General features: G+C 42.7%; 1 protein-coding gene and 1 long non-coding RNA gene across 2 annotated transcripts; one reads left to right on the forward strand and one right to left on the reverse strand.

The window, feature by feature from the left end:
• The first annotated feature begins 3,305 nt into the window (after positions 1–3,305).
• Positions 3,306–102,135, forward strand: LOC133050558 (uncharacterized). Its single transcript, XR_009691639.1, has 4 exons — positions 3,306–3,456; positions 8,547–8,725; positions 85,996–86,148; positions 101,111–102,135. It is a non-coding gene; the product is annotated as an uncharacterized LOC133050558 (long non-coding RNA).
• On the reverse strand, positions 77,407–88,031 carry PPP1R3B (protein phosphatase 1 regulatory subunit 3B). Its single transcript, XM_061134800.1, has 2 exons — positions 87,896–88,031; positions 77,407–82,309 (listed from the first exon to the last, which is right to left on the reverse strand). The coding sequence occupies exon 2, from the start codon at positions 82,279–82,281 to the stop codon at positions 81,427–81,429; it is 855 nt and encodes a 284-aa protein (XP_060990783.1). The 5' UTR covers positions 82,282–82,309; positions 87,896–88,031; the 3' UTR covers positions 77,407–81,426.
• Positions 102,136–144,179: the final 42,044 nt, after the last annotated feature.

The following is a 144,179-nucleotide window of genomic DNA, read 5'->3' on the forward strand; positions in this document are numbered from 1 at the left end:
TCGGTTGAGAAGACGGTCACTGGGCTGTCTGTCCACTGACCACTGCTGATGGAATCTCACCAGTCAGGTTCTATTTCCTTAGAGGAGATACCAAAAGACACTAGTCACACTCTGGACTGGAAGTGGAGGTACAGCCCTCTGACTGGCAGCAGTGTTTCTCCTTGTAGGCAGAGGCAAGAAAAGCCAGTGAGCAGACACACAGAAGCAGCTCACATGCAGAGCTCTGCAGACATTGCAGGCGTGTCCTGGCAGCCTTCCAGTCCCCCCTCCCCTCCTGAAGCATGGCCATACTCCTTCCTTGCCTTCCCAGAGATGTTGCTTTATCCTTATAATAAATTCTTCTCTGTGGCTAAAGCCCACATGAGTCATTTTTGTTATTTACAATTAAAGAGCCCAATGACTAGGGGTCTGACTAAAATCGTTTCTCTAAAGAACAGTTGAGGGATATATTTTTATTGGAATTTAGTGGATTTACAATGTTGTGTTAGTTTCAGGTATATAGCAGAATGATACAGTTACATGTGTCTGTGTGTTAGTTGCTCAGTTGTGTCTGACTCTTTGCGACCCCATGGATTGTAATCTGCCAGGCTCCTCTGTCTGTCGAATTCTCCAGGCAAGGAGACTGGAGGGATTATCTCTTCCAGGGGATCTTATCAACCCAGGGATCGAACATGGGTCTCCTGCATTGCAGAAAGATTCTTTACTGTCTGAGCCATCAGGAAAGTCATATATATATATATATATTTCAGTTGTATATATTATATTTAATTATATATAATCTTTTTCAGATTCTTTTCAATTATAGGTTATTACAAGGCATTGAATATAGTTCCCTATGCTCTATGGCAGGTAGGTCCTTGTTATTTGTCTGCTTTATGTATAGTAGTGAATATCTGTTAATCTCAAACTCCTACTTTATCCCTCCCCCAGGCATACACTGTAAACATGCTCTGGTACAAAATAACTTTCTTTCCAAACAAGTCTGGAAATGGGCTCAGGGGAGGAAAAAACCAAATTATTCTATTAAGTCATTTATTTAGTACCCCTTTATGAAAAAAGGAAAAAGAAAAAATAAGATGCTGTATCTAGCTATATCTATAGGAAAGATGACAGGAAGAGATGGAAGCCACGCATGAGCTGGCGGGGCCCAGATGGGCCTCCAGAAGAGAATAGGGACTATAGCTAGTTTTGTGGTCAGATGATGTCTGAGGCTGAGCCAACCTCCGTTATACTGATCCCAATCTGTTCCTTCTGCCTCGCCCTCTCTGAGTCAGCCTGAGGCTGGCAGAGGTCTCTGAACCAGGCCGGCATGTTTGCCCTGGTGGGTTGAAAATAATCAACACCGTCCAAGAAACAAATAGAGCACAGCTGTTCTCAGATGGGAAAACAGGCAAGCCACTCTTTTCAAAGGGAGCATCCTTGCCAAGCCAGGATGTCCTCAGGGTCTTCCTGCACAGGGCATTCAGTACTCTTCTACTCTTGAACAGGAAATGGTTCAAGCCTCCTAGCCACCACCACACACCTGAAAACCAGAGGCATCAGGCCAGTCAGGGGATGGGGGTTTTAAAGCAGTGTCTCTTGGGTGGGTCAGTAGTCTAACTTAGTGGCTGCTTCCTCCCCTAATGAGTTTGAGGCTACAGAGGCCACTCTGGCCCATCAGTTCTATCCTGCTGGCTCCTGTGGCCACAGAACCATCCTGAATCAAGCCAGCCAGATCCTGCCTCAAGAAGAGAGACTGGACATGGACCACGCCAGTTCTAAGACCAGCAAGGCCACCCCAAACAGGGTAAACTGAGTCTGGAATGTCATTATGTCCCTTCTGGTGGTTTTCAAATTATTTCCCAGAACCCCAGAAGGTTTGCAGACACCTGGAAGAGGAGAGTGGGATCTGAATCTCTCCTAACCCCTGGTTTCCAAAAGCAGTCCGGCCTTCATCTATTTACTCATTGGGCTTCCTATCATTGGGTTGGATGAACGGACTCCTAACTGATAAAGACTAATAGCTCATGCTGGGTGTGTGGATATGTGAAGGCATGCAGGCACATGCACGCCAGACACTGCTCCGTGTTTTAGATGCCTTAGCTTGTGCCTTCAAACAATTCTCTGATTGTCTCCATAGCACAACTGAGAAAACAGAAGTCACCTATCTTATCCAAGGTCACAAAGCTAGTGTATGGGAAAGCCAGGAATTGGCTGCTGCTCCTTCTGACTCTGGAAGCTGACTGTTAATGGCCTCTAGAAAGGACCCCAAGAGAAAAAACAGAAAGGAGGAGGAAAATAGAAAGTCAGCCTTTCACTGACTAAATTCTCAGCCTTGCTTGCCCGTCAGAATCATCTGGGAAGCTTTAAAGATTACAGACTCCACGCTCACACCTCTGGAGATACAGATTTCCTGGATCTAGGGAGCAGCCCAGGCTTAGGGATTTGTTTTTTCAAGGTTGAGAGCCACTACATTAGAGAAACTGTGATAGGAATTCAATAATTAAAATTACACGTCAACACTGATTTGAGGGTGTCAAAGATAGGAATTTCCCTCATGGCAAATTACTCAACTGATGGTGTAAAAAACTGTCCTTTAAGAAAGAGAAAGAGACACAGCAGACCTCCCCTGTAGCTCTGCTGCAAGACTTTTGCTGCTCTTTCTCCCCCATAGCTCAGCCATGAACTAACTTGAGAGCATGGGACAGTCACTAATTTGGTGAGGCTGCATGGAGAATAGCTGACATCTAGAGGAGACAGCAAGGACATGGGAAAATTATAAACTGGGGATCAGGATCTACCGTATGTGATTCCATCTTCTATGTTCCCACTGCAACTGGCAAGAGAGGTGCTCACCCCAGGTATGAATTTAAGGGGACTCAAAAAAACCCCTAAAACTCAATCATCAAGATGAATACTAGCTTAGTACTATATTTTTAAAAAGCAAATTTAATGTAAAAAAGACTTGCAGTGAACAAAATGTCATTAACTATAGACTGACTCTGATAGGGTTGGGGCTGGGATGAAGGCAGTGGGGTGAGTGGTACAAGTGTAGGCTTGGATCTCCCATATTTATTTAAAATAGATTTTTTGATGTTAATTTTGGTTTTTAAAAGTATTGCATGAAAGTATTATTTTTATTAAATTTTGTGCCCCGTCGTTTACTCAAGGGGAGTAGATAACTTCTTTATGGCTTGTTCAGATCCTTCTGAATTAAATGATGGGAATATCACAAAAGCCTTCGGACATTAGCCTCCCAGGGGCCTGATACAATTTCCTGTCTCACAGTGAACACTTCAACAGAAAAATTACCAGCAGGAGAGAAAGAGAGAGGGTGAGGAGAGGGTGAACTGCGTGCCGGACCAGTCCATGTCACTGGGGGCCGCCTCAGAGTCCTGTCTGCTGATACTTGAGGAAGGGATGCTATTTAGGACCTGAACACAATGGCCGTCATACAGGCTCCTGACTGTTCCCTTGGTAAGTTAACCTTCAGTTCTCCTTATCTGTAGAATAGAGCTAATAATATACATTCCTCATGGGGATGTTTTAAGGAGAGGTGACATCATATATGTAAATTGCTTCACACACTGCCTGGTATATTCTAAGCTCTAAAAACATGGCATTTATTATCATGTGATGATTCCATTTCTAAGTCTGTTCTAGAAGCTCTATCTTCCTAATCTCAGTCTACTTGGTGAACATGTCACTGCTTACTGATCTCTCACCAGAGGGTGGGCTGAACCAGTCAATTTTGTTGCTTATAAATAAGTCTGGGAATTTATCACTAAAATGAACCAGGATTAGAGAAGGGATGGAGAAGCCTGTATTCTAAGCTTAGCTATATCCCTTCACATCTCTGGGCCTCTTTATTTCTGCTTTATGAAATGAAGATATAAATATTAGTATCTTTCCTGTTGTTCTCCTCTTGGGGGGTCAAAGAAAAAAGGGTGGAGAAGTAACTCACAGTTGCCCACTCAGATGGAAATACACTTTATTAAGGTGTAGTTCTTGAAGTGGGCTCATTTCTCTGGAGTGATTCACCCAGTTCTGACACTGAACTTCAATAATCCTTAGAAGTAGATTCTTTATTCAGGACTTTAAAATGATAACAGAAAAGCTTAATTGAAAGTAACAAAATTTGAACTCTGGAATGAGCTACATATTACTTACCCAACTCTTACTCTGAGAGAATAGACTTTAGTTCAGCCTTAACCATGTTACTTTCCGTAGGGAACTGGGGAAATGCCTTCCTCCTAGTCCTGAGAAGTACAGCCACTTGTGTTGTCCTGACTGTATATTTTGATCTCCTTAAAATGCCGCATGTAGTTAACATATTCTTCACATAAATGTATTTGAAGGATCACTTCTTTTTCCCAAAGCTCACGCACTAATTCATGAGAATTTTCAGTGCTTTGGACGCTAAGTGCTTGTAATTCGGACTCGAACTTGAATGGCAGAGTCACCTTCCAACCATCATTAGAGAATGAGTACAGGGTGTTGATTGAGAGCTGGGCTCTGATGCCATGCGGTGCCACCAAGCAAGGGGCCTTTCTCTGTTAAATGGGGCATGGTAGCCTTGGTCTCATAGGGTTATAGTGAGAAATGTCAGAGTGGATGTTTATAAAGCACCTAGCGAATAGCAGCCATTCAATAAATGTTAACCATTATTGTATTGACCCTAGTTGTGTTCGCTGTTACACTGGTCTGCACAATTCTGAAGCTTGAATCTTGTTCTATGAGGCAATTGCTACGAATTACAACTACTGCTCCCTATCACACTTCCTGGCAATGTTTTGTCTCTATTTCTTTGCTTTCTTCTTCTCTTCACAATAGCAATGGGAAGGATTATATAGAAAGACTGATTCCGGGAGGTCTTTCTCCCTCCTGTTGCTGCTGTAACAAATTACTACAACTTAGCGGCTAAAAACAACATAAATTCTCAGTGCTGGAGCTTAGAACTTCAAAATGGGCCTCACGGGGCTAAATTCAAGCAAAGCAGTCAGAATGATAAGGGAAGGGTACTGGGGAGAGAAGATGCTGCTGAAACCAGCCTCTGTGCACCAGTGCCTAATTGAATCTCGGAGACAGAGTTTTGGGTGAAGTAGAAAAGAATAGCTTTATTGCTTTGCCAGGCAAAGGGGGCCCCAGTGGGCTGATGCCCTCAGAACTGTGCGTCCTGACCTGGAGGGGAGTGGTGAAGAGTTTGACTAATGGTTCAAAGAGGAGGGCATGATCAGCTTGAGGACCTTCTTCTAATCGGTTGGTGGTGAGATAAGTGGGAGTCAGCATCATCAACCTTCTGGTTCCAACTGGTCTACGTGCTTGTGGGTAAACATACAGTTAACATACAGTTAACTTCTTCCACCTGGTGAGGGTTTCAGTATCTGCCCAAAACAGCTCAAAGATATTATTGTGTATATCCTTTGAAGGGGAACCAGAACCCTTCCCAAGGCTGCAATATTGTTTCTTGACTGCTCTTCCCTTGTTTCTGCATCCCCTCTCTTCCCTGATTATTAACTATTTAAACCTGCTTGTTGGAACTCAGGGAAGGTCATGGAGGCTGGATGAAACTCATCTCCTACAAACGAAAACCAGAGGACACAGAAAGGCTTTTGTGCTACAGGGTCCTGCTCTGTGTCAGGAATGGGTGGTGTTTGAGGGGAGAAAGAAAGGGCTTTTGGGGTGCTGGCAATTCCCGAGTATTGACCTGGCTGGTGGTTGTATGGGTGTTTATCTTGAGATAACCATTGTACAGAATGCTTTTGTTTTGTACATTCCTTTGGATATCTGTTCTGTTGCAGAAAGGGAGACCCCTTCTAGGGCCCGAGAGTGGGTTCTTGTCTAACATTTGGAAATGAGTTGTCTGAGGAGACACATGTGTTGACAAAGTAAGAGACTTTATAGAGAAGGGCACTCAGGTGGAGAGCACGAGGGTAAGGGAACCTGAGAGGACTTCTCTGCCTAGTGGTTTGCACTCTCAAGTTTTATGGTGATGGGATTAGTTTCTGGGTTGTCTCTGGCTGATCATTCTGACTCAGGGTTCTTCCTGGTGGTGCACGCATCACTCAGCCAAAATGGATTCCAGCGAAGAGGATTCTGGGAGGTTGGTAGGGCATATGGACTTCTCTATCCCTTTGACCTTTCCTAAATTCTTCTGGTTGGTGGTAGCTTGTCAGTTCCATGTTCCTTACCAGGACCTCCTGTTCCAAGATTATTCATGCAGTGGCTACTATCTCTTCTGGCCAGGGCAGGCAGTTTCAGTGTTTCCCCTTACAACTACACTTTACAATTAAAAAGTTAAACAAAAATGAAACCAGAAAACACCAAGATGGTTCAAGACAAAAAGGAAAATCAAAATTTATTAGGAGACATCCAAGAACCTAGGATGATATGCGAACAATTCAACATTAAATTTAACTTATGGTTCACAGGGGCCAATGCAGAGAGGAAAACATGTCCCATGTCATTCATATTGTCTGATAAAAATAAGCACATGTTTGCCTGGAGAGATTAATATTTCTCTGCTCTAAACTGAGGGCAGGATATTAGGTTCATGGTACAAGAAGTAAAATGAATGAATTCAGTGGCATATTTTCTGAAGAACACAAGATGTTCCTTAAATGGTCATTTCTTATGTGAATTATTGATAGAAACTGAGAGCATGACATTCAGCAATAACTCAGGGAAGGCATTTCTCAGGAACTCTGAGTTGACCCAGTTCTGTGGTTTTCCGGGGCAAGGAAAGACCAGTGCACTAGGAGCTCAGAAAGAGTACTAGTTATTTTTGACTGCAACTTTTGGGACTCTTGCATGTACGCTCACAGAGAGTTGGCTGTATGCATCAGCATTCCAGGTCGATCCCTCTTTGTGGAGGGTTTCCTTGACCCTTATCCTAGCTCTGGTTTTCTCCCAAGGCTCTCTTGGCTCTCTCTTACTTGACCTTGACTTGGTTTTGACTACAGGAGGAGTGGAGGCACTGCTGAGCATGTCTGAGTCCCCAACTTAGGGTTGGGGCTGCTAAGAATTCCTAAGAGTGACTGGCTCTGCACTCTCCATATATGCAAAAGATGCAGTGCCTGCTTATGACGCCCCATACTCCAAGACACTGTGCCCCCCAGCCCCCAACTCTGCAGCGCAGCAGAATCAGTGAAAGCATAGGCTTTGGATTCAGATTCTGTGCATTTAAATCCTGACCCTACCACTTTATGGATAAAGTTTGTCTCTCATTTCTTCCTCTGTAAAATGGAGACAATTAGGCTATCTACCTCACATGTAGTTTAAAACAGGAAGGGTGGGGAGATGGTGTAGCACTGTGGTTGAAAGCATAAACTTAGGAACCAGACTGCCAGGTTCACATCCCAGCTCTATCCTTTACTAGCCATGTGGACTTGGGCAAGTTTTTTAGTTCTTCATGCCTCAGTTGGCTCACCTATAAAGTAGGAATAATATAGCACCTGCCTAAAGGTTGTTGTGAGGATTAGTTTATTTACTGAATGCTTTATAAGTGTCTGCTAACTAAAGATTGGGGTTTCCCTGGTGGCTCAGTGGTAAAGAATCTGCCTGCCAATGTAGGAGATTTGGATTCAACCCCTGGGTTGGGAGGATCCTCTGGAGAAGGAAATGGCAAGCCACTCCAGTAGTCTTGCCTGGGAAATACCAATGGACAGAGGAGCCTGATAGGCTAGAATCCATGGGGTCACAAGAGCTGGACATGACTTAGCGACTAAACAACAACAATAACTAAAGATTAGAATGACACCTACCATACAGTAAATTTCAATGTGTCAGATACTTTAATTATTTACCCCTTATGCAACCCCCCTCCCCCCAGCCCCCAACTACAGTGATTGATCAAGGAGTAAAATCCGGGAGCCCAAGACTTGGCTATTTCTAACTAAATTCTTAAGATGGGATGGCAGGAAGACTCTTTTGCCCTCTAGTCCAAAAGCCATGGCTGCTGCCGTGTCAGGGAAGAAGCTAATCAGCCGAAGGAGAAAAGATAACAAAAATTAAAATAAAAAAACAGTAAAAAAAAAAAAAATAAATAAACAATATTTGAAAGGAGGAGACCAGAGACAGGGGGAAAAGACAGAAACAGAAGCAGACCTTGAGAGTTGGAGAATGAATGCTGTTGGAGACATGGTTCCTATGTCTGGAGTCCCGGAAGTTCCTTGGTTTTCTGTCCGTGGTTGAATACAGAGGGTTGGAAAAGGTCAACATTATCACCCCTTAGGTTCTGACCAGTCTGGGCTCTCAACAGGCAGGTACCACCCTCCACCCAGGTGGGGGCCTTAGTTCCTGCAGAATTCAAAGATATGTATCAGATCGTAATGTATATCCCTTGAGGAGGAACTGGGAGTCTGTTTCACTAGCCGAACCATTGTTTTTTGACCGATTCTCCTCTGCTCCTGCATTCTTTTGTTCCCTTAAGGGGGGGCCTTAAGATCATTAATTATGGAGAACTGTTCAAGGGTAAGCACTGTGGCCAGGTTTAGATCACAAAATGGCTTAGGCCCAAAATGGCCTCTCTTATGTCAAGAAAATTATGCCTGGTTCTCTTTCTCTAGGGACCCTCCACCTTATCTGCTTAACAAGCCCACTTGTGCTGGCATCTGAAGAGCAGGCAATCTCCTGAGACTGAATTCTTCACTTGTGGGGTCTAATGCCTACTCCAGGTGGTGAGTGTCAGAACAGGATTGAATTGTAGGACCCCCTGTTGGTGTCAGTGACTCACTGTTGGAACCAGGTAAGAACTTTGGAGGAACTGGCCTATAGGAACTCTCTTCTGAAAAGCGGCCAAGCACTCCTTCCTTTGTTGCCTCCAGGAGAGCACATTTAAACACTTAAAAGATAGAGTAAAATATTCAGCAGATCCATCTGAAGCTAAAGAAATGTATCCGAAATAAGTAAATAAACATACTACCAAGTTCTAAGACCCTGTATGCTAACTGGTGTGATAATGAACTTCCGCCTAGGCCCACGTTTGTATATGAAATTTATCCAATTTGTGATTTTTTTTCTGCTGAAGCTCTTCAGAGTGATTCCAATTATCTTACTGTGTAAAAACAATGTCATGTAATTAGATGTATCAAAGGTAATATAAATTGTAGAGATAATGGCATTTTAGAAGTATCTGTGACAGAACTTATCTGCCTGGCAGACTCCCATGAGAAAACACTTCTGAGGACAAAATATACTGTTGTGTGCCCAGTTAGTCCTGATTTTCTGGTTCACTCTTTTATAAGATTCAGTGTTATGTTTCTACAGATATATTTGTTGTGTATTGAACACCTCTGTTCTTACATTTTTGTTCGTACTTATTTTCACGTATTTGGAGTGAGGTCACTGTAATTTGGCAACCATGTGAGGGGACAGTGCAACAATCTCAGAGCAGATCACTGGGTGCCCATGTTCTTAGGGTTCCTGAAGCCCTAAGGAGGGATAGTGTCTAAGAGTTTGGAAACAGTAAGGTTTCTTGGCATCTTCAGGTGCAAAAGAGCAAAAGATGCTGATTGGGGATTTGGGATAAGTTGGTTGGGGTCAAATAACCTGGACCCCGGAAGCCCTGCTCTATCCTGGGTCCACCTCTGTTTACACCCAGCCAACCTCCTTCCCACCTTTTCCCCCTAATCTTTTGGGACGGAAGTTATACAGCATCAAATTAGGACTTTCCCACACTGTTAAACTATTAATGAGTCATTAAAAATGGAATGGAGTTGATGAGCCATGTAGAGTAGCCATGTAGAGTTTGCTTAATCATTTTCTTATAGTGGGCCATTTAGGTGGCTCCCAAATTTGACTTTCATAAATACAGCTGTGATAAAAATCTTTGCCCGATAAAGCTTTTTCCACATTTAGGATAAAATTGTACAAATTAATTCCTGAATATTTTAAGACTTTAGACACATTAGTCAAATAATTTTCCCAAACGTCTCTATTTTCTAAAAGGTGGTGTCTAAAGTGTATTTTTTTCTGTTCCTTTGTCAGTATTATTATAATATTTCAAAACCTTTGTTAACATAATAATTGAAAATTGGACTTACTGCTTTGATATAGATTTCTTTGATTAGTCTTGAAGTTAAACATTCTTTCTTCATGTGCATTTAGCCACTTATTTCTTCCATATACTTGGCCCAGCTCTAGACCATTCTTCCCTCCATAACTTCTAATTACAGAATGAGGCCAGCGAGTGTTGAATCAGGGATTGGCAAGCACTGAGTTACGAGAAGAGGCAGAACAGAAAAGAGACAGTGGGAGGCAAGGGAAGTACCAGGCTTCAGCATCCTAATTGCCTGGCAGGCACAGATTAGTGCTGTGAATTGGGAGAAAGCCTGAGTTTGACCCCTTGCAGTGTAAACTCAGGCAAATCATTTAACAGGTGCACATCTTAGTCTATTTGTAAAAAGAAACAATTTGGATTGCCTTCCTATTTCTTAAATTAGTTCTGAAGTTCAGAAGTGGACATGATATTACATGAAATTGCTTTGTAAACACTAATTGTACAGATAAATATAAGCTTCTACTATTGACCAAACACCAAGGTGCATTATTCGTACGTAGGAGACGTGTTCAACCTAATGGTCATGGATACATTTTTAAAATTAATTTATTATTATAATTGGAGGCTAACTACTTTACAGTATTGTGGTGGTTTTTGCCATACATTGACATGAATCAGCCACAGGTGTACATGTGTCCCCCTGTCCCGAACAACCCTCCCACCTCCCTCCCCACCCCATCCCTCTGGGTTGTCCCAGTGCACTGGCTTTGAGTGCCCTGTTTCATGCATCAAACTTGGACAGGTGATCTGTTTCACATATGGTAATATACATGTTTCAATGCTATTCTCTCAAATCATCCCATACTTGCCTTCTCCCACAGAGTCCAAAAGTCTGTTCTTTATATCTGTGTCTCTTTTGCTGTCTTGCATATAAGGTTATTGTTATCATCTTTCTAAATTCCATATACATGCATTAATATACTGTATTGGCATTTTTCTTTCTGACTTACTTCACTCTGTATAATAGGCTCCAGTTTCATCCACCTCATTAGAACTGACTCAAAAGCGTTTTTTAAATAGCTGAGTAACATTCCATTGTGTATGTGTACCACAGCTTTCTTATCCATTCGTCTGCCGATGGACATCTAGGTTGCTTCCATGTCCTAGCTATTGTAAACAGTGCTGCTATAAACATTAGGGTACATGTGTCTCTTTCAATTCTGGTTTCCTTGGTGTGTATGCCCAGCAGTGGGATTGCTGGGTCGTATGGCAGTTCTATTTCCAGTTTTTTAAGGAATCTCCACACTCTTTTCCATACTGGCTGTACTAGTTTGCATTCCAATCAATAGTGTAAGAGTGTTCCCTTTTGTCCACACCCTCTCCAGCATTTATTGTTTGTAGACTTTTTGATAGCAGCCATTCTGACCTGCGTGAGATGGTACCTCATTGTGGTTTTGATTTGCATTTCTCTGATAATGAGTGACTTTGGCTACCTCATGTGAAGAGTTGACTCATTGGAAAAGACCCTGATGCTGGGGGATTGGGGGCAGGAGGAGAAGGGGACGACAGAGGATGAGATGGCTGGATGGCCTCACCGACTCGATGGACATGAGTTTGAGTAAATTCCGGGAGTTGGTGATGGACAGGGAGGCCTGGCATGCTGTGATTCATGGGGTCGCAAAGAATCGGCCACGACTGAGCAACTGAACTGAACTGAACTGATAATGAGTGATGTTGCACATCTTTTCATGTGCTTGTTAGCCATCTGTATGTCTTTGGAGAAATGTCTCTAGTTCTTTGGCCCATTTTTTGATTGGGTTGTTTATATTTCTGATATTGAGCTGCATGATCTGCTTGTATATTTTTGAGATTAATTCTTTGTCAGTGCTTCATTTGCTATTATTTTGTCCCATTCTGAAAGCTGTCCTTTTACCTTGCTTATAGTTTACTTCATTGTGCAAAAGCTTTTAAGTTTAATTAGGTTTAATTTGTTTATTTTTGCTTTTATTTCCATTACTCTGGGAGGTGGGTCATAGAGGATCTTGCTGTGATTTATATCAGAGAGCACTGACACATTTTTTCATCATCCTAAGATCTAAATTAAGTTTTCTGGACATAAGTAACCATCATTTCATTTTTTTTCTGCCGCATCTCGTGGCTTGTGATATATTAGTTCCCTGGCCAAGGATTGAGCCTGGGGCCTCAGCAGTGAAAGGGCAGAATCCTGTCACTGAACCACCAGAGAATTCCCTTGTGATTGTAATTTTTCCTCTCTGTGACTCGTTCATGATAAAAATCATAGTAAGATTTAATCTTTAACCTACATGTTTATGTATGTGTGGGTGGGCGGGTGGGTGGGTGTGACGTTAATAGCAGAAGGGAGGAAAAAAGATATGTGGACAAGGCCTTACACAGGGCTTACAGATGAGTGAGTCCAGTTTCCTCATTTTCAGTTGAGGAAGCTGGCTGTGGTTGATCGCCAAGATTACACAGCTTATTAGAGCAGAACCAGTGCTGGAAGCCATGTCGATGGACTCCTGGTGCAGTGTTTGTTCTACCTTAGTCTGCTTCTCTCCTGTAACGTGCAATGTTTCTATGTGTGTTACCACACAGCGTTGCACCACCTGTATGTGATATAACATCCCTCCCCCAAGCAAGAACTTTCTACCAAACTTTGAACTATTTCACTTAAAGCTTTACAGCTAAATAAGGAGGAAAAGCAGAGGGCATGTATTTTCAGAGCTGGAGTGAAATCAAAATTGCTTTTCTCTTTCCATCCATGTATTTCTTTCCAAATCCAGCCCCCCTCTCCCCCACCGCTGATATCTCTGAAGTCTTTTTTTTTACATGATTTACCTGACACTGTCTTACTTATGATGGATTTCTAGAAGTTCCAGCAAACAACTTCCATTACATCTCACATGGCAACCTGCTCTTCAGGATGGCCAGGAAATGTGGGTCTAGTTTTGCATTTTCTATTTGAGTTAGGGCTCTCTTCTTTTTTCTTTTCCTTCCTTCCTTCCTTTCTTTTCCTTCTTTCCTTCCTTTCTGTGATCTGTGATAATGATTTATTTATTTATGTATTGCCATGCAGCATGTAGGATCTCAGTTCTCTGAACCCCTTGCACTGGAAACACAGAGTGTTAACGCCTGGACCACCAGGGAAGGGCCAAGGCGCTCTTCTTAAAGGTGAGAGGGTGGCTGGGTATTGCCAGGACACCAGTCCTTCTGCCACAGGGTCTTTCTTGACACCAACAGAAGCAAGTTCCTCCCTTGTTTGTACTTCTCCTGCCAGGAATGACCAGAGTCTGAATTTATTTTCTCTGTCTGTCTGTGTGCTTATTCATCGTCTCGCTCTCTCTTTGTGAGCATGCAAGCTTCCTGAGAGCAGGAAGCTCATCTGTGTTGGTTATCAGTATACCTCAATTGTGTAGTATTTGATAGGCACTCAAATATTATTAAAAGAATAAAGGGATTGTGGGGTCAGTGAGTTGAACATTCATAAGATTTGGATCCATATTGTCATATCACCTCCCCTAAAATGTCACAGTTCACAACTCATCAGCAATGTCCAGGAGGATCCTTTTCCTTGTAACCTGTCAGAACTTGGGTTTTGTAACTCAGTGGGAACCTCTTGATGATATCCTAGACAAAACACTAAAGAAGAATTCTTCTTATTCTCATTTTATATTTGTTTGTTTCAATGTATTTTAGAGAGATTTTTGTTCAAACTGGTTACGCTTTTTTTTCTTGGTTATGGTAATATAAAGGGATAAACTTTAGTGGTCAAGAAAATTCATTTAATCTTCCCTGGGAATGCTGAGTAAATTAAAGATTACTATACAACTTCTCTCAGTTATGAAGATCAAACATGTTTGACAGCATTTTAAGGAGTATAACCAAATTATGCAATCATAATGATTTGTTATACTCAAGATGGGAGTGCAAAGGACACTAATAATGGCTTTACTCAGCATCTAAAATACTGTGAAGATACCTAGTTGGGTAGTTGGGCTCTCTGTATCCACTGGTTCCACATTCTCGGATTCAACCAACCTCCAATTGAAAATGTATGTTAAAAAAAATCTAGAAACTTCCCAAAATCAAAACTTGAATTTGCATGCCAGCAACTATTTAGATAGGATTTACTTTGCATTTACAACTTTTTCCATAGCACTTACATTATGTTAAGTATTATCAGTAATCTAGCGTTTATTTAAAGTGCACAGGAGGATGTGCATAGGTTGTATGCAAATACTGTCATTTTATATAATGGACTTGAGCATCCTTGGATTTTGGTTTCCTTAATGGGAAAGCAGGGGTAGGTCTTGGAACCAATCCGCCACAGATGCTGACAGATGACTTTAGCTGGTGAGACATTTGTGTTGTTCAGAGCAACCAGTATGGACAGAGAGGAAGAAATTGATTGGCTCTCTTCTCAACCATTTATTCACCCACAGAGCATTCATAATGAATATGCTCAAGAATTCCTTGCCATAAAGGACCAATTAACCCACTTAACTAATGCATTTCGCTCCTGTAAATGCACACAGAAAGAGAACACCTGTTATCTAAAAGGATCTGGCGCTAGTCTCAAGGGTATGGTTCAAAGTTAATTTCTTTCTTTTTAAACTGTGGTTCTGGGAACTGTTGGGACTGACGTTAGCTTAAATCCCCCTTCTCCTCAGCATGTTGGCAGACTATACACAGGTGGAGGGCCAGGTGGGAATGATCTGGTGGTGGTCTGGAAGTGAGGGGAGGAGTTTTCAAGGCCATCACAGTCTGTTGTCATCCTCAGCTCCCCAGAGACTGCAGGATGACCTGAGTCAGGCTTCTCTCTACTTGGTTCTTCTGGGTGTTTTGGTCTGTTGATTTTCCAGTGTCCGTAACCAAAAGCAACATATCTTTCTTGGCATGTTTGGAAAGGGAGCTGTTGCTAAGATTATTGGACTCACAAGGGAAAGTTCTAATAGTTACACAGTATGTAATACATTATTCAGAGCTGAAGATTTCATAGTTATAGGTATCTGCTAGGTCAGTTTTTCTTAACCATTTTAATAAAACAAATGCTAACCAGTAAACTTGATGCAATCATTTCTCAAAGGAGATTTGGTGTTTTAATGAATACTTTCCTTTTTCTAGGGTTTATATTCTAGCTATTACATTTGGAAGTAGAATGTTCACCCATTATAAAATGCCTAACCTTTAAAGCTCCTTCTTTGGAATTCAATCTAATTAAAAGCAGAAAATATTTATTAAGTTTCTAGGAATGCCAGCCATATGTGAGGAACTTTGAGGGATACCCAAGAAGTCCAAGACCTGTAAATGATGTCCTAATTACGTAAAGGAGTAAAGAATCTTTACTGGGTTTCAGTTCCAATTCATTCATCTGGGAAACACTTTCTCCAGATAAGACAGGTAATGACTCTTTTAATTGGATGCCCATTCTGCAGGGAGATGTGGAAACTGCTCCCATTGGGCCATTCCCTGGCTGGTGCCTTCTTTTCAAATGTTTAAACCGTGACACGTTCATCACACCCATAGTCTGCGGGCTCCAACGGAGCAAGGTAATTCATCTTTGGAAATAGCAGTATCTAGACAATGACAGAGGGCTTCCCAGGTAGCTTGGTGGTAAAGATCCCACCTGCCAATGCAAAAGTTGTGGCTTTGAGTCCTGGGTCAGGAAGATGCCTTGGAGAAGGAAATGGTAATCCACTCCAGTATTCTTGCCTGGAAAGTTCCATGAACAGAGGAGCCTGGTGTGCTACAATCCACGAGGTTGCAGAGTCAGGTACAACTGAGCACAAATGCAAGACAATGACAGAGAGAGAAAATTCCCCTAAGAGGTGTGAAATATGGAATATAATGATTCGGAGTTTCCCTGTGGTTCTTTAAGCATTTGATAATACTTTTCATTTTCAGGATCAGTTTTGCCCACGTTTTTACGTTCTAGCCCTGGGAGGATGCTGTGTCAAGGCTGATTCACATACCATATTGACCCATCTCTCTACTTTCTTATAGGCTGTAAAAGCGGCTTTATAGATATGTAATTCATATAATTCACTCATTTAAAGTGTACATTCAGATATGTGTAACCATCACTACAGTCAATTCTAGGACATTTTCATCACCTGAAAAAGAAATGTGACATCCCTTAACTGTCCCTTCCCTAGTTTCCACCTGCTGCAGACCTAAACAAGCACTGATTTCCTTTCCTTTCTTTCTTTTTTTTTTAAATCTCTGAAGCCCTCATGAATCGGCACTTTGCTCTAAATCTCCACCACTCTTTGATCAGTTCTTCACCAAACTTTGACCTACGCTCTCCCCTTCAGTTGGAGCCAGGCCACCGGGGAACACAGTGATCTAAAAGTAGTGCCACAGAGCAGTTAAGGGTTAGGGTTAAGACACAAAGCGTTGTCAGGTGAACTGAAAATGTTGACCCAGCATTTGGAGAACCTCCCCAGTCTGAAGTCTTTCCATGGAGATCACAGTGCAGGATTCCTCTTTTAGCCTCTTGAGAAGTACAGAAACATGTCTTCGACTAGCTTTGCCCTGTACCTTCCCTCTCTCGTTTTCTCTAATTTACATCAACCTTCTACTCTGCTTGCCTTTACAATGTCTCATCTGTATCCACCACATTCATCAGGGAACAAACGCATCATCCTTCTTCTGTCTTCTGCTGTCAGTCGGTTTGAATATTGGTTGTCTTCTCAGCCATGAAGTTTATCACAGCTTTGTCCTTAGTTTTGGAAGAAGAAGAGTGAATCAACATTATTTATCTTCCCTGAAGGCTGTTAACCACCTTCTAGCAACATCAATCTGCCATATCACCCCAAAGGTGTAAGTCAGGTATGCTGTCTAAACTGAGACTTGTCTATTGAAGGAGATTATCCACTCTCTTACTAAAATAGCTACGTTTATGATCCTGAATCCTCCCAAGAAGAGTGAGCATGAAAGCAGGTATCTGTGGGGACATTTAGGTGGGGAGGAAGGCATGTTAGAAAACAACATGGAGGAGATAAGTGTGATCAGTCGTTTACCATTTCCACATAGAAGATTTCTGATGATTTTCTTTTGGCTTTCCAGTTCAACTTTTATTTTTACAATTACAAGTTTCTAAACCATTCTGTATTCAATTTTGTCTTGAAGACACATGATGTTAGGCTTCTAAAAATGTCACTGAATAATTATATTCTTCTGGTGTGAAAAGTTTGTGGTTTTAGAATAAGCCTCCTGTTTCTTAAACAGGCTTAACCATACTTCAACTGTTCTCTCTCTGATGTAATCAGGGCTGTAGAGCCTGGAACAAAACTTTATCTAGCCAGTAAAACTTTTGATTTAGGGTCTTTCACTTATTAATAATTCATTTCATGAAATATTCAAACCATATAGTGCCTCATATAATTCCAGCACAATTAATATTGTGCTTTATTTTTATTTATCTGTAATCAACAAGTTCACTATTTCGTTTTTTAGATTTATTTATTTTTGGCTCCACTGGATCTTTGTTACTGTGCAAGAGCTTTCTCTACTTGTCGTGCACGGGCTTCTCATTGCAATGGCTTCTCTTGTTGTGGAGCATGGACTCTAGGGCACGTGAGCTTCAATAGTTACTGCACACGAGCGGAGTTGCCTCCTGGCATGTGGGATCTTCCTGGGCCAGGATTGAACCCATGTCCCACGCATTGGCAGGCAGATTCTTAACCACTGACCACCAGGGAAGCCCGACCTGTGATTTATTTTTTATTTATTTATTTATTTATTTTTTTATTAGTTGGAGGCTAATTACTTCACAACATTTCAGTGGGTTTTGTCATACATTGATATGAATCAGCCATGGATTTACACGTATTCCCCATCCCGATCCCCGCTCCCACCTCCCTCTCCACCCGATTCCTCTGGGTCTTCCCAGTGCACCAGGCCGGAGCACTTGTCTCATGCATCCCACCTGGGCTGGTGATCTATTTCACCATAGATAGTATACATGCTGTTCTTTTGAAATATCCCACCCTCACATTCTCCCACAGAGTTCAAAAGTCTGTTCTGTATTTCTGTGTCTCTTTTTCTGTTTTGCATATAGGGTTATCGTTACCATCTTTCTAAATTCCATATATATGTGTTAGTATGCTGTAATGTTCTTTATCTTTCTGGCTTACTTCACTCTGTATAATGGGCTCCAGCTTCATCCATCTCATTAGGACTGGTTCAAATGAATTCTTTTTAATGGCTGAGTAATATTCCATGGTGTATATGTACCACAGCTTCCTTATCCATTCATCTGCTGATGGGCATCTAGGTTGCTTCCATGTCCTGGCTATTATAAACAGTGCTGCGATGAACATTGGGGTGCACGTGTCTCTTTGAACAGAATAGAAAGCCCAGAGATAAATCCACGAACCTATGGACACCTTATCTTTGACAAAGGAGGCAAGGATATACAATGGAAAAAAGACAACCTCTTTAACAAGTGGTGCTGGGAAAACTGGTCAACCACTTGTAAAAGAATGAAACTAGAACACTTTCTAACACCATACACAAAAATAAACTCAAAATGGATTAAAGATCTAAATGTAAGACCAGAAACTATAAAACTCCTAGAGGAGAACATAGGCAAAACACTCTCCGACATAAATCACAGCAAGATCCTCTATGACCCACCTCCCAGAATATTGGAAAGAAAAGCAAAACTAAACAAATGGGACCTAATGAAACTTAAAAGCTTTTGCACTACAAAGGAAACTAAAAGTAAGGTGAAAAGACAGCCCTCAGATTGGGAGAAAATAATAGCAAATGAAGAAACAGACAAAGGATTAATCTCAAAAATATACAAGCAACTCCTGCAGCTCAATTCCAGAAAAATAAATGACCCAATCAAAAAATGGGCCAAAGAACTAAACAGACATTTCTCCAAAGAAGACATACAGATGGCTAACAAACACATGAAAAGATGCTCAGCATCACTCATTATCAGAGAACTGCAAATCAAAACCACAATGAGGTACCATTACACGCCAGTCAGGATGGCTGCTATCCAGAAGTCTACAAGCAATAAATGCTGGAGAGGGTGTGGAGAAAAGGGAACCCTCTTACAGTGTTGGTGGGAATGCAAACTAGTACAGCCGCTATGGAAAACAGTGTGGAGATTTCTTAAAAAACTGGAAATAGAACTGCCATATGACCCAGCAATCCCACTTCTGGGCATACACACTGAGGAAACCAGATCTGAAAGAGACATGTGATTTATTTTTAAAGTGGCCACACATATATATTACAGGATACATCCTGTAATACCTACCTCCCTTAAAAAAAAATTCCTGAAACTTTAATGAATAGACAGCATAGTCCTTTGGGGTTATTTCAGCCCTTCTAAGGGAAAATCAGCATTTGCTTGTGTTCTTAATTTCAGAGGCATAAGAACAATATCTTCTCCTCCAGCACCTCAGGAGGGAGCATAAAAGAGTGGTGGGGAGTGCCATACTGTCACTTGCATTCATCTGGTCCCAGCTGAGTTAGTAGGTTTCCCACGAAAGCCCATTTTTCCATTCCTGAATCATATCTGAGCCAAAGGCCCTATAAGGCAAAGATTCCCTGCTTCATGATGAAATGCCAACACATGACATTCTTTCTAATGAGTCACAGTCAATAAAAATTGTTCTCCAAATGAATCTGAGTATGCCTCCTCACCAAGCAACATGAACGAAACATCTTTATCAAATCAAAACATCTCGTTTCCTCCGCTAAGCTCAGACAGACCTTTCACTTCTGTAAGCAAAGGAAATGAGTTTCCACACAAAGTAAAAATCCAATCTGTGCTTATTTTTTCCTCAGCTACACTTGCTATGTAGTTTGAGGAAATGAGGATGACGTGTTGGAAAATGTTTTGGGGGTTTGGGAAGTGAGGAGGAGATACCGAGGAATTCGTGGTACAATAATAATGAAATGATTATTCATTAGTCTAGAGGTATTTTGAACTCCTGAGAGCCTCCATATAAATATTAGGTGATAGGATTCATTTATATGCTTGATTGAATGTGATCTTGACCTGAAATTGCACCGGCCTTGCTATTAGGATAAGTGGGAATTTATTAACTGTGCATTTCTGTTCTGTTGCTGCTAAGGAGATTTCTAGTGGGCCTAGTGAGGCCACAAGAGATCCCCAAGATGTCCACACATCAGCCATGGACAGGGTGACCCTTCAGGCTTGGGAAAATGGAAGTAAAGAAAACACTGTAATGATTGTCTAGAACTTAACTATCATTACATGAAAAGCATAAAGAAAAATTTAAGGAGGAAATGCAAGCAAGTCAGGTTCATTTAGGGGACAACAGAGAGGGTGTGAATTTTAAGGCTGGCTTCTGCAAAAGGAAAGTATCTGCCCCACGGAGGGTTCAGCAAACCCAGATCAGAGTGAGATGCATTTAATTAACTACCATCAAGACTCAGGGGATCAGTGACACCACAGATCAGTAAGAACTCACCTGGACCTTGAACTTGAACTTTTCTCAAATATTCCCAGTAAAGTTACTCAGTAAAGAAAAGAGGTGCGACAGGGAATTAGGTTCTTATCTAAACATCAAGAGGTTGTTTGCTTAAATTACCTAAGTGTCTTTGGTAATACTGTGTGCTTATCTTTCTGAGCGAGAAACAAAATGATACCCAGAGGAGGGTAACCAGAATGGCAGAGAAAGCCTCCCAAATGAGAAATGGCTGAAAAATCTGAGAGGGCTTGGCAATAAGAAGAGAAGCACAGATAAGGACAAGAGGGTGGCCAGGAAAGTGAGGAGGAAGAGGGAGCGTGTGTTCTCTGTAACGCTCCAGAAGACAGAGCTGCCTGGTGTTTCCAAGGGGCTCTCTGGGGGAGATGGTGATCATTCGAAGGGTTGGGATTTACTGTAAGGCATTGGTGGTGGAGTATGGGGAGGTGGATAAGGATCTAGGGGTTGGGGAGGGAGAAGACCTATTAAGGAAAATTGACTCTTTTAAAAAAAGAATATTTTTAGTTGGAGGAAATTGCTTTAAAATGTTGTGTTGGTTTCTGCCATACAACAACGTACATTGGCCATAAGTGTACATGTATCTCCTGCCTCTTGAGCCCCCCTCCGCTTCATCCCACCCCTCTAGTCATCACAGAGCACTGAGCTAAGCTCCCTGTGCTATTCAGCTGCTTCTCACTAGCTGTTTTGCACATGATAGTGCATGTATGTCAATGCTACTGTCTCAGTGTGTCCCTTTCTCTCCTTCTCTCCGCCTCCATGGCCTTCCCCTTCCAATCTCTTAGTCCACAGATCAATGTTTGTTACCTTCTGAGCATGTTGAGCTGCGATCAGAACCTTTCACTGACTGCCCATTACCTACCAAATCATGTTCAAGCTTTTTTGCTTGGTACTCAAAGCTTACAGTAATGTGACTTTAAACTCCTCCACCTGTATCATTAGATTCATCATCTCCCCATACCTTTATCTTTTTGTATGTCATGCATTTTCCAGCTTTCATCTCCCTTCCCCACTGAACTTGCGCCTGTTTTTCACAAAGCTCCCCTCATTCAACACTTTCTCATGCCAGCTGAATGCATCTTCCTCCTCTCTGTCCTCATAGTACTCTGGCTGTCTTTCTCACACTGACCCTAGGCTGTCTTCTTTTCTACTATCATATATTTGAACAGCACTTTGCAGCCACAAAGTAGTTTCACAAACATGGGTATTATCTACCCGGGAGGATTTTATTCATATTTTGCAGATGACTCAGGCTTTGAGAGTTCAAGTAACTTGTCCAAAGTCACAGAGCTAATATTTGGTAGAGCTGAAATTCAAATGCAGGTTTTGTGACTTTCAATCTGGAATCTACTTCCCTCCTAGGATTGTAGTGAGGGCTAGTTAGGAAAAAAAAAATCTCTTAAGGTTGAGAGCAATTTTCAATCTAAAGTACTGCTCAGATGAAAGGAGGGATTTATCCATCAGACAGCAATCTTCTCAAAGCCAGAGAAGTTGTGTTCATCTTTTGTCTTTGCATATAAATGCAGATTCTCAGGTCCACCCCAGACATGCTGAATCAGCTGCTGACAAGCCCTCCATGAGAGCGGATTATCCTTTCTTTGTGGGGCCCTTGTCCTCCGGAGATGGGGCATTATGGCATCATTAGCAGGTACACAAACCTTAATTCACAGAGGAGAGGATGGGTGAGCAAAGTATATATATATTGTGCTGAGTGAGCAAAGATCTTATCAGGGATTTAAAAAAATTAGACTAAACTGGCAAGATTTTGAACTGTAAAGGGTGTTGTCTTCCCTGGAAGGCAGGTGTCAAGTGGAGTTTTAAGTGATGGAGGTAAGAAGACAGGGCTTTGAAGGGGAAATTCTTCATGGGTGTCAGAAAAACTCATAGGGAGGGGAGAAAAAGAGTTATGATGGAATTTTAATTCAGGAAAGAAATGACATATTTTTTTTCTTTGAAAATCGCTGACAACAGACCTTTGATGAAAGGGTGGAACGATCCAGGTGTAGAGAACAGGTGATAAAGTACTAAAGGGCGAGGTTAACCCTTTTGTCCAGAGAATGGAACCAGGCACTAGAGTTCCCATGACCGTTTTCTTTCTGGAAACATCAGTGTGAATTCAGCTATAGACAGTTTTTATTTTCCCTAAACAATTCATTGTTCTAAAGAGAGAGAGAGAGAAACAGCTTTAAAGTTTCTTGGTTTCTTTAAGCTATTTTGAATAATGCAAAATGTTGCTTGGGACTCTCATTTGAAATGTACACAGAATTAGCTAGTGAAAAAGAGGAACTTGCTAAAGTTAAACGAACGTATAACCTGGATAGTCTGTCGCCAGAGTGCATATGCTGTGTAAGTGTCCAGGAATCCTCTGGTATGAACTTTCATAGAATGTCCTGAGACATCACTTAGTACGAATATTGTGGGAAGTCCCACACCCTGCCCTGACCTTTCTGTAGGTTTCTGTGGGTTCCTGTTCCCCTCATCACCCTTGCTGTCACCTTATTTCAGAGTCTGAGAGCGTAACCCCAGTGGAACGTGGCCTCTTTTTCATTTTTCCCCTTCCCCAAAGCATCCCTATCTAGGCTCCTGTGGGTAACAGGTAATATTGTGATTTATAATAAGAAATACAGGGATTTCCCTGGCAGTCCATTGGTTAAGATTTCACTTTCCAGTGAAGGGTTTGATCCCTGGTTGGGGAGCTAGGATCCCACATGCCTCAGGTCAAAAAAAATGAAAATTTAAAACAGAAACAATATTGTAACACTTTCAATAAAGACTTTGAAAATGGTCCACATTAAAAAAAAATCTTGCAATGATTGAAAACACAGGAGTTAATTTTTTTCAAAAATGACATACATATTTTCATCCCAGTTTCTTGCTCAGCACTCCTAAAATGTTTGTAATTTTCTATGTGGTAAGAGTGATAAAGTTGTCTTTCATTAGTCATAACAAGCCCCTTTCAACCCTATGGACAAAAAAAAAAAAAAGTAACCAGTCAATCTAAGAAAGAAATAGAAAATTTTATTCACACCAAATAGAGGATTATAAACTAGGAAGGAGTCTTTCAGAAAACTCTGAGGTCTATTCCACCCATCAGAGGTTAAAATGTAGTTATGTAAGTTTTTGAGACAGAGGACTCTACGTTAAATGACATATTATAGACAGTTTACACAATCCATCTCTGAGCATACGACGTGAGTAGTGGGCCATGGGTCATTATGGCCCCTTACAAGATTAAGAAGGAATGTTATCTCTTAAGGAGTTGTCTTGATGCTGGGAAAATATTGCTCTTTATGGTTGAGCAGGTATTTCTGCTGATGGGGAGGTTTGGTCCATGCATAATGCAGACACACTGTGCATGGTAGAGGGGAGAGAGGAGGCCAAAGGGCAGAGAAAAATCATGTTTAAATTTTCCTCGACTTGCCTTTGAATATGAATTCTTATTTTATCAGCCCCATCTGAGTTTATGGCAAAGAAGTTACTTTTGGGAAGACCCTAGAGCTGGGGGCTACTGGCCAGGCGAGCCCAGCATGTGATTAGAGGGTTGGAACTTAGTCCATCCCCCGACCTCCGGTTCAGTCACCAATGGCCAATGATTTAACGGTGCCTACATAATGAAGCCTCTGTAAACCCCCAAAGGATAAGGTTCCAACAGCTTCTGGGTAGATGAACCCATGGCGGTGCTAGGAAGGCAACATGCCTGCTGGGGACACAGAAGCTCCGTGCCCTTTCCCACACATCTGACCCCATGCATCCCTTCCATCTGGCTGATCCTGAATCACATCCTTTTGTAAACAATCCAGCAATCTAGTAAGTAAACTGTTTTCTTGAGTTACATGAGCCACTCTAGCAAATTAATTGAACCCAAGGAGAACGGGTTGTGGGAACCTCTGGTTTACAGACAGTAGGTCAGAGCCACAGGTGACAACCTGGACTGGGTTTGGCATCCCATCTGAGTGGGACAGCCTCGTGGGTCTGAGTCCCTAACCTGCATGAAGTCTGATGTTCTCCCCGGGTAGGTGGTGTCAGACTGGAATTATATTGGAGGACCCCTAGCTGGTGTCACAGAGTTGCTTCATGTGGGTGAATAACCACCCATCTACTCTCAGAAGTAGAGTTTTGAGAGTAAAGGATGCAGGTAGGGATGTGTCTTTCTTTCATATAGGCTTTTAAGGAAAATGGTGGCTAGTTTAGGGAGACAGCATCTCAGCTCAGAAAAGGCTGCTACTTAAAATCGAATGTTATACTAAAAGGTTTACCCAGGAAATATGATGTCTGGAGCTTCCTTCAAAATAATTGATAGAGGAGGGTGTGGGTGTGGCACTTTATGTGAGTGGGTGGGGCACTTTAGATGAAACAAGATTGACTGTGAGCTAATTGTTATAATTGGGTATGGTCCATGGAGGCTCATTATATTAGCCTGCCTACTTTTGTATATGGTTGACATTTTTCATAACAAAGAATTTCTTTATGCTAGGTAGCCCTGAGCTGTCCTGGAATCTCTCAGCCACCCCTGGCATGGGCACTTTCTCCCTGGCCATCATTTTCTCTATGTCCATGCCTGCTGATGCATTTGCTTGGATAACCATTCCCCTCTGTCTCTCACTTCTTCACCTCTCTCTTCCCTTCCATGACCAACTGAAACCCTGTCTTCCCTACCTAAGGGGAACTCTAAAATATGAATAATAACAATTATCCTATTCTGTACAAAGTAAGCAGTTTCATTCTTCTGTGCTGGGACCTCCCATCCACTGAAAGTACCTACTCTTTTGTAACAAAACGTACCCTTTCATATTGTTTTTCTGAACAGAGGCTGTTCTAATCTCTTGAAGAATTCTGCCTTCCTCCTAGTCCATCTGGATCCTATCACTAGCTTAAAAAAAATAGTATTTTTATTATTATTATTTTGTCCATGCCATGCTATAGGGGAGATCTTAGTTCCCCAAACAGGGATAGAACCTGCACCCTAAGAGTGGAAATAGGGAGTCTTAACTACTAGACCAGCAGGGAAGTCCTTTGCTGCTGGCTTTTAAAATCACTGTATTTCTCCCATCAGAGCGCTCAAATTTGTTTAACCTCAAAGTACAAGTCATGAATGGTAGACATTTCCCATGATTCCAGCAAAGGGAATTCAGTCTCTGTCTAGAACTTCCATCAGGAGAGGTTCAGCTATGAGACTTGACTCTTGGTTTGTCTCTGGTTGAACGGGGCAGGAGAAGGGGAACTCCAGTAATCTAAAACTCTTATTTTCTCCGTAGTCATCTTCCTTTGAAATTCTTTAACTCCTTTTACCAGAACTACTGGCAAGTAACATGTTGACTCATGCTATTTTGTCACTTCCTTCCTCTGGCTCACTGCCAGTGGAGATGCTAATGGGTTGTCAAATGACCAATAGGTGAGACAGGACAAAAGGAATGTCCGTCTATAAAAACTCGCTTACCTGAACATTAACAGTCAGAGACTTGATTACCTGAGCATTAACAATCAGACTGGCTGAGACAAACTGAGACAGAGTTAAGTTGGATGAAGAGATGGCTCCTTCCTTCCAGTATGTAATCATTCTTTCCCTATTTGCTTTGGAGCCTGGGTTCTGCAGAGTCCATCTGTATGGATGAAAGATGCAGGGTCAGGAATGACCTATACATCTCAGGGGTCTTTTCAACCATGGTGGGAGAATATTGAGGGGAACTTGGTGGGGGGGCAGCTGAATATGGCTTTTAGGGAAATAGCTACTCTCTTTCTCTACTTCTCTTCAGGGCCAGAGGTCAGGCTGACAGTCTGAACCTGTCAAGGAGTAGGAAGAATGCTGTTCTAGGAACATAAGGAAAGTTGATGGTGAACTACCCAGAGAGCTGTAATTATGGGAGTCCTGTCTGATAAGTCTGTGGGGGAAGTGAGGTGTGCCATGAGTTGGAGAAGGGTGGGGAGGATGGACTGTCCTAAATTTTACAGGCCATAGAAATAGAGTTGCTGGATAAATTATGGGATACCCAATTAAATTTGAATTTCAGATGAACAACAAATGCATTTTTAGTATAAGCATGGCCCGTATATTGCATGGGACACCCATAAACTAAAATAAAAATGATATTCACTATTTGTCAGAAACCCAAAAATATAACTGGTTCATGCATTTTTATTTGCTTGAGATCTTGTGTAGTAGCCCAGTCATTTTGATCTTTTTTTGTTCCATTGATGTAGCAAGTTGTCATGGTGTATTTGTCCAGTGAAGCAAGCATGATGATTATACCTTAATAGTGCCTCATCTTGGCCTACTTTCACTGAAAAAGTCACCTATTTTTTCCCTTTGAAAATGTTGTGAAAACAATGCTTGTGCTATGGCAATAACTTCCATCTGAAGGTCCTTCATTACAGTGTACAGGCTTCTTGGAAAGATCCTGCCTTTGAAGGTTCAGAAATCATTACTTAACTCCTTCTTTTGATGCCTTTTTAAATGTTATTTTTTATTATGAAAAATTCTAAACAGATGGTAAAGAAGAAAGAACAATAAACCTCCATGTTCACCGAGCCTCAATAGTCATCAACCTATAATCTAAACTGCCTTATCTATAGCCCACCTATTCTGTCCATCCCAGCCCTACTAATTTGAAATAAATTCTAGAGAGCTGAAGCTTTATTGCTTTATTTATACCTTTCTGTTCCTCACTGTGCCTTTTCTTTCCCAGTTAATGGAATTGTATGGATAGTGCTTCCTCCAGATCTTCTAAACATTGCTCCATGTTTTCGTAGTTCTCTAGCTGTTAGCCTTCCCAATATCAAATCACTAAATCTATTCTTTCTAGCCTCCCTTGCCCTGTGGCCCATACTTGGGACTTGAAGACCCCACCTGGCATAAGACTTTGGCTGGGACTTGGGTTATGGGAGGATTCAGGAGGGGTGGTGGGTATGCATCATTGGGCTCACTCTGCAATGTCCCTCTGGGAGCTGTTCTGGAAGCCGAGCTGAGAACGATTCCTCCAGCTTTTGCAAAGAGTCTGAATACTCTAATATACCTAAGTACATCCTTCTCTCATAAACTGGCTAGAGAGGATCCCATTGACCTTAACTTGCTACCTTGACTGATGCAACAGCTAGTAGCACTTACCTTCCATGAGGCAAGAGAGGTGAGGCCCACAGAGCATTTAAGTCTCTTAGAAGAAAAATGTGATGCTTCCTAAAAGTTTAACAATGTACTGATCTCTGCCCTAGAGCAGAGGTGCTTGGAACTTGGCCCCCAAACAGCAGCAACAACATTACTTAAAGACTTGGGAATTCAAATGCTTGGGTCTACTCTCAAGACCTAGTGATTCCCTAGGAGAAGGAGGAGTGGGTGTTGGTGGAGTCCAGAAATCTGTGTTTTCACAGGCTCTAGATGATTTAAATCTGGGGTTAGCCAGGGCAATGTGTGGACCAAATCCCACCCACCACCTGTTTTCATAAATAAAAGTCTTATCGAAACATAGTCACAATCACCTATATATTGTCTCCACTTTTGTGCTACAATGCCAGGCTTAAGGGGTGGTGACAGAGGCCATATAGCCCATGAAGCTTAAAATACTTGCAACCTGACCCTTTACAGAGAAAATTTGCTGACCTATGATTTTGATTGATGCTAAATGTTGAGTCAATAAAAGTTAGAGGGAGTCCTCCCTGTCCTGGAAAGACAGGGCCTTGAGTTCACTTCCCTGATACCCTCAAACTTCTTATAAGACACACATTTTCAAGTACTAGGTTTTTCAAGTAAGAGGGAAAGAGCCATATTTATACACTGCTAGTGTGGTAACTTTCCTGGAAGATGTGTTTATAATATTCATCAGAAGAGTTAAAACTAAAGCAATCTTTTGACCCACCAGCTCCACTTTCAATAATTTATTCTAGGAAAATAAAAAAGGATGTGTTCAATGACATAGCAACAAGTACTGTATATAACAAAGAAAAATTGAAAGCAGCCTTTATGTCCTATGTAATCAATGTAATTGAGTAATCTGTGGTGTATACACATTGCGGAATCCTAGGTGGTCATGTAAAATGAGGCTGTAAAACTATCCTTGTTGATGTGGTTACATGCTCATAGTGTTGAGGGAACAACTTCAAAGCATCATTTTTTTATTACCATATTTTTTTCTGGAACATATTGTTTTTAATACCTATCTATATACCTACATTATAATCTATAAGGGCACATACAAAAAATTCTCAAAATGGTGACTGCTGGATGGTAGGATTTTGCATACTTTTTATCCCTTTTCTTGTTTCATCTTTATTTAAAATTTTTCTACACACGTACTTTTGTGTGCATGTTAATGCACACAGAGGCACAAGGCATACACACACACACACACCTCAGTTCAGAGAAGTAACACAGCATTTAAATGGCTACATTTGGACACTCTGCCCTCTGTCCCCGTTGACATAAATGCCCTCATCATGCAGCCTGATGGGAGCGGCAGGCCCCCTAAGTGTACACCTTGCTCTCCTGTTGCAGAGCAGTAAAGGGGCAGATGCCGGAGGACTCGTTGCGCCTCCCTCATTTCCTGGCCCAGATGACCAACCATCTCAGTTTGCCTGGGGCTGAGAGGTCCTCCAGGGTGTGAGACTTTCAGCAGTAAACTGCCGACGTCCCAGGCAACCTGGGGCAAGTTGGCCATCTTGCTCCTGGCTGACTGGAGAAGAGTGCCTGGTGCTCACGCAGGTAGGCAGAGCAGCGTCTTCCGACTCACTCCACGGTATGTGGTCTCTTGATAGTTTATTTAAGAAACTGTTGCTGGACCTCTGGCTTTCCTGGCTGGGAGAGACTGTGAGCTCAGCAGGATGGGGTCAGGACTCAGAAGAGGCTTTCTTCCTTTCTTTCTTAGCTGCACTATGCAGCGTGCAGGATCTTACTCCCCTGACCAGGGATCGAACCCTTGCCGCTTGCAGTGGCAGCACGGATTCTTAAACCACTATAAAGTCAGGGAAGGCCCAGAAGAGGCTTTCTGACACCACAAGAAAGCAGAACCCATTTCAGGAGACTCCTCTTTTCTGACTGTATTAATCCACACATTTGTTCTGTGCCTTGGGCCTCTGTGAGTAAAATGAAACCAAGCATTATCTGAATAATTCAGGCCAGATTTCTTGTTCAGTGACTTGGATGACTTTGAATTTCCCACTTCAGTCATTATTAAAGATTGAACTAATGAACGTCGCTGAAGTTGCACTCATTGGATCCCATTAGCTCAACTGTGCCCATTCCATGAAAGCTTTCAACATCCTTTTTATGAAAGCGAAAGAGGAAAGGGATCAGGAATGGGAACCGGCAAACCCCCGCTGGTGTGGAAAGGAAACCTGACATGTGATGAAAGTGGAAATCAGAGTAACCTACTGGATGACCAGCCTTGAGTATCTCTCTCTGTGTGTTTCCCACGCACAAACGAAGGTGGTGGGCGAGACATTGCGGAGCGGGCCCCGTGTCAGTTCTGCAGATGGACGCTGTGGGCTCATCTTGCTGCCTGTCATCTGTTATTGGCAAGGAGCACACTTTTTGCACCAGCTGAATCAGGGGACATCCTCCTGGGTAATTTCATGGACTCTCATCACTCACATTCACATCATTCCTTGTGGATCTTAGGGTACTGGGGTGCTCTGTCGGTGATGTGGGTGGCTGATCACCTCCGCAAAACAGACTGAGCCCATTCCCTGACCAGGTTCTTGGGGGAATTCACAGCATTCCTTCCGTCTTCTCCTCTGAAGTGCAAACCTACATTGTTTCCTGGCCCACGGTCAGCACGTGGAGTGGAACCCTTTCCTAACCGTATGCCGTTTGGCAAGTTCCTTAATATCACTATATCTCAGTTTCCTCAAATGTCTGATGGGAATTTCACCATTCCCAACCCATTCTCACTTTTTGCCTTGTCCTCTAAGTTTCTCTGACCAGTTAGTTGTTCCTTTGTTGCCTGAAAACCATAAGGAAGGAGAGTGAGATGAATCCAGGAGACTCAGGAGTGATTCTCATCTTCCGGCACACAGTGGCCTCCAGCATGGAGCCTGGATCTTATTCCACAGAACTTTAGAGTCATCGGACAAAGGCTGAGGCAGGGGGTTGTAAAGTCTCTTCCGTGGATTGCTGGTGCTTTGCTGGTCCCCCAGGTATTGTGACATTTGTGGTGAGAATGTGTTTTTCTGTGAGAAGGAAACTCAGGGGTCCCACTAGCTCTGGGTGGGGACTTTTGATTCTACTTTCAGAGCCTATGAAAGTTCTGACTTTTTTTCTTCTTCTCTGAATACTTATCTCAGTCTTCCCAAGAGCCCATATCATTCATTGTTCTCCCCACTTCATCTTCAATGGCAGCACAAAATGACAAGGTTCAGTGACTAAAGTAATCCCTAGGGTTTGTGTTGTTTATTTTACACCCCTAGGAAGAAGAGGGGGATTAGGTAGGAGAGGCCACTTAGCTTTGGGGTGAAGAAAGAAGAGGCGTGGTGAGATGGGCTCAGGTGGATTTTGCTGGTGGGAATGCAAATAAGTTCCAAAGGAGGAGGATGTGAATATGAGCAACAAGACAGAGTCCCTGCAGTTACCCCGGAGAACGTCTCCTGACGTGACTGATAGATGCAAAAGAGGGTGTGCTGCTTTCACATGAAGGGTGACTGGCAGCAAGGTGAGATCACAGCTTGCATTTTTTGTTTTCTTTGAATTGGCGTATGTCTCACTCTGCATCACCTTTCCCATCTGCTCCATGTGTCCGTGTGCAACACATAGACGCCCATGTCCACTGAAGAGCGGGTAATAAAAATCACAACTGCAAGCAAACCTAGTCCAAGGACCCAAGACACTTGCTTACTCAATTACTCAGAAACTCAACTGCTTCATCTTCCTTATATTTAGACAGAGAGAAAAGGTGGACGGTGGAGCAATGAGAGGACAGGTGAGGTGATCTCAGGTGTACTTTGCTGATGGGAGGGGCATACCTATACTATATATTAGGAAGAAATTTGCACAAATATAAACATCTTTAAAAGTTCTCATTCATTGGTCCAATAATGCTAGTTCTAGGAATCCAGCCAGAGGAACTATCCCATTGGTGATATAGAGTAGTACGTTAAGGATACTCACTGTAGTTTTATATATTGTAGTAAAATGTTGAGAAAATACAGACATGATCAAGGATGGGAAATATCAAAACACGTTCAAGTACTTCTATATGATGGAATCAAACTGCCAGTGAAGGTGATGCTTTAGATGTATTTGTTTTCTAAGTTGAAAAGTAATTGCTCTGTGACAACCTAGAGGGGTGGCATGGGATGGGAGGTGGGAGAGAGGTTCAAGAGGGAGGGACATATGTGTTCTTATGTCTGATTCATATTGATATATGGCAGAAACCAACATAATATTGTAAAGCAATTATCCTCCAGTTAAAAATAAATTAAAAAAGAAACAAAAGCAATACATGCATATTGTTTAAAGGTTTAAATAGTGCAAAAGAGCTGAAATAAGGAGGAGGTCTCTCAACTCAGTGGAGAAGGAAATGGCAACCCACTCCAGTATTCTTGCCTGGGAAATCATGGGGCACAAAGAGTGGGACACGACTGAGTGACTGAGTTTCATGCTCTCATCTCAGACTCATCCTCTACAGATCAGTTATAGATTGTGCTTTAGAAAAGAAAGGAGTGAAATAAGAAAATGATTCCGGAGAGAACAAGATGGTGGAGGAGTAGGTTGTTGTGGAGTACATCTCTCTCCACAGATACATCAGGAATACACCTCCAGATACAGAAGTGCATGCAGAACACCAGCTGAGAGTGAACATGAGTACATGACTTGTGGAAAAGAATATATAGACCCACGCAAAACTCGGTAGGATGAATGAACTAGGGGGATAAACAGGAGTGTTAGTAGGACTGGACCTGCCCTCGGTGGGTGGGGGAACTGAAGCAGGGTCTGATCCCCACATCGGGGCAATTGTCTGAGTCAGAGGAGAAACACTTAAGGCTGAGAGAATCTGACAGCCCTTGCCACAGCCATACATACCCCAGACGATGCAGTGGCTGGGAGCTGGAGTTTAGGGATTGTAAAGCAATCCCTGGGTGAGGGCTGCTGCTGACTGCGAGAGAAGGATTGAGGGGATGTGAGAGAAAAGATTGTGGTGGGAAATGCCCGTGAAAGAAAGCCAGGCAGCCATGGAAGCAAGGCAATACTGCTGAGTCATGCATAGAGGGTGGATCCATCACCATAGCCTATCTCCCCCAACGTGCCAGCATTGGCAGCTGAACAGTAGAGAGGCTGGCCCATCAAAGGCCTGACACGCCGATCTACAGAGTAGGACCCCAGGTGGGGGTCTCCCTATGTGCCTGATGCAGACAACAGAGAAGGACCCCAGGCAAGGAAGCCCTCTAAGTGCCTGAACGGACAGAGTTATGGAGAAAGACTGGCCGAAGAGACCTGCTACAAGAGGCTCGAGAAAAGATTCTAATAGGGCCATAACTCCTGCAGCGGAGGCACCTGAACACTTGGCACCTTCGGGGTCCCCGCAAGCCAAGTGCTGCACCAGCTTCACGCTCAACTCTCACTGGGGCAGAGCTGCCACAGGCAAAAAAAAATGTCTTGCGCCTCTGCGCACAGGGTCGCTTTGGTAGTGTCTGACTCTTTGCGACCCTGTGGACTGTGGCCTGCCAGGCTTCTCTGTCTTCTCCAGGCGAGAGTACTGGAGTGTATTGGCCAATACTGGCTGCCATCCCCTTCTAAAGCACTATATTTCCTGCTGCCCTAGCTGCCAACCCCCCTGAGTACCTGGTGCTGCCAGAACCCCTGCGACCCAAGCATCTGCACCTCCTCCACCTCTGGCCCTCACTGGGGCAGACCCAGGTCCTCCAGGGCAGCCTCAGGAGCAAACCCCAGTGGAAGACCCACATGCAGAGGTGGAAATAAAACCACAGTATGGTTAAGGGAATATGGCTAACGGGCACCATGGCTAAGGAAGAAGAACCAAAACCCTCCCACGAGATGTACAAGCTGCAGATTAAATCCACACAATCAACTAGGCAGACTCTATGTCTATGGAATATATAAAAGGTCCTTGAGAGCTCCCACAAAAGAAGACACACTAGCTCTGATAGCTGTGGACATTGGAGGCAAGAACACAAAGGCGTAGGACCAGATTAGAGTCTGAGCTGCCCCCAAAGCAGGTCCAGAGACCAGCAGTGTTGGAGGGCATCCTAGGGAGCTGAAGTAAACTGTGACTCCCAGCGAGGGAAAGGACTCTGACAGCAGTGACTCAAGAAAAACGTCTGTTATTCTTATGTTTTGACTTGTTCTGTAGATTCTTTTGGATTTTCTTTTTCCTTTTTCTCCCTGCTTTGTTGTAGTTGTCGATTTTATTGGCACTATGAAACTAATTAAGCTTTTGAACTCTTTTCTTTTTTTCCTCAGTCACATTTTTTACTGTTGTTATAAACTTCTGCCTCTATGTTGGGCTTTTGCAATTCTGGGGAGTTTTTTTTTTTTCCCCCTCTCTTTTTTTATTTTTAATTTTTTTAACCTATTATTATTTTTTCTACACTTATTCCTTTATTTGCTTTTCCTACTGTTCTTTTCCCCTTGTAGTTAATCTTTAATATATATAAATCTTCTTTATCTACCTCTATTTAACTTTGCATAGCTATTCTTTCTTTTCTTTCTTTCCTTTTGTCTCAACATATTTGTTAGTTTTATTTTCATTGCTTTATTCCCCAATTGACAACTTGCTTTAGTTTTGTTTTCCAATTTGTGCTTTAGTTAGTTTTGTTCTGGTAGACATAATTTTTGGTTTCCTTTGTTTGCCAGGTCAATCTATTGTACTTTATTTTTGTTGTACTGTTTTGATTTTGCTTATGGGTGTATATTCAATCACACTTTTTATTGTTGTTGTAAACCATGCTGTCTCTGCATTGGGCCTTTGCAGTTCTGTGGAGTTTTCCTTTTTATTCTTTTCTGTTTCTTCTTCCCTTTTTTTTTTTCTTTTTTATAATTTTAACTTTTAATTTTTTTAAACCTATTATATTTTTTCTACATTTTTTCCTTTGTTTGCCTTTCCAACTGCTCTTTTGCCCTTGCAGTTAATCTTTAATGTATATAAATCTTCTTTATCCACCTCTATTTAACTTTGCATATCTATTCTTTCTTTCCTTTCCTCTCAACATATTTGTTAGCTTTGTTTTCATTACTTTATTCCCCACTTGGCACATTTCTTTAGTTTTGTTTTCCGGTTTGTGCCTTAGTTAGTTTTGTTCTTAACTGGTAAATATAATTTTTTATTTCCTTTGTTCTCTGGATCAATCTATTGTACTTTATTTTTGTTGGACTGTTTTGACTTTGCTCATGGGTGTATATGTATATGTGTATATTCTATTATTTTAATTATCATTTGCCTGATTTTGTAACTGTCATTTGTCTGGGGTTCATCTTTGGTTCCTTGATTTTGGATATTTGTTTTAATCTCACTTAATGCCATAACAAACCACTTGTGGAATCTTCGTTCCTGACCATAGATCAAGCCCTGATCCTTTGGAGTGGGAGCACTGACTCCAAGACCCTAGACTACCAGAGAACTAACCCTCAGTTCAGTTCAGTCGCTCAGTCGTGTCTGACTCTTTGCGACCCCATGAATCGCAGCACGCCAGGCCTCCCTGTCCATCACCAACTCCCGGAGTTTACTCAAACTCATGCCCATCGAGTTGGTGATGCCATCCAGCCATCTCATCCTCTGTCATCCCCTTCTCCTCCTGCCTCCAGTCTCTCCAAGCATCAGGGTCTTTTCCAATGAGTCAACTCTTCGCATGAGGTGGCCAAAGTGTTGGAGTTTCAGCTTCAGCATCAATCCTTCCAATGAACACCCAGGACTGATCTCCTTCGGGATGGACTGGTTGGATCTCCTTGCAGTCCAAGGGACTCTCAAGAGTCTTCTCCAACACCACAGTTCAAAAGCATCGATTTTTCGGCGCTCAGCTTTCTTCACAGTCCAACTCTCACATCCATACATGACCACTGGAAGAACTATAGCCTTGACCAGACGGACCTTTATTGGCAAAGTAATGTCTCTGCTTTTTAATATGCTATCTAGGTTGGTCATAACTTTCCTTCCAAGGAGTAAGTGTCTTTTAATTTCATGGCTGCAGTCACCATCTGCAGTGATTTTGGAGCCCCCAAAAATAAAGTCTGCCACTGTTACTACTGTGTCTCCATCTATTTGCCATGAAGTGATGGGACCGGATGCCATGATCTTTGTTTTCTGAATGTTGTTTTAAGCCAACTTTTTCACTCTCCTCTTTCACTGTCATCAAGAGTCTCTTTAGTTCTTCTTCACTTTCTGCCATAAGGATGGTGTCATCTGCATATCTGAGGTTACTGATATTTCTCCCAGCAATCTTGATTCCATCTTGTGCTTCATCCAGCCCAGCATTTCTCATAATGTACTCTGCATATGAGTTAAATAAACATGGTGACAATATACAGCCTTGATGTACTCCTTTTCCTATTTGGAACCAGTCCGTCGTTCCATGTCCAGTTCTAACTGTTGCTTTCTGACCTGCATACAGGTTTCTTAAGAGGCAGGTCAGGTGGTCTGGTATTCCCAACTCTTTCAGAATTTTCCACAGTTTATTGTGATCCACACAGTCAAAGGCTTTGGCATAGTCAATAAAGCAGAAATGGATGTTTTTCTGCAACTCTCTTGTTTTTTTGATGATCCAGTGGATGTTGGCAATTTGATCTCTGGTTCCTCTGCCTTTTCTAAAACCAGCTTGAACATCATTGTTCATGGTTCACGTATTATTGAAGCCTGAATTGGAGAATTTTGAGCATTACTTTGCTAGCATGTGAGATGAGTGCAATTGTGTGGTAGTTTGAGCATTCTTAGGCATTGCCTTTCTTAGAGATTGCAGAAAGAAAGTGAAGTCGCTCAGTCGCGTCTGACTGTTTGCTACCCCGTGGACTGTAGCCCACCAGGCTCCTCTCCCCATGAGATTTTCCAGGCAAGAATACTGGAGTAGGTTGCCATTTCCTTCTCCAGGGGGTCTTCCCGACCCAGGTCTCCCAGATTGCAGGCAGATGCTTTAACCTCTGCACCACCAGGGAAGCCCTGGGATTTCTTAGGGATATATATCAATAATTATTTAAATATAAATGGATTAAATGCTCTGAGCAAAAGACACAGACTGGTTGAATAGATACAAAAACAAGACCCATATGAATGCTGTCTACAAGAAACCCACTTTATACCTTAAGAGACATAGAGACTGAAAGTGAGAAGATGGAAAAAAATATTCCATGCAAGCAAAAGAAAGTTGGAGTAGCTATCCTCATATCAGACAAACTAGACTTAAAATAAAGAAGATTACAAGAGATAAGGAAGGACACTACATAATAATTAAGGATCAATCTAAGAAGAAAACATAACGGTTGTAAATATCTATGCACCCAACATAGGAGCACCTCAATACATAAGACAAACACTATCAGACATAAAAGGAGAAATTGACAGTAACACATTAATAGTTGGAGACTTTAACACCCCACTCACACCAATGGAGAGATCATCAAAACAGAAAATTAAAAAGGAAACACAAGTCTTAAATGATACATTAGATGAGATGGATCTCATTGATATCTTCAGGACATTCCATCCAAATGCAGAATATACCTTCTTTTCAAGTGCACATGGAAATTCTCCAGGATAGACCACATCTTGGGTCACAAATCAAACCTCAGTAAATTTAAGAAAATTGAAATCATATCACGCATCTTCAACCACAATGCTATGAAATTAGATATCAATTACAAGAAAAAAACCTGTAAGAAACACAAACACATGGAGATTAAACAACACATTTCTAAATAACCAGCAGGTTACTGAAGAAATCAAAAGGGGAATAAAAAAATTGCTAGAAACAAGTGACAATGAGAACACGACAACTCAAAACCTATGAGTGAGTGAGTGAAAGTTGCTCAGTTGTGCCCACGCTTTGCGATTCTATGGACTATACAGTCCATGGAATTTTCCATGCCAGAATACTAGAGTGGGTAGCCTCTTCCTTCTCCAGGGGATCTTCCCAACCCAGGGATCAAACCCAAGTCTCCCACATTGCAGGCAGATTCTTTACCAGCTGAGCCATAAGGAAAGCCCTCAAAACCAAGGGTTTTTTTAATTTATTTATGATTTTTATGATTTCTTTCCTACTAATTTTCTTTTTTTTTCCTTCTTTTTCCAGTTGGTTTAGGTGTAAAGTTAGGTTGTCTATTTGATGTTTTTCTTGTTTTTTTGAGGTAGGATTGTATTGCTATAAACTTCCCTTTTTAGAACTTTTGCTGCATAAAGATCCAAGCAGAAATATATGAGAAAAAAAAAAAAATGAAAGAAACAATAGTAAAGATTAATAAAACTAAAAGTTGGTTCTTTGAGAAGATAAACAAAATTGACACACCCTTAGCCAGACTCATTGAGAAAAAGAGAGAGAAGAATCAAATCAACAAAATTAGAAAGAAAAAGGAGAGGTTACAACAGACAATGCAGAAATACAAAGGATTATAGGAGACTATTATGGACAACTATATGGCAATAAAATAACCTGGAAGAAATGGACAGATTCTTAGAAAAGTTTAATCTTCTAAGACTGAACCAGGAAGAGATAGAAATTATGAACAACCCAATTGCAGGCAATGAAATTGCAGCTGGGATAAAAAAAACCTCCCAAAAAACAAAAGCCCAGGACCAGATGGCTTCACAGGAGAATTCTATCAAACATTTAGAGAAGAGCTAATGCCTTCTAAAACTCTTTCAAAAAATTGCAGAGGAAGAAACACTTCCAAATTCATTCTACGAAGCCACCATCACCCTGGTACAAAACCAGACAAAGATAACACAAAAAAAGAAAACTACAAGCCAATATCACTGATGAACATAGATGCAAAAATCCTCAAAATTTTAGCAAACAGATCTCAGCAACATTTCAAAAAGCTCATACACCATGATCAAGTTGGGTTTATTTCAGGAATGCAAGGATTCTTCAATATATGCAAATAAATCAATGTGATACACCATATTAACAAATTGAAAGATAAAAACCATATGATCATCTCAATAGATGCAGAAAAAGCCTTTGAAAAAAATTCAACACCTATTTACGATTGAAACTCTTCAAAAATGGGCATAGAAGGAATCTACCTCAATATAATAAAGGTCGTATATGATAAACCTACAGCAAACATTATTCTCAATGGTGAAAAACTGAAAGCATTTCCCCCTAAGTTTAGGAACAAGACAAGGATGCCAACTTTCACCACTAATATTCAACATAGTTCTGGAAGTCCTAGCTACAGCAATCACAGAAGAAAAAGAAATAAAAGCAATCTAGATCAAAAAAGAAGTAAATCTCTCACTGTTTGCAGAAGACAAGATACTGTACATAGAAAACCCTAAAGATAGTATCAGAAAATTACTAGAGCTAATCAGTGAATTTAGCAGTTTCAGGATATAAAATCAATACACAAAAATCACTTGCATTTCCATATACTAACAATGAAAAATTGGAAAGAGCAATTAAAGAATCAATCCCATTCACCATTGCAACAAAAAGAGTTAAATATCTAGAAATGAACTTACCTAAGGAGATGAAAGAATTGTACACAGAAAATTATAAGACACTAAAGAAAGAAATCAAAGATGACCTAAACAGATGGAGAGATATTCCATGCTCCTGGGTAGGAAGAATCAATATTGTGAAAATGACTGTACTACCAAATGCAATCTACAGACTAAACGTGATCCCTGTCAAATTACCAATGGCATTTTTCACAGAACTATAACAAAAAATTTCAAAATTCATTTGGAAACACAAAAGTCTCTGAATAACCATGGCAGTCTTGAGAAAGAAGAATGGAGCTGGAGGAATCAAGCTTCCCAACTTCAGCTTATACTACAAAGCTACAGTCATCAAGACAGTATGGTACTGGCACAAAAACAGAAATATAGACCAATGGAACAAGATAGAAAGCCCAGAAATAAACCCATGCACCTATGGGTACCTATTTTTGACAAAGGAGGCAAGAATATACAATGGGGCAAAGACAGCCTCTTCAGTAAATGGTGCTGGGAAAACTGGACAGCTACATGTAAAAGAATGAAATCAGAGCACTTCCTAACACTATACACAAAGATAAACTCAAAATGGATTAAGGACCTAACTATAAGACCAGAAACTATAAAACTCTTAGAGGAAAACATAGACAGAACACTCAATGACATAAATCAAAGCAAGATCCCCTATGGCCCACCTCCTAGAGTAAAGGAAATAAAAACAAAAGTAAACAAGTGGGATCTGATTAAAGTTAAAAGCTTTTGCACAGCAAAGGAAACTATAAGCGAGGTGAAAAGAAAACCCTCAGAATGGGAGAAAATAATAGCAAATGAAACAACTGACAAAGGATTAATTTCCAAAATATACAAGCAGCTCATACAACTCAATACCAGAAAAACAAACAACTCAATCAAAAAGTGGGAAAAAGACCTAAACAGACATTTCTCCAAAGGAGGCATACATATGCTAACAAACACATGAAAAGATACTCAACATTACTCATTATTAGAGAAATGCAAATCAAAACTACAATGAGATATCACCTCACACCAGTCAGAATGGCCCTCATCAAAAAGTCTACAAACAATAAATGCTGGAAAGGGTGTGGAGAAAAGGGAACACTCTTGCATTTTTGGAGGGAGTGTAAATTGATACAGCCACTATGGAAGACAGTATGGAGATTCCTTAAAAAACTAGGAATAAAACCACCATATGACCCAGCAATCCTACTCCTAGGCATATACCCTGAGGAAACCAAAATTGAAAGAGACACATGTATCCCATTTTTCATTGCAGCACTATTTACAGTAGCTGGAACATGGAAGCAACCTAGATGTCCACTGACAGATGAATGGATAAAGAAATTGTGGTATATATACACAATGGAATATTCAGTCAGTTCAGTTCAGTTCAGTCACTCAGTCGTGTCTGACTCTTTGCGACCCCATGAATTGCAGCACGCCAGGCCTCCCTGTCCATCCCAACTCCCGGAGTTTACTCAAACTCATGCCCATCGCGTCAGTGATGCCATCCAACCAACTCATCCTCTGTTGTCCCCTTCTCCTCCTGCCCCCAATCCCTCCCAGCATCAGAGTCTTTTCCAATGAGTCAACTCTTCGTATGAGGTGGCCAAAGTATTGGAGTTTCAGCTTCAGCATCAATCCTTCCAATGAACACCCAGGATTGATCTCCTTTAGGATGGAGTGGTTGGATCTATTACTCTGCCATAAAAAGGAACACATTTGAGTCAGTTCTAATGAGGTGGATGAACCTAGAACCTATTATACAGAGTGAAGTGAGTCAGAAAGAGAAAGATAAATATCATATTCTAATGCACAAATAGGGGATATAGAAAAATGGTACCGAAGAATTTATTTACAGGGCAGCAATGGAGAAACAGACATAGAGGATAGACTCATGGACATGGGGAGAGGGGAGGAGAGGGTGAGATGTATGGAAAGAGTAACATGGAAACTTACATTACCATGTGTAAAATAGATAGCCAATGGGAATTTGCTGTATGTCTCAGGAAACTCAAACAGGGGCTCTGTATCAACCTAGAGGGGTGGGATGGGGAGGGAGATGGGAGGGAGGTTCAAAAGGGAGGGGATATGTGTGTACCTGTGGCTGAATCATGTTGAGGTTTGACAGAAAACAACAATATTCTGTAAAGCAATTATCCTTCATTAAAAAATAAATTAAAAAAAAAGGAAAAAGATTCCAAAACTAACTTTTCAGTATAATTGCAGTTTGAGAGGAATGAGGTAAGGGTAACATAGAAAGGAAATATTCTAAATTCTTTCTGGGTGATGAAATTAAGAGTAATTTTTATTTTGTGTTTTCTAATTTTTTAAAAATAATGTGTCCTATTGCTTTCTTATAATCTGCATTTATGAAGCTAAAAATTGCATTCAAGCTCAAATTCAACAAAAAGCACAAATGGTCTTCTTAAAATAGTAAAAAAAAATTTATTTTTTAAAAGCAAGGGTTTTTATATTTACACATGTGTGTGTGTGTGTGTGTGTGTGTGTGTGTGTGTGTGTGTGTGTGTGCTCAGTTGTGTCTGACTCTTTGCGACCCCATGGACGTAGCCCACCTGGCTCCTCTGTCCATGGGGTTTTCCAGGCAAGAATACTGGAGTGGGTTGCCGTTTCCTACTCCAGGGAATCTTCCTGTCTCTTGCATCTCTTGCATTGGCAGGGGGGTTTTTACCACTGCGCCACCTGGGAAGCCCATGACATTTACGGATATGTTCCCCTATTCTTGTCATGTGTAAGTTTAAAATAACACTGTAGGCCAATATGCTTTTGTTCTAGAAAACACAGAAAATTTCTCTTTTCACCAGCCCTTCTTCATCATTCCTCCAAATCAACTCACACTAGAAAATTCTTGTTATTATTTGCTGGTCTTGTACTCAAATAAAAAACTTCCTCTTATTTTGCATGTGAGTGCCAAATGCTGCAGTATGAACTTTGCCTTTCCATAAATGAATCCATCAGGGAAAACAAATTTGACACTGGCTCTTAGGTCAAGGTCTAATGTTATGAGATTTTTCAAAATAATCCCAGGGGAAAATATTTGTCTGGTTTGTATATGACAGCACTTAGGAACAAACTCTCCCAGTTCCCCAAAATGATAAACGTACATTTGACAGTCCAGTGCAACAGTATTTCAGAATACACACACACACATTTTAAAGAGACAGACATTTCTGGATACTCCTTAAAAGACCTACTAGCAAAAGTGTTCATTTCTGATGTTGGAAAGGGTTTTCAGCACTTATATTGGAATGTGTGTATGTGTTTTCACCATGAGATTCCCATGGTCTTGTGAGAACCCTTATGGGAGAGGAGTTGGAAGGGCAATGACTTCTCATTCTTTTCAGAGTCTTCTTGTCTACACCAGTGGTCAGGTTCACTTGAGTCTGGGCTAGAACAAACAAATATCCTATTTATATCCACAGACTGGCTAATTGGCTAATAGATGATGATGTTAGTTACTCCAGTTTCCTCTTGCCGTGGATAAACAGATAGGAGACTCAACTGAAGATCACGTGGCACCAAATCAACAATGTTTCTCCCTTCAGTGCTTCACACACTTACCAATTTATTAGGATAAACATGAAGGGTGTAAGCAGATAGTGCCAGCAGCAATGAGGAAGCAGGGCTGTGGGCAGTGGTCTAGAATTAGTTCAAATTTTTACTTCCTCCTAATTTGAATTCTTGATTCCTGGTGAGATATAGAATATATATTTATGGATGTACTTTGTATTCAATTGCTAGGGCCACTGTAACAAAAATAGCACAGTCTGGGTGGCTTAAATGCAAAGTAATGCTGTAGGATTCAAGAAAGACTCCATCACCCAATCAGGGTCCAGGGCAGGCCAAACTGGCCTTCACTATGCGTCTCTCCCTTCAAAAAATATCACACATACACACATGTATGCACACATCAGTCTCTATGTTATAGGTTGAACTGTGTCCCCTAAAAATCATATGTTGAAGTCCTAGCCTCTAGTACCTCAGGATGTGGATAGAATAGGGTTGTTCAGATGGAATTAGTTAAGATGAGCTCATCCAGGAGTTGAGTGAGCCCTTAATCCGGTATGACTGGTGTTCTCATAAAAAGGAGGTATTTGGAGACAGGCAAACAGAGATAAAACATTATGTGAACATGAAGGAAGAGATTATGGTAATGAATCTACAAGCCAAAGAATGTAAAAAAAAAAAAAAAAAATGCCAGCAAATCACCAGATGCTGGAGAGAAGCATGGAAGAGTTCCCCCACCCCCATCATAGCATAGAAGGAACCAAGTCTGCTGATACGTTGAACTTGGACTTCTAGCTGTGCATTACATACATTTGTGGCATTGCCTTTCAAATTTGATGTTTCGTGTATTGCTATTTTTTTTTTGGCAATAATTATAGCCACGTATGCATGCAACTAGCATATGGGCCAGTTGAAAAGCTTATGGGATGTGGTTTATGATTTCACAGAATTTCTTCCGTTTTTCACAGTTAATAGTATCATTTACTTCTTCATTTTGGTTTAGAAGTTTTCTTTATTCCACACAAGTTTAGTTTCAACTTGGGCAATCATGCATCGTCAGAGCAGGCGCTCATGCTCTGGGTCAGGTAAATGATAGAGTTGGCTCATCTAGAACTTAAAACCTTCTACAGCCTTGTGGTAACTGGGAAAAACATGTTATGGCTTTTCCAGTTGGCCTCCTCACAGCAACGCGCCCATGGATAACAACACAAATGCTGTGATATTATCCTGTCAGTTCTGATGATGCCTGATCTCATCTGTTCTTTGAAGTCCTTCATGGAGAAGCTGATGGGTGCAGAGTAGCTGTTACACGTTTCCTGGTACCAGTCCTTCAGAGAACAAATCTAGATAAACGTCTTACCAGTGGTCAGGAAAGCATCACGTCTGTTCAAGAGAGCAAAGAACACATCTAAGGAAACAGAATGTAAGTCCTCAAATATTCTAGACAGCCTAATCTACCAGAAAACAGTGGATGAGTGTAGGATTACAAATAGTGTTTTGTGTCCTCACTCAGCCATGTCCAACTCTTTGTGACCCCATGGACTATATATGACCCATGTGACTCCTCTGTCCATGGGATTCTCCAGGCAAGAGTACTGGAGTGGGATGCCACGCCCTCCTCCAGCAGATCTTCCCCATCCAGGGATCAAACTCATGTCTCTTACATTTCCGGCAGTGGCAGGCAGGCTCTTTACCACTGAGCTATCTGGGAAGCCCCAGGGTACAGATATGAGAACACCAAATGATAAGGCATGGCACCCATATAAATAAGAGACTTCAAAAATATTTTTTCAAAAAGAGAGATAGTTGTGATTTTTAAGAGAGAGTGTTAATGTGCTTTAAATGTTACTTATTATTCAAATACAGAAAGAAAAAAAAACAAACCTTCAAAGAACTTTGGTACCCCACATACCTATCTGCTAGTTTCAACAGTTTTTAATAATTGTTATAAATTAATTGTTTAATAATCACCATCACAATAGCAGTCATTAGTAATCTAAAAGTTTTGCTGAAGAATATTACAAATAGCAAACAAAGCATTGAGGAAAATGGGAAAATTAGCTGAGATAATAAGCTCCAATTCCTGCAACAATAGTCTGTTACTTATGGACACTGAGGGTCACTGTGGACTCTTTCATAAGGAATCCAGGCGTCTGGCAGAGTCTCCAACAGCCGGGGATCTCACCCTCCCTTGGGCAACAGCCCAGAGCCCTCTCTGCAGGACTTAAGACTTGATAGTTTGCCTAGCAGTTTCTCCCCCCGCAGTTGCTGTATGTACTGCATCTCTCAGACTTTCGTCTGCGAACCTCTTTGATGAGGCAAAACCCCTCCAACCATCTACCCCACCTGTTAGCTCTGAACACAGGGGGAACTTGCCTTTGCTCTATCTTTCTGTCCAGTGTTTTGACGGACGATGCCTTTCCAGCAACCCAACTGCTCAGAATAAAGACCACATCTTCTTTTCTCCTCTCTTTGTGCTGGTCGGGAATAGAAATGTGTTTCTCATTATTTGGTCTGTTTTACAATGTAAGTTCCTGCTGGGGTTCATTGCTTTGGGGATTACTAGGTATTTCATCTCATACAAGACTGGCCCTTCCTTAATGTTTAACAGCAGCAGTCTGTTCTGAGACAGGAAATCCTGAAGTGCTTTGCTGAATTTAAAGACTCAACCAAACATTAAGGTTCCGAAGATTTTTCCTGTTTTTTTTTAAAGGTGTAATTTCCTTCTGGCTGGTGTGTATATGCATTATGAGGGTGTTGGGCAGGGTAGCGGGGATATTTGGAAAGGGGAGGTGAGTGGTAGGAAGGACCCAAAGATAATTTGAAGGTTAAAAGCCATGATGGCACAATGGAGAGAAGACAGTCCCTAGAGCTAGAAGATCATCCCAAGTCTTTCTTACTGGCTCTTGGAACAGCTAGTGACTTTGGGAAAGTGACTTGATCTTTTGGGTCTTACTTTATCATCTGCAAAGAAGATGATATAACCTACTCCTGAGGGTTGTTGTGAAGATTAAGTCACATGCTGAGTGAGAATACCTGGCACGTTCTAGGTGTTCAGTAATTGGTACCTCTTATCTTCCTGTGTGCTGGCGAGGAATGTCAGCATTGCTAATACAGGGCCTGTGACCAAGGGTCACCCCAATCTAGGGAATAGATGTTTACAGTAGAGCTTGGATCTGTGTTTAAGGACCATCACTAGGGGAGAGGGAGAAAGCATGGCTTAACCCAGCTCTGTGACCCAGGGCAAGTTACTTGGCCTTAGTAACCTCATTAAAGAAACACCCATTGAGACCCTGCCTCCAGCTCCAGGGCACTGGGTCATCTCTGATATGGGAACCACAAGCATCCCCATAGGGTGGACCTGGGGATCAGATGAGATAACGTCTGCGAAAGTACTTGGTAAACTTGGATCACAATCTAAATGCACTGCTGTGGACGTGAGGCTCCGGGAACATTTACTCTGTCCCATTCATGAGCTTCAAACACAAACTCTCCATTCCTCGGCGTTCAGCAGAGAGCAAACACATTCTGTTTGGCTTTGGCATTGAAAGAAAAGTAAACAGTACCTTTGCAGTTGCTTTGCTTCCTCTCTTTACCCTTCACAACAAAGCCAGGCCCTTTAAGTGCTTCCTGCTGAGTTGAGAAAGAGATGCAGGATTACAGAACTAGCCCCAGCTCACAGGACCTTAGAGGGGGGGAAAGGTGGGACATCAGAACAAGGGCATCTAAAGACACCTGCACCTGGTTCTTAGTTAAGGGACTGGCCTTTTCTCAAGCCCCAAACCAGGGCCAAGTACCCCCAAGACAATCGCCACATTTTTCCATGGGGTAAAGGGCATTACTCACGTGGAAGGAGGTGGCAATGCTAGGAGAACACATATGAACACACCTGGACAGTAGCACGCTGGATCATGCCAGGCGTTACTGTAAGGAAGAGGATGAGGAGGTCTGGGGCCAGCCTGGGAAGCATGGTCCAGCGTCTTCACTTTGGGTCGTGCATTTTACTGTGAGAAGATTCCTGAGTGAATCCAAAGCCCTGTGCGTTTTGTCCTTGAAATGTCTGTCACTTCCCTTCTGTCACCATTCTCCATCTGAGGGCCTTTGGTCTGTCTCCTTCAGTTTCACCAGTCCATCCTGCATGTCCTGAATACTGCCTTTGGGATGGGAATTAGAATGGTCACAATCTAGACAAGCCTACTATTCCTACCTAAGCTCCAGACGAACCTGTGGCCCCATCACGTCTGTGCCTTGGCTCTGTCGCTCCCCCTGGAGGTGCCTTTTTCCTCTCTCACTATTTACACCCTCCCGTCCTTCAGGACACTTTGTGCTTTCCCTCCACATGAAATCTTCTATGACAATTCAATCCCACCGCTCTTTCTCCCTCCACTGGTAGACTATAGTATACTAGAGTAGAGTAGAATGCATATTTTCCATATTACTTTTTGACCTTTTGGAGAAGGAAATGGCAACCCACTCCAGTGTTCTTGCCTGGAGAATTCCCAGGACAGAGGAGCCTGCTGGGCTACAGTCCATGGGGTCACAGAGAGTCGGACACAACTAAGCGCCTGTCACTTTTGGCCTTTAATGATTTTCTGCTCCTTCTTCACTTGTAAACAGTTTGCCTTTGGAGCAAGCACTATACTGGGACCTGAGGAATCCAAATGGTGAACCAAATGCAACTGGCCTCTCCCCAGAAGAAATTCTTACTTACATTTAGTAAGTAAGAAGGGAGATTTCAAAAAAAGAGAGAAAAAAGAAATAAGCGATACCTAATACATAGTAAAGAGCACGGATTTCATTAGGAAAGCAATGAAAGCCATTGTAGAGGGCTTTAAAACATTTTAAAATAGCTTCATTGAGGTATAATTGGCAATAAGCTGCACATATTTAAAACGTGTATAACTTGCTTAGTTTTGACATATGTATGTACCCATAAAATCATTATCACAATATAGTGAGCATATTTATACCCCTCAAAAGTTTTCTTGTCCTCTCTCCTTCCCTTAGCCCCTGCTTCAAATGTCAATTACTTTGAATTTTCTAGAATTTTCAATAAATAATCCTACAGTATATATTTTTACATGTGGCTTCTTTCAGCATATTTAAAAAAAATATTTATTTACCTTTTTTTGTCTGTGCCAGGTCTTAGTTGTGGCACACAGAATCTTTTTAGTTGTGGCATGTGGGATCTAGTCCCCTGACCAAGGATCGAACCTGGCCCCCTGCACTGGGAGTGCGGAGTCTTAGCCACTGGACCACCATGGAAGTCTTTCAGCATATTTATTTTGAGAGCCATCCGTGTTGTGTCATGTATTGATCTTTCATCCTTCTTTACTGCTGAGCAGTATTCCATTATATGATATACCATTTAGCTTATCTATTGACCTGTTGATGGACTTTTGGGTTATTCCCATTTTTTGGTTCTTATAAGTAATATTATTGTGAACCATAAATACTAGTATTTATGTAGACATACATTTTCATTTCCTTTGAGTAGACAACTAGGACCGAAATTTCTCAGTCATGTGGTAAATTTATGTTTAGTTTTCTAAAGAACTGCCAAGTCTGTTAGACCTCCAGGCCATCATTCTATTCATGTTAGATTATTGTAAGATAATGCGGACATAGACAAAGATGGCAATGAAGGAAAAGAATCACTAACATTTAGTATATGTTTCCCATAGTCTAGGCATTGCGCTAAGAATTTTTAAACACCTTATTCCTTAATCCCTCCAACAAACCTTCCGAGATAGTGAGGTAGGCACTATGATTTAGCCTCATGTATAGAAGAAGCACCTGAGACTTTCTAAAATTGAATAATTTGCCCGAAGTCTCTGACCTACTAGCAAAGTGCATGCATGCTAAGTCATTTCAGTAGTGTCTGACTCTATGCAACACTATGGACTGCAGCCAGGCTCCTCTGTCCATGGGATTCTCCAGGCAAGAATACTGGAGAGGGCTGCCATGCCCTCCTTCAGGGGATCTTCCCAATCCAGGGATCGAACCCATGTCTCATGTCTCCTGCATTGGCAGGTAGATTCTTTACCATTAGGGTCACCTGGCAAAACCTAAACCTAGGTCTTTCTGACTCTCAAGTTTGTGTTTATAACCACAGTGTAAGACTAAACCAGTGGATGCTAAAGTCAAGACACTTGTCTTATGCTTTGCTTTATTCTCAGACTGGGGGTGTGGGGAGGGGTGTGGGAAGCAGAACATTCTGTGTCTACAAGGAAGGTTCTCTTTAGTTAAGACACTGGTTTCATTTTGTTTTAAACATTAGTCTAAAGATCCAGGCAAAATACTAATATAATGTGCAAGATACACTTAAAATTCATTTTTATGGATTGTTTTAGAACTCCGTAGAGATCATTTATCAAGTCGAATCCAAGTATATGACTACATTTAAAATGTATGTCTTTTTTACTCAGTTTAGATCATAGTTTTTTAGAGGGCTTCATCCATCAAAACACAATAAATGGAAATTGTATCAGGAATCCCAAGAGTCTGTGATATTTGGAGGCAGATGATAGAGTCAAGAGAACATGAGTTTGGGAATAAAACAGACTTGGATTGAATACTGGGTCTGATTTGTATAGTGGAGAAGCTACTTAAACATTTTCCTTACCTATAGAGAATAGAGATCGTCATGACTATTTTAAAGGTTTGTTTTGAGGATTAAAGATGATTACAAGTCAAAGCCTTAAGTTGTCAAAGCCTGAAGTTCTCAATAAGTGTCAGATTCTAGTTTCATTTTCCACTTCTTTTTTTTTTTTTTTAAGAAAGGACTCACAATTTTCATCCTGGCTTAAAATCTAAAGGCCTTTCTGTCTGAGAGTGGTGGTCCTCCCAAACAACAGGAAAAATTGTGTATGTCCATACCTCTGCATGGAGAAGGCAATGGCACCCCACTCCAGTACTCTTGCCTAGAAAATCCCACAGACGGAGGAGCCTGGTGGGCTGCAGTCCATGGGGTCGCACAGAGTTGGACAAGACTGAGCAACTTCACTTTCACTTTTTACTTTCATGCATTGGAGAAGGTAATGGCAACCCACTCCAGTGTTCTTGCCTGGAGAACCCCAGGGACGGGGGAGCCTGGTGGGCTGCCATCTATGGGGCTGCACAGAGTCGGACACGACTGAAGCGACTTAGCAGCAGCAGCATACCTGTGCATTTTGGGGAAATGTCCCCAGCTTCTATCAGATTTCAGAAAACTCCATGATTCAAAAACAGTTCAGAACCACCCTGAGACTGTTTTTCATTCATTTAGTTGTTCATTTATTCATTCAACAATATTTACTGAATACCCACTATGTATGGATCAAGAATTTTATACAGATAAACTCTGTCCCTTCCTGCCTTTAAGGACTTCACAGTTTCGAGCAGTAAATAAAAAACCTGCAGTGTGTTGTGAATTTGTGTGTTACCCCAGGAATTACATACATCAGAGAGAAAGCTTGATGTGTGAAGAAGAAAGTAGAAGATTCCTAGAAGACTGCTATGGTGGAGGTGAACAGGATACAATCATTGCAAGGAAAAGAATCAGGAATCCAAACATTTACTTCCTGACTTTCCTGTGTTAGTGGCAGCCTGCTGCTCCATTGCTGGAGAAGACAGCATGGGTTCTGCCGGGACCGAAGTGCCAGCCAGGATGTGTGTATGCACACGCGCATGTGTGGTGTGTAAGGGGTGGGATGCGGAGCAAGCAAGTGCCACTGCCATGCCCCTTACCATCTGGGAGGCGCTCAGAGCTCTGCCTGCCTGGAGGGGGCTCATTTTTTCTAATTTGCTCAAATGTTCTGTGTTGGCTGCAGCCCCATGTGGTCCTGCTACACCGTGTCAAATTTCCCTTTAGCACTTCTGCTGTTACACTTTAAAGTGGATCAACTCCAGTCCTTAAAAAAAAAAAAAGTGTGCTCTTTGCTCAACTGATCTCTTAGTGGATGTTCCAAGCAGAACATAAATAAGGTGTTTCCAGGCATTTAGCAAGGTGTGCTGGAAAAATCCTGAAGCTGGCCGGGAATTGGTGGTACCGTGTGACTCTAAGCCGTCATTTTATAGATGAGGGCACTGGGGCCTGGTGATGTGACTTCTCCGGGATTTAGAGGCTGTTCCTTAAGTCCCCGCTGCCGTTGAGAAGTAAAGGAGCGCTAATGCGGGAGCGTAGTGAAGGCACCTTCTGGGAGATTCTTTCTCATGGTTTGAGCACTGGACAGTGAGAAGGGGTCCCCCTGCAGTCACTCTCATTTCTGCCAGCCCTGCCCTCAGTGACGGGCCCCACCTGCCCCATCGTATCTAGGGGCTGGAGCCCATGTGTGTTTATTCTTTCCAGTCCTGCACTTTGCTCTTTTATGTTCACTGCCCCTGCGGTTGTGTTTGTTCCTGGAGCTCCCTTCATACATATTGCAGGCGGCCCCGTGTTTACTCGCACTCAGGACTAAATATAACCTTCGCTATCACCAGAGGCATCCTTACATGTCAGTCCCTTTCCCGTCTGTGTGCAAACTCCACCGCAGCCTGCAGACCCAGCGTGAGTACCAGCGCTGCTTTCATATCAGGGGAGTTCTCGTTTAAATGGAAACCATCACCCAAAACACGGATGGCTGGGTTCAGGAAAAAATCGGTTCTCATCACAAGTGGCCCTCCTGCTTTGTCTCTGGCGTGCAGAAATCCCAGGTCTCCACATCATAGGAGAGACTGGCCCCTCTTCTCCATTGAACAGCATGGCAGGTGCCCCTTTCCCATCCTGTGGGCCTTTGAAGGGAAATAGAAAGTGTTTGTTGTGCTTGTCACATCCTTCCCTCCTTTAGGACCTTCTAAAGGATCCCTGGAAGAGTCTGGTTAGTGGCTTTACGTAGGGTCAGAGACTGGAAATTGCCACCGGAGTCCACGGAACACAGGAACAAGTGCCCAACTCCACTCCCTCCATGAAGCTCTCCCTAACTGTCCTGTCAACCCTGCTCTCTACCATCTATAGTAACTACTGTGCTGGTTATAAGTTGTCTGTATGGTTTGTAAATTATTTTGTGGTTTTAATCTTGCTAAATGAGAGTGAAAGCTCATCAGAATTGGAGTCTGTGTCTCCTTAACATTTACCCACTCTAGTCAGTGTTGAGAGAACATGAGGTACTTACCAACTTCCCATCTTCTTGAGGAACATGAAAGAAGGTGCAAGCTGGCATTTCCCTCTTCTCTGAATCTGGTAGCATCTTCTGTGACCTTCATTACTGGGCTGTCAAGAAGAGGTGGCCCCAAGTGACAGCCGAACTACTTCTTCTTTTTTTTTTTTTTTTTCGGACCACTTCTTGAACACACTCAGTGAGAGAGGAAAGGGGGGCCTGGCTCAGCCATCCTGATCAACCTAGGGACCGTGGGCTGACAGTCTTGAAACCACATTGCCTTGACATCCTCAAAGTGGGTCTGAAATCAGATCCCTTGACAATTCTCCAAGGTTCACAAGTTCAGAGATTCACTCCTTGGAAAGAATGCTATATGCAATGATATCATTTCCCAAACCAGCCTCCCTTCCTTCTAGCAATTATTGGGCATCTACCTGTGGACAATGCTCTTGGTCAGCAAGGCAAGTCAACATGGTACTGGTACTCCTTCTACTCATGGAGCTGACTGTGTGTGTATGTTAGTCATTTAGTCGTATTTGACTCTTTGTGACCCCATGGACTGTAGCCTGCCAGGCTCTTCTGTCCATGGGATTCTCCAGGCAAAAATACTGGAGTGGGTTGCCATTTCCCTCTCCAGCGGAGCTTACGATCTAGGAGAAAAGACTTGTCCACTGACATCTTAGAAGGACTGAGAAAGAACCTTTAACATATGATGTTGGGCTGCTATGGGAGTTGTTAGGAGAGGGTTGGATGATTGGAAGCAAGAGACACTTTGGCAGGGGCTCAAGGAAGGTGAGAAAACAGAGAAGGAAAATGCTGAAGAGGAAATTTTGTTTGTTTGATTTTCAGCTTGTTTCTACTCCGGGAAGGAAGCAAGTGGAGGAGGTGAGCTTGCAGGTCCTGGGAAAGGCATGAGAGCGGCAGCAAATGTGGTTCCATTGGACAGGAGAGAACGTGTTGGGGGGCCGCGACAGGACTGGCCACATTTTGTGTGCTTCTCGGGATTATTCCTTGTCATCTTGTCTATAGATGGCAAACTAGTGACTTTTCTGCATGGCAGGCTGGCCAGCTACTGCACCTGTTCTTGAAGGCGTTCAAACAGCAGGTGCATAGCTGTGTTTGCTGTGATGGAGGAAGGGAATGCATTCTTGCTCTTTGCCCTCAGTTGTGTTTAGGGGTCATCCCCTGCTGTCAGGACTCGAGTGAGGACACAGTGTCCGAGCCTGTGCATCGGAGCAGCTGTCTGGTCAGTGTGCATCTCCCGTGGGCTGTAGGGCTGTTGGTGAGGGTGGGGTCGGTGTGGTGGTTAGAACTGGAGAGTCTCTCTGGCTGTGACACCCACCCGCAGACCTCGAGGGGCCTAAGGAGGGTGTCCTTAGGTGCAGCTGAGAACACAAAGAACGGGAAGCCTGTTGACAAGGAGGCGGGGCTGCCTGTGAGCTCAAGATGGGGCCTCTTGATTTTCAGTGACTCATTGTTAGAACCGGAATTTCAGGGTTCCTGTGGCCTGGGGTCTACACAGGTAGGCGTTTGAGAACGAGAATTACTGGGTCACTGGGTGGTATTGAGTGTGGCTATATCCAGAGTGTGAAAGCTTCCCCCAGAATACAAAACAGGATCTTTACTGCCTCGGTCGGACAGGATATTACGTTGGATGTAAGATCACAGCCTGTGTCTCCCTTGGAAACAGGCAGAAATGTCTATAAACACTAAATGCAGATAAAAAATGCTCAGCTTGGGTTTTAAATCAGAATGAAAGACCAGTTCGTTTTGCTAACCGGCATATGTGTGTGTGTGTGTCCCTCAAGTCACTTTAGTCGTGTCCAACTCTGTGCAACCCCGTACTGGAGTGGGTTGCCATGTCCTCCTCTAGGGGATCTTCCCGACCCAGGGATTGAACCCGCTTCTCTTAAGTCTCCTGCATTGTCAGGCAGGCTCTTTACCACTAGCACCACCTGGGAAGCCCCTCACCAGCATATGGTTTTTGTTATCCCACAGTCCACATACAACTAGAAGACAGGAGTCGTGTGTAACCCGGCAACTGAGAGATGCTTAGAAATGCTAGTTACATCTTGACCCCATTCCGCCTGTTCCTGAAAGAAGAAAGTCTCGGCCCCGCACATTTGGAGGCTTTCTGCACAATCTGGTTCTTTATCTTGTGTTTAGTAAAACATGAGCATCAGTTATGTGCTAGGGGATGATATAAAGTCCCCACCTTTGTGGAATTTAGATTCTAGTAGGAGAGAAAGTGAAGAAGCAAAGTGTATAATGACAGGTAGTGAAAAGTACACTGAAAAAAAAACAACAGAGAAAGGGGAGATAGCATCTGCCTTTTCTAATCTTCATTGGGTGCATTTCAGCAATTTCTTTCCCCAGAAATGCCCCCAGACTCTCCTTACCCTTATCTCACTCACCCGTTGTTATGTTGTCGTTGATTTAGATCTCAGCTCTGTTTGGACTTAACTCCTTCCATTTGGGTTTAATTTCCTTCTCAAAATTCACCCTTTTCCTTGAGGGGCCGTGATTAGCTATAGTCTTCCAGTCTTTGTCTGACTATATCTTTATTTCATCCCTACTTTTATTTGGTACCTTAGCCCTGTATAGATTCTAGATTAAAAGAATGTTCCTGGGGCATGTGGAAATATTCTGCCATCTTCCAGCATCTTCTGCAACCAGGCTAATTGTTGTCCTTTGCATAAACTGTCTTTTTCTCTCATTGTTTTTCTTCTCTTCCCTGTTTTTTCTTTTCCTCTTTCACTGTTTCCTTCAGGTGCGCTTAAGTTTTTAAAAACTCTGTGTGTGTGTGTGTGTGTGTGTGTGTGTGTGTGTGTGTTCTGTAGCTTCACCCTAAATCATCTTGGTTGGTATAGGCTTATTTTTCTCTGTTCTGTTTGAGACTGATGCCTTCATATCTTTAAACATGAATCCTTATCTATTCTCTCAAAGCTTAAATGAAATGTTGGTCCTTCTTTTATTTCTTGTAATACTCTAATAGTTTCTACCTCTTTATCTCTGGCTTCATAGTAGGTAATCTTTGTGTATCTATTTCCCAGTTACAAATTGTAGCAACCTATTTTACAATTCACATAGTCTCTCTTCAGTTTTGCTAATCTGCAGTTAAACTGTACATTGCATTTTAATCTTAATGATGACATTTGTTCCTTTTAAGAAAAAAATTTCAAATATTTTCCTGTTTTTCTTAATGCCTAATATTTTCTTGGAGTTTTGGCATTTTAGGGAGGGGTCTGTATTTAGTCACTTCAGATATTTCTTTTAGATTCTCTTTCAGATTGCTGTTCTATTCTGTAACATCTAATTCTCCATTTTGTTTTCTCATTCTCAAAAATGGTGGGTTGTTTCCTTATGTGTTTTAAAATCTTTTAATTTCTGATAAAGACTGTGAAAAGCTCTTGTGGCATGGATTTTGAGAACATCTTTTTCGTGGTTGCTCTGTTTACGCCAAGGACTCTGGGTATCACTTGCCCAGGACTATGTTTTTACATTAATTCCTGAATTTAGGCTTTTCTAGACTATACAGATAAATCTGAACCCTTCATCCATGTAAGACACAGGCTAGAGTCCCTGTTTTTCTGGGGAGACTTTATTTCCCCACCCAGAGTCCAGCTAGAAACAGAAAAACATTATTGTAATATTGTGGTACTGATGGGTAGATTTTTCTAGTCTTTTACCTGAGGAGGGAGGTCTATTAGGGTCCCATCTTAATGCAGGAATTTAAGTTCCCAGCTCCATATCTCTATTAGGCACAAAGCCTAGTTGAGATCTAATACACAAGCTAAATATTTACTTTAAAACCCAGTGCTGCAGCAGGGACCTCCAGCAGTATCTTGGAGGTCATTAGAAACACAGAATCTCAGCATCAGCCAGATCTGTAGAGCCCGAATTTTCATTTTAACAAGATCCCAGGTGATTCATGTGCACATTAGAGTTTGAGAAGCACTGCCTGGATCACCATGCCATATTATGCTTGTTCTTCCAATCTCTCCCCTAGAGAAGGGACCATGTTATTAGCTCATGTTTTCTGGTTTTGTTTTTAATTTTCCACTGCATTTTTGGGCAATGAGAATTTCACTCTTTCTTGGGAGCTCACCTATGCATTTAAAACCACTTTTGTTAAAACCTTCTTAGTCTGACATATGGCCAGGCCTGGAAGGCCAATTTTACTCTGTTTTCAAAGTCCAGTGTTGAGTTTTTAGCAGCTTCCTATACCAACCCCTCTAGGGCTTCCCTGGTGGCTCAGTGACAAAGATCCTCCTGCCAATGCAGGAGATGTGGGTTTGACCCCCGGGTCAGGAAGATCCCCTGGAGAAGGAAACAGCAACACACTTCAGTATTCTTGCCTAGAAAATCCCATGGACAGAGGAGCCTGGTGGGTTACAGTCCATGCGGCTACAAAAGAATCAGACATGACTTAGCAACTAAACAACAACAATACCAGCCCCTAGCTTAGTGCTTTTGTATGTAGACAGTCATTACTGTAGCTGTCATGTTCAAATGATAGATTAGAACTGATCTTTTGAAAGTTGTATAGTTAAATGCATATTTTTTGCTTAGCTACCTTTCCTTACATGGTGACTACTTTTTTACATACATACTAATGCTTTTGAAGAATTGACACAGTCCAAATCTTCTAATTGATTTGAACTGTGTCAATTCTTTGAATCAATTTGAAGATTTGAAGAATTGTTGCTTTTGAACTGTGGTGTTGAAGACTGTTGAGAGTCCCTTGGACTGCAAGGAGATCCAGCCAGTCCATCCTAAAGGAAATCAGCCCTGAATATTCATTGGAAGGACCGATGCTGAAGCTGAAACTCCAATACTTTGGCCACCTGATGCGAAGAACTGACTCTTGCAAAAGACCCTGATGCTGAAAAGGATTGAAGGTGGGAGGAGAAGGGGATGACAGAGGATGAGATGGCTGGATGGCATCACCAACTCAGTGGACATGATGGGAGTTGGTGATGGACAGGGAGGCCTGGCATGCTGCAGTCCATGGGGTGGCAAAGAGTCAGACACGACTGAGTGACTGAACTGAACTGAACTGAATGCTTTTGAGACAGGCTGGAACCAGGGATCCTTTACTGCAGTGCTTGCATCTGGACAAATGTCTCCTTCAGCAACAGAATGCAAAGAAACTATAAGGGAATAAAAATAACTATATGCATGCAAAGTTGGGGCAAATTATGAACAATAAGATACCAAAAGACCAAAATTCAACTGGCACTTCTAAAGTGTGGGGAGCAAAAGCAGGATACTGCCCATGATCCCTGCACACAGCACCACCAAGGAAGTGGGCAGACCACCTAAGCCACTCCTCTGGCCAGATCCACCCACCCAGCCGCCACTCTCAGCCCATTTAAGGAACAAGCTCACCCTCTGCCTAGAGGAGTGAACAAAGGAATCTGTTACTTGTTTTCTCTCCCTCCTGAGACCCAATAAAGCCTTGCCTCAATTCCTCCCTCATCTGGCCTCTTATCAATTTCTATTGGTTAAAGAATCCAAGAACCCAGGTTGGTAACACTTTGACCTATAACCTCCTCCGGTGCTGCTATTTACTTTTTTTAGAGCTGGGCCTCAAGGCTAGGCCCCCTCTCTTGCACCATGGAATTTCTGTAGTGAGATAGGAGGAAGCAGTTGTGCTTTCAGAGTCAGACACCTAACAACACAGCAGGGGCCAGTTTATCAGCAGACACCTCTCTGAGAGCCCCAGTTGACCAGAGGGTTATCTCAGCTCATAACCAGTCTGCCTACACGTGCAGGCCGGGTAGTAAAAACTGCTGTGGAGGCAGCTCTCTCCAGAATCATTAATAGGCATTAACTATGCACTCATCCAGGGCTTCTCTGGTGGCTCAGACAGTAAAGAATCTGCCTGCAATAAGAGAGACCCTGGTTTGATCCCTGGGTTGAGAAGATCCCCCTGGGGAAGGGGATGGCAGCCCACTCTAGTATTCTTGCCTGGAAAATCCCATGGACAGAGGATCCTGGTGGGCTACAGTCTGTGGGGTCACAAAGAGTCAGACAGGACTGAGCAACCAACACTTTGACTTTCATGCACTAGTCCCTGGCACTGCAGAGTCTCACAACTTAGGGACACCTGAAGGGGAAGAGGAAGCAGCCTCTGACTTTGTGCAGCTAGTTACCATGCCGTGGTGAGGCATCCATACCCAAAAGAATGAGAAGGAAAATCCTGAGATGTTACCTAAGCAAGTGCCTTCTGGAGAGGCCAGGGCTGTACAGAAATGCCGAGGGAACCTCAAGTAAGAGAATGAACTCCAGAGGATGGCTCATGGTGACATCATTCATTCACTTCCTTAAATTGCTACTAAATCCTTATCCCTGGCCTGCTTCTTCTTGGTGGCAAATCATTCTCCTTTGTTTCAGAGAGAAGTTAAGAGTGCCTCTGCCCTCCCCTGCGTGGGTAATCCATCACACCAACCACAGGGACCTTGGCTTTCTCACACCACTTGAGGGGCTCTGCTTGGCATAAAAAAGCATATCTTCCCTGCATGAAATGAGGAGGGATTTCTGCTTTCTTCCCACCTCCTATAGGGTACATCTGGCCCACATTCCCTGACCATTGTTTGCAGAGCTTTAATCCAAACGTGCGCATTGTTTTTTGAATGGCAAAAGACAGGGCCAACAATAACCGTTGTCTTGATCTGTTTCGTTCATCTGGAGGGCAGGGTTATTAGACGAAGCTCCCTTTCAGCCAGTCTGATATGCTCTTTGTTTCCTGGGGAGTCAGGATCATTGCTTTTGAAACTTTGCTTACAACACACCCTCCCCTTGAATCCCTTACCCCATTTCTTTCCAAATTCTTCCTGCTCTTGAATACCCTTTTACATAGGTTACTGCATATCTGCACTGGTTATTTAAAACTTCAGTTATGCCTTGTATTGTTAGTAATTGCTTTTTTGTCTTTCCTACTTATCTCCTGAAATGTATTTTAAGCTTTTTGAAGTCAGAGAGTTTGTAGTATGCAGCACAATTGGCGGGCACAGAGCAAGTTCTCAAAGATCTCAAGAAAGTCTGTTGCTTCCAAAGTCATAAAATTACTGGTTACCAACATATACAATTATTCTCATACTCCAATGAAATATTTCTACGTGATGCCCAGGTTGTTGTGAAAATCATATCAAAGAGTAGCTAAGAACATAGGAATTGTTCATAATGGTTATAGGAAATGAGTCAGGTTTTCCCCTGTGCTTACCTAAACACAGTATCCCCCTCCACCTGCCATCAACACTTCCTATCACCTTTTTTTCTCATAATAAAATGAGAGACAATAAAATGTCACATCTCCTTCATTTTGAATATTTGGAAGCTCTGTTACTACGTGCGTGGTGCTCCTGCTGCTTGGCTACTTCGGTTGTGTCCGACTCTGTGTGACCTTGTGGACAGTAGCCCACCAGGCTCCTCTGTCCAATTCTCCAGGCAAGAGTATCGGAGTGGGTTGCCATGCTATCCACCAGGGGATCTTCCCAACCCAGGGATCAAACCTGGGCCTCCTGAGTTGCAGGCAGATTCTTTACCACTGAGCCATAGGTAAGCCATTAGGTGCATATACATGTATAACTGTTCTGTCTCCCTAATAAATTGATACTTCTATCATTATGAAGTCAACTTGATCTGATGTTACTGCAGCTTGGCCTTAGTATGCTCTCTCTGCATGGTGACCTATTTTCATTATTTTACTTTACATTTGGTTGCAACCTATCTCTATATTTATAGTGCATCTCTAGTAAACAGTGTGTATTTAGGTCTTGCTTTTTTTTTAATCCATTATGACAAGTCCTACTTTTTAATTGGGATGTTTATTCCACTAATATTTAATATAGTTTTTCCTACAGTTGGATTTAGGCCTACTGTTTTCTATAGGCATGCCTCAGAGATGTTGTGGGTTGGGTTCCAGGCCACTAAAGTAGAGTAAATATCATAATAAAGTGAGTCACACTGATATTTTGGCTTGTGGATATAAAGATTATGTTTACATTATACTGCAGTCCATTAAGTATGCAGTAGCATTACATCTGGAGGAAGGAAACAGCAACCCACTCCAGTGTTCTTGCTTGGAGAATTCCATGGACAGGGGACCCTGGTGGGCTGCAGTCCATTGGGTTGCAAAAGTCGGACATGACTGAGCGACCAACATACATACACACACACACACACACACACACACACACACACACACAGCATTACATCTAAAGAAACATATGTACATTAATTTAAAAATATGTTATTGCTAAAAAATGCCAACTACCATCTGAACTTTCAGTGAGTCATAGTAGCATGAATAGTATGACTGATAAGAGATCATAAGAAATATGATAATAATGAAAAAGTGAAATATTGCAAGAATTAACAAGATGTGATACAGACACACAAAATGAGCACATGCCATTGGAAAAATGGCACCTATAGACTTGCTCAATGCAGGGCTGCCACAGAACTTCAATTTATAAAAAGTGCAATAGCTGCAAAGTACAATGAAGTGAAGCAAAATAAAATGAGGTCTGCCTGTAATAATGACAGCTCATATGTTCTTTGCCAGGCACAGTGCTAAATGTTGCATAAGCATTATCTCATTTAGCCCTCTCCAAAACCTTTCAATTAGGTACAGTTATTATTCTCATTATGCAAGTGAGTTAGTGAGACCTAAAATGATCAAGTGATTTGTCTCCCAGTCACACGGCTGAAGAGCAGGGCATGGCAACCCACTCCAGTATTCTTGCCTGGAGAATCCTCATGGACAGAGGAGCCTGGGGGGCTACAGTCCATGAGGTCGCAAAGAGTCGGACACGACTGACAGACTAAGAGTGCATGCGCGCGCGTGCACACACACACACACACACACACACACCTGAAAGTGTATGGAAGAAATACTAAAGTCTGGATCTGTCTGACATTAAGGCCTCTTTTCTTATAAGGATAAGGTGGATATGGGTTTTACTTCTCCTTCCCTGTAGACAAAACATAACCATGTAAACATATACCCTGAATATTTACCTTTCTGATTCCCTTGTCTCATCCCTAGGTAGGGAGAGTTATCTAGAGTTATCTAGGTCCAAGTGGCCCCTGAAGTGCCAGGAGCCCCCTCTGGATGGTGAAGACTTGCTTTCATCTGAGAGTCAAGGGGTCTGACTACAGCCATCATTGTTGTCTGCTTCTGGTGTGAGGTTGAGCAAGTCTTTGTGCCTTTTTTTTTTTTTAACTTTTACCTCTACTTCCTCATTGGTAAGTCTGGAGGAACTCTGAGATCTTTTCCAGAACTACTTCGCCTAATTCTCAGGTTTATTTTTGGTGGCCAAGAACTAGAAAGAAGTCTCTTGGCCAAGTTTTACCTGTTGACCATAAATTCAGTAGTATCCATGGTAACTGTGCTTGATATCTTTAATCCCCACATATCTTCCAATAACTTAACTCAAATAATAAAATGAGGATCTCTCATTCTTAACATAGTGTTCTTCAATCTCTGACTTCATCTATATCCTGCCTCCCTCCAGCATCTGTCATGTTCTACTCAGTGCTGTTGGCCTATCTGTCATTTCTTGGGAGTGCCAGGATCCTGGCTGGGTCACTTTTGGCTTTTAGGGCTCTAATTCTTATAGATGAACCAAACTTAAGTGTGGAGTGGTCATCCATCTTGGTGGTCTGTGCTCTAGAGCTGAGTGGTTGAGCTTTCCACCTAACAGAACAAAATCTATCTGCTTAATCTGCTCAGGATGGGAGGAAAAGTCGTTTACATTTCCAGTCCCTTCATAGGGCTCAGTTTCCACGCCTGCATGTCAGTCACCATGTCCAGCCCTAGACTCACAGCACAGTAGGCTGGATGTGGGGCCTGTTCTCTGATGAATCCACCAATATACAGGTGTTCATTAGGTAAATTAAAGAATTCAAGTCTTGATTGAAATGACTCCCTGGCACCAGAATTTTGTCAGTTTCTGGAATCCATAGGGCCCACCTTGTCCCTTCCTCACCCCCATATTGCATTAAAAATTTTATTTTTTTATTTGGCTGCACCAAATAGTTGCAGCATGCAGGATCTTTACTCACAACATGTTGGATCTTTAGTTACAGCTGGCAAACTCTTAGTTGCAGTATGTGGAATCTAGTTCTTGACCAGGGATTGAACCTGGCCCCCCTGCACTGGGAGCATGGAGTCTTAGCCACTGGACCACCAGGGAAGTCTCTGCATTGCCTTTAAAAAAAAATGTTGGAAAAATCATCCTGTTTAGGGGGGAAAAAATGAAATAGAAGACTATTCCTCTGCAGACTCAGTGTACAGACAGTCTTTTTGAAAATGACAGTTTGGGTCAGAGCTGGTGGAGACCTTCACCATCCTTATCTTTCCAGAAATGGTTCTCACAGGAGGAGCATCAGCTTTCCTTTCCTTTTGACTCACTGTGTAACTGTAGGAAGTGAATTCAATCTTTTAGTGGTCCATACAAGAATGATAGGCGCCAAGGTGTTGCCGCTCACAATTTTGTGACAGTGGACTTCCCTTGTGGCTCAGCTGGTTAAGAATCTGCCTGCAATGCAGGAGTTCAATCCCTGGGTTGGGAAGATCCCCTGGAGAAGCAGAAGGCTACCCACTCCAGTATTCTGGCCTAGAGAATTCCATGAACTGTATAGTCCATGGGGTCACAAAGAGTCAGACATGACTGAGCAACTTTCACTTTGACTTCACTTTGAAGACCCTTGAAATATTGCAAGAATCTCAGAAAAAGAAAGTGACCTTAGAAGGGTGACATTTCTGGTCACTGCTTAAAATGGTAACAGTATTTAATATAGGACTCTCTGGTTTGTCATCAATTTATGGCCTCAATTTTCTCTGAGACAAAACTCTCCAGTTCACTCTGGGGCTGTCTAAATCAGAGGTTGACACTTCACAGTCTGTGTGCCAAAGCTGGCAGGGACCGGATTGGCCCACATAAGGGGCCAGGTGTTGCCACTTTGCTGATGACTTCTATTTGCCTTTCCGTCTTCACCTCTTTGCCACTTCTAAGCTCTTATCCATAGTTTCTAATCTAGACCTGGTCTGGGCTGAAGTCACCAAATTAGAAGAGAAGGCCCTTATCTTGGCAAAACTTTTGAAAAGTTTCCGCTTCCTTATCTAAAGAGGGAAAATATTCTTGCCTTAGAAGGAAGACTTAAGCTTTCCCAGGACTGCTGAAGCAACCACGGTGAATAATTAAATACTGTCAAATTCTCATAGCAAGAATTTCCCAGAAGGGCACAAGGTAACCAGATGCCATTTTATTTTTCTGGGCCTTAATTTTCTCAGCTGTGAAATGGGGCCATAAGAGTCAGAGAGAGCCAAGGTCCTTTCCTATTTCAACAGTGTAAGTCTGTCTTTTTACTATTACTGTGTTCAGTTATCATTATCAAAGCTGGTGTTGCTTAAAATTATTTATTTCATTACTTTTTCCCTCTGAACAAATTCATCTCCAAGCTCCACTCTTCCCCTTCTCCCACTTCATAAAGCAATACAATTAGTGTTTTGGTCATGTTCTAGGTCAGCTGAAGACAGGTGGGTTTCAACCTTCTGGAGAAGTCTTTCAGGTCTCATCATTGACTTGAGTTTTCCTTGGTGGGAGAGTTTTTATTTCTAGCTAACACATCTTCTCTATGCTAAAGTGAAATGAACGTTGCTCAGTCCTGTCCGACTCTTTGCAACCTCAAGGACTACCCAGTCCATGGAATTCTCCAGGCCAGAATACTGGAGTGGGTAGTTTTTCCCTTCTCCTAGGGATCTTCCCAGCCCAGGAATCAAACCAGAGTCTCCTATATTGCAGGCGGATTCTTTACCAACTGAGCTATCAGGGAAGCCCTCACTGTACTAAAGAGCCACGCAAACATTCTAGCCTTAGAATGTTATCAGCAGAATCCTATTCTTGTATAGTCAGCTACCCACTGGGAATTTTCACTTGAGAAGCACATCTCACCGTAAGTCAGTCAACTGCTATTGTTGAGCAGTTCTTATAATTCCAACATAGCCTACCAGGCTCCTCCGTCCATGGGATTTTCCAGGCAAGAATACTGGAGTGGGTTGCCATTTCCTTCTCCAGGAGATCTTCCCGACCCAGGGATTGAACCCAAGTCTCCCTGATTGTAGGCAGACGCTTTACTGTCTGAGCAACCAGGGAAGTCTACGAGTAATATAGGAGGTGCATTAGACATCACCCTTGCTCTTAAGGATCTCACACTGAAACTGAGGAGAAAAAACTAAAGTACATTCAGTCAGGAAACATCACTGAGGGACTCTTTGTGTGGGATACTATGAAGCCTGATGGGTAGTGTGGAAGTGTATCCCAAATTTCCAGAAATGTCTTACTTATATATGTATTGGAATAATTATCAGTATCAATCCTCTGACCTTCAGGAATGTCCTAGTTTGGGTGAAAAATTATAAGGTTGCCTTAATGAAGGGGATGACAGAGGATGAGGTGGTTGGATTTCATCACTGACTTGATGGATGTGAGTTTGCGCAAGCTCTGGGAGTTGGTGATGGACAGGGAAGCCTGGAGTGCTGCAGTCCATGGGGTTACAAAAAGTTGGATACGACTGAGTGACTGAACAGAACTGAATGATGGGAGATGACAGCATCTTGTCAAATATCTTCATCCATGGGAGTTACAGCAACAGAGACAATTACCATAGAAACTGAGAATCATGATGATTAGTGCTCTGTTAGCCCAGCTGGCTCTTCACATCAGGTGGCCAAAGTTTTGGAGCTTCACGTTCAGCATCAGTCCTTCCAATGACTCATTGGAAAACACCCTGATGCCGGAAAAGATTGAAGGCAAAAGGAGAAGAGGGCAACAGAGGATGAGGTGGTTGGATGGCATCACTGATTCAATGTACACAAACTTGGGCAAATTCCAGGAGATAATGAGGGACAGGCGTGCTACTATCCATGGGGTTGAAAAGAGTCGGACATGACTTAGTTTCTGAACAATGACAACAGCACAGAAATAGCCATTGTCACACCCTGGGTGCTTTTCTTAGTTTGGATGAGGCAGTTCCCCTCATTACCTGAGACATATTTATGGGCTATGTTGTATTGTTGGTTCATTTAGTCCAAAGGGTTATTTTCTCCAAGTTAAAATTCTGATCAGCATTTATGTCTCTGAGATGGGCTTAACCTATCCTGAGATGTGTCAGATCTTTCGTTTATGGGGAAATAGACCAGGAAGAAGCCTTAAGGAATGGACAAGAAGTAGACTGCAGGAGCTTGTGTAGTCCACAGAATGAAGAGGGGCTTGGGGTCTCATCAGCTCAGTCCAACACCATCCTGAGTATCTGCATGCCTACGTGCATGCTCAGCCGTGTTCAACTCTTTGAGTCTCCAATAGAATGTAGCCTCCAGGCTCTTCTGTCCATGGGATTTCCCAGGCAAGAATAGTGGAGTGGGTTGCCATTTCCTCCTCAGGGATCTTCCTGACCCAGGGATTGGACCTGAATCTCCTGCATTTTCAGGTGGGTTCTTTACCATTGAGCCACCTGGGCAGCCCATCCTGAGTATTGACTCCAAGCCAAACACTGGCCTTTAGCCAATAGGGCAGAGAGAATTTTATGAGCAAACCTTGGAGGTAGGAGATAGTGTGGGAAATGTGGAGACTGCCAGGCAACTTGGCATTGGTAGGGGGTGAGTCAGTGGGCAGCAGGCAGTGAGTCAGTAGGTAGCAGGGGATGTGGCTTTGGAGGTAGGCAGAAGCCAGATGACGGAGAACCTGCATCAAGACGCATAGTGTTTTTTAAGTTTGGAAATCAAATGGTATCTCAGATATAGCTTCATCCCTAGGGCTCTTGCTGCTCCAGCAGCCACCACACTTCCATGGACGTGATCTGGTTTTCAGAGTTCCTCATGATCCCCAGGGTTCTCTTTGCATGCACGCTGCTCACATTTTCAGACTTAGCAGTGCTGGTGAGATTGTTCCTGGAGATCCAGGACAAGGAATGTGATCCAGGAGGGAATAACCAGCCCAGGCAGACAGCCCCATGTTTGATGTCACCTCCAAATGCTGCAGAGGAGCTGGAGCAGGAAGGACCTTTGATTTACTGGGTCAAGGCAGTGGTGTTTGTGTTCTTCCTGGATGTGCCACAGTTGCTGACAGTGCTGGGCTGGCACCAAATATCCTGCTGGTTCTTTGATGGTTCCTCCAGCTGGCAGACTTGGATGGCCCCAAAGGCCATGTGACCCAGCATGGTGTGCCACTCCCCAAGCTACTGGAGTCCCTCCTACTCTGAACTGCAATGTGGAAGTTAGGTGATTATATTTACCCTAGCAACACACGTTCTCAGCAACAGAAGTGGAGCAGTATGTGTTGATGCATAAAAACAGGAAGTTAAAAAAACCAAAAAACAAAAACTCACTCACTGGTTTGGAATGAGCAAGTAGAATCCACCCAAAAGGCAAAATGTTGAACTAGCAAGTAGAACTGTCTCCAACCATGTGAGAGAGACAAACCCAATAGAAATTTTGTTCAAATAATAGAATTACTAACAAGTAGAAGAACAAGAAATTTTAAAATTGAATGAAGATGCTTTTTTCCAGTTTTCTAGACACAAATGCTAAGCATGATATTTGTAGGAGATCTCTCTTTTAGGTACAGGGGAGGTTTTCCTTAAAGTTTCAAGCAACTTTTTTCCCTTTGTTAATTCACTTAGACATGTTTCCTCAGTTAGTATTTTTTCTTCTCCATAACAAGAATCTGATCAGTGTTCATTTGGTAAGAATTAACAGTGAGTTTGTGGGGGTATGGTGAGATGTTCCCGTCTTTTGAGGGCTGTATAGATGCCAAGATAGAAACCATCTTGAACAGAAAAAGTCTATGAGATTGTTGGTACTTGCAGTTCACTCTGGGTCCTGTGGGTGCTGACCACTTTCATCTAAAATGCTTCAACGTGTATGTTCTGAACTGGACACTTGAGAAGCATACGCTTATGACTATTTTTAACTGTGACTCACAGGAGAGAACTCCAGTCCAACAGCCTGCTCTATGCAGTTTTAATCCATGTTTCATTGTCATTTACACCAGTGCTATTCTATTAATAAGTGACGGTCTCCGATGATATGACGGGCTTGGTGCAGAATGTAAACCAATGTATTACTTCCTTCGTGGAGAAAGTCAAGCTTTGAAAAACCCATCTGCTGAACCACAGCATGCTTTGTGAAGGGTTGATATGCAGTGTGGCGTAAGCCCTTTCTCCTGATGTGGGTGGTGAAATCCACAGACCAACCTGTCTGCAGACTGCATTTTGACACACACCAGCATACACATTACTGTCACTTATGTCATCTTTCTAATCTATAACTATTAATGTCTTTATAGATTTTCTTGAAGTATAGCTGATTTATGATGTTGTACCACTCTCTGCTATATAGCAAAATGACTCAGTTATACGCATATATACATTCTTTTTTAAACATTCCTTTTCATTACAGTTTATCATAGGAGATTGGATATAGTTCCCTGTGCTACGCAGTAGACCCTAATAGTTTATCCATTCTAAATGTAATAGTTTGCACCTGCTAATCCCAAACTCCCAGTCTATCCCACTTTTTCCCTATAACTATTAATCTGTCTTAATTTAAAAAAAAATTTGCAACAATTGCAAACTTACAAAAAAGTTGGAAGACTAGAACTAAGAATTGTGTACATTGCACACACACCCTTGCACGTTTCACTCATGATATGCTTGGTAGCAAACACGCCATTTCCCAACCACATGATCTAGTCTGTCTAGATCTTAAGTTTCATGCCCTTGACCTTTATGAAGGTTATGTTTCCTAGAATGATCCCTAGCTTAGGTTTATCTTGTGCTTCCTCATGATTAGCCCCAGGTTATGCCCTTGGAGCAGGAATATCAGCAAAGTGCTATTGTTTTCGTGTTGTCCCATTAACTTTGTGCCCCTGTGATAGCTTTTGATCCCTTGATTTAAGAGAGTGTGTCCCATTTCTCCATTGGAAAGTTACCTTTTTCTTTTGTAATTAATACATATCATATAAATATCCCATTACTCATTCCACTCTCACATACTTGTTTTAGCTCCCATTGATGTTTCTTATCCAAATTTATTACCCTGATGTTTGCCAAGTAGTAATTTTCTAATTGCATCCTTCTTACACATTTACTAGTGGGCATTGTATTTCAGGGAGGAATTCTCATCTCTCATTTGTAAATGTATCTGTTTATAAACAAATAAGTTATTATTCATTACAATCTATTATCCAATGAGTTATAATCCATTATTTTCATTAATTATTTTGATGCTCAAATTGACCTAGATTTTGACAATAGGAGCCCTGAGAAAAAGTCTTCTGTGTCATTTTGACTTGTGCCCAGCATACTTGAACACTGCCTGCACAACAAGCCCTTCCTGGTTTATCTTGTACTTTCCCTGTCCCAGCTTTGAATCAGTCAGTTCTCTAAGGAACCTTGGTCCTTTTCATGGAGAATGATATTTAGAAGCCAAGATCTTGATGCTGAGTGTGCCTAATGCTACCAGAGTATTGCTTCTCCCAGCCCCCCACCAGAGGACAGAGCTAAGAAATATATGCATTTTTTATACACACATGCAGGCCTACACTTGTATGTATTAATACATGCATACCTTTACATCTTTATTTCTGTTTCTCTGGGTCCCCTTATCTTTAATATATTTACTTGCTCAATCCCCTGTGTGTAGCCATTCTCCCTGCCAACATGAGTCTGCCTTTCCACCATGCTCTGATATTGTCTTTGTAAAGATCATCCTTCCTAGCTAGCACAGGCTGCCCCTGTCACCCTGCTTCGATACCATCCTTTTCCAGGCCCTGTTAACCCCTTGCTTGTGTCTACCCAATGACTGTTGGACTGAATTAGGATGGAAGGGAAGAAAAGCAAATTTTTGTTTTAAGAAAATAGAATTAAGATTAGAAGAAAAAAGTAAGCAAAAGTTAGATGGAAATTATCTGCAATGGTTGCTTTCTGTTTACTTTAGGATTTAAACTATTAGGCCATCCACCAGTATGGTACAACTGTTGACATTAAAGAGTTTCAAGTGCCTCTAAGTCTACTTTCGGACTGTAATTATGGCCAGGAGGTGGGGAGGAGGTAGCTGCCTGTGCCTTCTCTGCTACATTTGGGCCTTGGCTGTAATAGGGACAGCACTGTCAGCATAGAATGCTTGTCGACGGGTCTGTACATGTATCATGCCTAATGAAAGAAGGACAAAAGCAAACAATTGATTTTTTTCAGTGGTTCTCACCAAGAGGTTATACTTTTTACTTGCAAAGTGGCCTTGACCTCTGCTGAAATAAGTACCAGAAAAGTGAATGTGTTCCCATGATCGGTAATGACAGTTACCTCATTATGAGTTCACATTTCCTGTCACTTGGGCAATAAGTAATTGCCAGCCGTTCAGGTTGATTGTAAGCTCCTTGAGGGCAAGGGACAGGATGGTTACTTACGTAAGCACCCACAGTGACTTGTAATTAGTGGCAAGGTTTTATTCTCCTCATTCTCCACCCAACTAGACCATTAACCTAACACTGGGGGAAGCATGTCTACTTTTCTATCATGTTCTAGTCACCTCCATTGTTCACATGTTAGAAAGGACTAAAATCTGGAAACTTCTGAACTGGTTAAGGGAGGCAGAAGCAGAAATCAGCCTTTTAAAATTTCATGTTCTTGTCCTGCCTCCCTCCTTGCCTCCCTCCCTGCCTCTGATTGAAATCCCAGCAGAAGATGATGCAAGAATGACTTCTGGGGACTTCCATGGTGATCCACTGGCTGACACTTCACTTTCTAATGCGGGAAGTGCAGGTTCAATCCCTGGTCAGGGAGTTAGGATCCCACAGGCCTCTTGGCCAGAAAACAGAAACATAAAAAATAAGAAGCAGCAGCAATATTGTAACAAATTCAATAAAGATTTTAAAAATGGTTCACATGTTAAAAATCTTAAAAAAAAGTGACTTCAAAAAACAGTTGGTAGGTAAATAGCCCTGCTGCTAAATTGTGCTTCCTTGAGATCAGAACCAGCCATGTGACAGGACATCCAGGCTCAGGACTGCAATCAGAGCCCTGGTTGTAGGCTGGCTTTCCCCAAGAACTTTCTGTTCAGCTTTCATCAAGTCTCCTAACCTCCCTGGGCCTCATTGTCTGCATCTATAAAATTGGAGATTGGAACTCAGGGTCTCCTAACAGCCCCTGGTTCTACAGTTGTCTTACTCGGGCCTTATGAAATACTTTGATTCATGGACACATCCTGAATGAGAGCACAAGGGTAGCAAATTGACAAGGAAAACTGAGAGTGAAAGTGTAGTTTTTGATAACACTAAGACCATTCTCCGATGCTTAAACCGAAACCTTTTTTTTTCAGTGTATGTGTATGCATTTGCTTGCAATTATAGGAAGAACTATAGAAAGCCACTTACAGCTGCTGCTGTAGATTATTTTTAAATTTTCATGAAAAAATAATCTCTAGAATCGCTAAAATAATCATGAAAAAGAAGAACAAAGTGGGAAGGTTCACTCCCTGGTATTAAGTCTGATCATACAGCTAGAGTGATCAAGGCTGTGGAGGGACAGACATATTTATCAAGGAGCCGAATAGAGAACCCAGAAATCAGCCACACAAATATGCCCAACTGCTTTTCAATGGAGATGCAAATTAATTCAATGGAGGAGAGAAGGCTTTTTCAGCCAGTGGGGGTAAAACAAGTGGATATCTATAGGCAAAAAGAATGAACTCTGAGCTAAGGTTCTCATATAAAAGTTAACTTAAAATGAATTGAATATTTGAATTTAAAATGTGAAACTATAAAACTTTTCAAGGAAAATGGGGGAAAATCTTTGGGTTCTAGGGCTAGTCAAAAATTCTTAGACTTGACACCAAAAGCATGATCTCATAAACGGGAAAAATTAAACCGATAAAAAGTAAAAAATTTTGCTCTGGGAAAGTCCATGTGAAGAGGGTGAAAAGGCAAGCTACAGAATCAGAGACAATATTTTCAAACTACATATCTGACAAAGGACTAGAATGGACAATACATAAAGAACCCTCAAAACTCAACAGTTAAAAGAATTCCCCAAAATCTAATTAGAAAATGGGGAAAGACATGAACAGATATTTCGCCATAGAAGATAATAATGGCAGATAAGCACATGAAAAGATGGTCCACAGAATTGGCCATTAGGGCAATGCAGATTAAAATCACCACTATACACCTATTAGAATTGCTAAATACAAAATAGTGACACCACCAAAATCTGATGAGTATGTGGAGAAATTGGATACATCACTGGTGGCATTGTAAAATAGCATAGCCACCTGGAAGACAGTTTGGCAGTTTCTTCTAAAACTAAACATAGGGCTCTTCCCTGGCAGTCCAGTGGTTAAGACTTTGAACTTCCAGTGCTTCCCCCTGTAGAGGCGAGGGCTGGATTCCTCGTCAGGGAGCTAAGATTTTGCATGCTACTCTGCGTGGCCAAAAAATGAAAACAACAACAACAACAAACCAGAAAAATAAACACAGGACTACCGTGTGACCCTGTGGTTTTACTCTTGGGCATTCACCCCAGATCAGTGAAGACAAGTTCACAAAAAAACCTGTATATGAATATTCATAACTGCTTTATTCCTAACAGCCCCAAATTAGATACACTGGAGTTGCTTTTTGGTGTATTAATGGTTAACCAAACTGTGGAGTATCTATACCATGGAATGATACTTAGCAATAGACAGAAACACTTTCTGATCCATGGGACAAGTAGGCTGAGTCTCCAGGGAAGTATGCTGAGTGGGAAAAGACAGTTCCCAAAGATTACATACTGCATGATTCCATTTATATAACATTTCTGGAAATGACACAATTATAGAGAGGGAGAACAGAGAGGCGGTTGCCAGGGTCAAGGACTCAGCGGGCGGGGGCAGGGGGGCTTAGGGAGAGGTAGAGCAAGGAAGAGACGCCCCGTGTGCCTATAAAAGGACGTAAGCGAGCCTCGTGGTGGTGCAACGTTTCTCTGTTGCCTGCACGCATGTCAGCATCCTGAGTGTGACGTTGTATTATGGTTTTGCCAGATGTTCCCATTCGGGTAATCTCAGTAAGGAGTACACGGGCTCTCTTTATTAGTTTTAAAAATTGCATGTGAACCTACAATTATCTCAAAATAACAAAGCTTAATTTAAAATAAAGAAACATGAGGCTTCTCTTTGAGCTTAGTTTGATACAAGTAAATGGAGTAAAAAGATGTACAATTTGGGAAAAGACTTGAATAGCCATTGGAGAGATTATAAATAGCTTGGTGACAGTGATGTGTCTTTTTCTTTCTATATCTGCCAGAGTACTTGGCCCCAATCACAATCTTACCCATAGAAGCACTCAGTCATTTTGTTGTACGTAGCACTGTCAGTAAGGAGTAGAAGTTGCCCTGTCGAGCAGTTTATTTTTTGTATTAAAGTGTAAGACAAGCAGGTACGATAATATGCAAGTCAGATGTGGTTCTGTATGAACAAGCGAATGATTTTTTGTGAAACATGGATGGTAATTAACCTTGATAACATAATCGTAACATAACCAAAGTCCTTTTGCATAATATAAGGTGAAATCATTGTGTTTTCCTCCCATAGAGGGTTTGCTTGTTAGCTCTCTTTTGTTTTATTTAACAGAGTATCCTTGACCCACATTCACTAGCATAGAAAGCAGGGACAATGTACTCTGGGCTTGAAGGCAAAGGGCCTTGCCTCTATTTCAGAAGCTCAGGCTCTTAGGAAGTGTCTCAGGAATCTGGGGTGGGGTGTTGCTCCCTTCCTGTGGTATCTACCTTGGGCAGCTCCCTCTCTGTCTATTTTGCAAATTGATTTCTTGTAAGATTTGGTTTAAGAACAGATTCCAGTGCTTCACAAAATCTTTGAACCGCCAGTGGTTCACCGTTCCTCGGGGCTGAAGTTGCAGTCAGAACCCAGTGTCTCAAGTCCCCAGTCTGGGGAGATAGTGCAGAGGCTGAGCAGAGGGCAGTGAGGGTTTTGTGGAGGGGGAGAGGCACCAGTGCCTGGCGGCATCCCGTCTCTGCTGCTGCAGCCACCGCCAACTGTGTTGGGCATTCAGAGTTGCCTCTGCAACCCTGGGACAGAACACACCGCCTGCAGAAACTCTGGGGTAGAGACTCCACATTTCAAAGCGGGAAAGCGAACCAGTGGGAGAAGGATGCTTGCAGAGAAAATATGTTTTGGTTTTTCTTTTCAGTCTATATGTGTGTGTGTGAGAGAGTAGCAGTAGTAGTAACACAACGTGTACATGCATGCTAAGTCACTTCAGTCACGGCTGACTCTTTGCGACCCTGCAGACTGTAACCGGCCAGCCTCCTCTGTCCATGGGATTATCCAGGCAAGAATACTGGAATGGTAACATACAAGGAACATAAGTCTGGAGGACCCAAGATAGTGAGGTCATCAATCAGTTGGTAAGAAAAGCAACTGGAGGCTGGAGAATTCAAACTAATAAATGCTTCTTGCGGGAGGAATGGGCAAAGCAGTGTGCAAAAAAGAATTTGTGAAAATATCTGGCAGATATTTCGGTGTTTGTTTCAATAGGCAATTGATGAATGGTGAATAATTAATACTAAAATAAATTGTAATAAAATGGTGTGATAAGATCAGCAAAATGCCACCTGGCTAATTCCACATTCAAATGGGACCAAGATGTCCACCAAGGCACTGAACAAGGTGGCCGTGGGAGTGAGCCCAGTAGGAGTGGGGTCGGGGGTCATTTTCTTTCTGCAGTGAAGCTTGTGATGTGTGATATGTCCACATTCCCTGAAAAGGAGTGAACTGGGGAAAGCTGAGCCCCCCTTGGATGTATCGGGGCTTCAGAAAGACATTTCCAAGTCCCTGCCGCTCTCATCCTGGGGTCCTCTTTACACTGTCACCCTTCCTTCAGCACTGGGTGGTAGTGACTGCCAACTGTAGGAGGTGACAAAACCTGAAGAGCCTGTGTGTCCACATCACCAAGACGGCCACTGGCAAGGGAGAGAGGATCTACAGAGTCCGCGCCCAAAGCATTTTGGAGATGAATTTCTACTTGTTTGGTCTTCTGTGGGGCTTAAGGCCTCTTGAATGTGCTGGGCCAGAGATAGATGAGCTGAGACCCTGTGGTTTGCAAAATTCCTGGGAGCACTTCAGTGGTAAATACTTTCTGGCGACTGGGGCTTGAAATACTGAAAGATTTAGCCTGTGTCTTGGTCCACAGTGAACATCTTTCTTGGGGAGCTAGGCCATGCATGCCCTATTTTGGGGCCCAGGGGTGGGGGTGGAGAGAAATAGGATGTAAGCCCAAACCATTAATAACCCCTTTCCTTTTAAATTCTCTGCTTTTAAGAGTGAATTGGCTGAAGTTTCCAGAGGGCTTTTGGCCATCAACACTACCATTAGGAAACAAACCTAACCAACAAAAACACATTGAAACCACAGACAAAATCACCACTCTGATATAACCCATCTCCCCAAAAGCACTATCCAGCCAGAGTTGATTCTGGCTCATGACTTGCTGGGGTTTTCTCTTTTTTTTTAATCATTCTTTTCCCTTTTTTAAAAGGCATTAAAAAATAGTTTCTTCTGGCTTTTTAAATTTTTTAATTATTATTTATTTATCTTCGGCTGAGTGGCATACAAGATCTTGGTCCCTAACTAGGGACTGAACCCATACTCCCTGCATTGGAAGCAAGTAGTCTTAATCACTGGACGGCCAGGGAAGTTCCATAAGTTCCACGGCTGGGGCTTTCGGAGTTCCTCGAGGTTGAAGGAGATCCTCAAGTCCAGGATAGGTGAGCCCGGCAGGCCTGACACAGTAGGGCTTGCCCAGCTGCTGGTTTCCATCAGTGCTCCAGGGTCCTTCAGAGCAGCCCTATTCATTCTCAAAAGCATCCCAGTTTAGACCATAAATTATACGGTCTTTAAACAAACAAACTAGAAAGTCGACTCCAGGCCTCAGCTGAGGGGCGACAGTCTCCTCTGAGGGCTCTCTCTATGTGATTCTTCAACCAGGGTCGGCAAACTACAGCCCTTGGCCGGTTTGCATTTGGCACACAGCTGAGAATGATTATTATATACATATATTTTTTAAAAAAAGAATATGTGACATAGATAAACATAATGTGCAAATCCTAATATAAGGACTATCTGGCCCTTTACAGGAAAAGGTTGCCAAGCCCTGATCTTGCCACCTGATCTCGCATTTGGCGTAGAGGGCCAAGGTCCTAGATCATTGTTGTCTTTGGCTCCAAAGAAGAGTGAGTGTTGTGCAACCTCTTCCTACCTTGTCTCGACTCAAGTCCAGCACAGGGTCTGATACTGGGGAAGTGTCTGGGGAGTGTCACCCCCTGGAGAACCCCACTTGGACGAAGACCTCTGTTGAGATTACTTGTTTCCTCTCCAGGAATGGGTGACGTCGCAGGGGAAGAAATGAGGGTTGGGGGTCCTGGGCCACAGGTGAAAGGCAGTGTGGGCTCTGAATCCTTAGATGCGTGGGTAGATGGGGCCCTTTGGTTGTTTCCTACCATCAATCACAGCCTGCTGTCCAACTGGGCCCTAGGATACCCAAATCTTTTAATGATGACCTTCATGCTTCCATGTGGTCAGTGGTCCGTGGTCCTTGCCATGTGCCTTTTGGGTGTGAAGATGCATGTGTGTTCAGAGGTTTCCCTGGCTGTCCAGTGGCTAGACTCTGCACTTCCACTGCAGGAGGGGCATGGGTTTGATCCCTGGTTGGAGAACTAAGATCCTGTAGACACAGGGTGCAGCCAGAAAAAAAAAAAAAAAGATGCAGGTGTTCATGCCTCCCCAGGGAATCACATCTTTCCAGCATGAGGAACTTCTTTTTCAGAATCACCATTTTAGTCTCGGTTCTGTGAGAGAGCCTCCAGTTTGGGGGGACAGTTCTTGGAAAAAGAGACTCTCATGCACAGTCCCCTCAGATTTGCCACCAACTGACTCTGTGACTCTCGGGAACACACCAAGGGCCTTTGCCTCTTAATCCATAAAAAGAGCTCCCAGATAGCCCTTCCAGCGTGAACACCGATGGTTTTCTGAAGTCCACACCGTCGTCTGGAATGCTCTTGTTCCTGTGATCCTCACGAAGAATGCAAAGTGTACGTGGCACTTCTTACAAGTTTATATTTAGAAGCATTTTAAAAGCAAACATGTTGGCCAACTCTAAGAAGTACTCAGGGCATCGCCAGAACCCCTAGTTACCTTATTCCTGCTAAAAATACTCAGAACCCCGTCAGGAGAGAGTTGACAAGGGGCGGCAGGGTCAAGGCCAGACGCCAGGCTTACTGACTGCTGATACCCCTGGCAGCACCACCCACCACTTCCCACGGCTCCTAGAGGACTCACCTAAAACGTGACTGTCTCATACAGGGTTGGGTAGAAACAGCACCTAGACGACCTCCCTGGTGGTGCACTGGGTAAGAACACGCCTGCCAATGTAGGGGATACAGGTTTGATCCCTGGTCCAGGAAGATGCCACGGAGCAATGAAGCTCATGTTTCCCAACTACTGAAGCCTGCTCGCCTAGAGCCCATGCTCCACAAAAAAAGCCACCGCAGTGAGAAGCCCATACTCTTCAACTAGAGAGTAGCCCCGGATCACTGCAATTAAGAGAAAGCCTGCATGCAGCAACGTAGACCCTGTACCCAGTACGGCCAAAACTGAAGTTAAAAAAAAAAAAAAGAAGGAAACAGTACCTAGAAATGGGCTTGCCCATGAGCAATAAATATTCCATTGAATTATTCACAGAGCTGGATATTTGCTATTCTGGGGACGTTGCTCTAGAAAAGTGGTTTGGCTTTTTTTTTGCTTTCCTTGTTTCTTTTTACTCTAGACATCTCTTGAATGTCTGTCTCACAAATGAGAATTATGTAATGATTATGAAAACCACATTGTATCTCAAGTCGACATTCATAAAAACAAGTGTTATTTTTTTCCCCTTATTTCTGGAAAGCCAAAACGTGGGCAGTGTTTGCCAGGCTTGAGAAAGACGGTTACGCTTGTAGCTCGCTTTGGGCACTTATCAACCAGGTGCTAAGACTGAAAATGCTCTTTCTACGGTAGAACCACCGCTGCCTTTCCCCTGCAGCTGAGACTGATTGGCAGAAAATATCTGGCAGCAGTTGACCTCGCCTGCATCCCATCTTCTGAACTTTGAAATAAAACATCTCTGAACTCTTCCTTAGGGTGAATGTCCTGCACCCCATGGAGGCAGGGCCCCACTAGGAGCTCTGTGGTTTGCTGGTTGCAAAGTCTGTCTGATTAAGCAGTTCAAAGTTATGATAGCTGCTTATTAGTTTTCCCACTGTTGCATACACTAAACCAAAAATACTCTTCGAGAGCAAGTGAGAGGGTAGGAAGAGACCTGCCCTCAGATCATTAAAAATGATTCATAACAACTCAGGCCCCTGTGCCTCTTCCCTGGCAATCACGTTCTTAGTTGTAATCAGCCTTGGCTGCTTTAACAGCTTAAAAAGCAATTACTCCCTTCTCCGCATCTTCCAGCATTTCAGCTTAGCCACTGATTGTGTCCTAGCCCTTTTGGAAACTGGCTTTCTATATGTGGAAACACACTGATTGAAAATGTGCCTCCCCATCCTCTAAGAGAGTCAGTTTTAAAATAGGACACTTTCCGTTTGGGGTTTTCTACCTTTATTACATTTTTGCATTTGAGATCCAAACAAACCACTCTCTTATACCACACACAAGGCATCCATTCTTGTGATTTTTAAAGTGCATTTCCCCTTTGTATACAAAAATATGTATTTTTTTTAAAAAACCGGTGAACTTTCTCGACAAGGCACTTTTAGGCATGAAAATGAAGTTGAGTCTCCGGTTCTACATTCACATAGAAGTAAGAGTGGACTGCCACCATCACAGCTGTGTTCTTGGAGTCCTCACAGGTCCAGACGACTCTAGAAACTGATAAACAGGACTCAAAGCATCCACAGCGTTACAACTTGCACTCCAATGCTTTACAACCCTAACAAGGAAAAGCTGCCCGTCCGCACAGCTGTCTGTCCTTCTCCATTCAGATGTGTCCCACTTCAGGAGGTGAAGATACGCTGGCAAACTGTCTTCAGATGACCTGAGAGATCACATTGTAAATATAACATCTTAGCCCCAATGTCTGTGATCATTTCAGGAGAGACGAGGACGTCAGGACCTCCCAGGGCAGAAGCCATGGTGCTTTCTCTAGCAAATCACATCCAGTTGAGGGCTTTGAAGGAAGGACACTGAAGTTTTCACTCACTGTCCATTGAGAGGGAAACCCTAGCCCACAGCACTTCTGAAAAGTGAGCAAATACTTTTGGGGGGTTTATACACACACACACACACATATATAGAAGTCATTTAGTATCCCAGTGGCTACAAGTAACGCTTGTTTTTAGAAATGTCAAATTATAGGCAAAGATCAAAACCACAAAATATTCTTTTAGCAGTTTAAAATTTACATCTTCAGAAAACATTGAAAGAGTAATGTTTTGCCACCGTTCAGATTCAACCTTAGAAAATACACCCTACCCTGACTCTGAAATTGTTTTAATCTCTGGAGAACTATGTAACTTCACTGTTTCTCACCTGTAACAAGAACACTTGAAGAAAAAAACAATCTTGCCCAAATGCTGCCATCTTCCAAGAAACACTGAAAGCTTATTGTATAAAATCTATCTTTAGAGCACCTAGTTTATTTATTGCACCTAATTTGCAAACACTCCCCAGGACACATGGGGGAATAAATATGAAACAGAAATGAAGCTGCCTCCCCGCCCCTGGACAGCTGCACCACTGGCAGAAGGCTGGTCCTTTGCGGGGGTGGGGGGGCAAGTTGGGAACGGGGCCACTTGTCATCATAACCAAGAGGGTCAGACCTACAGGTCAGGCTGCAGTCATGTCTCCAGATAAGGAATCTGTCCCTTTCTGAAGTGTGCAGACATATTTCTGCTGGTGAGTTAGGAACCAAGGAGAGAGCCCCTGGGAGCAGGTCCTGAGACCAGCTGTTGATATCCTGGAAGAGAACTGGCCCCAGAGCAGACAGCATGTGTGCCTGCTAAGTCACTTCAGTAGCGTCCAACTCTTTACGACTCTATGGACTGTAGACCGCCAAGCCCCTCTCTGGGGGATTCTCCAGGCAAGAACACTGGAGTGGGTTGCCAGGCCCTCCTCCAGGGGATCTTCCCAACCCAGGGATCAAAGTTCTCTTAAGTTCTCTGCATTAGCAGGTGGGTTCCTCACCACCAGCGCCATGTGGGAAGCCCAAGAGGAGACAGACTGACTGGTAAAGAGGAGATAGTGCTCTTCAGAGGCCGAAACCTCACTGCCTGACAATGCTGCCAGGGAGCTCGGGCAGGCACTTGCTTTAGTCAGAGAAGGGTCTTTCTTTGCCAGCAGGTAAGGACTTGCCCAGTGGGGTGAGCAACCCAGGTGCACTGGTGAGGGGGTTTGCAACCAGTGCCCCCAGCAGAAAAGCTGGGGTGAGCTGGGAGGAAAGAAGGGTAGGGGGAGGGTTTGTGGTTGTTTTGAAAGAGATACTTATCACTGAATTACCATATTTCAAATTTTGACATGGGAATGCCTTCAGATCACAATGACTGAAAACCATACAGAAGTCACTTGAGGCATTTTTCTTACTAACAGAGAAGGATCTGGTCATAAGGAAATGACAGTACACTTTGTACCTTCCATAAATTGCAGGAGGAGGGAGGGGACTTCTTAAAGCAAAATAAATTCATGACCCGTATAAAATTAGGTTTGCTTCCAAATGATGTAGATTTACACTCTTGTATAACAATTCTGATCACCAGATTTGTAACACAGAGAATCTTGTCTGTGTACTGGATGTAAGACATGCTTAGATAAAACTCAGTTCTGCCCAATGTCGGCATAAGAAAAAAATGTGATTGTCCCTTAAATTACATTAGCATGTAATCCCCCAGTGCTGGCCACCTGGGAGAGACATAAAAAATAAAGCACTAGGTTGCAGACTAATCACAGCCAATTTTAGGGATAAGAACTCTGTGGAACACCACTTAAGAGCATTTTAAAAAATCAAAACTAAAGTTCAAAAAAGAAAAGGAAAAAAAACCCAACCACAAAACTCTAGGAGCCAAGACACTTGAGATCTGCTCAATGCTGATTTACAAAAGCCACAGAAAGCAGGAGGTCTCTTCCAACTGATCTGGAGAATGCAAGCAAAAGAAGACTCTTTGCTTGCAGAGTCCAGGGTCTGTGTCCCCAGATCTAGGGAGTGAGGCACCCCATCTCCTGCCTCCCCTTAGGAAGACCTCACTTTAGTAAGATCAGGCAGAAGAAAAACGAGACGGTCTTTTAATTAAGTTCCAAAAATAAAAACAAAACCCAAACCTTCTACAAATACACATATAAAAGTACTTTTTAAACACTCCCAAGTACCAATGAATCTTGCCCAAGAAAAATCACAGGGTTTGGGGATCCATTGGACAAGGAAAGTCCCAGGAATTTCACAACAGTGTGAACCAACAGACTTGTAATGCTTTAGTCCAATATGGTTAAGAACAATGAGTCTATGATATTTCAGAGTTGGCAAACAGTAAAAATCAAATCTGAGAACTTGGTGAGGTTTTTCTCCCCATCCTTTTCCACACCCACACACCATAAATAAGAACAACCGAATCAAAGTCTGTGTGGGCAGGTAAAATGTTGTTTACAACGTGGATGTTGTAAATCACAGTAAAAATACAACCAAATGTTTTCTGGAGGTGTGGAGGATATATTGAATCTGCAAATCCAAACGTCCCAAACACGGCGTAAATGATGACTCTCCAGGAAAAGAGATTCTAAAATCCTTTTGTGAAGAGAGAGACACGGGCAAGTCAGCTGAGCAAGTTACAACAAGTCTTGTAACCAAGCTGTCCGGTTACTCAGGGTAAGAGTGAGGGCTTAGAAAGCTCCCCCAAAGCCAAGAGGAGAAGCTAAGTGTCCCCCTCGTGCCTGTCCTGCTGGCATCAGCCTAGTGCACCGCTGGTGAGACCACCCAGGAACCAGCTGACTTCCCAGAGCTGGTGTGTCGTCCTCTGCTGGGCTGTCAAAGCGGGGTCAGAAAGAGGAAATGCCCGTCTCCATCACAAGTTGATCGGCCTGTATCATCTTTTCCTGAACATCAGCTGAACTGTGGAAGAAAACCAAGTGCACAAAAATGCAAAGATAAAGTGTGAAGCCCATGTAGACACAGGGCAGCTGCAACAGGTGAGAAGGCCCTGGCTGGGTGGCGAAGACCCCCAGAAGAGGGGCCACGGGGAGGACCGAGGGCTTGCCAGGGGACTGACTTCCCACACCCAAGAGGAGAGGGACTCCTTATCATTGAGCCAACATCCTCTGGCCTGGCCAGGGCTGCCCACAAGCCTGGGTCCTGTCCAGACCCTTTTCAGCATCATCCTCCTCAGACCCTCATTGCCAAACAGACCAGCACAGCCATCTCCTCCAAGCGTGAACCCAGTCCTGTGATCTAAACCTGGCTGTCTTGGCTGATTGAAGGAGAAAAGTGACTAGGATCCGTTATTTTCAAAACTGTGTCTGATGGCAGTTCAGCTTTTCTCTGGGCTTCCATCTCCACCCCAGGATGACCGCAGCTTGGCTCGTCCGCGCCCACTGAGCCCGGCTCCATCCCAGGCTGTCACTAGTAGTACGGCCCAAGCTTCTCGTATCCTAAATAACTAGGCCACTCCGGAAACAGACCGTAGGAACACCGAGGGCTTCCAAACTGGTCAAAGGCTATTTCAAAATCTGGTCCGTTTGGCGGCTGGGCTGTTCCCTGGGTAGACTGCAGCTCCGCCCGGATGATCCTATAGTTTTTGCCTTTGTTGCTGTCCCAGTACGTCTGTCCATTGCACTCGTAGCAGACAGCGAACTCCATCCTCTCGTAAGACTGAATTTTCTCAGGCAAGCTGATGTCAAAGGAGAACGTGTCCTTGTCTGAACCTGCATATGTGTCCTTCACGTAGCAACAGGGAAAGTCTGTGAAGCTCTTCCAGGTGTCAAAGGTCATCCGGACTTTCACCGTCTTCTCGAACGCAAGGTTCTGCACCTTCACAGTGCCTGCAATGGACCTGTCCTTCAGAACGCAGTTCTCCAGGCACACGTGGTCGGTCTGAAGCCGATTTCTAAAGTCCAGGTAGTCTGCCGACGGCTGCGAGAAATCCAACACAAAGCTCTCGCTCTCCGCTGTTGTCAGGCTCACGATGCTGTCCAGGAGTTCGGTGATGTTCAGTGGAATATCTAACGGGTCATCGAACTCGGAGAACACCTTGACCATCGTCAGGGCCAGCCCCTGGTTGTCGGCAAAGGACACCCGCTTCTTCACCTTTTTCTCCTGGACCGTCGGGGCCACCGTCCCACTGGCTTCATTCTTGCCGCTCAGCTGAATACAAGGCCTCAGAGGTTTGCTTGGCTTTGGGGCGATCTGGAAGGCGAACCGCTCTCTGCGCAAGGAGGGGGCCATGCAGCTGTACCTGCACTCGATGTCCACGGCCATCACGGGGCTAGAGGAACACGCTAGAACCCTGGCCAAGGGGAAAGACAAAACAGAAAGGAGGTCAGACACGTTCAGACTCATCCTTCCAACAGGGACCGGCAAGCTGCATTTGCCTTCATCTCTGCCCACGTGGTCACAGCTCATTGTTAACTCAAGAGTGGTCCAGTGTGACCTTGGTTTCAGGGGACATTAAAAGTGTAAGTGGAGGGTGGGCGGGGGGAGAGGCCCCAGGTTAAAACCAAAGAAGTGTGGAACCACTGATCTTAAAACCAGTTCACGGGCTTCCCTGTCAGGACTTCTTGAGGCCTTCAGTACACTGATGATTATGGGGAATAATGAAAAGAGGATGCTGTTTGTGGAGTTTCCAAAACTTATTCCTAATGAGGGAAGCCTCCATTTTTTGCGGCACACCTTGCTGAGCACAGTTTGGTAAATACTTTCATCCAATAAAAAGAAACTAATCATCCCACAAATACTGATTGTCATTTGCCAGGCACATTTGTCTGTGCCAGGCATGATGCAGACCCTGGATTCAGTAGTGAAGACAGACCCCCAACCTGTCTTCATTCAATGTACAGTCGATTTTTATATTCTAGTACGTTTTTTAAAAAGTGCCAGCAATTTAGTATTTTTAAACCTTTCGTATCAGCGAATAATTGTTTTTTCTACAATGAAAACAGCCTCTATAAGAATAAAAAGCAAAGAGAATCATGCTAAAGATTACATTGAATCTGACTTCATAAAAACAATGCTTTTTGTATACGGGAATAAAGTAAGTAAAACTAAAAAAAAAAACAAGACAAACTGGGAAAATATTTTCCAAAAAGCATGGCAGCAAAGTGTTAATACCTTAATATATAAAGAGGTTTTATAAAATAATAACAAAGTCAAATATTCCATGTAGAAAATAAGCAAAGAGCATAAATAGACAATCCATGGAAGAAATTTAAAAGTGGCTCATAAATATGCAAAATGTCAAAGCTTGTAAGTAATTTAAGAAATTTAGATTAGAAAACAGTGCCTGTTTTTACCTAATGAGTTAGGAAAGAATTTTAAAAGATAATACAAATATCTGTATTAGTCCAAATGGCACAAAATTTCTAAATCTTATACTTGTGGGTTCTTATATCACATATAGGTGTTAAACTTAAGGGAATAATTTAAAATGCATGAAGATTAATGTATTAAACTATTCAATGCAACATTAAGTAGAGGGGGAAATGTGAGAAAATAAACTAAATGACCAATAACAGGTAGCCAATTAAATCAAATATACTATATTCATGTGATATAATTTTATATCATTAAAATCATTATTTGTAAAAAAAAGACTTAAAAGGCATAAAAATTCATAATATATGATTAATGTAAAAAATGGGTTTCCTTGATAGCTAAATTGGTAAAGAATCCACCTGCAATGTAGGAGACCCTGGTTTGACTGCAGGGTTGGAAAGATCTGCTGGAAAAGGGATAGGCTACCCACTCCAGTATTCTTGGGCTTCCCTTGTGGCTTAGCTGGTCAAGAATCCATGTGCAATGCAGTAGACCTGGATTCGATCCCTGGGTTGGGAAGATCCCCTGGAGAAGGGAAAGGCTACCCACTTCAGTATTCTGGCCTGGAGAATTCTATACAGTCCAGTCTATACAATCAAGTCTATACTATACAGTTGATGGGGTCACAAAGAGTCAAACATGACTAAGCGACTTTGACTTTCACTTTCAATGTAAAAAATGGAGAAGATAAAATTATACAGAGAGACTAGACTTGTAGGGCAAAATTATTACATATATGCACAGAAAAAAGACTAGAGACTTGTCAAAATATCAAGGTGATGGGATTTCAGGAGATTTCTGTTTTCCTGCTTTGTACTGTCTTATCTTTTCTAAAACAATAGAACTTCTCTAACCAAGAAAACAGAATGAATATAGTAAAACATCTCAGATATCTTAAGATTTGCCAAAACTCACCCAACACTATTTATACACTAGAGCCAAGCCATTTGAATTTCTAATTACCATGGCAAATTGATATCCTGATTTGACAGTTCCAAAAGGCTAACTGAAGAAGTCAGTGATGAAATCTGGATTAAAATCTCTGGTCTGAGAATCACAGAACACAGGATCTGGATTAGTTGCCAATCACATCTTCCCTCATGGCAAAGGCTCTAGTGTGGCAATAGTGTGTGGTGGTATGTTGGGGTACCAACTCTCAGGCCTCCCCTAATCTCCCCTCCACCGGAGGGGTGCTCTGCTGTAGACTGATGATGGTAGTTCAGGAGAAAGACTGGCAAAATGTTGCTCATCTTCTGACAAGAGTGGAGATCACTGGTCTCACAAACAATACCAGACCCATAAATAATATCTGCTCCTCAGCTTCTGATTTTGATGATCAAATATATAAAGAAAAGTGAGAAAGTATGAAGACATATTGGGTTTGATCCCATTTTCCAAAACAAACAAAAAAAAAATAGCACTTCCTTGGGATGCAGGAATCACTTAGTGATGAACAAGTGGAGAAACTCACACGTTCAGAGACAAAACAATAATAACGCAAGTACCTATATTAGTCTGAAATGGCCCAACCTTTCTAAATGTTCTTAATTTATAGCCAGAATGTAGCCATCAAGATGCATTTTAAAGGATATCTGTGTTACTGTTTCTTCTCTAACAAAGTGAAACAAGTGAAAATTTTGGGAGCAAACTGGCTATTATATTTGTTTACACCCATGCAATTGTTCTGGAAAGGCAAGTTCTGACTGAACTGGGCAAGACAACTTAAAAAAAAAAAAAAAGTCAGTGGATTCACTAAGGGGTTCAATGTAAAACAAACACCAAAAAACCCTACACCTAAAAAGTAATTCAAGTTTTCTTTTCCTCTGTTCATTGCAAAACTCTGTTAGAATGCATTGGAATCACATTTTCAGTTCTACTTTTAACGCAGGTAGCTTTTGTTTTTTGAATGAATTGTTAATTAAAAATAACCACAGCAGGCAAAGCCGGGCATCCCAGCCCCTCCTCCTCTGCCACCCCTGACAACCTGGGTACTAACTAAGGGAGGAGGGGTTCCTCTTTGGCCACAGCAGCTTCCTCCTGACCTGAGTCAGCGCAAGGTCAACTGCAGGCTCTCTACGTGCATCCAGCAAGCCTGCAAACCACCCTCATACGTGCTTTCCCGCACAACCTTAAAACAGATCATTAGAAAATGGCTGGGGAGCTCTCAAAATATTGTGGAAACAGAATTCTAACACAAGGGGATCAGTGAAAGCAATTGCACACTTGTAGTCGACTGCAATTGCTCTCAAGTTCTAACCCCGCCGGTTAGAGAGGCTTAGTTGAAAGCATTGGTAAAGTTTCAGTATCTGGACCCAGAGGTATAAATGTACCCCTGGGATCCCTTTTATCACCTGGCTTTAAGATCGGGGGGTTGGGAGGTTGAGGACGTGAGGCTGGAGTCAGAGCCAGACTCCACTGGCACTGTGGACTGGAATTAAACAATTCCACTGGTACTTTCCAGAGTGGAATTGGTTATGCGACTTTCTCCATGAACGGCAAAAGGAAGGTAAACCACCTGGGGGCCCAGGCGTTCCTCTTGGACTCCGGCCCAGAATTCCTTCACTTTTTCGGTGTTGCCAGCGCTGGAGGGGAGGTCACTAACGCCTGTGGCCTCAACAGAGGGTGCAGTCTGACTCTTGGCTCCCTTGTCCATCCTCACAGGTAGCTTCCAGTTTTTATTCACCAGATCCAAGAACTGGTGCACCGAAGTGGTGGTTTGGTGTAAGCCTTCCTGACCTACTCAGAAATTCCCTGATGGACCCTGACCGCGATGACCAACACCCAGACGCACTCCTGTCACTGGAGACACGCAAGGTAATCAGAGCTTCCTAAGTGTCCTGAAAGGCAGGCACGTGGACAGGTGTTTTAATCCTTAAATGGCATGAAAATGATCAGTTCCAACACAGGATGTGTTGGGCTGTACTCACGCCCTCTCTTCTGACAGACTCTTTGGGAGCTCTGCCCTTTCCCTCGCCCAAGCCAGGTAATATGAGTCACCAAGGTTGGTCATGGGAAGAAAAAAAAAAAAACAGGAGATGTGGACACACAACTGAACCAGCAGAGATCACATCGGACCTGGATACCAGTTCTTTGCAGGACAAGGTCACGAGACTGTGAGTAGCTGTTACTCAGACCAGCAGGGATTCTCAAAACTTTTGCTTCCAAATAAATGCCTAGGAGATCAGTCTTGCCCCATGAGAGACTGTACGTGTCTAAGGGTACGTTTCAGTGTTTCGGGTCAAAAAGAGGACAAACCCTAACACTCCATGCAAATTACAGAGAACATGGAGAGTTTTGCATAAAAGCTTTTCCTGTTCCACTAGTGACAAACAACACACCCTCTCAAGACAGCTGGCAAGGGTTACATATCATGGTGATTTTTCTCTAAAATCTATCAACTTGTACAGAAAATAACCCTATAACCTTCACAGTTTCAAGCAGCTGAACTACTGACTCTCTGGCTGTGCCTTTTATAGAAAGCAAATCTTTTTCTTTTGTATTGAGGCCAACACATTGCCTCCCCCATTCTCTTGCACTCTGATAAGAAAAGACAGAAATATCAGACGCACCAATAACTCACCAGGAACACTGAAGTTACATTGTGAAGGTAAGCATTCACAACCAAGCTACCAGGTATAATTTTTGTTTTAAAGATGTGGCCACCTACCCCTTTGGCATTTCTCTATTTGCTTGCTCCCAAAAGGTTTGGCTGCCATAGTGTGAACAAAGTTGGCATCTTTCCCTTGGTACTCTGACCATGGGGCCCTTATTCACAGCCCTAGATGCCACTTGGACTTCTCTATTCTGTCACCGCCATCCAAAGCATCTCTGAGATAAATATCTGTGGATGGGGTTGCATATTATAGGAAAGAGATAAGTTAAAATGGCACAGTGTCCGCATCTAAAAGTGTCCAATATGAAATATAGCGCACTGGCCTAGGAATGTCTACACGTCGCTGTGGCACTCAGGGCAAATTACTCAACCTCTCTGGGCTTCAGCTTCTCCCCTGAGGTTCCTTTTGAGCTCTGACATTCTGGGTTGAGGATACTGCCTGATGGTTCTTCTTTTCCCACTAACTTTTCCCTAAATACCTCAACTTCACTTTTGGGGTAAATCCTCCAGCTGTCTTCACTTTAGTCTTGGCTCCTGGACAGCTCTGCCAAATGAACCATTTCCTCTTCTCCTCTGCACCCCAGCCTGAAGGCCTTCCTCTCCCTTCTCCTGGACCGTGGGTCTCCCAGGGAGGCCTGGCCACACAGACCACAGGCCCCAACATCTTCTAGCAACTCTCCAAGTTCTCAATTTACTCCTCTTCTGCAGCAAACAATACCAGAAGAGAGCCCAAACCTTCTAGTATGTTCTGGGCTCTCTGCTCCCTCTTTTGCACTGAGTCGCTTCCACACCTCTTTCTCAAAAGGGTGGCAGAAACAGGACACGGGGCAGGCCAGGGGGTCCTGGCTTCGAAGATCCCCCAGGTCACTGCCCCCTGGGTCCAGCCAGGCCCGGGCTGCACCCCGCCCCCAACCCCTCCCCGTGATCCTTCACCGGGCGGGAACCCACCTGTGGGGCCGCGGGGAAGCCCCCTTTCCAGCTGGCTCGCCGCATCGGAGAACCCGGAGGGAGGTGGCAGGGAGGCTGCCGCCACCAGACTACGTGAGCCCCGGTGTGTGTCCGGGAGGCAGGGCTTGGGCTGGGTTCCCGGAGTTGTGACCGGCAGGGGGAGGAAGACGACAAGGAGGAGGAGCCCTAGTTATCACACCGGGGCGGGGCGGCGGGGCCACCCCGGGCGGAGAGGCGCCGCGAGAGCGTCCCCGCGCGGCCGCCTCGACCCCGCCGGCCCAGGACGGCCCGTCTGGGGGCCGGGGACCCGAAGTGGCTCGGCTCCGGGTGGCCCCAGCCGCCGGTGCGCTCCGTGTCCCGTGGCCCTCGGCGACCCGAGAGATCACCCAGTGTGTTTCCCTACGTTGTAACGGGAAGTCGAGGCGGGGTGAGAGACGCAGCGACTTTCCCGTGTGCTCAAGATCCCAGGGCTCAGCTCTAGGAGTGTCGGTTCCCAGCCGGAAAAGCCTAGTGTCAGGTTCGAACTCGGCACAGTAGGGACCCAGAGTGGTCTGGACTCCCAGCCCCAGCCTCCCATCGTGGCCAGGACCCCCTTAGGTGCATCACGTGGGTCCGGCCAGGCTCCATCCAGCCTCTGGTCCCTGCATTGCCCTCTGCACGAGGAAGCAAGTTTCCTCGAGCCCTTCTAGAGTGTCCCATGCCCAGAGTGTAACTGCAAGCTGGCCTGAGAAAGCGTGTGCGGCAGGAACCGGAGAGGGTCCCTGATGCGTGCGCTCGTCGCCTTTTCTGCGGCCGGGCATCAGGCCTTGCGGGCTAGGTGGGGGACGTACCTGGTACAGCTCATAAGCCCCGAGGTGCGGAGGCGCCAGCCTGCGGCAGCATCCGCGCCAGGGTGGCAGGGGCAGCGGCGGCGACAGCAGGAGCGGGGGCCAGGGCTCAGGTGGGCGCCCTCCGCGGGCAGCCGCATCCGTCCGTGCGCTAGAGCAGCCCGCCCGCCTCCTCCCTGCGGCCCCTCACCTGGGACTCTAGCTTCCAGCCGCCGCGCGGCTCCCTTTAACTTTCAGGCCACCTCTCCCCACTCGGGACGCCTTCCCAGACCCCCCCCCCTTTCACGTGAACGCCCCCCACAGCCAATGGGCGCGCCCGGGACGGGCGCCGTCCACCAATGACCGCGGAGCCGCGGTCCCACCGGAGCATCGCCGCGCCACGTGATAGGCTGCGCGCCCGGAGCGATAGGGCCGGGTTCCAGGGGCTGGAAAGGGGGCGGTGGGTCATAATTTCATCCGAAGCCGGGGGAACGGGCGCCAGGGGGCAGAGGCACTTGCCTGCTGCACAGCATCCCGTTACAGCCAGAGGGGTGGACGCCGGTGCCTGGCACAGTTCCCACTCCCTAGGCAAAGTCCTCGCCGGGCAAAGTCACCCTACGCGCGCAGACGGGATTGCAGTGGCATTCACCCGTCCCGCCGGCCCCACCTTTGTCTTACTCTTCAGTTACGGGGTTCACAGGCGACCACTAGTTCCCCCATTACACGTGGAGCCCAGAGGAGCCCGGAGAGAATGCCAAATGCGTTTCCCTCCGTCTTAGGTGGAGCCTTTTCGGGATCAGTATCCCCAGCTTCTAGGACACTGTTGAAAATAATTACTGAACGCTTGATTTGTGCCCATCACGGTCCGGGTCTCCTTGTGACTGGAATACAATAAAATCCTTTTAATAAAGTTGTTATTGAGGCAAAGGACCAATACCCATCTCAGAATACTGCATATATAGTTGAAGGTTTCTCAGGTAGGTATATTTCCGAGGAAACTACCTGACTTGAATCTGTATGAACGGATTCAGCCTTTATCTACAGGGCCTCTGTGCTTCAGCTTGAGATCTGTAGAGAATGATGAGTTTAGAATAGAGTTTAGAAGCCCCTCCACCCCTATGAGATCAATTTAAATATGCATGTATGTAGTCATAGATATCACCTCCTTGGTGATCAGCTCTGAGCTAACCACTTTAGGGATGAGGATCGCAGTTTTCCAGCTTTACTGAATTTTGGAAATTAATATAGGATTACCAGCTTTTTAAAGTGCCAAGTAAAGACATAAACAAGTCCTACCGTCTTCTGTTACCACCTTTTATTTTTAGAAGAAATACTGTATTCTTGCCTGGAGAATCCCATGGGTTTGCAAAGAATTGGACACTACCGAGCACACATGCACACACTCTTTAACAACAACAACAAAATACAGGAAGGGCCTAATCTCACAGTAGAGGCTAGTCCTTCATATTGCGTATATTTAGCTTTATAAAAAGTCATTATGTTAACCATAGCATATGGGGATTTCTGCTGTAAGAGATTTAAAAGCAGCTTCTAATTTTACTAGAAATGTAAGACGAAAATGCTGGTCCATTACAATAGTTCAGTTAGAGTCGTCGGTGCTATAGAGAGCTTCCTCAGACTCAATCTTCAGGTCTGAAGGGTGATCATTAGTCCTCTTCTCTTTCAGTGGATAAATCTAATTAAGGACCACCTGGGAAATTAACTATTGGTAGGCAGTTGGCAAATAAAATTCCTATGCAATAATTCCTTTGCCAACTCTAAACACCCTTTTATTAGCTGATGAGAAGTTTAAAATTTATGAAGCCAAGTGCTGCCTACATTTCTCAAGTGGAGGGAGCATGCTAGAGGAGTGGGCAGAGATAAACAGCCAACAGGTATTGCACAACATATGCAGGCAAAGGGTGATCTGAACCCAAGTGGGAAGGAGTTGGGACAAGTAAATACAATTTTATAGCATTTGGGTTTGGAAGCATCTTCCTTACATAGATCTAGGAAATCATGGGTAATAATTTCCCCTGTGGTTTAGGTGACTATTTCAGACCAGGAGAGTGGGGCTAAACTTAGTTGTGGCACACCACAGTTTTGGTAGGTAGGAGTGGGGCATCTAAGAGTTTGAAAAGAGCACAGTCTTTGAGATTGGAATAGAGCTGGGTTGCAAGCTCTGAAGAACTGTTCCAGGAGAGTGCACATCAGTCCCGAGCCCCAGAGAGCTGGACCGGCCCTTAGACAATCGTGCTTCATTCTTTCATTTTCTAGCAACAGAGGGAAACTGAAAATGGAAAACTTCAACCCTTTAGTCAATGCTTACCAAGTCCCTTTTCTAATATCTGGCATTGAATTATAGCCTTAATTTTCTTTAATAAGCCTATCCTCCTCCCCCAAATAAACCAAGAGGCCAGTGGCTAAGCATAGCCAATGATCATTTTGCCATAAACTGCGCTTTTTCATGGTTGTTAGTGGTAGCTCTGCCTTATTCTTGCACTTGGGTTCACCTGTGACTTTTTTCAGTTGTGTCTTACACATTTGTTCGTTCATTCTATAGTGCACTATTAACTAACTTAAGCCTAGGTGCTCGAAATGGAAAAATTAGTGATATATTATCTTACTCTCAAGAAGCTCTTAAACTGACAAATAATGATGTGGAATGAACGTGTGAAAGGCAGATCTCTGGGGAGCTAAGAGACTGTGTGTGTGACAGTGGGGGAGAGGAAAGAGGGTAAGGTTAGAAAAGCTGACCTTTGAGAAGTGACCACTGAGCAGGATCCTGAAGGGGGAGAAAACATTTAAGGGTAATGGAAGAGAGAATGGCAGGAATTGGAAATGGCACAGAGTTCTTCTATATGTTCCGCCAAGGAATTTCCACTCCATTGATTAAAAATTAGATCCTCCTTCCGGCTTAAATACTAGATAGTGTTTCCTTCTGCATGTGTTAACATCAATTTTTTTGCTCATCCAGAAAACTTTAAAAAATGTTGTTAATGCCTTATCTCCTCCTCAACTTAACAATTTCAAAAACAGTTCAAATACACAAGATTTTGGAAATCCTTTTCTTTCTTTCTGTCGTCTTAGAGTTCTAACATTGCTTCTCTTTGAATTTAAGTGATTGCAAAGTGAATCTAAATAAAAAATTACCAGCATGGAGAGTCAGAACTAAAGAAGAGAGCATTCTTTTGCTTGATCAGAATAGAAAGTGGGAAAGACTGTTTCCAAACTGCCTAAGTCCATTTATATTTAGATGAGAGGCGTAGTTTGCACCTGTCAGAGCTGCAGACGCGTTTTGGGTGCATCATATTACCTGGGGCCCTCTGTCCCTCTTTCAGAATTGCTGAAGGGGACTTGCTAGGTCATGTTTTATGGGACAGGCAGATGAATACCAGCAAAGGGATTCTGTAAGCCTCTGTCAATGAGAATATGTCCTTAGCACGGGAGTGAAGATCTTTGAAAGATCTTGAGTAGTTTACATGTCAAAGCTCCTAGAGCCCATCAGTAATTTACATAGTTGAGAGTTTCTGAGTTTCTGTATGATGTTGATGTAGGGACCATTCCTTTAAAAGTTATATTAACAGAGCAGCTTTTATTCCCCAGCTTTATATCTAGTGCAGTGCTTTGTATGATCCAGATATATCTTTAATTTGTACTGTGTGTTATGCTTATGATTATAAGACTAATACAAGATTACTGTGGACATTGTGGAAAATACGGAAAAATATTGTGATGAAAACAGAATCAGCACCACCCAGACAAAACTACCGATGTAACTTGCTGTTTTTTCTTTCAGTATTTATTCTGTGCCCAAACATATTATCAGGATCATAGTCTATATAAAATTTAATATTTTAATTTTCTCCTCATGACTGCTCATTTTCAGTGTATTGATATTAGAATTTTCCTGACATGCTTTTTAATGACTGCATAATATACCTTCACATAAAGAGACCATACTTTATTTTCTTATTATGGGATGCTTAGATTTTTTTTCTCCAAATTTTCTCTATTATAAATATACTTTGATAAGGACCTTCATATTTAAATCTTTGTCCGCATCCCTGATTCCTTTTTTTTAACTTTTCATTTTGTTTTGTTCTTTTTATATTAAACTTTTTGTTTTGTATTTGGAGGACAGCATCCCTGATTCTTTCTTATAAGTCTGTTTCCCACAGGATATGCACCTTCTTTAGACTTTTAATTCGTGTTACCAGATCATTTTTAGGAGGATCAGTATTGACTTTTTAGTCTCACTATTGAGGAAGTTTAAGTGTTAAGTAATCCTAATAAGGTCTTGGTTTATGGACTTTGGGCAAATTATACCTCATCTTACCAAAAAACCATATGAGAATTTTCACTAATGAATCAGATACTCTGTGCCTGGGTGAAAATAGCTCCACACTTGTCTTTTGCTTTAGCTCTTGAGTCTCAAAGTACACAGCCATTTTGAGTTATGAATGGGGACTTCATAACCATATTATTGACTTAAATGATATTAAGTGGTGGCTGGTCAGAGAGAAAGGGAGAGGCTGGGAACCAGAGAGTACCGCTTGGCCACAGGCTTAAAAGGAATTAGGCAGAACCCAGTGTGTATTTATATTCTTTGCTCATTCATCCCCCGTTCATGACTGGTTTGATCATAAATTATATTTGAAACTGTAACTATATACACGTGATGCAACGTATAGCACTCAGAATGTCATGACAAGTGGCATGCGTTTTTGTGAGGAGAGTGACATGTCAAGCTGCTTGGAGGGCCGCGACAGGCCACTTGGCTCTTGCGTGCCTTGGACCTTCGGGCTGGGCTGTTCTGCCACGTGCCTCTGGAGTCAAATGCCTCAGATGCTGAAGGCACTTTGGGCTTTTGTGTAAACGATTGTATTTTGGCCGGTTCCATCCTGATATTTATAAAACTGCCTGGACTGTCCTCTTAGAAATGGGCAATAATGTAATTTTATTAAGAAAGCAATGACCTGTAAGTCAAAAAGATAAAAACAAATATCGTATAATTAACGCATATATATGGAATCTAGAAAAATGTACCGGTGAACCAATTTGCAGGACAGGAATAGACACAGAGATGTAGAGAATGGACTTACGGACATGGTGCAGGAGAAGGACAGGGTGGGACAAATTGAGAGAGTAGTATTGACATATATACACTACTGTGAGTAAAATAGATAGCTAGTTGGAAGCCACTGCATAACACAAGGAGCTCTCAGCTAGGTGCTCTGTGATGACCTGGAGAGGTGGGCTGAGGGAGGACGGATGGGAGGCTCAAGACAGAGGGGAATCTACATATACACATATAGAGGATTCATGTTGTTCTACAGCAGAAACTAACAACTCTGTAAAGCAATTATACTCCAATTTAAAAAATAGAAATAAATAAATAAAACAATGACTCATTAGAGGGATGAGGGAAAAAGACTATTTAGGTACAAAAATGTCTAAATGTACACACGATGTCTTCCCAAAACTTTACATTTCTATCACTCCTCTTTTTCTTTGAAGTTTAGCGTCAGAAGCTGAACTGACTTCATGGTTTTCCTTCTGATCATTTGATATCCTCTAGAGAATTAGAACTTAGAGACTGCATTCTTCCTTCTTGAAACTCCTGGTAATGATTTCTCCACATACAGCCACGATCTGTTAGGGCAGTTAAAGCTAGGAAGTCACCACGTGTGGGGAATATTCTATCTCTGCGTCTTGCCTTGATTGCATTCCCAAGGAGGCAGAAATCTCAGAAAGCAGTGGGAGAGTCATCGACTAACGTTGTTATTTTACCTACTGCATAGTAAAATGCAGAGGACAATAATGCATTTGTTATAAAGGCTACTCAGTTTTGTTATAAAATTACACTTCACCAAAAACAACAACCCGGTAACTATTTGTATGAGTCTTACTTGGTAAGCAGCCAGGACCATAAAATATACGAAGCAAGACTTTGACGTTCTAAGCCTTGGAAATTGATCTGACCATATAGTAAACCTTAGCAAAGATATTTGGCATCGTTCCTATTTTCTTCTGTTAATTCTCTGGTCATCTTCAAATGCAGAGCCCCTTGTAAGTAGGGTTTGTTGTCTCCTATTTTTCTTTGATCCAAAGGGTGTAGTAACTTAAACCTTCTTCACTGATTTTGATCCTGGCTCTTTTCTATTTTTTTTTTTTTTCCGGTTGTTAAGTATAATACCTTATTCCTCTTTTTAAATAACACCTTTTGTGTTTGGTTATGGAATCTAATACAATTTCAACTATAAGGACTCTTGAAATTATTAAGCATAAAGGGGAAAATAAAGACTTTCTAAATTTCCACAACTTGGACAAATATATGTTTTTGTTTGTTGGCTGGTTGGTTGGCTTATTTCTTTATTTTATTGGAGTGTACTTGCTTTGCAATGATGTGCTAATCTCTGTTGTACAACAGTGTGGATCAGCCGTATGTATATGTATATCCTCTCCTCTTGAGCCTCTCTCCCACCGCCTTCATCCCACCCCTCGAGGTCATCACAGAGCACGGAGCTGAGCTGCTTGTTCTAGGCAGCAGCTTCCCTTTAGCTCTCTGTCTTACACATGGGAATGTATATATGTCAGTGCCACTCTCTCAGTTCTTACCTTCCCCTTCCCCACTTCTGTCCACAAGTCCATTCTCTATGATCACGTTTCTATTCCTGGCCTTCAAATAGGTTCAATAGAATGATTTTTCTAGATTCCATATATAAGCATATTAATAGACCCTGGTTCTTTTTCTTCCCACCTTTCTTTCTTTTTTGGTATGATCTTTTAATTCATAAAGATCAAGGAATTTTTTAAGATTAGTCAATAAGTGTTTCTCTTTCTTATAAATCAACATTACCTATCAACTTTTAGGGACTATCCAAAGTCATTGATTATGAGAAGGAACATATTGCAAAATAGAAGAGAAGGTTTTTGATTTAATTTCCTGCAAAGATTCCTAGGAGGACATAAAAATATACAGACTCATAAAACCTTCACGCCCTAGACATAGTGAAATGTAGTGTTTAAGAACTTGATCATCTGATGGTCCTGGATTTAAATACCGACTCTGCCACAGTGAGCTGTGGACTTTGGCAAAAGTACTACCGAACTTTGTGCCTCTGTGTTCCTCCTATCTATAAAGTGGAAATACTAATGCCTGCCTGGAGGGTTATTTTGAAGATTTCCCGGAACACTTTCTGTATAACCAGGATGACTCATTCCACAAAACTCAAGTGCCATGAAAGTCACATTTCTGGATTGTTCTAAATACAATAAAGTCTGGATCTGTAGCTTCTCCTTACCAAGTCCAATAAGAAGCTTAGTATTGATTGATGTGTGCAGTCCCTCAAAACTGGGGACGGGCCCTTTGTTCTTAGACTGCCTGCTCCTTCTGCAGCGCACCCTCTGTGGAGGTCACATCCTCACCACCCACTGCAGTTTCTGCTCAGGGCAGGCTTCAGTGATGCCCTCTTGGCAGGCCTGGTGTGAGGGTCCTTCACCCCGGATCTCAGAAGTCAGTCTGGTGTTTTTTCTTCCGTCAATAATTTGTTTTGCAGGGGGTGTCAGAAAACCACAGAGAAGCATCTGAAAGAATTTAGTACTCATACATTTTTATATGTGTACGTGACCTTTCTTCCAAACATTTCCTAATTTTCTTACCAGATTCTCCCCAATATTACAAAATATACCAAGGAGACTGAGTAGTATTTTTTTTAAAGTAGTGCTAGCTTACCCACCATGCTGATTTAGTTCCTTGATGAGGTTCTCACACTGCATGTAATTGTCCATTTTGTGCTGCCCATTCTCCTGGGTTTTAATGATCGTCTTATCTGGCAGTGGGCGTGTTATTTGCTGCTGAGCAAAGAGGTCTTTCTCTCCCAGTGATGTCTTGAACCTTCCCTCTCCCACTCCAAGGGTGGTCTATTGTTTTCCTTACCAGTGGGAATTTGCACTTTGTGGGCGTAGTGTTTGCTCAGGTGGAAGAGCTCCACATACCAAATCTTTGCTCTTTAATTTCACTCCAAATGCCAAGACTTTCATTTATAAATCACACTGCAAAACCAGAGACCCTGTAGTTAAAAGGACTTTGTGTTTTCCAGTTTAGTCACCCTCTGTTTACAGGGGAGAAAACGAAAACCCAGAAAAGTGCCATCACTTGTTTAAAGTCAGAGATTCAGCTCCTGTTTGAGTTGGATGAACTGGGCTCTCTGCATTTACCTCCAGGCAGACTGAGGGGAAATTAATCGAAAGGCCCACGTGAGCAGTCTTTACAGTGAGGAAGGGGCTCCTGGGAGCCTGTGGCCAAAGCCCATGAAGGGCTAAGTCTAAAATTCCTGCCCACTACTCAAAAGCCAGTGAATTTCCAACAATTAGTGGAGACTACACCTTCAATATGGTGCTCTGAAATAACCGAAAACCAAAGCTATTCAGTACAGCAGAGTCTGAGGATACAGGTGATATGCCTTCAGCCAGTTCTTCTGAGTCCTTCCAAGTCCTTGGAAAAGGGCTGTAGTAACAAGAGCATTTCCCCTCTTAACAAGCAAACTTGGCTCATGATATCTGACATCCTATCTTCAAACACTGACCAAAGTCAGGGTCAGGATCACCGCCCGCATTTGTGGATCCCAGAGCCTTTCTGTTTGGTACTTGGGTGAGTCAGGAACTCATTAGATTGCAAAAGAGGGGAGCCCTGGGACTTCCTTGGTGGTCCAGTGGCTGAGACTCTGCACTCCCAATGCAGAGGGCCTGGATTCTAGGTCCCACTGCTGCAGTTGAGACCCGATGCAGCCGAATAAATAAATAATATTTTAAAAAATATAAATACATTAAAAAAAAGAGGGAAACCTCACCCCAACTAGCTTAATCAAACAAACAAAACGGAGAAGTAAATTGGTTCATATAGCCAAATACTAAAAAGGCAGGAGTGGGGTTGTTTCTAGGTTAAACTTCTCAGCATCGTGGGGAACATGACTAGTGGCTCCTTGGGGCCAACATCGAATGCAGAGCGGAAGGAGGGGATCTCTCTCCTGGTGTCAGTGTACACAGTTCCCAGGGGTCTCTGGTTGCTCATTTTCATTTTGTTGTTCTACTCCCCGCCACTACCCTCCCTCCTGCAGTGGAAGTTCAGAGTCTTAACTGAACCACCAGGAAAGTCCTTCCAGGAGGGACCTTGAACATCTCGGAGAGATGGCCCAGCCTGACTCCACACCCACTTCTCTGTGAAGGGGCATCTTCTGTCACTAAATTAAAAGAATGGGCAGGAAATGTGTTGATATGAACAACAGCAATGTTTCTGTCATTACCTGTAATGGGGAGAAGATAGCATCTGTCTTTCTGATGTTGCCACCACCTTGGATTTCCAAGAAAGAAGGAAAGAAATGAGTAATTCTCTTCCTTTGTCTTCCCCTCTATCACCAGTCCCACTTCTGGAAGGTAGGGGACGCTGTCTCCTGGTCAGGAAGGACCACCAAAGAGCAAGGAGCTCAGGACGTGCTCTGGGAACCGAGAGTCTGCGCTGCATGGTGGAGGATTTCCATCCTCTAACAAGAGCCACTTCCGGGGGGCTTGGGGATGCTCTCTCCCCTCCCCCACAATAAGATAGTCACCAGCAGGGAGGGCAGGAGGCCAGGTTCACATGGCACCGGGCAAGAAACACACTCCTGGTGGGGTCCTTTTGGACAAAGAGGAGATATCCTTGCTGAAATTCCAAAATGATGACCTTATACCCTATTGGGGAGCAGTCCTTGGCTCCATCAGTGTCCAGCTGGCCGGTGCAACTCCATCAAAGTGACAGCTGTGACTTCCATGGGGAAAAGCCCTCTTGCCAACTCCTCAACTTCATTTCAGTTTTTTATACTCCTCAGAACAAATATAAACAATAAGGATTGCCACTGATTGAGCATTGCCTCAGTACCAGGCACTTTACATACTCTATACCAATGTCCAGAAAGGGAAAGTAGTTCTTTTATCCCCTCTTTATAGGTGAGAAGCTCAGAGAAGTTAAGTAATTTGCCCAAGGTCACACAGCAGCCAATGGCCGAGTCTTGACTCAAAGTCAAGTCTGTCTGAACTCCCAAGCCCAGGCTGTTTCTAGCACACCAGGCTGCAGCTCACAGCAACCAGATGAAAGAGGCTGAGAGCCCCAGCTCAGGGATTTCTTGTCTTGTTCCTCGAGTCTGCTCAGGTGAATTTTAGAGTCTTCACTGGGGCCCCAGCAGAATAAATTGTGCATTTTGCAAGCATAGCCATTCATTTAATTTGACTGCCAGGACAACCTCCTCATTCACAGGCAGGCGGTAGGGAAAGGATGCTTGGGTTTCTCTGGCTGGAGAAGAAGCGATTTTCAGCCTCCGTGGACAGCTGCAGCAGAGGGGCAGGAAGGAAATCTGGGGAGGTGGAGAAGGAAACCGTAGGGTGGGAGGAAGAGAGGGGGCCTGTGGGGAGGCGGGTTTCTGAGGCTTGTGCAGGGTGAAAGGGAAAGCCCACACAATGGAGGAAAGTTGCCAAAAATCCCTGCTTTTGGGAAAAAGCCAGACATGGAAAAACGTCTTCCTACCCCAAACAATTCTTTAGTCCACCCCACATCCTGACACAGCATACAAAAACAATAAACGAAGCAACCTGCTATAAGTGCAGTGAAGGTAGGAAATTCCATAGTAACCCGGAAGGAGTTAATCCATTCATCCCTGCTTTGTGGCAGTCGTTCAGGCTGGGTGACTGCCTCGGCAGTTAGCAATCTGCTGGCCCCTCTGGCTTTGTCCCGACCTGGGGACACAGGGCTGCAGTGGGTGAAAGGGATGTCACAATGGGGTCTGTGGTGTGTGGTTGGGAGAGGAGGTTCCTGGTTATTGACCCTCATGCTCTCAGCTCTGGGCCCCTTCCATGGCCCCCTGCTCGGACGGGGACTTGTCACCTTGCATCTGAAGCAGGCAAGACTCTTGCATGATGTCAAGAGAGGGGTAGTCTCTGGGGAGGGGGACAGTTTGCCAGTGGGTTGTCTTGGACATCTGTTATGTTCTCCTGACCTTTGTGCTTTGAGGACTCCTGAGATCTGAAAATAGACAATTTTCTCAAGAAGCTCGTATAACCTTAAAGACATGCTGCCAAGAGAATTAACTTTAATTCTAATTCACTCGAATTTAAAACATGAATATGTGCCATCTGACTTTTTTTTTTTAATAAGAGGAAACATTGTAGAAGCAAGTAATGAGAATTTCAAGGTTCAAAAAAAGCACTGCGGAGTCATCAATTAGGGTTATAAGGATTCTGGAAAAACTTTTAGTGGGATAAGCGTTTCTAATGCTTTTCTGGTCACTACCGGCCATGGAACAATGTCGTAGAGGCTCTTCCAGACCCAACACTCTGCTGCCTGCTTGCCTGGAAGTCCATCTCATCCTCTCCCCGAGTAGGTAGAACACTAACTGTGACCACCATCCCTAAAACAACACTCAGTGGCCTGAGAGTTCCCAAGTCCCTCTCTCTGTTTGCCAAGTCATGTCTGACTCTTTGCGACCCCATGGACTGTAGCCCGCCAGGCTCCTCTGTCCAAGGGATTCTCCAGGCAAGGATACTGGAATGGGTTGCCATTTCCTCCTCCAGGGGATCTTTCTGACCCAGGGATCGAACCCATCTCTCTTGTGTCTCCTGCATTGGCAGGCAGATTCTTTACCACTGCACCACCTGGGAAGCCCTGCCAAACACTTAAAGCTATTTAATTTTAATTTCAAATGTACTCAATACCTATGTATTTAAATCAGACTTTTTGATTCAGGAGCAGACAAAATTGAATAGAGGAAAAACCAGGAAAGGAAAGTCATGTTATATTTAGAAAAATGGAAAAAAGATGGGAAAATGTAATGAAATAAAGGAAAACAACAAAGAAGCTGTATGCTATTGCCCCCAGAGTGCCTTGGGTGAAAACACTAGTCCCAAGAGAAGCTCATCACTGAAAGGTTTCGGGATCAAGTAGTTCTGGAGATTCTGACAAACTGTCACCCCATTAGGATATTCGCAGTACTTCAGAGCATGTTGGAGGCTCTGCCACATCCTACAGCCTGTTTATTTAACCCAGCATTTCCCAAACTGCCCTGAGAACTCGTGTTCCCTGCAAAGTTGTATTTTACCATATGGAGAGGTGGTGGTGGTGGTTTAGTCACTCAGTTGTGTCCCGCTCTTGCGACCCCATGGACTGCAGCCTTCCAGGCTCCTCTGTCCTTGGGATTCCCCAGGCAAGTATACTGGAGTGGGTTGCCATTTCCTTCTCCGTATGGAGAGGAGCAATGATTTAAAAGAGAGAGAGAAAACATAAGTGAGCATAACTAAAACTTTAGGAAAGAAATTCTAACAGAATGGGGACATGTATTACACATGATTTAACTCTATGTAATCTTAACCCTCCATCCAGAGCAAGGACGGGAATTGTTCCAGCAGATGTGCCCTGAACCCCCGTTTGAAGGACAATCAGCAGGATGTCTTCTTTCACCCAAGCACAGAACCAAACGACAATGAAAGAAACAGAACCAAGTGGAAGAGACGAAATCAAGCAGTTCAAAGCTTATCGGTAGGAAATGAAGATATGCGCCACAGACACACAAAGATGAGATGCAGTGCTTCACTCGAGACCAGCCCTAGGCCTAGAGATAGACCCACCCACAGCAACGTTTTATGGGGGTTTGAAAAGAAAAACTAACTTCTTTTAAAAATAGAGGAGTTTGGACAGAAACATAGAAGAGAAGGCCATTGGGAGACAGAGGCAAATACTGCAGCGACGCAGCCACAAGTTCGGCAGCGCCTAGAACCACCAGAAGCTAAAAAAGACAAGGAAGGGTCAACCCCTCTCCCTAGAGCCTTCAGAGAAGTGTGTGTCTCCACCAACACCTTGATTTTGGACTCTGGGCTCCAGAAATGTAAGAAGACCAATGTCTATTGCTTTAAGTCAAAAAAAAAGGAGGGGTGGGGAGTAGTTTTTATCTTTGTAGATCCCAATTTACTCACTCATTCATCCAATACAGTTGGTTGATTGCCTGTATGTGCCAGTCAGGACTGAGGATGCAGGGTGAGTGAGTCAGGCTCCCGGCCGCATCAGCTGCTCCCATTGGACAGAGGAGAGATGGAAACGACCACAGGCCAGTGGCATGAATTCTTTGACAACACAGTGACCAGGGCTGCTGGACTGAACTCAGAATGCAATCGCTCTAGTGTGACATATCCATTTTAATCTGTATAGCAATTGAACAGTTCTTTCTCAGTCACTGAAGCAAACCAACAGATGGTTATTTAATTGTTTGTAAAACCAAACATTAACTACTGGTCTTGGTAATATATCTCTTCTGCTACGGGTCAGAAAACAGATCTCAGACAACAGTCTGGAAGATGCTAAAAAAACATCCAAAGTCAAAATGTGGAAACTAAGATTTCAGTTTTGTTGTTTTTTGTGTTTTTTTTTTTAATTAAAAAATAGAAGTACAATTGATTTACCATTTTTCAGATGAACATCAAAGTGATTCAGTTATTCATATATATGTATATTATTTTTCAGCTTCTTTTCTGTTATAGATTATTACAAGATACTGAATATAGCTCCTTGAATCAGTCCAAGAGTCACCACGGCACCTTGCCGTCCAACTGTCACCAGCAGTTCCCTAAGAGCTACAGCTTCGAAGGTCACCATTTTCATGTATCCGCCTCTCAATGGTGCTGCCGTGTGTGGACTGGGGAACTGGACCCTCAGCCTAAAGGCCCCGGATGAAGCATCTGTTCTAGTTTAGTGTGAATGTACCGATGAAAATTGTGCACGCAGCCCAGCAGGCTTCCCTACACTTTTCCCTCCACTGGTGGTGTCTTCCTTCCCCGCCTCCATTCACCTGAAAAGTCATAAGCCCAGAGAGTCCCCAGACCACCCTCCGCCCTAGATCCTTCCTATCTGTACCCTTCACCATCTGTAGCTATTTCTCTTCTGTCTGTTTTCTTGTTGGTGTTCTGTCCTCCCCCACTAGACAGCGAGCCCTGGATGGGAAAACCACGTCTCCTCACCTGCCGTCTGCCTTTCCCAGAGCACAGACAGGTCCCATTGACTGAGTGAGAAAGAATAACGAGAAAACACTCTCAGAGATAATTTTGAGTAGAGAAGTAAAAGGACGATTCCCTGCTGGCTTTATTCATGGAAGCGCATGTATTTTCCTTCTCTCTTATCAGTCACACAACTGACAACTTCTGGCTGTAACTCGAGCGCAATGTTGGGCGGTCTCCAGCGCAGACAGCCATCTAGGCTTTCGAGTGTCAACCAGAAACCAGAGCTAGGCGGGTGCATCTATTTCAGGATGTGCCTACCACCTTGTCGTGCTGAATGAGGTGTCAATAGAGACCTAAGAGTCAAGGATGAAATATATATGTATATATATATATTTAAAGTAGCTGGCAATAGTGTCACCAGAATCAAGAAGAGCCCAGAGCTGAGAGTAATCGGTCTGCAAAGGCAGGCAGGCAGGGACCAAGCAGTCTATGAGAATTTAAGGCCAGGTAGCAGAAAGCAGAATGCAACACCACCTTAAAGATTCTTGGTCCGGAGAATAGTCCTCCCTCCTGCATCTGGGCATCTTCTGGGACCCAGGTAGCAGGAACCAAGAGAAATGGCTAAGATCCTCTAGCCGAGAACATCCAGTTGGCCACATTTAGCGAAAGGTAGGCAGGAGATGGGAGCTTAAGAGTGAAGGACAGAGAATCAGCAATTACAGATGAGCAAATATTTTCATTCCCTCAGAAAAGGAGCAGGTCCAGTGACTAGAGTAACATCGATCCATCCATTATTCAGTTGGCATATTGTAATGGACCCACAGCCTTATGCCAAACCATGGGGATACAGAGAAAAAAACTCAACAATTGCATTTGAGGAGTCATGGTCTAATGGGGGAGTGCATGCATATGTGCTCGGTCACTTCAGTCATGTCCAGCTCTTTGCGACCCATGGACTGTAGCCTGCCAGGCTTCTCTATCCATGGGATTCTCCAGGCAAGAATACTGAATTGGGTTGCCATGCCCTCCTCCAGGGGATCTTCCCAACCCAGGGATCTAACCTGCATCTCTTATGTTTCCTTCATTTGCAGACAGGTTCTTTACCACTAGCGCCACTTGGGAAGCCCCTAGTAGGGGAGACAGGCATCGGAACAGGTAAATACAACACAGCGATCTACGCTGTGGCAGAACGAGTACTGGGAACCAGGAGCGCAGAGGAGGAAGCTCCCTTCCCCCTGTGGGGCTGAGGAGGTGGGATTTGAGCAGATCCTTGAAGGAAGACTTGGGGTTTTCCAGGTGGAGAAAATGGGGGTGGATACTTCTAGACAGAGAAGGAAAAGCAGCTAGATGTGGGCGAATCTGGAATGTTTAGGGATCCACAGGCATCTCGTGTGGATGAAATGGGAGGCATGAAGGGGAGCTGAGGGTGGGATGGGGTGGGCGTGGGGGCTATACTAGGGGTTGGACCTGTGGTAGGAGCCCTCGTGTGCCTTGCCGCCGGGAAGCTTGAGTCCCATCTTCTGGTCAATGGGAAGTCTCTGGAAAAGAATAGCATGACCTGATTTTGAGTTGTTTTACAAACATATGGAATAGACAAATCTGGGTGGGAGAAAGTGCCTAGAAGAACACAGGGTTGGAAATCTGGCTTGATAAGAGGTCATGAGGGATGCCCAGTCAAAGAAACCTGGACTTTATTTTCTAGACCAAGCATCCAGATCTCAAATGCCTTCAGAGGCCAGATAATAACAAACCTATGAGGTCTCTGGGTTTGATTACACTGCCTAAAGAATTCAGACTCAAAAAGTCAGGAAGGCTCTTTGTCAAACCAATCACACGAGTGTCTGATATGACTTTACTCTGTGAGCCTGTGATCCTTACTGTAGAAAATGGGGAGTTGTAGATGGGTTTTGATGAGGGGAATTGTAGCAGATGATGGTGATGCTTTCTGCCCAGTTCCTATTGGCTCACCCTGGAGGCTGTCTGCAGACAGCTCCTCTCCAGCTGATGGCTTCCTGCCTTTTTCTGCCTGGGAGTATTCCCTGGCCACATATGGGGTGGTGAGAAGTGTCAGGGTATTACATCTGACCCCTCCTGCTCCACCAACAACCCTCAACCAGTGAAGGGGTAGCTAGGTAAACCCCTCCTCCACCCCCACACCCCCTGACTTCCTTGCTCCTTGACTGGCCAGTGCTGAAGTCTACACAGTTTCTCAAACTGTCTCCAGGAAGACTAAGTCTCAGTTGCCCACAGTAGTACTTTCCTCATTAATGCATCTTTATCAGCTGATTTTGAAGGGGTCCCAGGAAGACAGGGGTTTCCCTGGGAGCTCAGCTGGTAAAGAATCCACCAGCAATGCAGGAGACCCAGGTTTGATTCCTGGGTTGGGAAGTCCCCCTGGAGAAGGGATAGGCTACCCACTCCAGTATTCTTGACTGGAGAATCCCCACGGACAGAGGAGCTTGATGGGCTACAGTCCATGGGGTCGCCGAGAGTTGAACATGACTGAAACGACTAAGCACAGCACAGCACAGCTCTAAGAAAGGCCCAGAAGTGAAGATTTGCCTACAGGAAGTTTATTGGGGAATTCCTTGAGGCCAATACCTATGAGGAAGAGAAGAAAGGCTTGCTCAAAGGAAAGGGTGGGTAAGAGCCATGTTCAGTATTAGATAGGCAGGTAAGAACAAAGCCTGAGAAAGCCCAGCTAAGTGACTCGGAGGTCTCAAGGCCATGGAGAACAGGTTTAGGAGCCACGGGATTCAAGCAGATGCTGGGATTTCCATCTGCTTTCTGCTCAAGGGGACACTGTACTGGGAATGGGACGTTTAGGTTACAATCACCGAGTTCCTGGTATCCCACTCTGGTGCTCTAGTCTTTATCTCGAGAAATAAAAACAATTAGATTTTGGGAAGCAGTTAGCAATTACATTTTCTGTCAGTGGATGAAATTTTACTGAAGCTTCCAGGCCTGGTCTAAGAATACAGTATGCCCCTTCTTTCTCGGAGACTTTGGGTGCTGTACTCAGTTGCTGGGGTTGTGTCCGACTCTTTGTGATCACCGCCCACCAGCTCCTCTGTCCATGGGATTCTTTGGGCAAGGATACTGGAGTGGGTTGTCTTTTCCTTCTCCAGGGGATCTTCCCAACCCAGGGATCGAACCCCTGTCTCTTATGTCTCCTGCATTGGCAGGTGGGTTCTTTGCCATTAGCGCCTCCTGGGAAGTTTCTCAGAGACATTAGATTTGTGTGCATTTTGTTTGCATATTCCATGATTGCATTGGGTGGACATTGGAAACGCTTAGAAAAAAAAATCCCTAAATGCAAGTGGCTGCTGCTGTGTGAAAAGCATTTGTCAGGGAGATTTTCTGCTTTCTATATTTATAACATGTGACATAAACACAGGAGATAAAACGAGAGATGGCGTGGAAATGGTTCACAGAAGAACACGAATGAGGGACTCAGTCCCAGGAATCATCTGAGCTCTGACTCTAACTTAGCTTTGACCGTGGGTGAGTTGCTTCACCTCTGTAGTCCTTTGTTTCTTCATCTAGAAAATGAGAGTCCTGGCCCTGGGTGTTCTAGTTAAGAGAAAGATTATGATTCATCTCTGGCCAACCCACCTTTACCCCCAAATTCATCAGCAGTGTCCTCATCAATAATTTATATACACCTGCAGGTCAGCTCTGCATTATCAAATTTCTCCTACTTGTCGTGCTTTCTGTTGAATTAGAACTCCCTATCCTCTGCCATCTGAAGACACCACCCAAAGTCTGTAATTTTACAGGTCAGAGTTGATGACATCTAATGTGCTTTCAAAGTCCAACATTTCTAGGAAGGGACCATCAGTAAAGTGCTGGCTGATCTTAGAATTCCTTAGTATTCTGAAAAATGGGCAAGCTCACTCTTCCTGTGAGCCCGTGAGGAATCTGGATATACCTGCATATCTGGTTACTGTATCAGCTGATTTGCATCCAAAGGCCACAAGGCTCTGCTTCCTGCAATTCAAGTGTGTTCTTCCAGAAAATGCTGATGATACCTAAAGAATTAAGCAAATGCCTGACCAAAACCATTAAAGTCATTGGGTAAACTTTAATGAAAGAACAGGATATTATATTGTTGTTAATGATAAGTCAGAGGGGTTTCCCTGGTGGCTCAGCTGGTAAAGAATCCTGCAATGCAGGAGATGAGGGTTTGATCCCTAGGTTGGGAAGATCTGGAGAGAGGAATGGCAACCCGCACCAGTATTCTTGCCAGGAGAATTCCATGGACAGAGGATCCTGGTGGGCTACAGTCCATGGGGTCGCAAAGAGCCGGACATGACTGAGCGACTATACTTCTTTCTTTGGGTTCCCAGTGGATTCCACCACAGAAGCAGCTCTGTGGCCTTGGGCAGCTCATGGGTTCCTCATATAAAACCAAGGCTGACCTAAATCCTGCCTGGAATCAGTTTGCAGTTTGATTGGTACAAATGTTATTCTGTCAATCCCAACAGTTACCATAGAGACATTTTCCACTGTGTGGCTCCTAACTTGGATTGTATGTGCCCTTCTTTCCTTGTGGGAACCAAGGGAACCAGAGACCTGCTAAGCACAGATGCCTGACCAAGGCAGAGATGGGGAGAAACCAACCCAAAGCAGAAGAGGAGGGAGAGAAAGTATAGGGAGAGAGAAATATAGGCAGACTGATGAAAGGTTGTTGAAATTGGCCTTGGCTCAGCATCACGTGTGGAGTGGTGGTGGCGGGGGTTGACCTCAGTGGGTCTTGGTAGCAAGATAAGGAAGCTTTAATAAACCTGGCTTCAGCTTCTCTCTCTCTCTTTTTTCCCCCCGAAGACAGGTGTTTCCCCCTCTTCTAGGGTATAGTATTTAATATAAATACACAAGTTTTGCCAGGCTAACTTCTCCCTAGGAGGGTATCCTCAGGAGGTCAGAATTAAATCAGAATTTTTGTTGCTGACTTGGCTTGAGTTGATATTTGCTCCATCTGGTTGAAATGAGAGGCATACTTTTTCTGCTGTGCAAATGAATAATAATAAGACAAAAGCTGAAGATTCTAAAATCAACTTGGCAAAAGAACTTAGGTGGTTCAAAATTCCTGAAGGGTTTTAGGAAAAAACTTAACTTCTATACTGTCACTTAAAGTAGCATTATGGTGTGTTCTTCAGGTTTTCCTTTCTTACTGGGTTCATACAAGTGGCCAGGAAAATAATGATATAGAGAAAGAGTCTAATGGAAGTAGCTTTAGAGGAAGAGGAGCAGTCTTCTCCCAAGTTAGATGGATTTATCAGAGTGATAATGACAAGACTGGTATCCTCATCTCTTCCTATGGATTATCCTTTTAAACAATACAGTTAAAAAACTGATTGGAGAATAGTTACTTTACAGTGTTCTGCTAGTTTCCGGTATACAGCAAAGAGCTTCAGTTATCCATATCAGTCAGTTCAGTCGTTCAGTGTGTCCGACTCTTTGTGACCCCATGGACTGCAGCACGCCAGGCTTCCCTGTCCATCACCAACTCCAGGAGCTTACTCAAATTCATGATCATCGAGTTGGTGATGCCATCCAACCATCTCATCCACTGTCGTCCCCGTTCTCCTCCGCCTTCAATCTTTGCCAGCATCAATCTTTTCCAATGAGTCAGTTCTTCCCATCAGGTGGCCAAAGTATTGGAGTTTCAGCTTCAACATCAGTCCTTCCAGTGAATATTCAGGACTGATTTCCTTTAGGATGGACTGGTTGGATCTCCTTGCAGTCCAAGGGACTCTCAGGAGTCTTATCCAACACCATAGTTAAAAAGCATCAATTCTTTGGTGCTCAGCTTTCTTTATAGTCCAACTGTCACATCCAGACATGACTACTGGAAAAACCATAGCTTTGACTAGATGGACATTTATTGGCAAAGTAATGTCTCTGCTTTTTAATATGCTATCTAGGTTGGTCATAGCTTTTCTTCCAAGGAGCAAGTGTCTTTTAATTTCATAAGCTGCAGTCACCATCTGCAGTGATTTGGGAGCCCCCAAAAATAAAGTCTCTCACTGCTTCCATTATTTCCCCAATCTCTTTGCCATGAAGTGATGGGACCGGATGCCATGATCTTAGTTTTCTGAATGTTGAGCTTTAAGCCAACTTTTTCACTCTCCTCTTTCACTTTCATTAAGAGGCTCTTTAGTTCTTCTTCACTTTCTGCCAGAAGGGTGGTGTCATCTGCACATCTGAGGTTATTGATATTTCTCCCGGCAATCTTGATTCCAGCTTGTGCTTCATCCAGCCTGGCATTTCGCATGATGTACTCTGCACATAAGTTAAATAAGCAGGGTGACAATAGACAGCTTTGACATACTCCTTTCCCAATTTGGAACCAGTCTGTTGTTCCATGTCCAGTTCTAATTTGCTTCTTGACCTGCACACAGATTTCTCAGGAGGAAGGTAAGCTGGTCTGGTATTCCCATGTCTTTCAGAATTTTCCATAGTTTGTTGTGATCCACACAGTCAAAGGCTTTGGCATAGTCAATAAAGCAGAAGTAGATGTTTTTCTGGAACTCTCTTGCTTTTTCGATGATCCAGCAGATGTTGGCAATTTGATCTCTGGTTCCTCTGCCTTTTCTAAATTCAGCTTGAATATCTGGAAGTTTGTGGTTCACATACTGTTGAAGGCTGACTTGGAGAATTTTGAGCATTACTTTACTAGCGTGTGAGATGAGTGCGACTGTGTGGTAGTTTGAACATTCTTTGGCATTGCCTTTCTTTGGGATTGGAATGAAAACTGACCTTTTCCAGTCCTGTGACCACTGCTGAGTTTTTCAAATTTGCTGGCATATTGAGTGCAGCACTTCCACAGCATCATCTTTTAGGATTTGAAATAGCTCAACTAGAATTCCATCACCTCCACTAGCTTTGTTCACAGTGATGCTTCGTAAGGCCCACTTGACTTCGGACTCCAGGATGTCTGGCTCTAGGTGAGTGATCACACCATCATGGTTATCTGAGTTATGAAGAACTTTTTTGTACAGTTCTGTGTATTCTTGCCACCTCTTCTTAATATCTTCTGCTTCTGTTAGGTCCCTACCATTTCTGTCCTTTATTGAGCCCATCTTAGCATGAAATTATCCATATACATATATTCATTCTTTTTCAGATTTTATCATATAGGTTATCACAGAATATTAAGTAGAGTTCCCCATGCTATGTAGTAGGTCCTTGTTGGTTATCTGTCTTATATATAGTAATGTGTGTGTGTTCATCCCAAGCTCTTGATTTATCCTCAAAAAACATATCTGGATGCTTTCCAGGAGGCCAGGTACTGGGGACAGAACCACTAATAAAATATTCTTCCCTCCCAACTTTATTATGTCCTTTTTATAGTATGAAAAACCACATATATATTAAAGAACATTTGGGGGGAAAATATCACCATTCTAATACAACTGCTGTTAGTATGTTGATATACATTCTTCTTGGGTATATATGTATGTGTTTGTAATAATACTGAATATAAAAAATATTATCCTGCTTTTTCTGGAAATGACCATTTTTTTAACACTAGCAGCTAGGATGCTGAAAGACAAAGGGAGGGGTTTCTAGGAACATTCCACTGTCAGGGGCAGGTGGATAAACCCATGCAAATGAGGGCTTTGGGTGTTTTGAGAAAAAGCCTTCAGGGTTTCGTTTGTTTGTTATTCTAAGGTATTCACCACCCTTCTCCCTCATTCTCCACAACAAAAACCCAAAGCAGTATTGTCCAGGGTATCAGAGCTAAGGATATGCTAATAATTTAGAGGCTTAGCCACCCCTTAGAGACAGTTTCTAAGGAGTCGGCTGCCAAGCTAAGCACCCCACCTCCTCCTAAGGACTCAGGCAGCTTCGCTCTGTTACAGGCAAAGAACACCCATCTGCTGGCAACATCACCTTCTTCTTTTTCTTTCTTAAGGTTTCTTTAGTGCTGCCCAGGGAGAGCTTATTCCCTGAGAAACCAGCCCTGCTCCAGTGTATCTTTCAGGATGACCAGAAGATGAGCTGCCTCTGCCTCTAAAGAAGCCTTTTTCACCTTGTTCAGATATCAATCGTCAATACATAAATCAATAAAAGTCAAAAAATAACTTCTTGCTGTTGGGTTGGACGGTACCAAGTCCAATCCTTAATATAATGCCAAACCCTTGCAGAAGAGTCCAGAGCCTTTGGGAGACACCGCCTCCCCGCCCCCCCCCCCCCCCCCCCCCGGCCCCATTGCCTCTGCCCAGAGTTTATCTTCCCTGGTATTATCTGATTTACCGTCACCCTTGGTGGATTCAGGTTTGTGGGGCCTGGAGCTTGTGCAGTCCAGGAGCACAACTATAGGAAAGCAAACAAGTGAATACTACAGAATTTGGTGCACAGTTTTGGAAGAATTCCAAACAAGTGAGAGGCCACTCACTTCATTTTGTTAGTTTTTCTACAGCCCTGCCCTGGGGGAGGTGGCCTCAGCTTCCCTAATTTGCCCCAAGTGAGGAGGGTCAGGGTGGGATGGGAGAACACCCTTGATCCTGGCCCTGAACACTTCTTCCCAGAGAGGCTGGTATTTTCCAAATGAACGTAAGCAGCGATGACAAGAAGAGTTAGAGTAAACTAAAATGATTAGGATTCTAAGGTAGAAGTCTGAGTTTACATATAGGAGTTGAAGCATGCAAGGGGTTTAAATATTAGCCTCGAAACCTCTTAAACTACAAAAGCTACATTATGGCCCCAAAGAGCTTTATGTCTTGTCTGCTGGTCTGCCTGAACCCACGTGATGGGAGCCCCTGACCCTGTGGCCTGAGGGAAGAGCTGTCCTGTCCTTTCCTGGCATCACTGCAGATCCCTTTTCTTTTAAAATAGTTGTCTTTTGTTTTAATCATTGGAGTAAAGTATAGCATTTCTATTACTGGAGTATATTTACAATGTTGTGTTAAGTTTCTGCTGAACAACGAAGTGAATCAGTTATACAAGCTGCTTGCTCAGTCACTTCAGTCGTGTCTGACTCTTTGTGACCCAGTGACCATAGCCTGCCAGGCTTCTCTGCCCATGGGATTCTCCAGGCAAGAATACTGGAATGGGTTGCCGTGCCGTCCTCCAGGGGATCTTCTCCACCCAGGGACTGAACCCAGGTCTCTTATGTCTCCTGCATTGGCAGGCAAGTTCTTTACCACTAGCGCCACCTGAGAAGCCCAATATATATATATATCCCCTCCCTCTTGGACCTCCCTTCCACCCCACCTCCCTATTCTATCCCTCTAGGTCATTATCTTTCCAAGGTCATATAGTGATGGCTACTGAAGATAGGATTCAAACCTTCATCCTCCGCTTTAAAATGCACTTTTCTTTTTAAAACCACTGTAGATTTCTTCCCTATCCTTAAGGGGAATCGTAGCCTTGGAGAAAATCAGTTGCTGTCTTGTTACTTCAGCATCCCTATGTATCCTTAATTGGAAAGATTTTGGAACAAAGAAGTAACTAGATGTATTGTTTCCTGGGTTGAAAAGCAGATGGGATTATAGATATTTCTTTGTTATTTCAAATTGATTTCTACTATAGAAACTGTTCATGCTCATTGAAGAAAAACCTTTCAAATGCAGAAATTTATTTGAACAAAAATAATTAGGCAGCCATAATTGCCTTGTCTGGAGGTAATAATTATTAACATTTTGGTGTACACCTCATTTTATTTACATCTGATAATTTGTTCATTAAGTTGATGCCCTATTGCATTTTTGCCTTTATAATTTTTCTAACTTAACATTATGTATTATATTGTAAATATTTTACATCATAGATGTTATATTGATGTCATAATATATCATAGATATTTCCATGATATAGTGAAAGACTAGTTTGAGTATTTAAATATTCTTTAAAATACCATTTTGATGACTTCCTAATATTCCATCATATGGATAGGCTACAGTTTATTGATCTGTTCCTTAATTTCTTTACTTCTAGAGACAGGGCCTTTACAGAGAAGTATACATTTTGCACAAGGGTTTCTGTCTGAGGTGAGGGAAAGGTGAAATCCAGCTAGCATTCAGCTCCCCAGGGAGTATAACTACACAGGCTCCAGGGTAGGGCAGGAGGAGTGAGGAGTAAGGCTGGAGAACATCTTTTTCTAATTATTAATAGTACAAAGGCTTCAGGAGGTAAGTAGTAGCCTTGATGGTAGATAATACTCTGCTGAATTGAATACAGAAAATTCTTGAGTATTATCTGCTGTTGGCAGTTGCTCTCAGCATGAACTTCTGTACCTCTTTTTTCAAATAAAAAAAATTAAAAGTTCATAATACTGCAATTGATTTTTATTTTTACTACTAATTCCATTGCACCATTCCCACCCCCACCCCCGCCCCAGAACTAGTGACTCAGAATCATGGTTCTGCAAGGAATGAGAGGTTTTTCCATTCCCTTTTATTTTCACAGTGCAGAGTCATGGATATTTTAAATGTGGTAAAAATATATCCCCATTAAAGATCAGTTTTAGCTATGGCAATTATTATTGACTGAATGTATACTAATGCAGTCTATACAATAATGCCAAGTCCTTAGGTTTCTATAATTCCAGGGGCTTGGTGACTTTTGTACCTTTGAGAGATGTGTCTGTAAAGCTGAACAGTGCAGAACTTTTCCCAAAACTGGTATTGGCGAGGGCAGAAGGTCATCCCATTTTTAGAACGGTCCTGCTCCATTAGAGATGCTCATGCAGAATTGTAAAGAGGAAAACTAGTGGTGCTTACGATGATTCTTTTTAGATTAAGAATTAAAATGACATTTATTTTGGAAATGTTTCTTTAGCTGCCTTCGCCACAGGAAACTTGTTGGACGATAAATGACCTAATACATTTTGCATGTCCCTGAGTTTTGGCTGATGGACCAATCTCTTCATTAGAACATCCGTTTACATGATATTAATCAGCCCTGAGCACAGCTCAGAGACCCAGGCAGGGGTTACTACCCCTGTCCCAGCCAGCATTCTGGTGTGGACCTTGAATCCTTTGCTTGGAACAGAGAGACTGCAAGTGTGCAGACCAGGCTTTGATGCTGGTCTGGGGTTAGACTTGCATTTTCAACTAAGAAATGCCAGGGAAGTAAAGATGAACTATGACTTAATGGAGCACCTGCCAGTTAAAGTATGGACACCTGCCAGTAGGCTGTCATGATACCAACTTCATCATCCTCTTCTACTAAGGAATTTGAGTTTTAGACATTCCTAAAAGATAAAGAAACTCATGGCAGTAACAATAGTCTAGGGATCAGGATAGAACCACGTAGTTCTTTGAAGAACTTCAGCTTTAATTCAGTTCTTCCCTGGCAGCTCAGATGGTAAAGAATCTGCCTGCAATGTAGGAAACCTGAGTTTGATCCTTGGGTCAGGAAGATGCCCTGGAGACTGGAATGGCTACCCACTCCAGTATTCTTGCCTGAGAAATCCCAGGGACAGAGGAGCCTGGTGGGCTATACTCCATGAGATCACAAAGAGTCAGACACTACTGACTAACACACACTAAAGAGTAAACATTGCCCTTCGTATGGAATATTCAATTGTTTTAACAGTGTAGTGAGTGTGTGTGTGTGTGTGTGTGGTGGGTCAGCCTCACTACAGCTTGTCAGGGGTTATAGGAAGCTTTCTGTTTCTTTGTATCCTTTCTTTCCTTTTATCTTTGTAAGGTTTATGTGTCTTAGTGTGTCTTCGCAGTGAGCAGACGTGTGCCTCGTGTCTATTTTCCAAGCATTTGACACAGCAGGCAGCAAGAGGAAGCAGCAGAGAATTTAGAGTCACTCACACATCAGGTGACTTTGACGAGTCACATCATCTCTTGGAGTATCAGTTTCTGCACCTAAAATAGAGATGCAGGTTATCAGAAGTATCAAGAGGTCGAAGTCTTCCAGCAGTGTTGAACTTGTGGGTACTCAGTCGCTAAGCTGTGTCTGACTCTTTTGTGACCTGATGGACTGTAGCCCACCAGGTTCCTCTGTCTGTGGGATTTTCTAGGCAAGAATACTGGAACTGGTTGTCATTTCCTCCTCCAGGGGATTTTCCCAACCCAGGGGTCGAACTCGAGTCTCCTGCATTGGCAGGTGGATTCTTTACCACTGAGCCACCCACAGTGTTGGTCACCATGAAAAAGGGACAGGACACATCTCTATAACCCCCACTGGACAAGACTGGGCTAAGTCCTGGCCCCTACGTTCCAGCTCTTGCTGTCATCACGTATGACACAGACGAAGAGCCAGGAACCAGGAAGCTTGTCGCTTAGTTACCACCTTAAGACTGAGAAATTCATAAAACCCCAAGACCTGTGGGGGCTCATCTTTCTCAGTAATAAATGAGAGGGAGGCACTGTTCAGGGTCCTTCTGGAGACAGACTTCTATGAGTCTAGAAATCAATACAATAGAACTAACAAATGGGATTCTGCTCCCTCCCCTCTGGGGATCAGAAGAAATAATGATTTAGCACTTGGCATTTTGGCCAGTTCTGCTGACTTTTCCCCAGCCAGTATTCTTCTCCTCTCTGGTTTTGCCCTTTTGATTTTGAGACGTCAGACTGTTGATCAATGCTATATACTTTGTATGTTTTGTTTTGTCAACAGAAGGTGATAAAAGAAAGCCACCTTTTCTTTTCCTGTAAACAAGCGCTTGCTTATGACTCCAAAGGGGATTGATGGGAAGTATTGTGTTCTCTCCACATGCATGCCCCCCATCCCACCCCAACAGTGATAATGTGCTTTAAAAGTCTAAGAAAGAAGGTGAGTTTTATTTATTGCAGTACTGCCACTCAGCTCCTTGGCAGGGTCACAGGGGCTAACTCAGCCTGTGGGATGCTGGCCCTTACCCCCCTTTCCTGAATAAGGTTCTGATTCAATTCTAAACTTTCTGCCTTTAATAACGTCCAAGGGGTCTGTGAAGGTTTCAGTACTGTGACTTTCCCAGTGCTTTGTCCTGGATGCCTGCCATGGCCATGTTGCCCTTGTCTGGCCTTTCCAGGGATGGGAGGCAAGCATTTGAAGTAGTGTCTTATTCTTTTTCAGTAAAGGGTGTGTGTGTGTGTGTGTGCGTATTTTCCCAATCACAGAAAGTAGAGACTAAGTAACTCAGCTTGATTTCCTCCTAAAGTGAAGGTCATTTGTTCATGACTTCAGGAGCATTGAAAGTCCTTTGTCTATTTCCTTCCTACATCCATGGACCGTGTTGCCATCTGATAGGACGTTTCAGTTGTGATGGCTTGGAAATAGCTTTTGCTCTGGCTTCCCTGATAGCTTAGCTGGTAGAGAATCTGCCTGCAATGTGGGAGATCTGGGTTCAATCCCTGGGTTGGGAAGATTCCCTGGAGAAGGGAAAGGCTACCCACTCAGTATTCTGGTCTGGAGAATTCCATGGACTGCATAGTCCATGGGGTCACAAAGAGTCGAACATGACTGAATGACTTTCACTTTCCTTTTCTTTCCTCTCCTTTCCTTTCCTGACCCTGTCCCATCCACGCGGGGATACAGGAGAGCCAACTCCTATCCTAGAAGAGATTCCTGCCTCTACACTCTGCTTTCAGCCTGCCTTTGACCTTGGGTGCCAAGGACGGTCTGCCTTCTTCGAGGCCTCCAGGATCCAAGATCCTATAGTCTTGCCTCATCACCTGCTGTGATGTTGAATGGGACCTTGTAGTTTTGAAGTGGTTTGGAAAATGTATTTTCTCCAACCCAGCCGAAAAGTCCATCTGAACATTCCTAAGCACTTAGAGATAATTGTGCTGATAAATAACAATGTAAATAGTGCTCCTGCAATCAAGTAACAAACAAGGACAGGGGAATAAAAGGTGAGATTATCTTTCGTGTAATAATCATTTTAAGAAACCTAAGCTATTTGAGAAAAAAAAAAAGTGAAAAAGCAAGACTTACCTGCCTAGCTTCAAATCCAGGATTTGAGCTGGAAAATCAATGGTAGGTTTTCCCAGCAACCTTTAAGTCAGCCTCCTTCGTATAACTCCTTAATCTGAAATGCCCCCTCTGCTCATGCCTGTACCACTTACAATAAGAGCTTTTATTACAATTATGAGCATGGAACACAGAAACATATCTTATGTTTGGCAAGCAAAACTGTAATACTCTATGCAAGAATTCTCTTATTAAAATGCACACAAACTCAGACCTGAGATTTATTGGTCTTTTGTCTGGTTGCGTTAAGTTCTTAAGCTGATTTTTTGATTTTACTCCTGTGGCATTTTAAAGCTTTTGTGCTTAAACTGCACATTCTGCTCCAAGCACAGATATTTCAAGATGAAGTAGGCAGCGTTTTATGGAATTTCAAAGAGATAGGGTGGCCAGATGATGAATGAACGTATTTACTGTGTAACGGAGGAATGAAATGGGCCAAGATTTTTTTCCAGAAACTGGGCTTGGTTCAATAATATATTTTAATATTTCCTCCTCTTCAGGATGGTGTATATATAGTAGTCTTTGCTTTTCTCTTTATTTTTCTTGACTTAGGGTCAGAGTGACAGCTTATATGAATAGGGTCACCAACCTTGGCTAGTTGTCTTTCTGTGTCGTTTCCTGTCTGCGGGCATCTGTGTTACATTACTCCTGGGGATGTTTCAATGGCTTCCTTGAGGTTCTTCATCTCCTTTTTTGTTCAGTTTTCTTCCTTTAACAGACCACTCAGTAATGGCTTTGAAATCTCCATGTTATTTATTCTCATCCCTTGACCAGCCAGCAGTGTTTCCGGAGGTAATCTGATGAATTGGCTTGAATAGCTCAATTTGGAGAATAGCTAACAGGCAGGGGAAGTGATGAGTATGATAACGGAGATGGCTGAAGCCCCTCATTAAAACAATACACAGTGGGGGAGGGGCCAAGTGTCAGGAAACATGGGGCACAAGGACTAGCATCGCTGGGTATTAAGTATTTACATTTTTAGATCCGAGGCAAGAAGAACTGACAATCCATTTTTCCAACTCGGGCAATCTTGTGGGTGGAGAGCTCTCCATTTATTGTTTCACTGTTATTAACCTCAGAGAGAGGAAGGGTTGTCTGTGTTTTGCCTGGTGCTGCAAAATCAAATTAACATTGACCTGAGCCCTGCTCCAGGCTACAAAGCTATGTGGAGGTGCCTCTAGGGGTGCAGGCCAGCACTAGCTCCGGGGAGGGGAGGTTTAAAAGCAACTGGAAACCACAGTGGAATTTCTAACACAAAGTAGCCTGTGATCAGTTACCTGATAAGTGTGCGTTAGAACTTGAACAGGTTTTCTGAGGTCAGTGTCAGCCAAGAGGGACAGAGCAGGGCTCTAAGGATGGGAGGACTGAGATGGTGAAGGGGGAGCTGAGACGTCCTAGGTAAGAGGGTGGCAGCAGCAAATAGAGTCCCAGCCAGGGGCTAGAAGATCTGCCTTTCCACCTGCACTCCGTGTCTGCACTCCAGCGTCCTGTGGGTAGGGGGCAAGCGACAGGGCCCGTCTGAATTTTTGTTTCCTCAACAGTAAATGGAGTTGTTAGGTGATTCGTCCATTCAAGGGATATTTTCTGAGCACCTACTGTGTGTCAGACACCATGTTAAGCACCACGGGTATAACAGTGAGCAGCATAGGTGAGAATCATGCCTTCGAAGAAGATAGTCTTCTGGGGGAAAATCACAAGTCATCAGGCGCTCAGTTCATTGGGAGTTAAGTCCTATGACCAAGAACAGTAAGATATGATGGGAACACCAGGTGGGGAAGCTTCCGGTAACAAGAGGGATTGAAACTGAGACAGGAAGGTAGGTAGAGGTTGGACAGCAAAGGGGAGGTGGGGGAAGGCTCTTCTGAACCTGGGAGCAACATTCCTGTTGATGGGGATATAAAGTTTGACATGGTAGAAGCCCAGAGCTCTGAGGCTCTGGAGTGTGTGCAAGACGCTGAGTATAGCTTCCTGTGCTATTCAGTAGGCCCCAGTGGTTTATCTATTTTATGTACAGTAGTTGTGCAAGATATTGAATATAGCTCCTGGTGATATATAGTAGGTCCTGTCGAACAAGATATTGGATGCTCTGAGATGTTAAAAAGATCCAGCAAGTTCTATCATGAACAGAAGTGCTCCAAACTACCTGAGTGATCTCAAACAACTCACTTAACCTCACAGAACCTAGCTTCTTAGTCTGTATAATGGGACGCTAATGGCCTGTACCTCAGAATATTGTGTGGATGAAATTAGATGATGTATATAAAGCTTTTAGCATGGTGCTTGGAATATAGCAAAGCTTTATAAATATTCACAGCTGAATTCTCATTGTCCTCATACCCTCTGAGCCCCTGGGATCCTTGTGAGTCTCTTTGCCATTAAGGTCAGCACACACCTTCCCCAATGACTGTGGCCTTCTCTGGGGAGCCAAAGGTCTCCATAATGTCAGCTTAAGAAATTTCCCTGGGCTTAATTCTGGAGAGTTGCTTGTACTGGCTTAGCTTTCCCTCTTGTTTCTAGGGGTTACTGATTTAGTTTCTTTTTTTTTTCCCCAGTATTTTCTCTCATATTATTGTACCTAGACATTTCCTATGTAGAATCCAGATAAAATATTGGTACATGTAGTTCTATCCTTATGAATAATATGTGTTTCTATCTCTATTCTTTTGACATAATGACCAATGAATAACTAGAACAACTGGGAAGCTTTGGAAAAATAATGTACTCTCTGCTGTTTAAAATGATTTTGGTCATCACTTTTCTCCTTGACACTAAGGTTAGAGTTATACCCGTATCTGCTGTCTCTCTTCCAAGTACAGATCTTACTTTTAGGCTGTTTGAAAGGTTAACTTGGCCTTTAAATGTGTTCCTCCAATTTTTTCCTTCTAGCACAAGTGATTCCTGAAATAGTCCTATCAGAGAAACCCAGTACTCTAAAAATCTGGTTTATTCTAGGCAGACGACTTCCTATGTATTTGTTGCATACTTGGCACACATTTAATTGAGTATGTACATTTTAGGGCTTCCCTGGTAAAGAATCTGCCTGCAATGCTGGAGACCTGGGTTCAGTTCCTAGGTTGGGGAGATCCCCTGGAGGAGGGCTTGGCAACCCACTCCAGTATTCTTGCCTGGAGATTTCCATGGACAGAGGAGTCTGGCGGGCCATGAGGTCACAGAGAATTGAACACGACTGAGTGATGAAGCACATCAGGACATTTTAAGGCACTTCAAACATGCTATAAGCATGAGAAGTTTTGAGAATTGAATCATATTCAAAACTTAAGGACCCTCAGAGACACATTTGGCGCTCTCTGGATTTCCCAGTCCTCCATATTCTGACCTTGAATAGTTCTTTCTTTGCTGTTGACCCACGATCCAGCAGCAGATCTATGAAATATTGCAGTCAGCAAAAGGGTTTTCCTATAGTTTGTGCTTTTTTATCAGTGAGTTGAACGGTGTTGATTCACAAGTCTACACCCTAATTCAGCAATGCAGTTCTGGAGGAAGCAGGAGCTGAGACAGGCAGTTTCATCTGAAGCCATGTGGTTCTATCTAGAGTTTAGATGCACACAGGATTTATTTGAACATGACACACGTGGTTTTGAAACAATCCCCTCTTTGTCCTACATCTGTAACCTGACCTTCTAAATGACTTTGGTTAAGCAGAATCTAGGGCTTTCCTGGTGGCTCAGTGGTAAAGAGCTGCCTGCCAATGCAGGAGACATGGGTTTGATCCCTGGGTTGGGAAGACCCCCTAGAGAAAAAAATGCCAACCAACTTGCCTGGGAAATCCCAGGACAGAGGAGCCTGGCGGGCTACAGTCCATGGGGTCGCTGAAGAGTCGGATATGACCTAGTGCACAATCTACTGTCTCTTAAACAAGAAGAAGAAAAGAGAGAGAAAATCTGGCAAGATGAATGGTAGATGAGTCAACATTTGGACTACTGGAAGTGGAAGACATAACCAGAAATAAAAAAAAACCCACCTTTCAGCAAACTGAGCGCATTGATTAAGCTTTGCAAGGAAGTGTTTCTTTTGTATTTTTCTTTTTTGATGCACATCAAAATAAATCAAGAGAATAAATAAAAAAACAAAGAGATGGGAATACCAGACCACCTGACCTGTCTCTTGAGAAACCTGTATGCAGGTCAGGAAACAACAGTTAGAACAGGACATGGAACAACAGACTGGTTCCAAACAGGAAAAGGAGTACATCAAGGCTGTATATTGTCACCCTGCTTATTTAACTTATATGCAGAGTACATCACGAGAAACGCTGGGCTGGAAGAAGCACAAGCTGGAATCAAGATTGCTGGGAGAAATATCAATAACCTCAGATATGCAGATGACACCACCCTTATGGCAGAAAGTGAAGAAGAACTAGAGAGTCTCTTGATGAAAGTGAAAGAGGAGAGTGAAAAACTTGGTTTAAAATTCAACATTCAGAAAACTAAGATCATGGCATCTGGTCCCATCACTTCATGGCAAATAGATGGGGAAATAGTGGAAACAGTGTCAGACTTTATTTTTGTGGGCTCCAAAATCACTGCGGATGGTAATTGCAGCCATGAAATTAAAAGACACTTGCTCCTTGAAAGGAAAGTTATGACCAATTTGGACAGCATATTAAAAAGCAGAGACATTACTTTGCCAACCAAGGTCCGTCTAGTCAAGGCTATGGTTTTTCCAGTGGTCATGTACGGATGTGAGAGTTGGACTCTAAAGAAAACTGAGTGCCGAAGAATTGATGCTTTTGAACTGTGGTGTTGGAGAAGACTCTTGAGAGTCCCTTGGACTGCAAGGAGATCCAACCAGTCCATCCTAAAGGAGATCAGTCCTGGGTGTTCATTGGAGGGACTGATGCTGAAGCTGAAACACCAATATTTTGGCCACCTGATGTGGAGAGCTGACTCATTTGAAAAGACCCTGATGCTGGGAAAGATTGAGGGCAGGAGGAGAAGGGGACAACAGAGGATGAGATGGTTGGATGGCATCATCAACACAATGGACGTGGATTTGGGTGGACTCCGGGAGTTGGTGACGGACAGGGAGGCCTGGCATGCTGCGGTTCATGGGGTCGCAAAGAGTCGGACACGACTGAGTGACTGAACTGAACTGAACTGAGCAAAGATGATGTCTATGGGTGGTGGAATTAAAACTCTTACTTGTAGCTATGCATGGAATAATCAGGGTAGAAGCCGATGCTGAACATAGAAGCCTATGTTCTTTTAGAATTCATCCTAGTGGGAGCTGGGCAGGGGGCACAGGGCTGGGGCTGTAGAGACACAAAACCATGGAGCACCCCGCCCCTCGAAGCTCAGAACTAGAGTAAAATTCCTCTTGGGATTTGGTTTTCCATTCAGTCCCCATGGCTTCCCCCAGGATCTTTCCCTTTTACCCACTTGGTTGCTTACAGTGGATCAGGCACCTGGAACCAGTGGCCCCAGGTGGGAGAGGCAGGTCTTGGAGGTGGTGCTTAGGTTTTCTTTGTTTTCCATCTTCATCACGATGAAAAGCTAGTCGTGTTTCCACTAGCAAAGAAAACCCAGAGCCACGTGTTATGTACTGGTTCTGTGTTCTAGCATGTTTTGAAAAGTTAACCCTTTTATCTTTTGGAAGTTTGAAGGGTCACTGAGACGTGGGTGTGCTTGGGAGTGTTCCCCTCCACCATGTTATGTTTAGAACCTCTGCTCTTAGTTCATTCCTACCCAAATCCTACAGGCACCGTGTCCCTGATTCTGTTCCAAGTGACTCTAACAGTGTCCCCTAACAACGAGCCGCCTTTGTGGCTAATTCCAGCTCTGTGCATGGAATAAGCATTTCAATTCACTTCTCAGGGGCTGACAGGTTCAGGAGCTGCCATACTCACTTACTTGTTTTATATTGTCATCAGCATTACCCGGCAGCTTTTTCAAAAGATGGACATGTACTTAGATATAGATCTCTTACTCTCTAGAAGATTGTTGCTTTAAAACTTTATACTTGGAATCCAACCTGGAGAGTCTGATTCAGTGAGTCTGGGATAGGGCCCAGGAATTTGTAGTTTTAACAGGTATCTTGGGTGATTCTTATCATCAGAGAAGCCTGGAAAACACTGCTTTATTGTGTACTAGACTTTCCTGTTCTCTCTCCCACCCCAGTCACATAGACCTGTGAAATATTTGCATGTTGTTTTTGTAATGAAGCTGTATTCTTCTATTTGGCAGCATGAATATATATGGTGATTTTGAGCCCTTGTGGTTTATTTATTTATTTATTTTACTGAGCCATGCAGCGTGTGAGATTTTAGTTCTTTGACCAGGGATTGAACCCAGGTCCTTGGCAGTTAACATGGTGAATTCTAACTATTGGGCCACCAGGGAATTTCTGAGCCCTTGTGATTTTTTAGAAATGGAGCTTTACTGGATTGATCTTCTTGATATATTTAGTTCACTGCTTGTGCTTTTATGAACTTTGAATTGTTAAACAACTCTGATGTTTTCCTTTCTGTTTTTGTGTTTTTTTAATTGGGAATTTAGCTCATTAGAGAAACATGCTAAGGCAGATATTTAAAGTGGTAATTGACATTTTTGCTTTTTGATTTTTTTTTTCAATTAAAAATTGGAGGAAAAGGGAAAAGGGGGAGTTGTTTCCTGGCTAGAAGGGTTCAGTTTTGCAAAATGAAAAGCGTTCTGGAGGTTGATTGCACAACAATGCAAATGTATTTAATACTACTGAAATATACACTTAAAATGATTAAGATGCAAATTTTATGTAATGTGTTTTTTATGACAATTATAAAAAGGTCTGGGGAAGTGAAGACAGGTTTATCATTCAAATAAAAGACAGAGGATAAACCTGGGTACTTCCTATTTGGCCAGGCAATGTGCTAAGAACTTTCCTACTTTTTCAACTTGCTATTTTAGTCTTTAAATGACCCTGTCCCAATTACACAGATCGAGAAATAGAAGGTCATTGAACTCAAAGGCCAGGGTCACTCAGATGTGGAGCCCAGGGTTCTGCCCTGCTCTGCCCACCTCCACTCTCATGCTGTTTCTGGATGTCAGCTTCCATCCCGCTTAGGTCCCCTGACTCCTTCTGGAGCCTGAGCACACCCAAGCTGGAGGGGCCCTTCCTCAGACACACCTCTGTGCATGTGCTTCTCCAATGCATATTCACTCTGGGTCCCTTCAATCCCCTGAGCTGGTGAGATTTCATGTTGGCAAATTTGGAAAACTTAAGGCTTACCTGTAACAATCTTGAGCTGTGAGGGCCTCTCTAAATGGATGAATGGAGAATGACAGAAGCCCCAGTTTGGAATGATGGACATGCAGTTCACCAACCCTCTTGTCCAGTCCTGGGTGCATAACCGATGCCCGCTAAAGCTCCCTGGGATTCGCTGTCATCCAGTGGTGGCGCTGGGGACCACTACCCTTTGCCCTCAGCGGCTGAAGGCAGCGTCTCCGTCATGTCCTGTTGGGACTTGCCCTCCCTTGTCATAGGTTTCTGTCCCTGCCCAACCCTCCTTTCCGTCCCCTGCAGCCTGGAGTCAGCATGCCCTCGTGGACAGATCAGAGTTTTCCTACTATCTGCAAAAACTTCTGTGCATCTGAGCTCAGTGGCATCAAGTTTAGAATTTAATGTCTTGGTTTCATGAACTGTATTCCTATGATTCTGGGGACTGCTTTCCTAATGTATTCCTACTCAGCTCAGCACTGCTGCTGGGCTTCTCTCACATATTTGCTACAACATGAGTCTCTTTGTCTCCTTTCTTCTTGACACTACCCCTCCCCCCAAAAAGAAAACTTTGAGGCTGAGGGCTTCCTGGATAACATATTAGACAGAGAATTTGACAAGTTTGTGCTCACCATCAAATGTGACCTTCTGTTTCTATCCACTTAGGATCTGTATCCTGCCTGCCATCCATTTTTCTACCCCTGATTTCATCTTGTATAAGTCACTTCATCTCTCTGGGTTCCAACTGTGTGGTGGTGGTTTAGTTGCTAAGTCATGTCCGACTCTTGTGACCCCATGGACTGTAGCCTACCAGTCTCCTCTGCCCATGGGATTCTCCAGGCAAGAACACTGAGGTGGGTTGCCATTTCCTTCTCTGCTGAGTTTCAATTACTCATTTATTAAATGAAGGTCCTTTCTAGCCTGAGCATTCCAAGACTGCATTGATTTCCCTCGCTATTCCTAGTTCATTATCCCTGGATTGCTCTCTTTACTTGGAGAACAAGCAGGGTTGACATAGCCCACCCTTGGTTTCTCCTACCAGGGCCCCCAAAGACACTCTGGCACCTCCTTCTGGCCTCTGGGGCTATGATGACTTGATTTTTCCAGATGGAGGTGGCGGCTGGAGCTTTGTTTTAGGAAGTGGCTCAGAGAGGCTGAATCAGAGCTCAGGATAATCTAGTCTTACTATATAGTGACCTGATAGCTCAGTTGGTAAAAATCCGCCTGCAATGCAGGAGACCTGGGTTCGATCCCTGGGTTGGGAAGATTCCCTGGAGAAGGGAAAGGCTACCCACTCCAGTATCCTGGCCTGGAGAATTCCATGGACTGTATAGTCCATGGGTTCACAAAGAGTTGGACACAACTGAGCGACTTTCACTTCCACCACATAGTAACTGGTATCAGAGGAGCCCTAGTGATATAAGCTGCCCCAGTTTTCTTACTCACATTCCTTTGTAAGTCCCCTGCTTGTAAAATAAGGTTATGATAATACTCTGAAAACCTAAACCAACCCTCAATAACTTCTATCTTTTGCTGAATACGTTTCTTAAACAACTTTTCTTCAATTCCAGCTAGCTTTTGAGTAGTTTTTTTTTCCTCCACAGAGTTTTAAGAAATGCTTCCTCAGCAAATTGAGAATAAGACGGTATATAAAAAGGTTGTCTCTCACTATCTTCACAACTCATTCCAAAATATTACTTTAGAAGCTTTTGTAATTCAGATGTAAACTTCATAAAAGTAACAACATATAAAAAAGTCTGCAGGATCATTCCAGAGTAGTCAAAACTGAAAGCAGTCAGAACCAATATCTTTAAAGATGCAAATAAAGTTGATGATGGGTGTAGCTATGTCTTGGGTACCATGATCTGTAGGAAAGACTTAGGAGGGCATTCTTTCTTGGTTATGGAATATTATAGAACACTCAGCCTTTATATAATGGGAGTGCTTACAATGAAAGAGCATTAAATTGTTAAATCTGAATCTTACTTTCCATTAATGTATTTTTTAATGATTCCATGTTGATTATGCATTCATTATAAATTTCATTCATTCATTCAAGTATTTATTTATTCAAAAATCATCCTTGAATCCTATCTGTCATGTTTCAGGGTCTGGGTGAAGCTTTGACATTCATAAGAGCATTGGAGAAGGAAATGGCAACCCACTCCAGTATTCTTGCCTACAGAATCCCGTGGACAGAGGAGCCTGGTGGGCTGCTGTCCATAGGGTCGCACAGAGTCGGACGTGACTGAAGCGACTTAGCATGCATGCATGCATTGGAGAAGGAAATGGCAACCCACTCCAGTATTCTTGCCTGGAGAATCCCAGGGACGGGGGAGCCTGGTGGGCTGCCGTCTATGGGGTCGCACAGAGTCGGACACAACTGGAGCGACTTAGCAGCAGCAGCAGAGCATTGAATAAGGCAGGTAATGAATTAAATAATAACTGATTGTGATAAGTGCCATGAAACAAATAAAATGGTGTAACAGTAATAGGCTAGGAATCACTGAAATCTTAGCTTGCTTACCCTTTTGGTTTTTTGATTTCTGATTCTATTTTCTTTCCCATTGTTCCTTCAGACCAGTAATTCCCTAACTCAAGTTCAATCAGAAAACAACCAAGTAAATGTCTAAGAGAGCTGAGCTGTATTTGCGGTTGCAGATAAACAGGCCTCCTCAGTAAACACTCCCACTTAGCACCTTTCTTGCCTTTTGGATATCCTCATTTAAAAAAACATTTTTTTATAAATGTCTTCAAGGTATGGTCTTGAATCATAAAGTTATGTTTCAAGGCAATTAAAAAATGCTTATATTCAACATAGCTCTGTTCAAATTCATGATGTTAATTTTCTGAAATAATATTGGCAGACAAGAAATGAAATTGACCAACATCCAGAGTGTGGACTCGCAAAGAGTTTTATAACTTCACCATGAAAAGAACAACTTGTTCCATGGTTCCCCACCATCTGTCCTTTGTTCTGGCCTGGTTTTCTGGAACCCTTAGTTCTGACTTAGGTTTCCCTACTGATCGATGGACACCAGCAAAGCACCTATCTTCTATGTCTTCTTATCACTAATTTGTCTCATTTGTGTACCTGTTGCCTGGTTTAGATGAGTCAGACCTTCAAGAATGCTCTTTGTATGTTTCTGTTACTTTTCTATACCTTTGAATATAAGTTAGAATTGCTTGCGTATGTTAGCTCTATCTTCAAATTTTGTTTTGTCTGCAAAATAATTAAAAAGTAATGAGGTTTGTATGAATGAAATTTAACAATCGGTCTCCCCACCATGGAGCCTGTGCCAAGGCAATAAATTATAACTAGTGTTTAAAGCAACACGTCTGGTATGGGGCAACCAAGTGGCTCTCTTCAAGTGAAAGAAAGACAGGAGAGGTTTTCTATATTAATGAGAAGCTCTACTTTAATTCTGTTGGGAGGGCTGCTGGTGGCATTCGAGGCTGTATTATATTGGGTTGAACATCTGTCACTGGCTTACAGAGCTGTTAATCATTCATTTCATATTCAGACATCAGTATTCATTAAAAACTCTCCATTCGGGCAAGTCCTTCTGGGAGAAAGTACCCTATTTGGGAGTCTTAGTTTTTTTTCTTTCCTTAAAAAAAAAAGGTTCAATTTTAAACATATTTCTTCAGCCAGCAGCAAGCAGCATCTGGCAGGGGGAGGTGGGAACTTGTCATACATGCAGATGACCAAGCAGCTTGTCTCCAGGGAAGGTTTAGTGTGGTAGGAGCAGGATTCAAAATTAAAATTTAAAGTCACCAATTTCCATCTTGATTTCTCACCTACAAGAAAATTTCAAAGTCGGTGCAAATGCCATTCCATTAGCATTGCTCAAGAGTCTTGCATATTTTTCTTGGGAGGTTGTATAAAGCCTGAGCCCAAGTACCTAGATGGTTAGGGCAGTCTTTCACTGCCTCACCTACTTGGGAATCCAGGCACACACACAATGTCTGAAGGTCTAAACAGAAAACAGCATGTCCTGCTCCAACAAAAATCGAATGATTTTTCTGTATCTGCAGCAGAAAACTAATCCAGCAGTGATTTCTTCCACCAGACCCACTTTACAGCTCTGGTGTGTATTAAAAATGCAAGAAATATGCCCTGTGACCCATGACCGCTTATTCCCCATTTATGAGACATGACTATTCCTTGTGTTACCTGTATGGCAATTACCATACATCATCACACCCACAGCCTCTCAATGATTCATAGAGAAATTAATGTACACTGCATTCTTTTCATGTAGGCGAGCATATGAGAATAAATCTGTTAGGTTTAGTACAAATGAAGTCCACAGCCCTAACAACCCCTATCAAGAAAAAACAAACACTGGTCTGAGAGAAACTATTTTCATCTAGATGGAATGAAAAAAACAGTCTCCAAGGAATGAGAATATAAAGTATAAACTTCTAAAACCTCTAAATCCCAGGAGAACGTGGCTGGTGTAGCCGGAAGCCTGCAGAGTAAGCACGTTTGGTCTCGACTCCTGGGCACTCTCCCTTAGCATCTTTCCAATCCTGGAAGGCTCCATGGACATGCAGTCATGGACACCCACCCCGGAACCAGAACTGGTTTTATCCAGTACTGAAGGCAGATGCTTGGTCTCCTTTCACAGGACACCTGAATGTTTATCGATCTGAACACAAACTTTAGACCAGCAGAATATTTCCAAGTGGGGGGTCAGAGGCTGGGAGCCACATCCTGCCCCCCATCCCAACCCAGCATCGACAGAAGTCTCACTCGTGGTCTGAACTTACTACCATTAAGTGGCTTTTGTCAGGCTGTGTTTGAAGTGACTGGCCCTCACCTAGTTTTAGTTGCAGCTTAAAATTAAAGTGGCCAGAAAACAAGAAGAAAATACAGTGAGGGGAAACAAACAAACAAGCAAACAAGACTTTTGTTTGTCCCAGATTGCTTCTGTGCTTTGTAACAGCTCATCTGGATTCAGTCTCTTGGAACTCAAACACGTGGTTCTAAGTGCCATAAGATGTGGGCTCTTACAACCCAGTGAATTCCCAAGTTCAAAACCACATGGAAAGGGCAAGAGGCATATACCTGCATAAAAGTATTGCTGGGAGCATTTTTTTTCCTTTTTAAAAACTTTTATTTTTAAATAATTTCAGGGTTTAAAAAATGCAAAATAGGTACTGTTTTTCCTTCAACCAGAGTCCCTGAATTTAACATGTGACATAGTCATAACTATGGGAGTATTTCAGTACAATGATCAAAATTGGGAGATTAACCTTGACACAGTACTAAGATCTAATCTTCAGACACTCAAACTTTGCCTGTTGTCCCATTAAAGTTCTTCTCCTGGTCCAGGATCCAATGAAAGATCTCATCTGGCATTTAATGTTCCTGTCTTCTTAGTTTCCTTTTATCTGCAATGTTTCCTCTGTCTTTCTTTGTCTTTCATGACCTGGACACTTTTGCAAGGTAAAGGCCAGTAATTTTGTGGAATATCCCTCAGTTTGGGTTTGCCTGAAGGCTCCTGGTGTTGAGATTCAGGTTGTGTATCTTTGGCAGGTGGTGCTGTGAAAGTGCTGCACTCAGTATGCCAGCAAATTTGGAAAACTCAGCAGTGGCCACAGGACTGGGAAAGGTCAGTTTTCATCCCAATCCCAAAGAAAGGCAATGCCAAAGAATGCTCAAACTACCACACAATTGCACTCATCTCACACGCTAGTAAAGTAATGCTCAAAATTCTCCAAGTCAGGCTTCAGCAATACATGAACCGTGAACTTCCAGATGTTCAAGCTGGCTTTAGAAAAGGCAGAGGAACCAGAGATCAAATTGCCAACATCCGCTGGATCATCGAAAAAGCAAGAGAGTTCCAGAAAAACATCTATTTCTGCTTTATTGACTATGCCAAAGCCTTTGACTGTGTGGATCACAATAAACTGTGGAAAATTCTGAAAGAGATGGGATTACCAGACCACCTGACCTGCCTCTGGAGAAACCTATATGCAGGTCAGGAAGCAACAGTTAGAACTGGACATGGAACAACAGACTGGTTCCAAATAGGAAAAGGAGTACGTCAAGGCTGTATGTTGTCACCCTGCTTATTTAACTTATATGCACAGTACATCATGAGAAACACTGGGCTGGAAAAAGCACAAGCTGGAATCAAGATTGCCGGGAGAAATATCAATTATCTCAGATATGCAGATGACACCACCCTTATGGCAGAAAGTGAAGAAGAACTAAAAAGCCTCTTGATGAAAGTGAAAGAGGAGAGTGAAAAAGTTGGCTTAAAGCTCAACATTCAGAAAACTAAGATCATGGCATCTGGTCCCAAGACTTCCTGGCAAATAGATGGGGAAACAGTGGAAACAGTGTCAGACTTTATTTTTTTGGGCTCCAAAATCACTGCAGATGGTGATTGCAGCCATGAAATTAAAAGACGCTTACTTCTTGGAAGGAAAGTTATGACCAACCTAGATAGCATATTAAAAAGCAGAGACATTACTTTGCCAACAAAGGTCTGTCTAGTCAAGGCTATGGTTTTTCCAGTGGTCAGGTATGGATGTGAGAGTTGGACTATAAAGAAAGCTGAGTGCCGAAGAATTGATGCTTTTGAACTGTGGTGTTGGAGAAGACTCTTCAGAGTCCCTTGGATTGCAAGGAGATGCAACCAGTCCATCCTAAAGATCAGTCCTGGGTGTTCATTGGAAGGACTGATGCTGAAGCTGAAACGCCAATACTTTGGCCACCTCATGCGAAGCGTTGACTCATTGGAAAGGACCCTGATGCTGGGAGGGATTGAGGGGCAGGAGGAGAAGGGGACGACAAAGGATGAGATGGCTGGATGGCATCACCGACTCAATGGGCATGAGTTTGAGTAAACTCCGGGAGTTTGTGATGGACAGGGAGGCATGGTGTGCTGCAATTCATGGGATCGCAAAGAGTTGGACGCGACTGAGCGACTGAACTAAACTTAACTGATCTTTGGCAGGTAAATAAAAAATGTCCCATTACTGGTAAGGTTCATTTTGGTTAAAGTGATGTGTCCTGGTTTCCTCCATTTTATGTTTTTTTCTTAATTTAAGTAGAGTTGATGTATATAATATTTTATGTTTCAGGCGTATAATATAGTGATTCACAGTTTTAAAGATTATATTCCATTTATAGTTGTTATAAAATATTGGCTATATTCCCTGTATTGTATAATGTATCCTTGGAGCTTATTTATTCTATACTTAGTAGTTTATACCTCTTAATCTCCTACCCCTGTCTTGTCCCTCCCCACTTCCCTTTCCCCGCTGGTAATCACTACTTTGTTCTCTATATATCTGTGAGTCTGTTTCTTTTTTGTTATACTCACTAGTTTGCTTTAGTTTTTAGACTCCACATATAAGTGGTCTCATGCACTATTTGTCTCTGTCTGACTTATTTCACTTAGCATAATACCCTCCCAAGTCCATGCATGTTGTTGCAAATGGCAGAATTTCATTCGTTTATCTAGTTATTTTCTCCCTTTGTAAATACTAAGTCTCTTATAAGGAGGTAATTTGAGACTATATATCCTACATCATATACTCACCTATTACTTTTCTTACCTGAAGCAATTATTACTGTGATATTTTTCCAAATGGTGAGTTTCTATCATTCCTTTTATATTTTTTAGTTGAAAGTATATAGTAGAGAAGAGGTTCCTTTTCTCTCTATTTATTTTAAAATTGTTTATATCAGTAAGAGCTCATGAATTCTTATATTTTTCCTATGAGTTATTAATCCATTACACTATCATTTATTTTCTTGTTCAAATTATCCCCAGGTTTGGCCTTCCAAAGAGGTCCTTTTTGACATGTTCTTATCATTCCTTGGGTATGTTCTTACTTTCTGACCTATCAAGTTGTTCCAAGCTCATCTTCTTCTTCCTCTGCCCCAGCCCCCAAAATCAGCCATTCCTTCAAGGAAGACTGGTTCCTTTTCTTGGAGAATGGTGTGTAGAGTCTAAGTTCTTGGAGTTGGTTGTTATTGCTACTAGGACATCATTACTTCTAGGCCTCTCAGTGGGCAGAGCTATATGTATTAGAAACACATCTGTTTCTGCCTGTACACATAGTAAAATCCACAGGTGCCTACTATCTCTAATTGCAATCAAATCCATGGAGCTCCCTTTTTACCTTCCTCCTTTCTCATTTGAAGCTCCTTTCTCTGACACTGAGAACTCTAGTCCTTGTATATTTAATTACCTGCACAATCCTAGAATATACGTAAGCTAGTTTAACATCTTACCTTAAGTGCCTGAGCTTTGTTATACAAGTGAGAAATTACATGTGAATTTTAAAATGTCATTTAAAAAATCTTCACTTTTCTTTCTCATATCATCATCCTTAGTAACTTTCTATAGTAATGTAAATTTTACTTTTTATTCTTCCAGAGACATCACAGGCTGTCTTATTTCTTACTTAGGATTTCACAAGAGAGGCACTTTTTCAAGTCACTTTTATAGGGGGAGTGTTGGGAATGGAATAAAAATACACTATTTTTCTTCCTCTAATTTTACTTAGAGTATTTCAAACAAAACAAAAGAGGATTGTTAGCCAGTCCTTCTATTTCCTTTCAATACAGTCACCTTGTCCTTTCATCTAGTTTAATTTTTATATTAATAGAATACAGAACCACCAGAGCTCTCCACATGAAAAGCACTGATTTCTGCCCAATTTCTGAATAAGTTAGGACGATGAAGAATGTGAAGCGTTTCTGGAGACCTGGAGATTTATTGAGATTATCCCGAGCAAGGATGCTACCCTCTTGTTAAAGACAGACAGAACTGACAAATGCAGCAGTCTCAATATTTCTCTCTACTCTATAATACCCTAAAATCATTGGCCTGAGATCTTTAAGACAGGATGTAGAGCAACATTGCTGCCACATCGATCATCACTGCAGAGGAACTGAGATGCATGAAAATATTGTCAATGCAGTTTTTGCCATGAGAAAACAGTCCACGGATCTCTACTCTGTGTCTCTGCTTTAGTTAAACATAGGATGCCAACAGTAGGTCAAAGTCAAGGCAGTTAACACCCTACTGGTTACCCTCCGCAAATTCACCAAAGTCCTACATTTGTTCAGTGCAGAGTTGATCATTTCTTTAGGACCAGCTCTACCTAAAATAAGAAAGAGTGAGAAAAAAAATTTATAGAATATATAGACCCACCCCCTCACCTGTCCAAGATATTCATACTATATTTCTGTTAGCTCAAGTAAGTAAAAGCAATCAACATTAATGGGTTAAACCCCACCAAAACAAAGATTGTTTCACAAACAATTCAGTATCACAAACAATTACTATTACAAGATTGTATCTTCAAAATAAAAAAAGTCACAGTAAGGTTTAAAATAAAGGGGTAGGAAAAGATATAGTAGGAAAGCATAATAAAAATACAGCAGGTGGCAAGATTATCATACAAAGTAAAATTAAAAACAAAAGGCTCTAAATGGGACAAGATGATATTAAAAATAATAAAAAATACAATACACAAAACCTAGAATTATAAAATGTCACGCACAACATAACAAAATGTACATAACAAAATTAGCATAACAAAAAATGTACATAAGGCAATAAAACTATTAGGAAGTTTATGAGAATTTAATAGATCTCAATATTAGTGGTAGATTTTAGCCTTACTCTTTCAGTTTTAAGACAGATTGAGTAGTTTCAAAATAAATAAGACCATAAATGTTTTGAATCTGTAGTAAACTTAATTGTAGACATAAAAAATTTTGTTCTTTACAGAGTTTTCTTCAAATCCCCAATGAACATTTGTAAAAGGTGATCATATATACTGGGCCACAAAGAAAATCTCAATAAAATGCAAAAATTAGTATTACTATAAGATATATTATTTGACTATAATATAATAAACTGGAAATTAACTATTAGAAGACGACAAAATGGCATAACAACTTAAAATTTATAGCAAAACTAATTTTATCATACCTCTTGAGTAAATGAAGAAATCGAATCTACAATCCAGACTACTTTGAGATAATAAACGTGGAAATAGAATGTATCAGAATCTATGGGTATTAATTCAGCCAAAACCACACTTAGAGAAAAATCCAGAGCCTTAAATTATCTTGTGATCAGATCAGAAACATGGAAATATAAAATTTAACTCAACAAGTTATTTTAAAAGTGACCAAAATAAAGTTGGAAAAATAAATTAATAAAGAACTAGAAAAGTGAAAGTTTAAAACGATACAGCTGGTTTTTTTCTTCTAAAACATCAAGAGATAGTAATGCTGATAAATCTAGCCAAGAAAACACTAAACAAGATATATGAGTACAAAAAGAGTGAGAAATGGAGATACAACTACACATATAGTTTTAAAATTATGAGGGAATGACTTTTATGCTAAAAGTGTTGACAATCTAGATTAAAAGCATTCTTTCAAGGAAAATTTAAAATATCAAAATTGACAAGATAGTATCAAACTTAAATATCAGAGATCAATAATCAGAGACTGACAATTTTGTTTAAAATGAATTACACTTCCAGATGATGTTACAAGGAGGGTCCTCATGAACTTCAAAAAAACTGATAACTGCTATGTTATTTAATTCTGTCAGAGTGTAAAAAAAGATGGACACTCACCAATTCAATTTTTCAGGCTATCATAATCCAGATTCCAAACCCACTAAAAATGATAAAATTGTATACAAAATACTTTATAAATATATATGTAAATATCCTAAATAAAATATTAGTACTAATCTAACAGTTAATTAAAAGAACAGCATGTCATAATTTAATCAGCTTTCTTTCAGGAATTATTACCAGCATCCAACCTTGTTATGAAGACTATAGTCAATGAGATGAAATAAGTATGATTATTTTCTAATGATATATTTTCATACATAGAAAATCCAAGAAATCAGCTGAAAAAATATTGAAACTAATAAGTATGATCAGTAAAATGTAGAGAAAATTATGTACAAAAGCCAATTGCTTTTTTTCATATAGAAATTGCTGTTAGAAAATGTCATGGAAAAAAGATTCATTCATAATAGCAATAAAACTATTAATTTATGTACACAGAATATGATTAAAAAGAAAGGTGAAAAATCTCTTCGAGGAAATCTGTAAAACTCTGATAGAAATAAAGGGAAGAAATGTCCTAAATCAATGGAGAAAGAACAGGCAGAGGTTGGTGGTAGGCTGATTCTAGTAGGACAATGTTTATTGTATTTCCCATTAGTTAAACACAGCAGCAAACAAAAGCACTACAGTGTTCTTAAGGAAGTAATCAGAAAATATTATTAACACGGCATCATTTCTATATTAAATAAGCTTCTGATTTACTCAATACTATTCAACATTTTTTATAGTTTTGAAATTTGGACAAGGCACATGTCACAGGTAGTCATTTGACAACGTTTTCTGTCTTCAGTGATTCCTCCTCAACCCTATATGCAGAACAGACTCATCATCACTGAGACCCTGGCACAAAGCAGGAATTATCTACCATATGTATCTTTTACTGGAAAATGGCCATGTAGAATTACATGTGCGGCAAATAGGAAGTTAACCAGGTTCAGCAAGCAATTTTCTCCCAAACCTAAAGATTGGTTCATCCCGGGGAGTCAGAAAGCTGATTAAACATCTGCTCTTTGAGACCCATCACCCCGTGTCAATCACCAACAGCTTTGAACAGCTCCGAACTGCTCTGTAGAGCATGTGCCGGTTACGATTTGAGACTCCAGAAAGATGCCAATAATACACTACTTTTCATTTCATGAATCTTTGGTCTCTAAGACCATAATCTCTGTTTACTAGATTATCTATTCTGGGACATGCATATTTTGTTCCCATCCACAGTGAATGTACCAAGACCTATACTTCAAACAAGCAGATTCTGTGATCTATGAAGATTCTGTGAAAACCAAATATATAATTAATCAGGAGTCCCAGACACATTCCTTTGGAACCATCATGACTCTGCTCTGTTCCTTTCACTCTCCTGTGGGATTTACAAGTCCATCCAGTAAGCCTTACCTTCAAGATCTATTCCAAGTTTCACGTTTCTTCACTACTTCTGTCGTAACCCAAACCTCCATTATTTTAGCTTAGATGGCTGCAGGAGCCTTTGACTAACCTCCCTGCTTTCACTGGGGTCGGGGGAGGGCCTTTTGTTTTTAAATGAAAGTCACAGCATGTTGTTTCTTTCTTGTAAACCTTTCAGTGACTTTGTCCTTTGCTCAGGGCAAAAGCCAAAACCTATACAATGGCCCATAAGTACAGTGACCATATAGTTTATGGTCATTTTTAGAAGGGACAGTTTTAGAAGGAAAGGAGAGTTATTACAAATTATCCTAGAACAATAGGCATAAACAGGGCTATCTCAGACAAATGAGGTGTATGGTCACTCTGCTTATAAAGCCTTGTAGGATCTACCCACCCCCTGCTACTTATCAGCCCTCATCACCCACCAGTATCACTCTCTCTCTACTCTGCCCCAACAAGCCTCCTTGCTAACATGCTAAGCCTCCTCTGAACATGCTAAGCATGCTCCCACCTCAGGACATTTGCACTTGCTCTTCCCTCTAATTGGAATATTCTTCTCCTGGGTAAGTGCATGTCTTACCCTTTCCTCTCTTGTAGACACTGCTTAAATATCCCCTTATTAGCGAGACCCCCTTTGACCATCCTGTAAATTATAGTCATCTCGTCTCCCCTACCCCTTCCCCCAGTGTTCCTTATTCCTCTCATTCTGCTGAATTTTTCTTCTGTTTTGCTTATTACCATCTGTCATGTTAGATGTTTATCTCTTATTGTTTATGGTCTGTTTTCTCCCACAAGAAGGTTAAGCTCCGTGAGAATGAGGACTTTAATTTACTCATGATTATGTCTCCAGCTCTCAGAACTCTGCCCAGCATGTAGGGAGCACGATGAATATCTGTTGAAGGAATGAGTGAGTGGCTGAAGTGAAGAGACATGTGGAAAATCATGGCGCTCCCTGGGGAGTAGCATGAAATATTTATGCTTAATCCCATCAATGCGAAGTAGAAATACTTTATCGGTGGCAAGTATGAACGTGAGGTCTTTGTAATATAAAATCACAAACACGAAAGTCCACAGGCAGTATCAGCAAAAATGAAGCCAAGCAAATGATTGAACTACCAAAGATGGGCTGTTTCAAGGTTTTTAGGTTCATATTTGCTTGCATCTTATTAATTGATTTTGTCCTTTTACTCTTGCAAGTACTAAAGTTCTTGCAAGAGATACATTGGAGAGAAACATATAATTTTGCACATCTTCTCCTTTAGCTTGACTGTTTCTGAGGAAAGAAATCCACTGGTCACAGATTTGGGTCATGGAACAACCTGGAGTGTTCTGCTGACGTACAGCTTAAAAACTAGTGTAATAAATCACAACCAGTAAATAGCCCTTGGAGAGCTTCCACATTCCTGCTAACATTGAGCTCTGTATAAAATATCAGTCAGTTTAATAAAGGAAAATTGGGATCTCATTTGTTATAATTCTGTTATAATTACCATTTTAATTAAATTAGTTACGGGAGATTGAATATTTTTTCCAGAAATGTTTAATATTCATGTTTTTTCTTCTGTAGATTTCTATTAATCTCTTGTGTGAATTTAGCTGTTGTGTTAGTCTTTTTATTCTTGAATTATTAGAGCTCTCTTTGTATGTCAGGGTCATTTGCATACAAGAGACCTTGGTCATTTGTACTTTTGTTTCCTATTGTCTTTTGCTATGTAGAAGATGGGTACATAAGTAGTTCCTGTACAATATTTTGCCTTTGGTTTTATATTGATAAAGCTTTCTACACTTATGTATATGTGGAAGGTTGTGGGAAAGGAGTTGTATGTGTGCTTGTGTGTGTATGTGTATCTTTGTTCCCTTTGTTGTCATCAAGTGAGGCAAAAGTCCTATGGGTAATAGTTTATTACACGTATATCACCTTGTGTCTCTCAGGCAGCCAGTCAGGGAGTAAATCATACTGACTCTCTCTGGGCACAGCAGATTGGTGTGAAACAAATGCTGTGGACTAGCAGGCGTGTCCCGCTGTGGCAGCCAGTCTTCACTGCCGGGAGACAGACAATCTCAGGAATGGTGGAGTTCATCATTGCTTGCTTTTTTACCTTTTTTGTCCTTCCTCCTTATCCTTCCATTTTTCCATTCCAATTTCTTTTTTCTAAGCTGCTGAACAAGTTAATAAGAATGGGGATTGATTTGTCTTAAGAAAAGGCAACTACAAATTGCACTGTAAGTTTCCCAAGCATTAGTAGGGCTTCCCTGGTGGCTGAGATGGTAAAGAACCTGCCTGCAATGCCAGAGACCTGGGTTCAATCCCTGGGTCAGGAAGGTCCCAGTGGCAGGACTACATTTTATTAATTTTTGAATCCTCAATACATACATTCTGCATTTGAATTAGTCGGCATAATTTCAAACTTGCAGCAAATAAGGAATTTCTTTGAGTATACTGACAAGAATACAACTTGAAGCCATTGACCCAATTTTGATCAAAGTTGAAAGCTTTGAGTTAAACACAAAATAAACACAATAGTAGTACAGGGAAGTTTTGGAATCTTTTCCCCTAAAACAAATAAAAGAAAATGACTCTTTTGGAGTGCTCCTGCTTTTCTTATTGGTCTTTAGATGGGACATAGACCAGCTCCTTCTGTAAGATTCTCTTGGATTTCTGATGCTATCAAATTTGGAAGGAAAGACGGAGTGAGGCAAGATGCATTACAAGTGGTTGCTCAGTCTTTGCAGCATCCCTTCTCTATCTGAGATGTGACCTCCATTTGGGAGCCTGGCTGCTGTCCTTCCCCTGGCAATGACCTGGACTGCAGACAGCTGAGATGGAAGGTCCTAATACTTACATCAAACCCATTTTTGCTGGTGACCCTGCCTTCCTCTGTCCTAAGTCTGATGACTGGCATTTGCTCCATTTTCTCTTTCTCTGCATCATTATCATGTAAAGCCCAGGGCTGACCCATCTCTTTAGAATCTGCACTCTGACTGGATTGAACTCCATAGGAGTTTTGAACTCCACCTTCTTCTCCATTCAAGGTTTGAGGCTGTGTTTTCTGCTGCACCTCCCCATGACTGAGGAAGGGATCCCACATCTCATGTCAATCACAGGCAGCCCCGATGCCAATACCACAGAGCTTGCTATGTTCTCTCGACCACCCGGGCTATTCCCCATACTTGCAGCTACTTCCTCTCCATCCCCCAGGGGTGAGGTCTGGTTGTGACCCCTTCCGAACTCCTCCATGTGCCCATGGCTTACTGGACTTGACTCAGCTACATTCCAAGATGCTACTGTTGTAAACAAACTAAAGGAGCATGACATTAACAAACTCAAAAAAACTCCCAATTGAGAGGCTTCACAGTCTATATTAACAAGATGGTTTGTCCTTGGCCTTTACACTGAGCTCTTTTCCCATTTGCCACCATCTTAAATACCATTCCTATCTTTTCCATTTCTTCACCAAAATCTCTTCCTCTTTCATGGCAGGTCTTCTAAAGAACAGCTCAGCAGAGAGTGAGACTAAGCAATTTAGAATGTGTAAAGGATGCCAGGTTCTTGGAGAGGCAGGAGGAGATGGCTCATACAGGCTGACTTCAATGTAAGATTTATCTCCTCCCAGGTTAGATGAAGCCAGCTCTGTTTACCTGTGTGCCTATAATTACTCATGCCTTTTCAGCACTTGCGAGCAATACACTTTAGCTATTATTAGCAGAAAAGGAACTTATTGGTAGAATATGGAGTAGCTTACAGAATTAATAGTGAAGATGGAGAATCCAGCAAGTACCAAGGGAAGCTGGGTGGTTGGCACAGGCTAGGACACACAATAGATGCAGCCTGGTCAAGGTGCTGCTGCCAGCACTGCTACTGGTGTGGGTGCCCCTGGACCCTGAATGCTGCCGATGTTGCCACCAAGATGAGCTCTAAATTGTCACTGCTCCTAGAAGTCATTGCTCCAGATTCAAAAATCTTAGGCAAGAGTGAATCATGACAGCATTTTGGTTGTAACCTCATGCCTTTCTGCTTTCCATGAAGGCTCACACAAAGGCAGAATTTGAGAAGGGAGTTCAGAGGCTGGATGGCCAAAAATATGGCAAATCCTTATTTTCCTAATAACTTACTTGAGAAGACACATCATATATCAACAGAGGCTCCCGAGAGTGTTGCTGATATTTGTCTAATCAAAAGACTAGCCTCAATGGCCAAAAGGCAGAAAACTGAAATGTAAAGACCTGGAATCTATCACATATTCATGGACTCAGTGTCTGTCCTCCCCTGGATGGTTGACCCCATGAGGTCAGGGTCTGACTGTCTTGGTGGTATGACTTCCCAGTGCCTCTCAAAGGGTATTATAGGTTGAATTTGTCCCTCTCAAATTCACATGTTGAAGTCCTAACCCATATGAATGCCACCTTATTTGGAAATAAGGTCATTGAAGTTGTAATTAGTTAAGATGAGATCTTACTGGAGTAGAGTGAACTCCTAATCCAACATGACTCGTGTGCTTATAAAAAGGGGAAATTTGGACACAGATTCACATGCAGGGAAAGCACCTTGTGAAGACAGGAGTTATGCTCCCAAAGTTAAGGAATTTCCAGGAGCTTGGCTGGAAATAGACCCTTCCCTAATGTCTTCATCGCGAGCATGGCCCTGCTTTGACCTTGGACTTGCAGACAATAAACTATGAGACAATAAATTTCTGTTGTATAAACCACATAGTTTGTGGTACTTTGTTATGACAACTTCAGGAAACTAATACAAAGGGCCTAGCATAGAAAATGATGAATATTTATTTGAAGAAATGTGTAAAGAATTGTCTTGTCCCTTTACTGGCTGTAAGATATTTTCTTTAATTAATTAAATTTATTTTACCTTTGATTGTGCTAGGTCTGTGTTGCTGCACGAAGGCTTTCTCTAGTGGTAGCAAGTGGGGGCTACTCTCTAATGGCAGTGCAGGGGCTCTAGAACACTTGGACTTCAGTAGTTTTGGCTCATTGACTCAGTAGTGTTGTACATGGGCTTAGTTGCCCTGGGGCACGTGGAGTCTTCCCAGACCAGGTATCAAACCCTTGTCCTTTGTGTTGGCAGGATGATTCTTAACCACTGGACCACCAGGGAAGTCCTAGCTGTGAGTTATTGATGAATAGATTTTATTCCATGAGATGGAAGAAATGTCTGACTCATTTCATTTCTTTAAATCAAATGTATTCTACTCCACATCCCACTGGGTTGGTGGTAACTTTAGTGTTACAATGGGTCCCCCTCTGCCACACATCCCAGGCCATTGTAAAAGTCCTTGGGGTCTTAGATCATCCAATACCTTTGCAGAGAACTTTTGTTCCTTAAGCACATGGAGAACCAAGCTTGCACCTAGCTGGGCTTCTCATCGAGGTATCCTGGCCTCCCCAAGAACACCTAAGATGCAGGCTCCTATGAGTCTTACCCTCCCTCTGTAGTGTAGCAAGTTTCAACTGATTCTTACATTTGAGACAGGATGTTCATCTCTCCTCACCACCACCTCCCCCCAAATCTTCTTCCTTTTTCAAGCTTGAGGAGTAAAATCTCTCTCCTTAACTCTCACAGCTTCTTCCCCTCTGCTTTTTCCAAAGCACTCATCTTTCACTTCACCCCCTGCCCTCAACAGATAGCTCAATAGCTTGGGCTTTCTGAAATCCAAACCAGCAAGTTATGCTTGATTTTGGCAACACAAGCCCTTCTTGAAACCAGCAAATGCAACATTTGGGCCACCATCTTCACTGGGAACAGCAAAGGTCACTGTAAATTAAACACAAACACATTGTATTATTGTTCCCAATTATTCACTCTCTCTTTCTACAAGAGGGGTAGACATCCCGTCCACTACTATTGACTTGCCATACTCTCTTGTGAAAAATATGTAGTTTCAGCTCCAGTGATGTCAGGCTTAGCTTTGGCCAGCAGGAGAGGAGCAGACATGACATGATGCCTGTCTGAGCATTGTATTTCCACTAGCTTTCCTTACATTTTCCCTTAGTCACAAAAATAGTATGTTCCATACATAGGCACATTAAAGCAAAATTGTAATAAAAAGGGTCACATGAATTTTGGGGTTTCCCAATGCATATAAAAGTTGTTTACATTCCGCTATGATCTCTCAGTGTGCAATAGCATGTCTAAGAAAAAAGTATATACCTTAATTAAAAATAGCTTATTGATAAACAATGCTGACCATCAGCTGAGCCTTCAGTGAATCTTGCTTGTAGAGGGTCTCAAAAACTGCATGAATCACCGAAATGTGGCACAAGTGAGCAAATGCTGTTGGAAAATGGTGCTGATAGACTTCCTGCAGGCAGGGTTGCCAGAAATCTTCAGTTTGCAAAAAGAATGCAGTATTTATGAAGTACAGTAAAAAAAAAAATTTACCAAAATTCCTTGGTAAAACAAGGAATGCCCAAGAACCTTCAGCCTTGATTCTTGTGGAACACGCCCCTAGCCAGCTTGCAGTTTGTGCAGAGCTGTAGGCTGGTGCTAACCCACAGCCAATGTGTGACACAAGCGAGAAATAGATTGTTGTTACTGTAATCTACCAAGATTTGGGGCCTAAGATTGTTTGTAATCATGGGGAAAATCTAGGAAAACCTTACTAGTAAAATATCTAGTAATCATTCTTCCACATTGGGAAATATTATTTCCCCTTCTCTGAACCTCAGCCTCATTATATGTACAACTGGTTGAACCACGTGCTATCTTAGGTTCTTTCCAGTTCTGTTCTTCTAGGATTCTAAATCAATATGACCAGCTTCCTTCTACATCGTTGGTCCACAGGGCTCATCCACGAGGCTTCTGTTAACCTCTTGCCCTCTCCTCCCCATGAAAACCTTCATTTTAACCCAGAGATATATGATGAGGCAGGGAGCCAGCATCATAGTGTAGAAAGAAATATGGCTTAGGACACACACACAGATTTGGTTCTAATCCCAACAACTAATTACTATCTGTTTGCCTGTCAGTAACAGTTAAGCTTACCTAACCTCTCTGAACTTTCATTTTCCCATCTGTAAAATGGGAATAGGGCTTGCTTCCCCGGTGACTCAGTAGTAAAGAATCTGCTTGCCAATTCAGGCAACTCAGGTTTCAGCCTGGGGTCAGGAAGATCACCTGGAGAAGGAAATGGCAACCCACTCCAGTATTCTTCCCTGGAAAATCCCATGGACAGAGAAGTCTGGCAGCCTACAGTCCATGAGGTTGCAAAGAGTCAGACACAACTTAGTGACTAAACAACAACAACAACAAAATGGGAATAATGAGAGGATTGTGATGATAAAATAATATATGTGAAGTTTCTAATACAGAACTTGTCACATATTGAGTATGCAATAAATTTTAATTCCCTTCCTCCATTAAAGGTTTTCTTCACCCAAGAGGATTTGCAACTCAGTGGAAATACATGTCCTAAGAGAAAAGGAAAAAGATTCTGAAAATTCATTTCAGATATCAGCTGTAGCTAGAGGAGATGATGTTAGGAAATCCTGAATCCCATACATTAAACATATGGAGGGATGTGGCCTCTATCTCTTCTTATTTTCCATGTAAGTAAAATTTCATTCCATTTCCTCTGTCTCTTCTTTTTTTCTTACTTACTTTTCGTGGACGATTTTGTTGCAACTAGGGTGATGGCCTGTAATCCTCTCACAGGGAGAAGCAATGAATTGTAAGAATGATTGTACATCTACCACAAGGGGGCCACACCCCTTTCTTGAGGAAGCCTCGGGAACAAAGTAAGTCAAGAAATAGGGGGTGGTGAGCTAGATGAAATGCTGCTGAGAGGCTAAAATGAGCTCAAAGAAGTGACCATTGGATTTGGAAATACAGAGGCCTTTTGGAAATAAGTAATTCTTCCAGTCATTCTAAGCTGACATATTGAGCACCTAATGTATACTTTCTGGTCTAGAAGCATGTGGTGGCCACACTTTTGTCCGTTTGCCACCTAAAAGAACAATCTCACTACTTCTATACTCTAAAAAGGGAGCTGATTAAAGATCATTGATGCCCTGGAGCAGCTTGTGGGTCCAATAATCAAAGGTATTTGATGACGGAAGTAGAAAATGTTAATAAAACAAGGAGGTCATTAGACTGAAAAGGTTCTAATACAAACCTTAGCAGCCTGTGTGAGCAAACCCAAACCGGACCCTGTAGATTCCTCAGGTTATCCAATCATAGACACAAAATCTCAGCTTTTCCACTTAAGAAAAACTTAAGCTGTGTTGGTCTCTCAGTCTTGTCCAACTCTTTCCAGCCCCATGGACTGTAGCCCACGAGG

The sequence above is a fragment of the Dama dama genome, chromosome 32 (assembly GCF_033118175.1).
Source record: "Dama dama isolate Ldn47 chromosome 32, ASM3311817v1, whole genome shotgun sequence".
Classification (NCBI taxonomy): domain Eukaryota; kingdom Metazoa; phylum Chordata; class Mammalia; order Artiodactyla; family Cervidae; genus Dama; species Dama dama.

What these genes read in the sequence shown, in the direction of transcription:
- PPP1R3B (XM_061134800.1), bottom strand. Translation starts at nt 82,281, where the DNA reads ATGGCCGTGGACATCGAGTGCAGGTACAGCTGCATGGCCCCCTCCTTG.